Here is a 136,221-nt window from a genome sequence, read left to right on the forward strand (position 1 = left end):
GTCTCTGTCTCTAATTTTTTTTCACATGCAAAGGGAAGGGCATAACCGCTTCCATGCAATGGAATTGCAATATTCTCTACGAAGAATAGTTAGACCTTTCGATCAACAAGATCATATTGTTATCAGACAAACATCGTATTGTTATCAGACAAACATTTCTACAAACAGAAATTCAGTGCTGCTGTGTACTCGCAGATTAACATTTAAAGAAGATTTTCAAATTACTGTGATTCTCATTTTAAGAAGGTACATGTGTTGATCTTTTTGCGTCAGTGAAAAACAATTAAGCAGCTGAAGGAAAAGGATGTATAGAATTCTTTGGTTTACCACCACACACGTTTATCAACCCTTTGAAATTAGCCTCTTCACACCCTCTCTCCTTTTCCTCCAGTTGTTTTAAGCCCCCAAAAATCTTTATAAATCAGTGCTTTTATTATTGTTTGAACTCTACGGGTCAGAGACCGAAAGAGCTCAAGTGATCAAAGAAAGGTGTCTGTCCGTCTCTGTAAACTTTTTTCCAAAATGCTACTCACCTACAATTTGGGTTGGCTGCAAAACTGTTACAGTAGCTCTCCTAAAATAAAATATTGACAGACCGGAGAGCTACAGTGCTACCCTGAGGAAAAAGTATATTTATTGCGCATACAAATTTGCGCACTATTCTGGATTTATTTCTCCAAATTCTTACTTTTTAATTGCACAAAAGCTCGATTTCAAACAATTCCTTAGACCTCTATCGACTACTCTTGTTAACGTCTGCACAAAGCGACCGAATTGTCTTGCCACACAAAATGGCAGTATAAATAGGCGAAATTTTGGATGCACATGGCCTCAATCTAAGGTCCAGGAGGGCTATTAACAATGATTATTGAAAATGTTTTGATCGGAAATAGTAAAAGAGTATGCCAGGAACACACGGTTAGTAATACCTTGAGATAACAGTTGAAATATCCTGAAAAATAAATCGGGAAACAGCGCACTTTTTATGTACAACTTTTTCAATGGGTGACGCTACTAGTATCCGTCCCAATTTTTCAGACCAGCGAGCTACAGATCTGCAGCTAAGTTTGGCTCTGATTTTAAAAAAAAAAAAAAGGTTTTATTTGAACACTGTCATGTATGTAGATTTTGACAATATTTCCAAACTGGTACTTCATTGTATTATTTCCTTTATTCTTGTTTCTTTTCTACAATGCTTGTTTAATTAATATTATACCTACATGGTGTGTAATTACCTTGACCTTGTTGTAGGGAGAGGGCTAAAATAGGCTTTGCATGCTGCCCAATCCCATTCATCTTATGTGACTAAAATTATATATAAATGAATTGAAGAAAACTAAAAAAAAGATGACCACTGTGAATTCACAACACCCTTAACCAATATTAACAAGCATCCTGAGAGTATTGCATTAGCAATACTAGTCCCCTATCGGCAAGTGTAATCTGGTTCCCGTTAAAAATTGAAAATGCCATAAATCCGTCAAACATCAGTGAAGAGGAACAAAATGCGAACTTGCTCTATAACTCATCAAGGTAAAGTCCAATACCAAAAATCAGCTCAATATCTGCAAGCGTATAGAAAAAAAATTGCGGAAAATCCTGAAAAATTGAAAAGGTCGTAATTCCGTAAAAATCATTGAAGCGGAACGAAGTGCAAATTTGATCTGTAACTCATCAAGAGTTATACCTAAAATCAGCTCAATATCTGCAAGCAATTAGGTATGGTGCGGAAAACCAAGTGGGACAGACTGACAGACAGACAGACAGACAGAGGTACAGCTAGACAGACGGACATACAGACTGAGAGGAAACCTATAGTCCCATCCGGTTTCACCGGTAGGGGACTAATAACAGAATGCTATGTAATAAAAGCTTTAAAGAAAAACAACTTCCAGTGCTTATTTTATTCATAACAATATACACTGTATTTTTCTTCTTTCTTTAAGCCTAATATGTGGTTCCATTGCTTTAGTCTGTGATTGTCATATCTGTTTAAATGATGAACTTCTTGCGTAGAAAATATGAATAATTCACGTTTGATTGAGAATGTTTTTTTTTCGTTTTGGAGAGAAAAACAAACTCGAAGGTTGTTTTTTTTAAATTATTTTTACGAAGAAACTCTTTAAGAACCATTGCACAAAATTACCACTTTTTTAATGATGGAGAGATGTTCACGAAAGACAATATATTGATATGTTAAACAACTATGATAAGCATGTAGAAATTATATCCACAAACTTACGCTTATCAAGAAATACAGTTGTTCAGTCATTTTAAGTACAATTATATGATTCTCCTGGTGTTGACAACCTTGCCTCAAAGAATGAAGTTTTTTTTAATCACAAGATTCAACTAATTGATCCCATACTTACTCTGTCTGAGTTCAAAACAGTCTGCAGCGTTACATTTGTTTCCTTTACAACACGCGTCACAGACTGGCATGCCTTGATCGCCGTGAATAACTCTACCAGGTCGAGGATGAGAAATTGAACTCTCTTTTTTGTCATTTGATAACATTGCATAACACACCTAAAACGAGGGATAGAAAAAAAGCTCAATTTTTGACTCCACATCAACTCTGATTTAGATTGGAAAATTAATTCTGTAGTTCTGTTGCAGAGTTAACGAAAAAAATTATACATGCAATACTGTAATAGACGGAAATACGGAAGCCCATTTAGGACCTATCTTAAAATATTTTCGAATTCGATATAACGAATTGTAGAATTTGTTATAACGATTTTAATTTGTTATAATAATTTCTTTGAATTCGTTATAACGAATTTAATCCGTTATAACAAATTTGTTGAATTCGTTATAACGAATTCAAAAAATTTGTTATAACAAATTAGATTCGTTTAAATGAATTCTAAAATTTGTTAGAACAAATTTAATTCGTTATAACGAATTCAAAAATGTGTTACAACAAATTAAAAAATAAAATTCGTTAAATCAAATTCAACAGTCAGGGCCTATAAAATATATATATATATATATATATATATATATATATATATATATATATATATATATATATATATATATATATATATATATATATATATATATATATATATGAATATGATATAACGATTTGTCGAATTCGTTTTAACGAATCTAAATCGTTATAACAAATTACAGAATTCGTTTTAACGAATTCAATTCGTTGTAACAAGTTTCAGAATTCGGTATAACGAATTTAATTCGTTATAACAAATTTTTGAATGAATTCGTTATAAAGAATTCAACAAATTTGTTATGACAGATTAAATTCATTATAACGAATTCAAAGAAACTGTTATAATGAATTAAATTCGTTATTACAAATTCAACAATTTGTTATATCGAATTCAAAAATATTTTTTGATAGGTCCTAAATGGGCTTTCGTAGTAATACGATATATGGCATGCAGTTTTCACGATAATAAACAAAACAAAGTTGATTATTAGTTTTCAATCATATCTATTGTTTAGGGGATGTTAATTATATACTAGTGCAATCTCTATTATAGTTAAAGCTTTAATATCAATGAATTGCAAAAAATGAACTATAGTAAAACATAGTTTCACAGCTTGTTAACTAGATAATTGTAGGGAAAAATGTGAGATATTATCCCCAAAAGAATCCCTTACTCCCTATGGTGCCCCTATTCGCGACAAGCTTCATGAAATTGAGCAATTCTTATGTTTTATATACTGTAGTACCTACACATTTTTTCCAAAGTATTTTATAATTAAAAAAAAAAGTAGGATAATCCTTTCAAGTATTAGCAAAACAGATTTCTGTGCATGCTTTCATATCTGAGATCAACAATATATTTACCAAAGTGCAATATCTCAAAGATTTTCATTGAAAACAAAATTTGGTAACGTCATGTATTTCTATTTTGAGAATGGCATATAGTGGGATCTTATAATGCTTATCTATATCTAAATTTGTGTTCTGTTTTGTTCAAAACTAAGAAACTTATTGGCTATTAAAAATCTAAGTCAATCAAATTTCAGCACACATAAGCGTGATTTCGAGATTTTTTAAATTTCCATTTACTATATATTGTAAAACCTCATTATATGGATTTTGTGAAATATGTTTTGATTTTTTGGGGACTTTTACTTTTAATACACCCAACAAAACTGTACCGGTTCCTCATTTTGTTTTTGAAATTATATATATATATATATATATATATATATATATATATATATATATATATATATATATATATATATATATATATATATATATATATATATACAAAGCACTAAAAATGACCAACGACACGAACAATAATAATTGTCAAATTTTCGGGACAACCTGTCCCTTTCTCAGGACAAAGAAAAAAGTTAAGAAGTCATAAAAACAAAGGAAATAGAGAAGCAAAAACAACTAGCACTACTACTAAACTACCAAACACTAAATATTTACAATGTTACATGTTTAATTTGGAGTTTATAAACAGTTGTGAACAAAGAAATCCGGAGCGCTATGAATTGCGTCCGGTCTATCGGGTGTAGTCTGGTGAAGTGTGATTTACATAATTGAACGAATTAATTATCGCTAATTAATTACAGCCAACAGTAAATCGTACATTGTCTTATTCTCTCAAAATAGCGTAACTCTACATGATAAAAAGAAATTAAAGAAAGATAATATGGAAAGACAATTTTGAAATATGAATTTGGATATATTATAAATTTGGAAATCGGAAAAAAGAAATAAACAAAAATGTGAGCTGTAAATATTTGGGTAGGTTGTTCCAGGATTACTAATACGAATTAACGGTAAAGTTTACACTATATAGAGAGAATGAACTTGTTTGTTACAATCCGGGATTGGGTCTAGTTCACGTTCATCCTGGTGAAGTCATTAAGTTTGTTAATACCATTAGGGCGGAATGACTTCAGCCTGTGCATCCAGAACTTTTCCTTGCCTTTTCTCTGCGCGTCTGTCCATCTTGGATCATGGTCAATAACCACTACTGTCATGTCCTCCCATTTGTGACCTTCAAGGTTGAAATGTTCCCCAACGGGTTCATTGAGTTTTTTGGTCCTAATGGTAGAACGGTGATTATTGACCCTCCTGCGGAGATCTCCTGTTTCACCAACATACTGTTTGAAGCAAACTTTGCAACTGATGAGATAAATGCAGTTGTCTGTTTGACAGGACAAATTCCCTAGTATTTTGTAGCTGCGGCCTGTAACGGGGCTGTTAAAACTGTCTGTGTCAGAGCTGTACTTACAGAGAAGACATCTTCTGTCAGAGCAAGTTTTAAAGCCCCCGTTAGGTAATGGATTGTCCAATCTGGTTCTTACTACCATGTCCTTCAGGTTCCTCGGGCGTCTGTATGCAGCCAATGGGGGCTCCTTAAAGACCTCTGCCATTCGTTTATTTGAGTGGAGAATTGGCAGATTCTTTTGAAGGATACCGCTGAGGTTCTTAAGGACGGGATGGTTTGTGGTTACCAGAGGGACCCTGCCGCTATTGTCTTTTTCCTTGTAGCGTAATAGGTTTTGTCTGTCATGTCCCGCCATCTCATCAATAGCAGGTTGTACGGTGCGGGCATTGTAGCCTCTCTTGCATAAGTGGGACTTAAGGAGACCGCTTTGTTCTTGATATAAGGCAGGGGATGAACAGATGCGCCGAATTCTGGTGGCTAGACCCTTAGGCACACCCTTGAATGTGTGTGGGGGATGACAGCTAGTTGGCATAAGATACAGATGGGAATCTGTGGGTTTCGTGTGGAGACTGAACTCGATTTCACCATCAGTCAGGGTAGATGTAGTATCTAGGAATATGTTTTTCGAATTAGATACGTCTACTGTAAATTTGATAGACTGATGAAAGGTGTTGGCAAACGAAATGAATGCCTCGAGGCTCTCGCGACATTCCACCCACTTCATCTCTATATCGTCAATGAAACGCAACCAGCTAAGGGGCCTAAATGGTGCTTGAAGTAGCAAGTTGCGTTCCAGTCTGCCCATGAAAATATTGGCATAAGATGGTGCCATTTTCGTACCCATAGCAGTGCCATTAACCTGCAGGTAATGTTCTCCATTAAACATGAAGTTGTTATACTTGAGAACATGTTCAAGGAGCTTGGCAAGGGACTCGGTAGAAGGAATTTGTATGGATCTACTATCCCAGACTTCTCTACAGGCTTCGATACCCTCATCGTGCGGAATATTGGTGTACAAAGATGTGACGTCCATAGTCACGAGAAGGGTATGATCTGGAAGGCCAGTAGAGGGCGTCTTGTTAATGTAGTCCGTGGTGTCCTTGAGATAGGATGGCAAATTCTCTACGTGTGGACGGAGATGTAAATCGATGTATTCAGAAATTTTCTCCGTGGGGTGTCCAATAGCGCTAACTATAGGGCGACCTGGCATACCTTCTTTGTGTATCTTAGGAAGCAGATAAAATTGTCCTGGTCTACAGTCAATAGGATTGAGTGTCTCATAGACGTTGATACCAATCTCGTTTTTCTCAAACATTTCGTCAAGAGTTTTGGTGATGGCGGTGGAGAATTCTTTAGTAGGGTCAGAGTCCAGTTTCTTATAGAAACGTTCGTCTGAGAGTTGTCTATGGGCCTCCGCCATGTACGTCTCTTTATCAAGCACTACTACTGTAGAGCCTTTGTCTGCTTTCTTGATTACAATGTCATCCCGATTCTTTAATGATTGTAAGGCGGATCTCTCTTCCTTACTCAAATTGTCGGGAGCCTTGTCTGGCATTGAAAGGAGTTTCTCTATGTCTGACTCAACGGCGTCAATATACGACTCAAGGGCTCTGCATTTGCCCGGTGCAGGTTCCCAGTCACTTTTTGGCCGATAGAGTTTGTGTTCCTCTAGGTCGTGCAATTGTGGCTGAGAAGAGTCATATGAGTCAACTTCGGAGTTTTTTCTAGAAAAATGCTCCTTCAACCGAAGTCTCCGAAAGAAAGCTCGGGTGTCCTCTCTGACTTGTTTTTCGTCGACCTCATGTGGCGTGGGACAGAAATTCAGCCCTTTGGAAAGAAGTGAGGTTTCCGATTCGGAGAGAGGAACACTAGATCTATTGAGCACTGGGCAGACGTCAGGAGTTTGTGAGGGTCCGTCCCTCGCGATTGTCGTTAAGCGCTTGAAGCGTCTCGAGCGGGGCTTACGTGTTTTGTTAACTTGGACCTCTGATCGGTTGTTCCTGGTCTGTGGAACACTGTCTCGGAGAAATTTCTTTCTTTGAGTCTTGTTGAGTTCATTTGTTAGGACCATATTATAGGTGTCAATAATCTTATGGGCTTCATCAAGATCAGCTTGGGACATGCTATCAGTGAGGGATGATTCTAAGGAAGTGATATCACTCTCAAATTGTCCTAACTTGTGGATATCCCAAGAAAGACAGAGTGACATCAATTGTTTAGAACACCTCTTTGTAATATCTTCCCAAGGTTCTTGAAAGCGTTTGGAGATCGGCCCTATGTTAGGCGTGACATTAATCTGGAAACCTTTAGGTATAATGTCACACTCTAAGTAGGTCTGTAAATTCGAGACCCGGTGTTCAGTTTTGATTGATTTTTGGTGTTGTTTCATCAGAAGTTTGAATGTTGGATTACTTTTTATAGACATGTTTAAAAGGAAATAAACAGGTAATGGCCTAAAGAATATGACTAATTTTTAAACTGTAGCCGTGTGAAGTCGAAGATTCAACGAACGATTGCACTAATTTCTTAATACGTAGGAGATAACTCGTACAAGAATTCAAAAAAATAAAAACAATTGCTACATGAATAAAATTTTGATGAGAAGAGTGGAAAGAACTAAATTGCAAGAGTGGAATACAAATAAATAACCAGAAAATCAAACGATGATCTACCGAGTCCCTTGCCAAGCTCCTTGAACATGTTCTCAAGTATAACAACTTCATGTTTAATGGAGAACATTACCTGCAGGTTAATGGCACTGCTATGGGTACGAAAATGGCACCATCTTATGCCAATATTTTCATGGGCAGACTGGAACGCAACTTGCTACTTCAAGCACCATTTAGGCCCCTTAGCTGGTTGCGTTTCATTGACGATATAGAGATGAAGTGGGTGGAATGTCGCGAGAGCCTCGAGGCATTCATTTCGTTTGCCAACACCTTTCATCAGTCTATCAAATTTACAGTAGACGTATCTAATTCGAAAAACATATTCCTAGATACTACATCTACCCTGACTGATGGTGAAATCGAGTTCAGTCTCCACACGAAACCCACAGATTCCCATCTGTATCTTATGCCAACTAGCTGTCATCCCCCACACACATTCAAGGGTGTGCCTAAGGGTCTAGCCACCAGAATTCGGCGCATCTGTTCATCCCCTGCCTTATATCAAGAACAAAGCGGTCTCCTTAAGTCCCACTTATGCAAGAGAGGCTACAATGCCCGCACCGTACAACCTGCTATTGATGAGATGGCGGGACATGACAGACAAAACCTATTACGCTACAAGGAAAAAGACAATAGCGGCAGGGTCCCTCTGGTAACCACAAACCATCCCGTCCTTAAGAACCTCAGCGGTATCCTTCAAAAGAATCTGCCAATTCTCCACTCAAATAAACGAATGGCAGAGGTCTTTAAGGAGCCCCCATTGGCTGCATACAGACGCCCGAGGAACCTGAAGGACATGGTAGTAAGAACCAGATTGGACAATCCATTACCTAACGGGGGCTTTAAAACTTGCTCTGACAGAAGATGTCTTCTCTGTAAGTACAGCTCTGACACAGACAGTTTTAACAGCCCCGTTACAGGCCGCAGCTACAAAATACTAGGGAATTTGTCCTGTCAAACAGACAACTGCATTTATCTCATCAGTTGCAAAGTTTGCTTCAAACAGTATGTTGGTGAAACAGGAGATCTCCGCAGGAGGGTCAATAATCACCGTTCTACCATTAGGACCAAAAAACTCAATGAACCCGTTGGGGAACATTTCAACCTTGAAGGTCACAAATGGGAGGACATGACAGTAGTGGTTATTGACCATGATCCAAGATGGACAGACGCGCAGAGAAAAGGCAAGGAAAAGTTCTGGATGCACAGGCTGAAGTCATTCCGCCCTAATGGTATTAACAAACTTAATGACTTCACCAGGATGAACGTGAACTAGACCCAATCCCGGATTGTAACAAACAAGTTCATTCTCTCTATATAGTGTAAACTTTACCGTTAATTCGTATTAGTAATCCTGGAACAACCTACCCAAATATTTACAGCTCACATTTTTGTTTATTTCTTTTTTCCGATTTCCAAATTTATAATATATCCAAATTCATATTTCAAAATTGTCTTTCCATATTATCTTTCTTTAATTTCTTTTTATCATGTAGAGTTACGCTATTTTGAGAGAATAAGACAATGTACGATTTACTGTTGGCTGTAATTAATTAGCGATAATTAATTCGTTCAATTATGTAAATCACACTTCACCAGACTACACCCGATAGACCGGACGCAATTCATAGCGCTCCGGATTTCTTTGTTCACAACTGTTTATAAACTCCAAATTAAACATGTAACATTGTAAATATTTAGTGTTTGGTAGTTTAGTAGTAGTGCTAGTTGTTTTTGCTTCTCTATTTCCTTTGTTCTTATGACTTCTTAACTTTTTTCTTTGTCCTGAGAAAGGGACAGGTTGTCCCGAAAATTTGACAATTATTATTGTTCGTGTCGTTGGTCATTTTAAGTGCTTTATATAAATTTCCATCCGTGACCTTGTATCTACTTAGTAGATCCGACACTTAGGATATACAGTGTTGTTGGTTTTTAGTGCTTATATATATATATATATATATATATATATATATATATATATATATATATATATATATATATATATATATATATATATATATATATATATATTAAAATAAATATAAAAAGAAAACACAAGAATCCTCCGTAAAGCTTTAGCGCTAGAAAAACATTTTATTTGCATTCTAAAGCCAAAACTTAATAGTCTCTTATAAACTACCTATGATTTTCCCGAACTTTTTCATCATCATTGCAATATTTTATGTATGACGTCACAATATAGACATTAAACGTTCCGCTTAGTTTAACGTCATAATCATTGTTACTATGTTACCGTTGTGTATACATTTTTGTAATGTAAAGCTTCTGAAGCGCTAAAGCTTTACGGAGGATTCTTGTGTTTTCTTTTTATTTAAGAAATGAATGTAATATTTTTTTCTTTGACCGAAGTATCAAACAAAAATTTGGACGGAAAACGTTTTCATCAATGCGCGTAGCGCATTGATGAAAACGTTTTCCGTCCAAATTTTTGTTTGATACTTCGGTGCGCGTAGCGCATTGATGAAAACGTTTTCCGTCCAAATTTTTGTTTGATACTTCGGTCAAAGAAAAAACATTACTTTCATTTCTTATCATTTAATTATGATTTTAAAATAATAAAATGAAACTTTCTTTCACTTTAATATTTAATTTAAGTATCGAAGACAGTGCGTAGGAATACATCACAACAACGTTGCTGAAATTCAAAATGGCTGAATGTACAGATCTATGCGCATGGATTGATGAAATTTTACGTATAAGCTTTCTATGATACATCGATGAAAGAAAAAATTATAAGATTTATTTCTTATCATTTAATATTTATCTTTCAATGATGAGATTTAACTTGAGAACGATCGAATGACTGTCCAACACATAGGCCAGGCCTAGCTTAGTTGTCTAAATTTTCAGACACCGAGTATAACGAACAAACAACGTTTTCAAATATTGTCGTGTCATTACTGTTATTCTAACAAAAACAGTTTTAACACAAAAACTTACCTGTTGTATTAATTTCTGCTATATCCCAATGTTTATATTCCCCCAGTAAGCTGATATCTTTAGGTTCGTAAATGTAAAGGGAAGCTACTCAATTATAACCTTAACAACTCTTTCTAGGTCACAGAAATTTTCGGTTTCATATGCGCATCTCTGCATCTGAATTTCAAATCGAACATATATATACGTATCACAACATGTCCAGGCATAAAACAACATGCTTCAATATCTGGAAGAGTCTGTTGCCGACTGTTTATCCGTCCTCGCTCAGCGTCGTTTTTCTCATGCATTCGTTTCCTAAGAATTAACAGAGTAACGGCATTTCCCCGCTTTGGTAGCATAAAAACATTTCTTCACAGTTTTATTGTTCATACCAGTTGTCTCAAACACAAACATTTAATATACGTATGATGATTTCTTTCCTTTTTTCCCGCAACTGCATTGTTGTCATTTGCAGACGATCTGATTTGTTTAGCAAAGGGGGATAATTCGAAAAGAAACGAAAGTAGAAAATAACTCAGGAACGTAACGGACGAGTTTTGAAATTCAGGAAAATAGAGTAAAAGAATTTCATTTTTCTTTCAAAAGTAATATGGAAGCGGGAAATATACATGTAAAGTCAGCCAAAGTAGTTCCGGCTGCTAAGTGCAAGTGAACTCCAGATTTTATTGATGCAGTTATCAAAAGAATTTTTTATCCAATCAGAATCAATTATTTTCTAGAAATTAAATGATATTTATTTAATGTTGTAATCCGATAACTGAGACTTTATTTCAATTTTGGATATATATATATATATATATATATATATATATATATATATATATATATATATATATATATATATATATATATATATATATATATATATGTCAGCCATTCAGACGAAGCACATGTGCATTCACACTTACTCAACCAAGTCATCTTGTATAGACTACTAACTGAAAGATATATTCAAATACTAACTTTCACCATCTATCCTTCTGTGTTCAATAATTCAGAAGTGAAAAAAAGAGTTAGACTACACGATCAGTTTGTACTGGTCCCAGCTGACAAAGCAGGTAACACCATTGTCTTTGTTTGTAAGGCTCATTATTTAATTGTTTTTTTTCTTTTCTTTTTTTTTTTTAAGAGAAACTGGGATTTTATTCTCTGAGTGATAATCCAACTTATACCCATAGCTCCCACTCTAAGGAGGAAATTCTTCAAATTCATATGTCAGTTTTGAATATGAAATATGGAAATAACCAACAATTTTCAAGCTCAAAGTCCATTAAAACAATACAAATCGAGAGCAGAGCAAACATGGACCTCCAAAAACATCAGAGGTGGGATCAGGTTTCAGGGAGGAGTGAGCATCCCCTGCCGACCGTTCAGGCCCGCCGTATGCTCCTTTTCATGATCGGGAAATAATGAAAAAAATCCATCTACAATCCGGTGTGTAAATAATAGTCTAATGATTAGTACAAAAGACGTCAGTTGGCATATGACTTAATGATAGATTGTATTCGTTCACAAGGTCATTGTATCGACCATAGAACTTACGAAATGATGACTTTAAACCAGACTGTTATTTTTTATATTCCCAACAACCAAATTGAATTTGAATTACCATATTTGTTTTGGAATTCGAAACTTCATAAAAATCCTTACAAACAAAGATACATGCAGTTCCAGTAAATGTTCTACCAAGCCTCTCTCTTTACTCCTCACTAAAATATTAACAGCAGTGAAGGAGAAGCTTCAGAAGTACTGTGCAACAATATATTCTTAAAGTGTTGTAAATCAGATGTAGATACTTAAAAATTCCATGAAACATTTGGTAAATTTGAAATCACAAAATTTTACCAAATGCAATAGCATCTTTATCTTCAACCATTCCAAAGTCCGGGCTTTTTTAATATCATTGACAGCTGCTTTTTTAATAAAAATGGAACTCGTAAATTTACTTACCTTGCCATTGGTCATTAGCAAAATTATTTTGTTAAAAAGCATTCTGATTATAAACGCAAGTACTCTGAAGTTGATATTAAAAAGATACTTGAGTCTCTGATTGACAATATCTATGGTTTTTGGAGGCCAGGTCTTCCAACAATCTGTTGGAAATCCCATGGGAACCAATTGCGCTATTTTTGTATTCGATACAATGAACTTGTCAACAAATACAATCTATCATTATGTCATATGCTGACTGAAGTTTTTCATACTAATTGTTAGGCCATATTTACATCTGAAGTGTCGATGGGTTTTTCCGATATTTCCCGATTATGACAAGGAGCACACGGCGGGTGTGACCGGTCGGCAGAGGATGCTCACTCCTCCATTGCACCTCATCCCACCTCTGACGTATTTGGAGGTCCGTGTTTGCTCAGCTTCAGATTTGAAGTTTTAAAGGACTTTGAGCTTGAAAACTGTTCGTTGTCTCCATATTTCATTTCAAAGGAAATAATTACAAGTTTAAGGTGGTATAGGATTCCAGACGAGATTTCTCCTACATATTCTTTTGCTTAAAGTGACACCGTGACGGAAAAACGCGAAAATCGACAAAAGTAGAATTTAAGCGTGACACATGCAAATTTTGTTCAGTTCTTGAAAGTATTAGGTTTCAGAAAATTACAGGTTTCAGAACCTAAAAAATCTACTTTAATGGAGAAAAATAAAAGTAAAAAAAAAATCTTTGTATAACCCAACACAAAAATATTGCTTCACTTCTTCCTCTTTATTGTACGCGTGCGCTGACAAGTTGAAGAATTTACCATGGTTTCAATTCCATAGATATAAATGTCGAATGACCGAGAATTTTTATACAATCTTCAAAAAAGATGATCAGAACTTATTTCTCACTTCTGTTTGCTCCAATTAAATGTTGTTTACAATTTTCGCGCTAAAAATAAAGGACACGTGACCTTGACATTGTGGACATAGACGATAAAACCAAAGCGATAGATACACCATTTGTTTTTCCGGCACTTACATTTTGCTGCTTTTTTCTTGCTTTACAGTGCAGCTGAGTTGCCAAAACTTCGCAATATTCATATTTCACATATATCGTTTGTTTTGTGATACAACTTTCATAAAAGAAACACATGATTTTGACTCATTATGTAACTTTAAATTAATAGGATTTGAAATACCCCCGCCTTTCAGTATGCTAAATTGTAATTATAAGATTTATTATCTAATTAAATAAAAATACATAAAAATGATTTTTTTTTATATTATTTCTTTTTTCAGAAGCTGAATAATATGTTGACGGTGCGACCGTTTGGGCGAGCGCAGATACCTATTCAGTTTTAAATTTAGATCCGCCTCTTCAAACCGCACGAGACATTTGGAACGTCTAGATAGTAAATTAAATGTTCTGTATGCAATATCCATTAAATTAAGGTGAGTTTATTTTTGTGAATTTTTAGTTGTTGTTACTGGGAGAACGAAGTTAGCAGCGAGAACAAGAAGCATTTTGGGTCTCGAGGTAACTGCGGGAAACAAATTCGTTTGGATCAATGTGCAAAGTACGAATTTCTCTTCGCCCAGGCGTTGCTTTAAGAGCTCGCAGTGACGAGCGGCACTTCGTCCCGCTCGCTATTTTTTGTCTGTTTGTTTATTGTTTAACGTCCCTCTCGAGAATTTTTCACTCATATGGAGACGCCACCACTTGCCGGTGGAGAGCTGCAAATTTTGACCTATTCTAGGCACTCAGGGCCATTGAGCAGTGAGGGCCAGCACCTACTGCGACACGGGACCTCGGTTTATACGGTCTCATCCGAAGGACCGGTCTCCACGTCCCACAGTGGGATTCGAACCCGCGACGTAAGGATCAACTCCTTACTCCGCGACTCTAGAGCGAACGCTCTAACCATTGCGCCACGCAGGCGACTGCGCTCGCTATTATAGGCAAGTATAGAGTAAAACAGTGTTTATATAAAAACAAAAAAAAAGATGAAAAAGAATTCTCATTATTTTTGTTTTAATTTTCAAGAATAAATAAGCATAAAAAATTGGGAAACTTCATTTCTGGAAAAATAGCTGATAACATTCCATGGTAATATACAGTTAGAATGTGCCTAAATATGTTAACAAAGTAAAATACAGAAATTAAAAAAAATTAAAATATAAATTGGAAATATCAGATGCATTCAAAAATTTTTGAATTAAGAGATCCTTATGGAAGAGTTATTCTTGATTTTTCACGGGTAAAAATTCTCTGGGTGCTATTTAAGAAATTATAGGCTTTTTTCAAACTTTAAAAAAAATCACACTTAGTGCAGTGAAAGTTGTTGGCATAATGGATGAACAATCGCTTTCCAAGATGTATCTCCTTCAGAGCAATTGCAATCAAAGTTCTAAAGGTTTTGGGTCTTTTTATGACACACATTTATTTTTTGAATGAAATGAGAAGGAAGACCAGTACATGTACATGTGAATATGATAATTCAGCACACTGTAAAGTAATCATACTTATTCATGCCTCACCACCCACAAGGTAGTGTACTGTTACTCAAACAATGGAAATTCACATATTTGCTTTCAATTGTTCCAAAACAGCTATGTTTAAACTATTTTTTGATAAGGTTTGTTTTTTTTCAAATGTCCATAGTGCAAATATTAATAGTTACAGACTTCCAATTTTTTGTCCATTTTAAATAAAATGCCATCTTGTGAGAACTTGCAATGAAAATAGTTTTAGTTAGTTCTTTTTAACAGAGTATCTATAAATTTTGACCCCAAAATAAGCACTCAATCAAATCAAAACATTACACCAAACGAAATTGTGTCATAATGTGGAGAGATATCCCATACTACCTTAAGCTATTTAATTCTTTCATTTCTCTCTTTGAGCAAGCGCGCACGTGCATGAATATGCTCGCAAAATGACCTTCGTTCCGCACATTTACCCAAATGCCTATTAGTCTTTAAAAAGGGTTTCAACTCAGTTGGATGAACACTCCGCCGCACTGTTAAGGCGTACTATGTAGAAATCAAAAGATCGGAATATGGAAGCGCAGAAAAAATTCTTTTTTTTTTTACTTGAATTTATGTAGGTAAAGCCATGATATTATCGCCAATTTATATTAATAAATTCAAATGATGTTCTTCATGGAGGTCATAAATAAATTTCAAGATCGCAAGGATATATGCTTATTAAAATTTAATTTTAATCGATAAATTGGTTCTACATTATATCTAAAAGTTGTTTGGAAAGTGTTGCTGCTATATATACGGAGGTTGGATCCTTCTATCAAAAGTCATAATTAGGCCATCTTTAAAAAAATGTTTGGTTGCCCTCTCCCGACCGACTGGCTAAAAATGACCCGACTCAATTTTTTTTAACCTCCATGAAGGAAGCAATTATTTTTTATGTAGTCTGGACAATAGATTTCAAACAATTAGCATTGAAATTGAAATTTTCTGAGATTTTTTTTTTACCTATCTACCGACCCATTTTTTTCATCCTGGGTCGGGAGAGGGCAAACAAACTTTATTTTAAAGGTGGCTTTATCTTTATGCAACTGTATTTTTTGTTTCTACAAATTTTTAGCTAAAATTGGGGTTATTTTTTCTGGACTTTCACAATATATTTGCCACATTTGTCACAATATGATGACAGAATTCATAAAAATTAATTTTATATATAATTCTGGACCAAAATAAAACATTTCACAACACAAAATAACTCTATGTGTAACCTGCATTAAAAATAGATATCGAAACATAACAGTACAATAATATTAATTCGAAAGAGAAAAATTGATCATTTTCTTCTAAAAAAAAAGATTTCTGCCACAAAATAAAGTTCCCCACTTAATGCTTTTTGTGTGGAATTTAATCGTGGTTTCTTTTTTTTTATATTGAATATAGTTTAATTGGCATTGTAGAATCCAAAATTATTGCAAGAACTAAATACGATGCAGAATTTTAGAAAGAGAGGACCAGATAAAAATCTGCTCAAAAGCTCAGGATCGAACCTCCTTGAAAAGAATCCGCATTTTATGAGTTCTAATTTCATGCAATGAGACTTCAGTTGAAATTTGTATATCATTTATCAATTCTTTTATTTGTTTATCAAGTAATGTTCTCGATTTCACAAAAGCAGCAGCACTTTACAAGTTAAGAAACATATCCTTTAGTTATCTTCAAAAGAAAAAAAAATGTTCAGGATAAGTTTAGTATATGCCATTGCGCAAAAACGACTTAAAGGGCAGCGCGAAGCTAATCATGTCATCCCTGTACACAAAACATAGCGGAATAAATTCAATACACTCTCCCGATAAAAATTAGATTGTGACATCAAACGAAGGTTACACATTGCTACTAATGGTATACTGAACATCTTTAAATAATATTCTGTTAAATAATAAAATGCATTTTAAACTGTGAAAAAAAAATCATTTTATCCTCAAATCAGTGTACATATTACATGTATGAGCATTTTTATTATTAAGGTCTTCCGTCTTTAACGGAAGACTTTATTACTCTGTTGTTTCTTTTTCACTATTATTATTATTTTCCTACCGATTTTGTGCAGACAATTTCTCGAGAAAGCCGACGTGGATTTTCATGAAGCTTTCAGAAATGATGATATATGAAATGAACTTCAAATTTAAATTTAATCTTAGTATTTCGTCATTTTGCTGATGTCACTTCAAACTTAGTTTGGGAAACATTATTACAGTTTGTTTGTTTGTTTTGTATTGTTGTTTTTTTTTTTTATCTCAAAACTATTGTTTAAGAAATATTATTGATGTTTTGTGAATTTTGACATTTAGCTTAGAGCTCTGGCTTTAAAAGTTAAGAAGATACAAAGTAATGATAAATATTTTTGGAGAAACGAAGTTGACAACATTCATGTTGCAATTGTACTGTTGAACGTGGAACTATATTTCTAGACTAAAGACTATCATTTATGTTGTGAAATCAATAGAAAACAAATATTCAGTTTTTTAATCACAGCTATTGAGAATTTCAAATATGCTTTATAAAGGAAAGTTATATATACCGTCACGGTAGCTCAGTCGGTAGAGTGCCCGCTCCGTCATCGGAAGGTCGTATGTTCAAATCACGGCTGCGACTGACCTAAGTCGAAAAAAATAGGTAGCAACTGTTTCTTCGCCAAGCGCTCGGCACTTTGAAGTGAAAATTGCGGGTCTTTCGGATGAGACCTTAAAAACCGAGGCCCGTGTCACGGTATGCGTTGGCACGATAAAGAATCCTCACTGCTCAATTGCCTTGAGTGCCGAGTAAAGGTCTAAATTTGAGGCCTTTCACCGGTATATGGTGACGTCTCTATATGAGTGAAAAATTCTCGAACGGGACGTTAAACAACATACAATCAACCAATCAAAAAGTTAAAACAAATGAACTAGTTCATCAATAAAAAAAATTCCATTATCTAATTGTTTAATTCAAAACATTACGTAAGAAGAAGTAAAGCTCAACTTACACGTTCTTCGTAACAGCCAAACACATAACGCACTCTTGTGCCTACAATGCGAATTCCAGTGAAGCAAACCTAGAAGAACACGTAAAGGGTTCTTTCTGAATTAATAATATTATTTTAATAGTAAAGAAAAATCTTAATTCGGAAATATTTTCAGATATATTGCATAGGATTTGATCAAATGCGTGTCCCCTAAATATGTCTGTAGCACTGCTGATTGTTTTTAAACTAATATCAACAAAAAAGAAGAAGGAATATTGAATGTGTCCAGGAAAAATGCTCTATTAATCAATTATTTGAGAACAAATTATACTATAAAGATCACTTCACAATTGCATTAGATTAAAAAGTACATATATTAAGTTAATAGCCCAATTTTCTCAAAATCATTTTTCCTTTCTTTTCTTTTGAGATCAGTTTATCCTAGCATTGCCGTCACTCACAGAGCCTTCGTGGCAACTAGTGGTGCTTCAAATTCCGATATTTGAAGTTTTATTCATATTTTAAGAGAGTAGAGTTGCTTTGCAGATTTACAGAACTATTTGTTGAAAGTGAAACAATTGCGAAGTTGAATATGAGGACGAAGAAAAACTTTACAGTGCATAGTTGAGATTAACAGAAATATTTCTAAACAATAAACCTAACAATTTCTCTTTCTTTGTTATCATTGTACATTATAGGATTAAACACTCTTTTTTTCAAAATTTATCGATGTATATTCATAGTTATTCTCTTAGCTTTGTGGTTGTTTTTTTCCCATTTCATGCAAAGATAAAAATCATAACAGTTAACTGAAGTATATCATAAGATATTTTTTTTAATTAAACAAGCATCGTGCGATAAAAAATGTTGGAGAAAGGATATTTATTCATTTTTAAGCCTTGACTTCGAACTCACCTCATTTGGTGGACATGTAGCTAGTGTAGTACAAGATTGGACATCAGCGTGTACTCCTTCACAGACAGCACACGTGTCCTGTGTCTGAGGTGGGGCTTTCAAATTTAAAAAAAAAACGCATTTGAAAGGGTAAGATAAGTTTTACGTAATCATATTACATGTATGATAAAATGTTACATTTTGAAAGCTAAATCGTGATCATATAGAACTTGCAATTATTTTAGAACTAGATTAACTACTCACTAACACCGCACAGTTTTGCGTTACATGGTCCGTTACTGTCTGGTGCATCAGAACAACAATCCGCACAATTCACCACCCGTCGTCTCCTTCCGGTAAAACCACTACCCATTGCCTTCATTATCATGCACACCTTTACGAAAAAAGTCTTGCTTGTATTTCAGCTAAATAACTGCTACAGCAGTACAGCTACATACATAAAGGTTATTATCAGAAAATGCTCTGAAAGGGCAGATCAAGACCTCCCATTCAAGACAGTCAGAGTGTAATGATGCGTTTATACTATATTATAGATTCTGAGTCAGCGGCTTGAGAGATTAAAAGGATATCATATTATTCAAAATGGATAGTAAGGGGACGTTGCATTCTGTTGGATGTGTAAAAATACATAGATCGACTTTTTTTGTCTTATTTTGTAGACCCCCTTAAACGACACACGCAGTAGAATTTCATGAAAGCATTTTACCGGATTTTCATATTCCTTCTGGCAGTTGCAGGTTTTGCTTAATAGGCATATTAAGTACAATAAAATTCAGGGAAAGTGACACAAAGAAGAGAAAAAATTGTGTCAAAAACAAGTCAAACGCACACGGAGCCCCTACATGATGACCGTAAAGGCCCTGAAGGACGAACCCGAATTTTAAAGCACATTTTTACAAACTTTTATATTGATTACATAGTTTGTATCGATAGATTGACTCTTTTAAATAAAATTCTCTGCCTTAACCTCTTTACAGGAATATTCTTCAAAATCTCAGCCATCATAAGGATTTGGCTAAAATGCACACATCTGCAGTGATCTGTGCCTTTAATTATCATGATCATATTTGAAATTAATACAACACCAGACGGGGAATGGTTGTTAAAATAATTTAAACCTTTTGCACCCACAATGAAGGCCAATTTGCGTCATATGTAAGGATTTTTCACGATATTTGAAATCCATTTTCTCTATATATCTTGCGTATTTTGAAAGTCATTTTAAACGGCTAATATTATTGCAGACTAAGTTTACTTAAAAGAATTTTAATTGGATAATTAATGAAAATTATTGCTTAATATTGATTTAAAATATTAATGGGATAAATAATCAAATATTCATAATATCCTATCAATTTTTCATAAGGTTATTTTTACATAACCAATTCATGTGTCTACACCATTGTATGTAATCTAAAATTTGGTTAATTATTAAAGTCACAGTGGTGGCGAGGTGCAACATAAACTTCTGTTCCTGTGTTATTTATAAATATGTATAAGATGTAGGGCTCAGGTGGTTGAAGGACATTTAATTACACGAGTGGAGGAAAATCATACTATTGGAATATGCATGGAATTATGCTATACTGAGAAATGGGGGAGTCAAACATTATCAATTATGGATATAAAAAAAGACTCTAAGTTGACTCAAGTAGACGTTCGTGCCAATCTATCGTAATATTCCTGATTTAACTTTTTTCGATACAAACTAACCTGACGTGAACGACATCCTGCGTTGTACAAGATACAAGGTCATCTCCCGTGGTCTTTTCCAAATAACATTCCTAAAAGGAATTAATTTGTAGTAATAATATTTTTATAGTCATATTTTATTTAAGACAGTATTCTTATCATTAAAAAAATTAATTAAAAAAGGGAGAATATATATTATGCATATGATGTTGCGTTTTCAACTATACCAATCATTCGGATTTCTCCAAAATTAAAGCACAATTTTAGGCTTTATCTGTATATGTCATTTAATCTAAAAAGTTGAATTGAATGCAATTTACATGTACGTTATAAATATTGGTACGATACAGAACTCCACCGGCAAGTGGTGGCGTCTCCATATGAGTGAAAAATTCTCGAGAGGGACATTAAACAATAAACAAACAAACAAACGATACAGAAAGACTCAGACCATTGAGTCTATTGTCTTTTTGACGAGAGTGCTGTGTAGGTGAGAAAGTCTTTTAAGGTAGTCTTTCCTGGTAGTATTGATGACCCCACACTTGAAGTTTTTTTTGTATTTTTAGTAGAGATGTCAACGAGTGTTCGATTACTTATCATCCTCGGTCATACCAACTATCGAGTAGTTATTTCTTTTATTCGTTTACCCATTACAAATTTGCTTTTTATAGAAATAATAGAGATATTGTTTTTCTTCAGCTGGTCCATTGGTGTCATAAATCAGACCCTCCCCATGTTTTAGATAGAATTATTTATTTTAAAGAGAATGATTATCTATTTATTAAGGAAATAGATGTATATTTCCTTTTATGTAAAATATGACTTAATTGTTGTTTGCACAGAATCGCATAATTAAAATCTACGCATGCTTTTTATGATAAATTCAGAAGTAAACTTGAAATGTTTTCCAGTCACGGGTCAATAATATAAATGCAATTAGACACGTATTTAAGTGGCGAGTTGTGTGTTTTTATCCCCGAGCCAAGAAGAGATTCAATCATTTTATCACAATGTTTTACACATAGATATTTCATGTTTTACACAGTTTTTATAATTATATAAATCTACAATATTTGACCTGATCAAATTCAAACGAAAACCATTGCAACGTCACAACTTTGGATATGAAAATGATATCCTATGAGCTATATCCACTGTATAAAGGAGTAAACATGTTAAACTAAGCGTAATTTCAATAGAATATGCGGTAAAAAAAAATCAATTTAGATGCATGTATAACATTTTTTTAAAAACTTTTTTGTTTTGAAAATACAATGATTTATCACTTTCCAGTAATAAAAATAATAAAATGTAGAAAACATAGTTTCAAGACACATACCACAAACATAAAATATTTTCTTATCTCCTATATAGAACTGTTAAATGAAAATCTAATTAGGTTTTTTGATGGTGTAAAATGTAAAAATAGATTCTTGAAAATGTTTCCAGAAACTTAACAGTAACAAAACTTCATAGTATTTCTGAAACTTAATTTTTTTTTTTTGATTTGTAGAGTTACATTTTCCAATTTTCTCCAAATTATGTGGCTTGGCCAAATATAAAAGTAGTTTTACTTAATAGATATCAATTCTTGAGAGAGAGAGAGAGAGAGAGAGAGAGAGAGAGAGAGAGAGAGAGATTTAAGCAAAGATATTTAAATTCTGGAAGAAAAAAAATCTGTGTTGTTTATCCTGAATCAAATATCTTAGTTACTTCTAATTTTCCGAGTTAAACTTGCACCTTGTTAAATACCAGGTAAAGTGCATAAATGTCACATAAATGTAAAAAGAGTTTATCACTGTGATACTTTATAACATCTTTACCATATTCAACTTATTATCATTATATAGTTAGAAATTATGTTTTATCCGCTTACCTAAAGGCTATTAAATGAAATATGCTTTAACTTTAAACAGATGGATACGATTAATAACTTGATATCGCTTTTGATCTTTCTTAACAAATTTTCGAATCAAAAAACTATTATCAATTTGAAAATAAGTATCTGTATTATTTTTCTTTACATTAGATGCCCAATTTTATCAGAAATACTCTTAAAATGACGGCGCCGTTTGAGGGATAGATTAAATAAGAATATTTATTTGCTCGGACGAATACGATGTTTGTTCGGACAAATGAGATATTTGTTCGGACGAATTAGAAATTCGTTCGGACGAATTAAATATTTGTTGGTACAGAAATTTACATATTTGTCATGACAAATTAGAAAATTGGACAAATTATACAATTAATTTGTTGGTACAAATTAAAAATTTGCTCGGACAAATTAGAAAATCGATCGTTCGGGGGAAAAGATATTCGTTCGGACAAATTAGATATTTGTTCGGACGAACTAGAAATTCGTTCAAAGAAATTATAAATTTTTTCGGACAAATAAATTCGTTCGGACGAATTAATACTTTATTCAAACAATTCGGTAAATTTGCACAAATTATCTTATCTTTAGAGATTTATACCTGCGGATTTAGCAGAATTCATTCCTTAATAGAGATGGCTAAATCTATTTTTTTAAAAATAAATTTGGACCAATGACATACACACTTTGTAAGAAGACATGTACTATTGAAGTCAGATTAGCTGATTCCGATTATTCGGAAATGTTAAACTATATAGGATATCTATTTGCAAATGGTATATGCAAAGAATTAAAATATTTTATTAGTCATCGCCTGCATGTGGGATGGAAGGTTTCGGTGCAAATCACTCAGGCGTCCTGTCACCTATTATTATTTAACTACTTCGTCCGAACAAATATCTTATTAGTCCAAACAAATTCTAATTTGTCGTAAGAAATATCTATTTCGTCCCAACGAATTTGTACTTTGTCAGAACGAATATCTAATTCGTCCAAACAAATACTATACAGTATCTAATTTGTTCGAAGGAATAAACTTTTTTATTTGATTCGGCCAAACGAATTTCTAATTTGTCCGAACAAATATCTAATTTGCCTGAAAGAATTTGTAGATGAAAAAGAAAACAAAAAGTTCAAGGAGAACAGAAAACAAGATTTCATATCAGTTAATTATTTATTGCTGATCATAGTTCTAACAAATTCTAATTTGTCCGAACAAATATCTAATTCGTTCGCACAAAAATCCAATTTGTCCGAACGAATTCAAATACATATTTATTTCGTCCGGACAAATTTTAAATTGCCAGAACGAGTATTTCTTTTTTAATCTTACCCTTTAGCGGCACCGTATAAAAGAAACTCGCGTCACATAATTTATGAATCTTTCTTTTTTTAAATAAAATTTACAAAATATGACTAGGAAACACCAATTTTACAATGGGACTCTGATGTTGTTTAAAGTATAACATCGGTGTAGAAGGCTTCAATATCATAACCTCATTTTTTTCCTTTTTTTTATTATTTTGAAATGCCTACGAATTAATCTGCTAAGGGAATTCCGTCTTACAAATCAAAATTTATTATTGCAATACTTCAGCAATCTACTATATCAATCATGATAGGATTTCATAACTTATGAGCTTTCATAACACTCATGCTTCTTTGAATTTTACCTCATTGTCACCACAAACAGCCATATTTGTAAAACAATCTGCTATATCCGGAACATCAGTACATCTCATACAGGTTGGTCCAGCACGAATCAATCCTAATAAAAATGTTTTGAGAGAAAAAAGTTTAAATCATCTTTTTTCCCCAAATTAATGGTGCAAACCTTTTTGACTATGCAGATTCATAGACGTTTCAAATGGTTATAGAAATTATGTAAAATTAATATAGAAATAGTTTTATTGTTGAAACGATTAAGTTATATAAAATGCGCTACAGGTCTATATACTTTCTGTACCTTTTACAAAATTTGTTTAAATATACTTTTTAAACTATCAATTAATGCATAATCAATATTAAATGCAATATTATTTTTAAGTTATTTACCATACACGGTCAAGCTGATGTATAAAACTGCAATTAAAAAATGACAAAGATTGATAATAACTCAGTAAAATGCTTTCTTTGTTCATAAAGGGTGAAAGACTGCAACATTGCAAAAATCGCCTAAGTGGGTTACGTTTTTTTTTCGTCTGTAGTGATTGTTGCTATTTATTCCCATGTGAACAAACAAGAAGAGATATTTTTTTATATACAATGTATATTTTTAAATAAATTATTACTATTAAATGGGTGAAAGTACGTAAAATAATGACTGATTGCTGAGTACGCTAATGGATAAGCCGTGAAACAGTACATGTATGACACTTTTTAAAAGATCCTTCCTACAGGTGACTTAAAGAAAGGATCTAATTAGTTTGTTAATGTGTTTATTGATTCATAATAATCTATCAGTTTTCATAAGAAATAAGAGAGAAAATATTCGGTGGACGTAAATATATATAAAGATAATAATCAGAATATTAACTTGATATAACAAAATTCATATGGTACAATATCTTTGTTGATTTAAAGAAGTACTCACATAGTAATGGAGTTTCCATGCCTTTAATGAAAAGTTAATAAATAGAATAGATCATGCATAGAAAACATTGCACCTCACGTAAATTATTTAATGAAAATGTCAAGATGATTATGGGTCACAACGCTCAACGGAATCAACATGTCCCTGCTGTCCTGTAGAATATTTTCAAATAAATCTCTTTTATATCTATATATCTACTACAGGGCATTATTCGAACAAATATGAATCTGCACTGCATGGAGATACTTGCAAATTAATCTGAGAAATTGTTGCGCTCTTATTTTAAGAAGAGGATTTTAAATGACTTTTTTCTTTATATATGTTCTCAAATAACAAAGTGAGCCCATCTTAACATCGTAGTAAAATGAAAGGTTAATGTATATTTATATAAATATCCAAATCCATGAGAACTCTCAAATCTTATGAATTTTAAAGCCTAATGGGCTATGATTTGAACATACTTGAATCTGCACTACTATTTTTCATATTAATATAACTATTACAAGCATAGCCTTCTTTTATTGAGATGAAGATTAAATTTTTAAGATTATTTTGATCATCTATTCTGGCCAAAGCCCAGTCCCAGTGGCAATGAAGTAAACAGCCTGTTTGCACTCATTAAGGATGCTTTTACATCAGTTTTACCTTTACTAGGTCCTGTGGTTCTTGATGAGATTATAAACGAGCAACTGGACTTTTCATTGGGCAATACTTTTTTTTAATTTTTAGTTACATCTTGCAATAATTTAATTCTGGTTATAACGCGGTATTTGATTGGATAAAAAAATTACTTTTTATCGTATAAATTGGGTTGCCTACGTCACAATGAATTACGTCAAAAACGAATCGATCCGCCTGACGTTACATTTAAATTTTGTACAATTTGAAGTCTTTTTTTAAGGGCAATCGTCTTCTTTTTTTTTTTTTTTTACACTAAATGAATGAAAATTAAATTATAAGGAATGAAATTGTTTGTTTGTTTTGTTTGTTTGTTTTCGTGTTGTTTAACGTCCCTCTCAAGAATTTTTCACTTATATGGAGACGCCACCACTTGCCGGTGGAGAGCTGCAAATTTTGTCCTATACTCGGCACTTACGGCCATTGAGCAGTGAGGGATCTTTTTCGTGCCAGCACCTACTGGGATCTCGGTTTATACGGTCTCATCCAAAGGACCGGTCTCCACGTCCCACAGTGGGATTCGAACCCGCGACATAAGGATCAACTTCTTACTCAGCGACTCTAGAGCAGACGCTCTAATCACTGCGCCACGCGGGCGACAGGAATGAAATTAACAGCTACTCCATTTATACGGTATAAAGTGGGTTGGAACAGTTTACGCTTTTTTATAAACTGCTTCGCGGTTTATAAAGCGTAAACTGCCCCAACCCACTTTATACCGTATAAATTGGGTAGCTATTAAATTCATTCCTTAAAGAATTTACTATTTAAAACAATTTTTCCAATGATTGGTTGATGAACGTCATTATAGTGTGTTTATGACGTCATGATAAACTGAAGTTCTTTAACAGGGGGTCATTAAGTCTTGTAAAAGTCAAAGTATAAAACATACCGGTACGTTCTTGAAATTTTAACCATAGAAATTTGAAAATCTCACAATTACTTTTTGTTATTTTCTGTGTAAATCCCTAGTATCTTTCATATTTTGTAGTACTCCATATAAGCAAGAAAATTTTGTTACTTTTCACATTTTGAGATGCCCCCCTCTGGAAACCAGACAGTTAAAATCTGTGTTTCTTGCATATGACTGAAAAAGGTGAAGATAACGAATAGTGATCAATCTCAAAAAAATCTATAAACATTTCAGATCTGTGAAGAAGGCATAAAACACTGATCCTTGAAAATCCAGAGGTGGGATCAGGTGCCTAGGAGGAGTATGCATCTCCTGTTGACAGGTCACACCCGCCGTGAGCTCTATGTATTGATCAAGTAGACGGAACGTTCTGTAGTAAAATTCAGTATAAAACAAAGCCCTAACAATTGGCTGAAAGCACGTCAGCCAAAATACGACTCAATGTTAGGTTATATTGTAGAATATAGTTTTTCTCATCACATATTATAACATCATCACATATTATAATTTGAGCAAAAAAATCTACTGTAGTATTTTTATATTTTGCTATGAAAAAAATATTTCACAATGCAATTTTTATTATGTAAATGGTTCCTAAAATATTTAGACGATAAATTTTCCAGAAACACTGCATACACTGAACTTAGTGTAACCACACATCATTTAAGAAATAAATAACAAGTTTAAAAACTTCTCTGGGAAATGAAGTGGGTCGGTCACGTGATCAAATCCTGTGAAGGCCGAAGGCCTTCTCCGAGAAGATTTGATCACGTACCGACCCACTTCATTTCCCAGTGAAGTTTTTAAACTTGTTATTTATTACTTATAAATCGAATATAATCGAATATAAATATTGCACTAACTGTTCGTCGTAGATTTTGACAAATTACGCAAGGTTTAAATCGGCTTGAAAAGCGGTTACGCTTCAAATTCACTTGGCAAAGGATTCTGTTTTGAAAGGAATATTCTGTGAAAGGCTACTTGTGATCAATTATTGTGAGCATATTAGCGTCTGGGAATTTTTGTATTCATGAGAACCCATATTCGATGTTTAAAAAACACAAGAAACACGTCCGATGTTTGATAATAAAAAAAATGGAGGAATGGATGGAGACACTTGTCCGGACCAGGTTAACTTGAAATCAAGTTTAAAATTTGATCAGAAACATAAAATCTACGATTTCAGTAAGGCATATTTAATATGATGTTGACACGGAGACACTCGCGACAGCTTAAATTGTTACATGTAAGACAACGATCTCGATGATGGAGGTGTGCCTACCGAACTTCCGAAGTGTTCGTCAGCTGTTTGTGGCGTGATTGCATTACATAGATATTTTCCGACAGATTTTCAAATTTATTGTGAGTACAGTTTGATGGAAAAAAAATTATAGCATTCAGAGGTCTACAAAAAAAATAACGTTAAACGTTGAGACTATGGAGCTCAGACATATATGAAACTTATAACACGTAGTTTTCTATTCTCTATGTAAAATCGATCAAGAACTGTATTAAATACTCGTTTACATTGTAAATAAAATGTATTGCGTATTTTGTACATTTTTATACATGAAAAGCATGCTATATTGCTAAGTAGAGTAAGTCTTTTTATGTAGATATTACTGCGCTGTGTGATTAGGTCACGTAATGACCTATGACCTTCTAAAAACTTCATACAGGTATGAAGATATTTGCTCTCTGTATGTTTATATAATAGAGAGATACCACAAATGTATATATATAAAAGTAAAGAGTTTTCTATTGTAGTTTTTATACAATAGAACCCCAGTCGGCTCCCTGCAATAATGCTTTTAAATTTTCTCAATTATCTAACTAACTCCCCTTGAAAGAGAACATGACTCTTTATTTGAAAAAAAACGAAGAAAAAAAACAACCAACCAAACAAACAAAAACAAGAAAAAAAACAAAGCAAAAATAAGAACAAAGCAAAAGAAGAAAAAAACAAACAAACTAGAATCCCCCTTACCAAAAATGCCTCGTGGCAAGTTTGATTGAAATTGGTTGTGCTGTTCTGGAGAAGAGGTAGATATTGTTAAAAGTTTACAGACAACACATGAGAGACAGACAGATTTTGACAGTATTTTTTCAAAGATATATAAAGAAAGAATGAATTATACTTAAAGAATTGTAACAGTTGAATTTTGATGATTTAAGACACTTACTTACCTTCCACTCACCTATCAATTTATCTTAACTTTATGCCAATAAGAATGTCTCTTTAGATCAAAATCCCACATTCTGTGAATTATGACTTGCGCATGATAGCAGGCTTAAAGGTTATCTCTTATGCGGAAAAGAAACCACTTCATTGTATTTTTCCTTGAGGCACATTTCTGTCACAATATGCATGGTCTTGCTATTGTTATGTAGAAGTTTAAAATAGATATATCAACATGAAACTCATATTTTCGATGCACCGAATTTTTAGAGATAACGTGTATCTATTTTGTTCTGCTGTGCTATACTTTATTTGGTACCGCATTGCTCTGATTCTATATAAATAGCTGTCGATGTCACCGATGTACACTTTGAAAAGCATTTAATATATTTCCCTCTAAAATCTGATGTTAGAACTTTTGTAAATATTTGAATTACTTTAACATTTGTAAAAAAAGAAAAAAAAAAACTTATCTGATATCATCTGAATTATCATCTGTTGTAATATACGCTAAAATTACATTTAGTATATAAAGATACTACTCGTCGACTTTTAAATAATTTATAATACTATACTGTGAAATCGCAAATTTTGTGACAGTTTAATTTTCATGGTATGAAGAGACCTACGAATTCATGTCCTCCATAAAATTTTAAAAAACAAAAAGAAAATCGTTTATGTCAACCAACAAAGAAATTAAATTCCCTCGAATCGGATTTTTTTTTTTTCGAAACCTCGGGAATTTCGCCCTATGAAAATAAGCGATTTTACAGCATGTATTATGTATACATGCTGTAATGAAATAATGATCTGCCGATATCGGAAACTGTCTGCAAAGAACTGATATACATGTATATGAGAATTCACCTAAATTCAGTTGCTCGTAGGATAAATGCATGTCTCTTTTCAAGTAAAATATAGTAGCTTTAAGCTGCCAAAAACAACCTGAAATAAAGCTCTGATCATTATACATCGACATATAATTCATCATGCAATAACATATAATTTTTAAACATCTTGGCATTTATTCAGCATCTTATCGGTATACCAGTCTAAATGTGGTAATGTGGTATATTAAGCTATATGTATATGAACATGATCTTATAATTTTCAGTTATATCTTTTTTTTAGAGTACAAAGAAGTATAATTATAGGATATTCGTTGTCCATTATCTTCAATTGCAACTTTTTCACTCTATACATATTCTTGACAAATTATGCCTTTCCTTCCTAGTAATGATCAAAGTTATTCCTCCTTTCACAGCTTAAAAGCGAAATGAAATGTTCATTATAAGACGTTGTGTATTATTTTGAAACAGTTTCTAAATTTTGAAATGGAGTGTTAAAGAGCAAGAGCCACTTAGGGCCTTTTTGGCCTTGAGAATTTCTGAAAAATCGAAACTGATCAGTTTTGGTTGAAAATGCAGTATTTGTAACTTGGACCCTTGGTGGCCTTGTATCTATCGAACATGACGTAATTTTCTCTCTAGTCAATGCAATATGACGTCATAAAATGCGTCATTTTCCCCATATCCTGTAAATTCCCTTAAAAATGGCCAAAAGTTGAGGTATTTTTTCAATATTTCATATAGAGCACAACCTCTGATCCAAAATATGCAATTACATAATGAAAGGTCTGTTTCTGAAGATCACAAAACATGTTTTATTTTTTGGATCGTGGGCTGAGCTCATATTTTAATTCTTTGCTAAATCAAATACGCATGTTTTCTGCAAAATTCAAGAACATTGCATTTTCTCAAAGCCTGTTTTCCAATACCTGGCTTCTCAAAAAGAAATTTTATTATAGGAAATATAAGCATTAAGTCTCTACTTTGTTTTGATATATGAAATGGGACATAGGGACAGGGCCATTTTATGCATAAAGTGAACCTAGCTCTTTCATTTAGCATGCACTTAACAACGTATATAATGAATGATATAAATTTATTCTTAAGTAGGATAAGACTTGACATTGTCAACATTTTGATAGGTGTACAAATTGTCACTATAAACAGCAGTGCGTAAACGCCCATGTCGAATAGTTAAATCAATTAATGATTCGAGTGTGATAGAATAAGACATTATTTAAATTTATCAACAGTAAGCTTGAATTGCTCAGAAAAGTCTGGAGCAGAAATATTTGTTCTAGTCATATGAACAGATTTAGTTTTGTAAAATCTTTTATCAGTCGTTTCTCTTTTCATTTAACCCTCTTTTGCGAAAATGTTTGTAAGCGGACCAACTAGTTTGAACAACATTTTCTGTCAAACCAGAATATATCAAAAATTTCATTTATTCTTTCTCGTTGATGGGAATTGGGATCTTTGCAATAGCTTCCACGGACGTGTCATTGTAGATGATGACGTCACTGATATGGGCTTTACATCCATGGAGATTACGTAAAAGGGAGTGAACCATCCTCTGGAACATATATGTGCCAAAAGCTATTACTATATGCTGATAAAGGTCAACAGGCCAAATTATTGAAGAATGCTGCAATAAAAATTCTGTCAATATATTACGTTAATTCTTGGGATCGGATATGAGCCTGTAATTAACTTTTGACATTTTTTGCAGGTATACTGAGTAGTCCGATTTTTGGTACGACAGTATCTGGTGAGCCCCAACTATTTTTACTCGCCTAAATAATGTTATTGTCAAGTATATATTTTACCTCTTTTGCTTGTTAGGAAAGGACATAATGACAAGCATCATTAGTCTTTCTTTAAGTAGGAGTATCCGTAAAGATTAAAATGTAATAACTCATCAGATTTTAAACTTCAACTCTTTAGTATATATTCGAATAGACGATGGGCGAAATATGAAGGGAAAGACGAAAATATTTTGTCAGAATAGGCTACGTACGCGTGTTTTAGAAGTATATTACAAAATCGTGTTAGAAAGTTAAAACGTGAAATGCAAACCATCATTCCTTCCATTTTCACTAAATCAGAAGCGATAAATGAATTAGCGAGACTACATGAACAAAATGTTCTGGTTCCAGCCAGCTGATGAGGCTTGTAAAAATACGTGGTTTTTCATTTTATAACTGTACTTTAGAAAAACTTCGGTTTAGTTCTGATTTTGGAAATCCTACTTAAACTCCCATTCACTTTCAAGGATGAAATTCGTCAAAATCACACTCAGTCTAAAACACTTTTAAGATTCCTGTCAACGAAAGTGAATTCTATTCACCCTATCTTTACTGGATTACGGAAGAATTTTATCAATCTTCTTTGATCTTTTTAAGGCATGTTCAATAGTGAATAATTTTGATGCCTAAAATCCAACCTACATCCTCATACACCCCAGTCCTCCCCAATTTGAAAGTATTTTTCTAAATATCATTATGTCCCGCCATAAAATGGCCGGGGGTATAGTGTTACCCTGTTTCGTCATTCTGTCATCATTGACTTTCCGTTCCTTATCTCGGCAACAGTTGCACACATTCAACTCAAATTTGACATATAGATACGTCATAGGAATACACAGATCAATTTCGAATTTGGTTGTGGTCCAATGATTTTTGACAGGGTTATCCCTCTTGAACTTAGAAAAAAAAAGAAGTTTTCAGTTTCTGCTCTCTAATTTTTGAAGGGATAGATGTATAAGGTTAAAATTGCATATGCAGAAATTTTACCAAAAAATACAGGTCAGGTTCGAAAAACAAATTTAAATCTAAATATGGCATTTGAAATTTTGGAGGCCTGTGGGGGCATTCGGGGCGTTACGACACATCTAATTAATATTTTACTGTATACAATAAGAAATTGTTTCCAGTAATATTTATGTTTTTGTAGTTAATTAATTATTAATGATTTGATGATAATCACAATCCCATTCAAATCCAAATTATTGGATATCCTTTATTATTCGTACAGTTTCTTTAAATAAGATATTGGTCCTGTAATTCCAGATCAGTGGACCTTTTCACAAAAAATCTTACGACATAATTTTATCTTAAGTGAAAACTTATGATAAAAATCGTTTTCACAAAAATTCTTAAGAAAGTCGTAAGTGCAAAATCTGTCGTAACTTTACGAGAGCCCCAACCCTCTCTTAAGTATTTTAAAATCGATTTTATTGTAAAAATATAACCGCAAAAAACAAAATACACGTTAATTAAACTTTTTAAAGCAACTTCCAATAATATTTTATATTTTTTCACAATCATTGTCGAAAACTTAAATGAAATACACTACAAAATATTTACGATGTAAGTTTCACTTAAGATTTTCGTATGACCTACTTTTACGTCAGACTTGTGATTGTGACGTCAGATTTTAAACTTCCGTGCTTCGCAAACGATTGCATTCGATATTTGTTGTCAATAATGTTTGTTATGCTGTCATTTGTTGAAATCTAAGTTTTATTTTATTTTCACCCACTTATTTAAGGATTATAAAGCATATTGAAGTCGTTGCTAGGGATGAAGTCTGTCGTAAGTAAAATCTTAAGTTCAATCTGCTACGAATGCGTTCGTGAAACGCACTTAAGATTTGTCGTAAGAAATTCTTAAGTTAAAATCTTGCGCAAAAACTTAAGATTTTTTATGAAAAGGGCTACAGATGTCATTGTATGTGTATGTATATTGTAAATACATAAATTTAAGCATACAGCCACACTTAATAACGACATACATGAAATGTAAAAGCAATGGAGATGAATTTTTATGTCAGGTGAATACATATAATCTATAACTCTCTTTTATTGTGATTTTTTATGTATATACATATATAACTTCTGGATCTGCTAGGAATACCCAGGACCCCAGAAATTTTAACTAATATGCCCCAAATATCCTTTCTAAATGTTTTCGACCAATCGAAACTTGAAATATATCCCATATGTTGGCATATCGTGAGATATTCTTCCTTGTAAATTGGAGTTACAGAACAAATGAACAAGTTTTCAAAACAAATTTTAATAGTGGTGAAGTGAACTTCGATAACAAAAAGTACTGATCAGACATTCATGGGGCTTTTGTTTATTTTCAAAAAACAGAATCTTTGCGCGCTCAGTGGTGCCATTTCCTTAATTTCATCGTTTTGAAATTTGCGATGGAATGATTCAACTTGAGTATGCAAGAACTCGTGTTGGGTACTACAAACTTCTATTGAATATTATGATAATTTTAAATTATAAATTATCATGAGGTCAAGAGATTAAATATCTTAATGTTATTAGTCTATATTAAAGCTCATCAAAACAATATACTATAAAAGTTTTAAATGATTTATAGAAATACATAAATGACACATGCATCAATGATACTCCATTATTATTATATATGCACACCAAATTTTTCTGAAAACATGTCTACCTAATGGACTCAGGTTAAGTGAACAGCACTTATTATGTAATTATCTCAAAAGTTTCTACAAACAACAGCTTATTGAATTTAACTAAAACACTGCGACATTTAAGTCCGGACACGACATAGTCCGGACTATTACATGTAGGTACCCCTTCGAAAAGACATAATTTAAAAATTTTCCTGGATTTTGGTGGGATTTTTTATTCTCACCTCATCATGTCAATCTTAACTTCCACAATGTTGTAGTTTTCTTATAAACTTCTCCATCAACTTAAAATCCCATGGGAGAATCGGGGGATTTTTCATCCCACCTGAAATTCCACCAAAATCCAATGGGAGAAATAATACTATGGGATAATTTGTCCCATATGGGAAAAAATCCCTTGGTTGTTGCAAAATGGGATTATTTCTCACACAGGACAAAAAATCCAACTAAATGAAGAAGCTAGGATTAAATATCCCAATATGTCTTGGCACAATATAGAAAAAATAATCCTGTAGTAACCTTTTTAATGAGTCATTTGTTCAATTACATTAAACTAATACTATGATGTACCACGATACTTGAATGGTATTTAGATTTCAATTTCCTCCCAAACCTAATCCACAATACAAGTGAATCAATATATGTTATAGAAAAAAATATACCCACCTTATGACAATATAAAAGAGGGATAAAATTCAAAGATACTATAATGCTTTTAATGATTTTGACATTTTACTCCTAATATATTCAATTTGAACCTTGACTTGTGATCTTGTGAGTAAGTAATCTCATGCATAGTTATTCATTCCTGTTACCAAAACATTGTACGCATTTTTTACCTCGTTAATTGAAACGATGATAAACAGTCCGAATGACGATCAATTAAAAGTGTTTTTGACAGATTCAGGGATATTGTTAATCACTCATGTCAATTTACTTCACCATATACCTTTGCAATTAAATTTACTTAAATCAATTGACTCTGCCATGTTTCACAATTATGTCCGGATAGGTACTTACAGATCGATCCAAAACAAATACTGATACAGTTTCTGTTAAAAAGACGCTTTTGAACTAAAATTCCATTTGACGTTTGTATCTTACAGAGATGTATCATTTCATGATGAAGTTTCATGATTATTCTATTTGAAAGAAGAGAGTTACAATTTATTCTGCAAAAGTGTGACTCCTTCAGACTGAATTCGGTCATGGATCCTGCTAGACAATGGGCGAAGTATGAAGGGGAAGACAAACATTTTGTCAGAAAAGACTAATCGTTTTAGAAGTATATTATAGAATCGTGTTAGAAAGTTCAAACGTGAAATGCGAATCATCTGTCCTTCTATTTTCACTTAATCGGAAGTGATAAAATAATAAGCAAGACAACATGGATAAATGTTCTAGATCCAACTGACAAGGCTTGTAAAAATATATGGTTTTTGTTTGTTCAAGTCTCATTATTATAACTATATTTTAGAAGAACTTGGTTTTTAGTTCTGCTTTTTGAAATCCTACTTATACTCCCATTAATTTTTTAAAGATGAAATTCGTCAAAATCACATCTCAGTCTTACATACTTTTAAGATTAATTCCTGTCAACGAAAGTGAATTCAATTTACCCTACTTAATCTTCAGAAAAATCCGAATAAAGATACATTGCAGGTTCCAGCAAACGCTCTACCAAGCCCTTATCTTTACTCCTCACAAAATATTAACTGCTTTATAGGAGAAAGTTCAGAGGCACAGTGCTACATTTTCAAGAATGGGAGTAAATTAAATGTAGATTCTCAAGAACTCCATTTTTGAAAATTTATATAAACCAATGGGCAAGATAATTTCAAACTTTTTAATATCATAGACAATCTCTTCCTTCAATAAAAATGGAACTAGTGAATTTTCATATCTTGTGATTGGTTATCTACAAAATTACTTAAGAATCACTCCAATTCTCCATACAGGTAAAATACAGAGCCAAATCGGACAAAACAATACTCGGCTATGTTAAGGAAGGAAATGGAAAATGCGATCTTACGTACATGCTTAATACGTATTATTTTTAAAAATCTTTGTAACAAAGTAACTGTAAAAAATGTAGGACAGGTAATATAGATATCCATAATGGATAGGTTTGTGGCTTACTCAGTACCAGTTACATCGCATGTATCAGCTGTGTGTCACGTGACTTGTATAAAAATAGAATTGTTCAACTGAATGTAGAAAATGGGGCTAGTGCAAGGGCATACCCATGTTTTTAGAGAAAAAAATTGATACATATTAAAAAAGATTAACATCGGCTTCCCGAAAAGTGCTGGGAGCTAGTTTGAGCTGTTTCGGAAATACTCGTAATTTTGCCGAACATGCGTTTAATAGCCCAGAATTTCCACTTCGCTTAAATTCTGTCATTAATAAAAATAATGTTATGCCGATCAGAATCAGCTCCCAGCACTTTTCAAAATATACAAGAAATAAGCAATTGATATTCCATATTTCAGCTCAAACAGTCTAGTCTATGCCCTTGCACTTTTGAGCTTAATCAGGTATACACTCATCGTGTTAGCGATATTCTTGACATACTTTGTCTTTGTGCAGCTCCATAGCACCTGGATATATTAATAATCTACATTATTGTTTTAAAGAAATCATTTCCTTTTAATTTTATTGATTAGATTTAAACATTAGCAATGGTTTAATATTTATTTAAGCATTTTTGTAATTATTAAACCAATGGATCCACGCCTCTTGATCACTTGTACTGCGTCAAGTCAAGGCTAGTGACGTCATTTATGAAGCAAGATTTGCTTCTAATAACTCGGCAGTATAGTTATCAGATGTTGTGATTTTACATGCTTTTTTAAATAATTGATAAAATAAATGAATGCAAGATGTTATTTACGCATTATCATGTGGTTAAATAGATTTTTGTCGCTTGTTAAATTTTCAATGACGTCACAATGAAACTCACATACGGTGCATCACAGATGTGAACTCAGGCCTTCCTTAACATAGCTGAGTAAGGATGTCCAATAAATGGTTATTTATATCAAGACTATATTGTCACATGATTATATTATTATGAATATATTATGAATAGAATATTATGATTTCTATACCACGATCAAGGGTTTCTTCAAACTTAAGTTAACAAGAAGCCCGAGGGCCTAACGGTAACCTGAGTATAATACAACACTGTAAAGGATCCATAGAGGTATAAAGCAAAATTAGCTAGAAGATGAATATATGTTGCCAAAGAATTTCAAAAATCTGGTAAAAATGCCCTTGCTTTCTTATTGTAACATGCGAGACCCGAGCGATCTCCTTGGGATGGTACTTGGTTTGCCCAAGTCTTACAAGGATGATAATGAATGCAAAATATACAAATACAATTGGCACTTGCTTAGTGTGTAAGGTATTTAATTTATTCAGATATGTTAGTGTCACTTGCCTAGTGCTACAATTATGTACACAAAGAGAAATCTCTAAAAACTGTATATTAAGAAGAGGTGATACCTCTTGGCTACACAAACAACTTAGCTGCTTGCCACTTGGTAACACTTGCAATTGATACCAACACTTGTCTCTTGGGTATACTAACAACTTGGAAATACTTCTTACCAGCACTCACCACTTGAACAATTGCCACTTGTCACAAACTTCAGCATGTCTCGTAGTCACTCTGTCTCTCTGTGATCACTTGGTCAATTTGATAAAGTATAAAACACTTTTATGCAGACTTATACCAACTAATCTATGGCCTCCATGACTTTATCTGACAATAATTCATAAATTAACAATCAAGACACCACTTATATACATATATCTTGCACAATTGCTATTTTGCTACACAAATAATCTTTTAATCTATTTTTTATAATGCTTTACAGGCAAGAATCCGACTTTGAGCATACCTTGCTCATTTAACCAAATATTCATTTTTATTTTGTTTATATATATATATATATATATATATATATATATATATATATATATATATATATATATATATATATATATATATATATATATATATATATATATATATGACATTCTCTTGTATTCTCATTCAATCAAATAGCATGTTAATTAAATTACATGTATATACAAGGATTTCTTGATTAATACAATTAATTTAGCAAAGGGGAATAACTCTCATTTCTTCACTTACTACAATTTTGAGCTCTGTTTGCCTCCTAAATACTCAGGAGCAGAGAAGAGGAACATTAACTTATATTAATACATTTACATTTATATTATTGCATTTAGATTTGCTTAATACTCGGGTACAGAGGAGAAGATTTTCAAAGAATTGATGCATTTTCACTATAACCATATGAGCCCCGCCCGAACACCAGAACCCCTGAGCCAGGGGTAATGATTTTCACAATTTGGGAAGAGGCACCCTTGCTTATCATTATTATGCAATTAGTTTGTTTGCTTAATGCCAAGGAGCAGAGGAGAAGATTTTTTTTTAAGAATTAATGCATTTTCAATAGATAATCAACAGAGCTCCAGCCCTAGCACCATAAACCCTGACCCTGGGGCCATGAATTTCACAATTTTTGTAGAGGGCTCAATGTTTATTACAATCTTGCCAATAGTTTGACTTCTTGAGGTCAAGAGTAAAAAAGAAGACTTTTAAAGACTGCATCAATGTTGATGTTTTTAGCCCAAACCCTCTTGCCCCAGGGGGGTAGGGGCCATGAATTTCAGTTTTTGTTTCCCTTCACTATAGATGTTATATGCCAATATTGGTTGAAATTGGTTCATTGGTGCCAGAGAAGAAGCTGAAAATGTTCAAAAGTTTACGACCGACAGACGATGAACAACCAACGACGTACGACGACGGTAAAACAGGTAGCAATAGGTCATCTGAGTGACTCAGGTGACCTGAAAACGTTAACTTATTCGTTACTTATTTTGATACCCATTGAAATGCCAATGGAAACATGAAACTACACTTACTTTAGACATGTTTTAATATCTTTTGTGTATTTTATACACTCCGGTTTCATGGAGTGCTTAATAGCACAGCAAAAAAGAGCTTATTTTCTTTTTCTAATATTTGACTTAATGCATTTTTATTCTTTCTAAAACATCTAAACATTATATAGGGAAGCGGATCTAATGGTTGTGACCAAAAAAGAAAAGGAAAAAAAAACAAACTAAAACACACTTAAATGACATGTCCAAATACATATTTTTGGAACAACATCTTCGGTAGACTACGCTATTTACCTCTTTACGTATTCAACTGGATATATCCGTTTTAATGATGTCTCGTCTGATTCTTTACGCTAACTCTATCGGATAGATTCTAATGTACAATTTCATAAGTAACAACCCCTTTTATTGAAAATTTATTTTTATCCTATAATCACGATTATGCAAGAAATCAAAAGATATATATTTTGTATTCATCTCTTAATAGAAAATGAATACTGATAATGAATACGACAAAATTTTGGCCAAAGAATGATTACTTTGTAAATTAACAATTTTGCATTAAATACTATGCAAAATTGTTAATTTATGAAGTATTCATTTTTTGGTCAAAATTTTGTTGTATTCATCATCAGTGTGACTGTAGCAAGAAATTTGGTACTCACCATGTTGCGCCTTTCGGCCATTTGGCCACAAAATGCAAGTAATGCAAAAAGTAGGTAAAAATAGCTACTTTGGGTAGGTTTGAATACATAGATAGCTATTAATAGCTACGTAGGTAGAAATAGTCTTTGGACTGGACCTGATTATTACAGAAATGGGGAATTGCGTTTTAACTTCAAATTTTAAAATGAGTATCCAAAATTTAAAAAGAGCACCGCTAAGCGGAGCATCCCATCGCAACAGGAACTTTACCGGTAATGGGAATGTCTCCATACGAGAGAAAAATTCTCAAGAGAGACGTCAAACAAGATACAATCATCTAGTAATAAAGGGCGCCCTGTATTACTAAAGTTTAAAATAACGTAAAGAAATTAAAATGTATTTGCAACACTAATTAAATTTTAAACAAAAATCAAGGTGGATATCATCCGGGGGGGGGGGGGGGGGGACTTGGTCCCTTTTTTTTTTTTTTTTTTTTTTTTTTTTTTTTTTTTTTTTACAAAAATCTTTATGGGGGAGGTGGGGGCATAACATGCATAAGTGACTGGGCAGTTTCCCTTATTCCTAGCAGAAACATATCACGTATGCTCTAAATTTCAGTAATTTTTCTACCCGAGTATACATCACAGTTGCATGCAATAAGCATCAAATCTGAGAATTCCCACGGAAGCAATACTTTTCCGTAATGTAAAATGACAATATACCGATGTTGAGACGTCGATGAAACTTGTGAAATGTCTTTATAGCTTTCAAGAATTACGTGCGCCTCAAGAATAAATTCCATACTGTAAACAGACACATGTGGTAATTGGCAATGAAACTGCGACGTTAATCAAATTATTTCAATTACTCAATGACAGAGATGACAGTTTTAATTCATACAGACTGTCTCAAGATACGCACAATAATATGACAATACGCAAATACAAAGTTAGTACACCAACTTACCGAAGCAACCCGAATTTACCCGGTCAACAGCGAACCAGTTTAATTAACCGGAAGTGAGTATTGTAAATTCGTACATAAATTTTCAGGGTTCGAAGGTAGTAAAAACGCGATATTTTAAAAAAAAAATATTTCACCGGTTTACTTTAAAATGAATAGGGTTTGTCCTTTTTCAATGCCACAAATGTGGAGGCTGAGAATTGATAGTGCAAAGATTCTCTTTAAATCTTGTTCAAAAGCTGTAACGGACACACTAACATACACACATACGCACAGATGCTATATCCCCTCCACAACTAGTTCACGAGGGGATAAATATCTCAAATTTCCAAAATCTCACAATATTTTTTGTAAAATATCGACTCTTGTAAACTAAACAGTGTTGTTTCGCCGCTTATCTCGACGTCAGTTTTTCAAAAGTTTTTTTTAAGCTTAGATGATCATTGGGTATAATGGTTAATATTCTCCTATCAACATACTCTGCTCTGCTTGATTTGATACTAGTTTAAAAGGGTTTTTTTCTGGATATGTTTATCAATTGTTGTTACCGATTTCGTATATTAAACATACTTTTTTTAATAATTCATATGCACTTAACAAAAACTAACACATCATTGTACAAGATACTTAATTTTATAGATTACTTACATGAATTTGATAGACGAATATAAAATTTAAGAAAGGAAATAAAACAAATATTTTATAAAAAGACGCACAGCTACTAATTTTATTCATTATACATGAAAAATAGTCCTTGCTTTTTTAACCAGTGGGGGAGCCAGATGGAGGTACTGAACCATTGCTAAAGTCACCAATCGTCATATCTGTCAAAGAAAATACACTTGAGCACACACACACTGGTGTAGAATAATAAAGACGTAAAACTGTAGGCTAATAATGCACTTTGGCCATTTACAATTTTGTTACGAAAGGCATTGTAAAGTAGAAGTAATTATTTTTTGATTTTTTTTATCAACGTGCTTCTTGAATAACTCTTGGAGTGAATAAAATTAAAGAAAATGACAGCATTAAAGCAGAGCTACAAGGTAATGAGCCGACATACAAAGACCACCATGCAAAACAGAGAAACATATTTAAGTAAAGGATGCACCGAAATACATATATGTTGCTATAGCAGTTTTTGTTATCTGATGTTTGTATTGTAGAACTATATGCGTTCACTTTTGACTTTTCTAAACTGTTAAGCTATAAAGATTCCTTTTATCGGAAACACTGTGTTATAAATATATTGAGTATTCAATTAAGTCCCGAGTGAAAGCAATATTTGATAAGGTTTATTCTGTCAACGTCAACGAAGGACTAAATATCTTAAAACATTTCTGAATTCAAATGGAACTTCTGCGCCTTTTCATTTTTTATGCCTTTTCTTGCTCATGTTTTCTTTTTAAATTAGTTTATTTGTTTGCTTATTGGTTGGTTTCTGTTTTCCTTTCTTTTCCTTTTTTTTTAATTTGTTTTTTATTTGTTCATTTGTTTTGAATTGGTTGGTTTATTACCACCAGAACATTCAAGAAATGGAATGTAAATTCAGAACAGTATTTGGGACCAGACCTCTTAACAAATGCATCATGTATCGCTCAAGTAATTAAATGATTTTGGTTGACATTGAATTTAGAATTAAAAGAATAGTCATACATTGGAAGAAAAGCTATTTAATTTATCAAGCTTTACAAATACTGATTGTTTTTTGTTTAGCCTGTAGCAGCTGAAGTAGGGATAGAAGCAGGTGCTGCATTACTGCTTGCGGGTATGTTTGCTGAACTGGCGGGGGGAACGGTTGTGGGGCTTGCGGGAGGTGTGGGAGTTGTTGCGGGAGATGTGGGAGTTGTTGCGGGAGGAGGCCTAGGAGTTGTTATTACTGAGCCATTGCTAAAGTCAGCAAGCGTCATATCTGTCAAACAAAGCAATGTAAAAAATGCAAAGAGCGAGAGAAAAGCATTTAGCATAGAAACACCAATAAATCTTTTGAAAGCACATCGGAGAGGGAAAAAAGCGGGGATATGCTATTCTGCATATACATGTATTTAGATCTGGAATCAAAATTATCTTATAAACGCAAACTTGAAGTCTTTCATTTGCTTATGCCATTTCAACCTATTGAAGTTTAAATTGTAGTTCATGGTGATGATATCCTGTAAGAGGATGGTTCTGTGGATGTAAGGGATAAGAGGATAAGATTAAAATGTCATGGGGGGGGGGGTCATTGATGAAATCAGTGATGTAACCTTTTATCAAAACATGCATGTCTCATTTTTTAAAATATTTTTTTTATCAAGTAATTATTGATTTTAAGATGGAAAAATCGAAAAAAGAACACCATTGTCTGCTACGTTTATCTAAGTGTACGCCACATTTAGTCTTGTTAAGTAAAATGGCACAAAAAATAAATTGTTCTGTTCTGAGATCTGAACTTTTTATAAAATTCATTTATAGTCATGGATATATTTCTTTTTAAAATTCTTTTATAGTCTTGGATACATTTCTTATCTTTTCACCACAGTGCAATACTTTATTTTTTTCATTTTATATATATTAACCATTTGAAATAATAAAACTTACATTTATGAAAAATATAATGACAAGGCGATGTTCTTCCATGTGACTTTCTTTCTATAAATACTAGTGAGCACAAAGCAACTTACTTTTCCTGAGTTCAAAACAGTCAGCTGCGTTACATCTGTCACCCTTACAGCATGAATCACAAATAGGTGTACCTTGATCACCGTGAATAACTCTACCTGGTCTTCCATGAAAAGTTGTGTTTTTGTTATCATTTTCTAACATAGCATGACAAACCTATAAAAAAAAGTATCAAAAGATAAAACAGTGTTAAGTTTTTAGTGTCTTTGCATCAAAAAATTTAAGGCATAATCAATTAAATACCTAAATAAGATAAAGTATCAAAATGAAACAACAATGAAATTCACGACAGTTTCTCAATCATACTAAATAGGGCACTTTTAATGATTTAATTTCATTAACTGTTCTTTATCTCCTCGATTTCAAATTTCCTCTAATTTAGATAAATCATTTTTCTTCCAGAACTATGAGTAGAATTTACATTTAGGAAAAGAGTATTATTTTTATATTTCTACCTTCCTTAGAAGGGTAAAATGTTTTATATAGCAAGTAAAATTCAATACCACAATCATCTTTTTGCAATTGAATATTTTCATCAGATTTTAACTTTAAAATCATGATGCCATTCCTCGAGTCTGACATAGAAACTATAGGTTGAAAAGCAAAATAAAATTTAATTTTCTATGCAAGTCATAACACACGTAAATTTGCCTAATAATTTAAGCAAAGCTACTTTTATTCTTATAAAAATGTGTTTAAATTCTGATTTTAGGCAGGCTACTTTTATACAATGACAGAAAAACCATTTGAATTGCGAAGCATTTTGAGCTAAATTTGGGTCTTATTGTCAATCATCCCCCCTCCCTCTCTCTCTCTCCTGTAGGAAGCTTTAACATGCAAGAAGTACATTTGGATTTTTTGTGTCTCTTTAGAATTTCACGCCAAATTATGAACGGAAACACAGGAACATAACATTATGTCTATAAAGTCCATACATTGATTTTACGTCATCGAAAAGTACAAAAGTGTAATGGAGAAGAAGATTGACCAGATTCCAGTTAGTATTTTTAATATATCACCAATCGTCGAATAATGTTGACTCTGGCTTCGTTTTGTCATATCACGCTGGTGGGCGTGGTTTCATCATTCAGAGAGTAATACTGAATTTTTGAGTTTGAGCACTGTTCGCTAGCATCACCTTTTTAATATTTTTATGTGTGCAAGATTTTCATTCATTTCCAACACGGAAATATACCCTTTCCTTTATGAGAAAAGTTATTTTGTTCATTAATATTTAAAAAAAATCCTAACTTGTACTTTATCTTTAATGTTTAAGGGAAATGTTAACTCGTTTATGAAGCTTTTGACTGTTCTGTATACTAGTAGCCTGTGTTTTTAAGATTTACGTCTGAATATTTCACTTCCTTGTCATTTCCTTAAAAAGGAATACTTGCAGTTTATCTAAGAGGACAGCAAGAGTCAAATAAACTTTCTGCTGAACAGAATATTAATACATGTAATTTTGTTTTAACTTTAAATGCTGAAATCAAACAACTTACGCGTTCCTCGTAGCAACCAAAAACATAACGAATAAATGTGCCAACGATACGGATTCCAGTGAAGCAAACCTGCAAAAATAAAAACAAAACATCCAGAAAACTCTTTTGTAGACATACCAATGAACTTCAGCAAATATTTAATAAAGCGAAACAAATCACGTTGATATTGAAATTTTGATTCATCTTACCATCAAAAATGTGCATTCCAAAGTGAATAAAATCCATTATAGATATAGCCTTTTGATCAATTTGAAGGCTCTTTTTAAGCATATTTCTTGATTCCTTTTATTGACTTAATATCCACAATTAAAATTTTGAAATTGTTTGATGATTTCATAATTGATAAAGGTATTCTGATGTATACAGTCTGTTTTATCAATGAATTGAATAAAAATTGTTACATTTAACTATAAACTTAACTACTATAAGAGTTTGAACATTTTTGAGCTGATATTTAATCGACTGGTGACCGGTTTTTTTTACCCAGATACCCTACGGTATAGATTTTCTTTACTCACCTCGTTAGGAGGGCAAGTAGCAGCGGTAGTACAAGCAGCTACGTCACTGTGTACCCCCTCACATACAACGCATGACGCTTGTTTTTGTCCCCCAGCTTGAATAATGAAGGACAAGAACTAATTTAACTTTTGTCTTTTTTTTTTTTTTTTTTTTTTTTTTTTTTTTTTTACATACCTACCGACCCAATTTTTAGGGGAAAAGTCTTGAAAAAACAGCTGATAAAAAAGTAGCATTATCAGGTCTTTCATGATATTTAATAAAATATTAATCAGCTAATTAGAAGTGCGATTAACAAACTCATGCATCCTTTTTATATTTAGATCTTGTTTTATTTCAGGTACCTATAAGAATGTAAAATGTGCTTATATCAGGAATTTGCAAAGAAATGGCGAAGTACTTACAGAGACCACACAGTTTTGAGTTACATGGACCGTCCTTGTCTGGAGCATCACTGCAACATGCGGCACAATTCACAAGATCACGTTTTTTCCTTCCGCCTCCATTTAAGGCAGCCATAATTGCACATACCTTCATAGGAACAAACCTTATTATAGTTTATTTGTATATTTTGTATATATATGGTTGATACAATGACCTTGTCAGCAATACAATCTGTCATTAAGTCAAATGCTGACTGACGTTTTTCAAACTAATTATTAGGCAATTATTTAACACTGAATTATCTACGGATTTTCCCGTTTTTCCCGGTCATGACAAATAAGCACACGGCGAGTTTGACCGCCCAGCAGGGGATGCTCACTCCTCTATGGCACATGATCCCACCTCTGATGATTTTGGAGGTCTGTGTTTGCTCTGCTCCCGATTTGTATTGTCTAAATGGACTTTGAGCTTGAATAATGTTCGTTATCTCCATATCCCAAATAGTATTGGAAAATTAGATTATTCTCTCTTTCTCTCTTAAAAGAAATTTGAAATCTTTTTCTATATACAAATACCTTTAGTCTCACTGCCTGTATTAAAGTTTCTTCCTTTAAAAAAAATGTTTTTGCATAATTAGCTGAATGTAAGGTTACCTGTCTTGAACGGCATCCTGCATTGTATTTGATGCTAAGATCCTCCTGTGTCACTTTCTCCAGATAGCATTCCTACAAAATTACAACATTCAAGTAAATTGCATGTTTTAAAACGAAACAGTCATACATATAATATTTATGACTCTGATCAAGGTTACAACGTTTAAGTAGCACTTTCATGTAAATGAAACGTTTTATTTTGTTCTTTATATTGTGCATTTCTATTATTGGATAGAGAGAGAGAGAGAGGAAGAGAGAGAGAGAATTGATTGTTTCATTGATAAAATGACGTTTTAGATTTTCAGCAATTACATCTCGAGGTTTTAGTCAAGACATATGAGACGTCAATAAAAAATCAGTTTTTATCATGAAATATTTACATTTTGAACTTTCAAATATATGCAAACTTACGGGACATGATACTTAAAGCGTTTTAATTTAACAATAAAATGTCCTTTGTTGCCTCTTAAGGGAGATAAAATTTGCAACATTTAGATATATACCCTGATTGCAACCGTATAAAAAACAAGAAAGCGTTTTTATTTTTCGTTTCTGTATCTGCCTACAGATACTGATTTGAAATTGGAGAAAATATGTATATATTGCATTTTTGATTTTTTTTTTTTCTTTCTTCTTTTTTTTGTTTTACATGCATGGAAAGATTTACGATACAGTATTTCTCTAACATTTCTTTAATATTTAGAATAACAGATAGTTTTAGCTTAGAAGTAGATTAATATTCATTGCTTCAGATATCAACAATATGGTTTTCATAAGAGAAATGAGGAACTATTCAGTGATATAATTATCGCGTCTTATTTTTAATCCGGTCAATTTATACACTGGGGATTTTGGATTTTACCTCATTATCTCCACAATTAGCAACATTTGTAAAACATTCTTGGATATCAGCTACGTCAGTACATCGCATACATGTTGGTCCAGCCCGAAGTAAACCTGTTAAAAAAAGGAATTTAATGGGTTTCAAAATAGAATTTTGCCGTGAACAATTATTATTCATTAAAAACAAAAAGATATCTTTGTAAATGACTTACCATATAGGGTGAAGCAGACAGTGGTAACTACAAAGGAAAAAAAAATTATAACAGCAATACTGATGGTAAAGTTTCTTTTTTATATATTTATTAATACCCCCCCTCCCCCCAAAAAAATGTTGTAATGAAGAATATACTCACAAAATGTTGTTCTCATGCCTATAAAATAAAAAAAAATCGTCAAATAAACTACTAATTTTATATGAGAGTCTTTGTTTTTCAGATATTTGCAATTGTTCCAGTTAATTTACATCTTGGGATATTAAAAAAAGCAGATGATCAGAAGAAATTAAAAATAAAAATAAATATGTAATTATGAATCTCTCTTTTCGTCAAAGAAATAAAAATACCAATAACAGGTACATGTATGTGTAATTTTTAAAGGGATAATTTTTTTTAACCCTTGATTTTATAATGTTATTATTAATACTTTGTTTAATATTGCTACTTATATAGACAAAGCACTTTTTACTGGATAGAAGCTGCTTAACATATGTGCCTTGCTTATTGAGAGATAAGTTCATTAAGATTGCTGAAAGCTACTCACTTGTTGCCCGATCCCTCCACTAATAATCTGAAATCAACGTTTAGTTCAGTGTCTCTTTTATCTTTGACGACCAAGTTACGAAAAGGTTGACCTACACGTGATACCAGACCCAAAAGGTTATCTTTATGACACATGAGAGAACCCGTTCTTCATAACTCCCTTTGTCTCTGTGAGATTTCAATGAATACTAACATTATCAAATGAATTACATGACACTGTTATAAAGAGGAGAGCAAGTGCGGGTCAAGGTCAACTTTTCTTGAGCTTAGAGTTTATAATGATTATTAAAGGTGGTTTGAGTGCATTGTGTCTCATATTCTGTTTTGGAATAACAGGAATAACAATGGAAATTAATATTCCGATCATTTGTGTGCATAAAACAACAATTTCTAGTGAATACTTTTGCGAAATCAGACAAAACAAACTGCAAAATAAGAAAAATCTTAATAGATAACCAGTGAGAAACATTTTAAGCAAGTCTTTACATGGTGTTTCAGAATTATGCTGATTCGATAAATAGTTGCGTTCAAATGCACAAAAATTTATTACACGTTTATAGTAATATCATTTTAATTTCCAGGATATGGTTATTAGGTAAGGGTTAATGTACGAGTAGCGCTTCATTCCTTAAAAGTAATGGAGCCGAGACCCCGAAGGGGCTGAGGCCCATTGCTTTTAAGGAATAGAGCGCTACTCGTATATTAACCCGCGTAAAATCCACCTTTTTATAATGCTTGTATTTATATTTCTTAATATATAATAAAGAATATTTATATGATACATTGTAAATATACATTACATATTAGTAGTATTTAATTTATATAGAGAAAGTAAGGCGAATGAATGTACTGAAGTTATTCTTATCCGATGACGGTCAACTGCTTCGATAGCACGGTGAAATGAGTAGCAGACTACGAAGTCGGGGTTACAGGGTTCGATTCTCGACTGTGGTACATCTATTTTTTTATACGGGAAGGAGAAAAAGAACATAACAAATTCCGTTTTCAATGTAATTTGCAACTCTCCATTCCTGAAAAATAATGGAGCGCACAAACAAAGGAGTGACGTCACAGGTGGATTTTACTCTTCGAAGAAAAACCAGTCACGGTAGCTTAATGGTATGGCGTTCGGAAAGGCACGGGTTCGATTCTCGTTCGCTACGCCACGTCAAATCTATGACGTAAACATAGGTAGTTTCCCTTCCTTCGACGAGCGCCCGCTCTAGATACGAAAGTCACAAGTCTCTCCGATGAGAATTTAAAAATAAAGAGGTCATGTTAGGCGTTGGAACGATAAAGAACCCTCCGTGCTCGATCTTAAGTGTTGAATATAGGTCTTAATTTGAAGCCCTTCAACGGTACAAGGTGAAGTCTCTATATGATTGAAAAATTATGAAATGGGACATAAAACAACATACAATCAATCAATCGTCGAAGAAAATAAAAAAGCTAGATTAAACCATATAAACTTCTGTCAAAAGAGAAATCATTTTACAGTTCATTCTTATGGTTAACAAGATTGTTTTTTGTCTAATGTTGGCATATTAACTCAATGGGACGATTACCAGGCCATTGAATATAGGAACTGAAGTACTCTAAATATCTGTACTGGTATGATATTCAATACTAGACTGCATGATATAGTAAATGAAATTAGTGCATTCTTTCATTTGACAAGAATCGTGACGAACGAAGAGGAACGTATACCAAAGATGTGACGATTTTTTACTTTCTATGTAGGAATTTGGTATTTTGATTGATATATGTAATGTACTCTGTGTAAACACTTGCTACAGTGAAATATAAAGATAACGAACAGTAGTCGAGTTCAGAAGTCCATTGGAACAATAGAAATTGGGAGCAGAGTCTAAAAACATCAGAGAAGGATGAAGTCAGGTCATTATTTGCTTATTAATTGATTCTCAGCTTCATTACATGATTATATTGTTTTTTGTCGTGATTTTATCAAAGGAACAGAACTGTCTATGTTCAGTTTATATCACAAAGACCTAGTTTACGTGCCCAAAATTCCGCTTTTTTATGTTTACATATATGAAAATTAAATCATCAACTTGGGAAGTCTTACAAAGTGCACACTGTAACGTGTTGAATTTTTTAAAATTAAATTTATTCATATTTTCTGTATTTTGGTTGTCATTCATCAAACGTCGGCAAAACAAGACGGTCTTTGCTAAAATGTGAGCCTCTATTTCTGGGTCATTAACAATAATTTGAAAAATATACTTGCTCTTTTATAATTATATCCTCGAATAAGCGTCTTTAGGTTAACTTTTGATTTAATCTAATTAAGAAAAAACATTCCACTTTGCTTTAAATACACTCTGAGCTAAAACATGATTATGAAAATAATGTTACTGAACGCAAATAACAACGACAAGACGAAATTGCTAATTCAAACCTTACATCTTTTTTTGTTTGAGAACAAACTAAAAAAACAGCCTACCATGAATTTTAAAAATTATTTTACATATAAAATAATGATTTGCAAGAGATAGATTATTGTTTCACGTTTCGTATTAGCACCTTTCACATAATAGCAAAACCTCAAATGTAATTATAGTGCATAACGGGGTTATAAAAAATCGGTATACTAATGTCCATCTATAGGGAATGTTGTCATAAATACTTGAAAATTAACACGCACAGAAAACCAAGATCACAAAAAAGTCCTTGAAATAAACACAAAAATGGTAAAATACTAGTCTTCGGGGAACCAAATCAAATAATTGCCCTTTACAAATCAATAAATATGGACATAAAACATTATCTTCAACACCAGGCAACACTTGTTCAAATTATGTATGATGAAACGTGTGAGTACGATATAATATATGGTAATATATATGGTTAAGGGTAATCTAACAACCAAGCTTTATGATAAATGTGATGACTTTAACTTTTCAATCGTCAACTTCCCTTACTTATGCAGCAATATACCTTCATCACTTGCATACGGGGTTTATATCTCTCAGTTGATTCGATACGCAAGAGCATGCTCTACGTATGAGCAATTTTTAAAAAGAGGTAAGTTATTGACAAACAAGTTGATGAAACAAGAATAACAGCTGTCTCGTTTAAAGTCGTCATTTCGTAAGTTCTATGGTCAATACAATGATTTTGTCAGCAAATACAATTTATCATTAAGTCAAATGCTGACTGAGGTTTTTCATACTAATTGTTAGGCCATTCTTTACACACTGAATTGTCGACGGATTTTTCCGTTGTTTCACGATCGTGACAGGGAGCACACGGCGGGTGTGCCCGGTCGGCAGGAGATGCTCACTCCTCCATGGCACCTGATCCCACCTCCGATGTTTTAGAGGTCCGTGTTTGCTCTACTCAAAAATTTGTTTTGTTTAATTGACTTTTTGAGTTTGAATACTATTCGTTATCTCCACATACAGGTATTTATATTTCGGCCATTTTACAAAATGTTGTATAAGAAAAATACTAAGTTTCAGAACTTGTTTCTGATCCTTTGACTTTTTGTCAATAAAATATGTTCAACTCTAAGATAAAACGCTAAACAGCGTTAAAAAATAATGGAATGCTATATTCCACAAATATTAATTAGCATGAAATTCAAACAACATTTGTTTTGTGCCGATTAGAAACTAAGTTAAATTAATTAACATAAATAAAACATATTTACAGATTAGTAATTTTTTGCCATTACTCCAGATTAAAGAAATCTCGTACATAAAATTCAAAAACGGCGTTTTAGCAGTTAATTGAAAGAAATTTATAAATAAAGTGATGCACATAGCCGCTAGATTTATTTTTCAGGCTTTCCAAAAGTTGCTCCATGACAGAATAATACTCTAGCATTTCATCAAAGTATAATCGAATGTTGACAACTCTTCAACTTGTTCTTCCTGCGATGATAAGCGCAAGAACACAAACGTAACCTTACCTATCCATGCATCAATCTGCAATTAACTATTGTATTACATGTACTTAAAAATATTCCGATATAAAAATAAGAAATATAGTATATCTTATATTCGATGTAGAGGTTTCTAGAAAATTCGATTCTATTAATTTTTTTCAAAATACTACCCTACCTCCTATAAATTTGTTTTTATTTCAATGCTCTTAGACTATTAATTGAAACTGGTTTTAATTCGATTAACAATCTTGAATTGTTTATCAAAATAGAATGAAATTTGGAATTTTTTTTTCAGAAAGCTACATCTCTCAAGTTTTAGACTGAATTTAATTCTAAGAACAAATCAGTGGAACTAAAATCCTATCAGAAACAGAATCAAGAAAGATCAATGGTTAACTTCCCCCCAAAAGCATTGTTTTCCATGATGTAGTATACACGATTTCCACATTGAAATCAGAAAATATCTATAGGAGGAGTAGTGTTTTGAAAGATTTTAATAGAAATTTCGATTTCTTGAAACTATGTCAACAATGTACGTATGTGTCCAGAAAAAAAATACTAGTTGATTTTTTATGCTTCTACAGGACCAATTATTTGAAGGTATTTTGTAATATTGATTCATGTAATGTTTATTACATGCTATGTCAGAGTATCATTTCTCTAAAAGGTCATTTTAAAGGTCGTGTTTGATCATAAATGTTATACGTTAAAGATTTATATATTTGCTTTACCTTGGGAATTTCTAGACATAAGATATGACTTTTAAGAACTCATTTTAGATATGCTAGTAGATCATTTTTTATGAGCAATTCAGCATAGAGACTTCATACGTCCATGTCAGCATTACGTTTTCGTGTTTATATAACCAAAGGCATATAAGAATTAAGGATAAATAACACAAACAAACTTTTTTTCAGAAATCAGTGATATTTCTCATAGATTTATATTCAAATAGGTGACCTGAATAATGTTTACCAGGTAAAGTCGGAAAAATTTGTAAGATTTTGTCATAATGTTAAAAATAAGTGCAAAATTTATTATAGAATTCCTTAGAAAACAGCACAAAGTTACACATCTAAGCACCAAAAAATATATATCAATCCATGCATCAAAATTTTGTTTGTGTTATGTACCCTTAAGGTCAAGATCTAGTAAATGAGTTTAGACTTCCTTCTTGGTGCTAGATTCATTATGACGTCATAATTGAATTAAACTTAATTTTTCCAGTACTTTACAGCTTCAATAGAATTATGAAGAAAATAAAGCAATTTCATGGATTTCAATTTGAAATCATGTCAAATGTGACCCCGATACTCTTATTCCGTTTAATATCATTTTAAAGTAGAGATCAAGAGGATATGAAAAACCGTTTTCTGAGAGACTGTAGGCAATACTGATACATTTCCTTTGTCTGAGATGGAGAGAAGTCCCATTTTTATACCAGACGTTCTTCATTTTTCATTGAAAATGGGCAGTTTATCCGATGAGTTTACCCTAAAATTATGTCCGGATACACCTTATTTTACCAAGCTATATTCGTAAAGGATCATTAAAAGAATGTGTATCTCAAATTTGAGAAATCTGTGGGCACCTTTCATTCACTAGATCTTGACCTTAATAGCAATACAACACCATTCTTCAATATGGCATATGCTGCTTTCCTTCATTGATTTATCTTATACGAGGAGCACTGAATGTTTGCTCCTAAAAAGACCAAGGTACTGATTCCATTTTGCCTTGGTATATCACATTAAATTAAAATATTAATATCATGTTCAAAATTTTTTTTTCTTGACTCTACTCCATTTATAAAATAAGCATATAATATTATTATGCTGACCATATGTTTAAAATTGATTGATATAACATGTTTCGTGACGACCTTACATTCAAATTAGAAAAAAAAACCAGTTATGAATATAATGCTTACTATAGACACTTAGTAATTGTAAAATATCAATAAATGTGATAGTTTACCATTCTATATGTTACGTCTATTATTAAACCCTAAATATATGTTATTCCAGAATTATGATAAAATATATTTAAAAGAAATAAGTCGAATGTTGAATGCCATCTTATACTAGTTGTTAGATCATTATTTTCATACAAAATGATCTACGGATATCTCCATTTATCTGATCATGACAAGGAGCTCACAGCGGGTGTGACAGGTCGAAGGGGATGCTCACTCCAATAGCACCTGATCCCACCTCCGTTTTCAGAGGTCCATGTTGGCTTTGCTCACAATTTGTATTGTCTCAATGGACCTTTGAGGATGATCACTGTTCTTCATATTTCATGCAGGACGTCTATAAAAACTTTAACTATATGCATTTTACATGTGTATATGAAAAATGAAGATAACGAACAGTGGTCATCCTCAAAAGTCAATTGAAACAATTTAACAATTATTTTAGGAATGACTCTAATTCTTGGCCAAATTATTCGAGTATAACCTGGTTTGGGTCAGTTTACGCTTTATAATCCGCGAAGCGGATTATAAAACAGCGAAAACTGACCCAAACCAGGTTATACTCGAATAATTTGGCCAAAAATTAGAGTCATTTCTTATAATTTAATTTTAAAATCATTAAATAACTATGGGTGTAAAATTTCGTTGCTTTTTATTAGTTCAAATTTGCCGCTCAGTAATACAACCATAGTAACGGAAATAACGGAAGTGATGGGAAGCGAGGGGAGGTAAAAACTGATACATAGGCCTAGCAGCCTTGTTGTTTGTTTACATGTGGTAAGATCGAATTATTGTTTGAAGCTAAAGGTACATTTATTAAATCTGGAATTTTCCATGAATCCCGAGGACTGGAAATGAGAGGATTGTATGGATACAGATGATTCAGCTGGTTGTCAGGGGGGTGTGTCCTTATACCAAACCAGGTTATACAGAAATAATTTGTGTTCCTTTTTGGATATTAACCAATCAGAGGCTAGAATACGAACAAAATTAAATTATAATCAAATACTATATATATATATATATATATATATATATATATATATATATATATATATATATATATATATATATATATATATATATATATATATATATATATACAGTAGTATAAGTATACGTTTTCATACTAATTGTTAGGCCATTTTTCACACACTGAATTGTCTAAGGATTTTCTTTTTGTTTGCCCGACCATGACAAGGAGCTCACCGTTGGTGTGACCGATCGACAGCGGATGATTACTCCTTCTTGGCACCTGACCCCGCCTCTAATGCCTTTAGAGGTCCGGGTTTGATCTGCTCTCAGTTTTTATTGTTGTATTATAAAGATATAATTAAAGTTCCTAAGATGTGAATCAGTAGGTTTAAATGAGGTTAATAAAAACTATAAAATTTTTAATTAAAAAGAAGTGTCTTTTTTACGTCTTTATGTGGATTTGATATCCAAGCACTTGTTACATGAAATATATGGAGATAACGAACAGTTTTCAAGCTCAGAAGTCCATTTAAACAATACAAATTGGGAGCAGAGCAAACACGGACCTAAAACATGGGTGGGATCAGGTGCCATGGAGGAGTAAGCATCCCCTGCCAACCGGTCACACCCCCCATGTGCTCCCTGTCATGATCGGGTCATGATATCCAAGCACATTTTACATCTTATATGTATTACCTTAGCTAATGCAAATCATCAAAGGCTTCATGGTCGGTAATTACCTTTATAAACGCCAGACAATAAAGCTTGTTCTTATTCACGATATATATATATATATATATATATATATATATATATATATATATATATATATATATATATATATATATATATATATATATATATATATATATATATATATATATATATTTATTTATTTATTTATATATAGTGATATAAAAATATGCTTGTATTTTTAAAATGCATTACAGGAGATTAAAGAGATAAAAGTATAGTACAAACCAAAAACAACAGTGTGGTTTTGAAATAATATACCTTTATTTAACATTTAACATTTAATAATGTTGTAAAAAGCAAGATTTCTTACAAGTACAATATATGATCAAAAAATAAAATTTCCAAGTTCGCTTGATTGAAGAAAGCTGTTAGTGCGATCAACATTAATATCACATAGAAACAATCCTTCGAGGCTTTGATCCCTACCATAGACGTTATCCGAAGGTTGATGATGTTGAATTGTCTGCGTAATCACTATATTTCATTACTATAAGTAAGATAAAATTCAGATCAACACTGTAATGGTAAAGATATCATATGTAAGATATTAAATGATATGCATGTATCAGTTTTAATAATTATATCATCGATAAGATTGTAGTCACTCGTCCTGTGGGAAATGCAATCTAATAATCATATCAATTTTTAATCGTAATCTGAATAGTAGGTGTGAAAATGCTGACATTATGTACTTCTGCATTTTACATTGACTCGTTGTTCAACTTAATCTATTAGTTATAAGTAAATGTCACTGCCGAACCTATTTATCTCGACCGAGAAAAAAAAATTCTTTAAGATATCCAAAGTTCGAGATACCGAAGTTTATCTTTATGTTAAATTGCAAAGGAATTCCTGCAAGGAAAAGTATTGAAATTTACCGTTTTTTAGAGCGAAACACTCCGCTTCGTTACAATTAATGCCTACACAACAGGCATCACAGATGCTTAAACCAATATCCCCATGTATTTCTCTTGGCTTTCTAACGTTGTCTGAAGCTAACGACCTACAAATCTGTCAAACATAAATATATATTATTTCCCGACAAAAATACTACATTAAAATATAGTTCACTGTATCAAATTATAATTTGTAATAGTCTGTTTCTTTGTTTGTTGTTTAACGTCAGTCTCGAGAATTTTTCACTCATATGGAGACGCCACCACTTGCCGGTGTAGAGCTGCAAATTTTTGACCTATACTCGGCACTTAGGGCCATTCGCGCCAGCACCTACTGCGACACGGGACCTCGGTTTGTCTCATCCGAAGGACCGGTCTCCACGTCCCTTGGTGGGATTCAAACCCGCGACGTAAGGATCAACTCCTTACTCCGCGACTCTAGAGCAGACGATCTAACCACTGCGCCACGCGGGCGACTATTTGTAATAGTAAATTATAGTTTAGATATAATAAATCAAAGTTTTCACTGAAGTAAATTAAAGTATCGAAGTATTTAATATGGTAAATCAAAGTATCACAATTTTTCGTACAGTATATAAAAGTTTTAACTATAGTAAATCAAAGTCTTTTAATTATGAAATTCAAATTATTCTCAATTCCCAGATGAGATTTTTTTTCATATAAAAAGAAAAGATCAGTACCATATGAGAGAAAGCATGGTCTAAATATCAAAAATCTTTCCACAGAGTGGATATGTTTTAGTATATTAAAGTTTCATAGTAAAATCCAAAGTATTATAATAAATCAATGTTTCAAAATAAAGTATCAATGTGTTGAAGTATGAACAATAATCAATAATAAGCTATAGTGTACTTAAGTAAACTATAGTTAACTATGGTAAATTTTTCTTAAAATTAATCAGTTTGATGAAATGTTAGACTATACATGTAATTTAACCCTAGAAAAGGAAGACTTGAAGTTTCTAATCTGTAAAATAAGAGAATGTGAAACAGTTTTTTTTTTCAAAAGGGATAGAAGTCGATAAAAAACGGAAGAACATGGGGGGGGGGGGGGGGAACTTTAGCCTTTCTGACCTTGCCTTTTGAATGAGGGTGGGTGAGAGGGGGAATCTCTTTAGATTATCAAAGACTACTGGCATTCAGGAGAACAAATTTTGTTTCATAATTAAGCATAGCTGCAATCTGTTCATTTTTTTTCAGATGAATCAAATCTACCATATTTCATCTAATAAAAAGCAAGCAGCTACATTCATTTAAATAAATAATAATGTTCATATATCGGCGGGGAGGGGGGGGGGGTAGATGTTACTTACTCGTTTCTTGGCACAACCAAAAACGTATTTTGCTTCACTGCCAACAATACGTATACCTGTGTAGCATGCCTTTAAAAATAGAATGATTAAAAAATCCAATAATAGAAGATAAATACTCTCTACAAAATTATCAATAAATTATAAAAAGAAATAGAAATGCACATTTTTCAATATTTTTTCTGTCTTATAAACCTAACAATATCTAATCGTATTTACTAGATTTGAGAACAAAAATATACAGATTTAGAATTGTACACTGTGCACAATATGTCAACTAGCAAGGCCATAAATCACTCCTTCGCTGCACATAAATATTGCTAACAAAAGAAGGATTGTTATATATCTTTCGAATTTTCATCGACCATTACATTGAAATTGTTCTGCAATACATGAAAGGGAGATCAAGCAAAGCACAAACCACCAACATATATTTTTCTGTGTAAAAGGAGACAATTGTTTATAATTTGTATTTTACGTTTACCTCTCCAGGAGGGCATACGTCTTCGTGTGAACAGCTCTCTATGTGAGCATGAATACCAGGACACATTTTACAGGTCACTAACTCTGGGGCAGGAGCTATGAAGAGCAAAAAATCTTTATTTTTAATTTGATAAAATGAGTAAATTCGTAACAAAAGTATCTATGATTTGAATGTAAAATTGAAGGGTTTGATATGCGAACGCAAGAATGATATATTTAGGATATATTCAGAATCAGAAAAAGCTTTATATGCTATTGAGAGAGAGAGAGAGATTGAAGTCGTCAGACCTTGGCCGCAGAGATGGGAATTACAAGGCCCGCCCTGTGCGAAAGACCCATTACAACACTGGAAACAGTTGGTGACTTCTTTCTTTGGCCTCAGTAGATCTACTTTTCGCTTACCTACAGGGTTGTTGTGTAAAGAATTCAGAATGGCACACGTCTTCAAAGTAAAGTTGATTATGTTAGAAACTAGAGTTACAATGTTCTCAATGATGAAGAATGTGAATGTTGGCAATTTGTAAGCACAATATCATAATTATTTGTTATAGTCTATTATCATTATTATTATTTTTCTTGGAAAAAGAAAATTTATTTCATCTTTCATTTTAAGGAGGATGTGTGATAAACAATTTATTAAACAGATCGACCTAAGAATAAGTTGCACTTTACAATATGCAAAACATAACATTCTTACTGATTGTTATATCTCGCCCGTCTATGAATTTATATCCTCCTTTTCAAAATTAAGAAAATAATTTCATTTCAATTCTTGCAAGAATACAATCGGCATCAGCATAAAAGAAAAAAATACCGTTTTTGCTAAACACCCTGCTTCAAATCTGATCTCTGCATTATCTGTGGTATATTTCCTCAAATAACAACCCTAAATTGAAAAAAGAACAATACATATATTTTAAAATATTTTCTTTCAAAATGATATCTACAAATTTCCGGATAGGAAGGACAAATACCCCCCCCCCCCCCAACACACAGACCGTAAAGTTAATTTTGAAATTCTCTGACTGAAATGAAATTATCCTGTTTCGAAAAAAAATAAATAAAAGTATAAGTACGACGAAAGCCCAACAAAGATTTCCCCCACCCCTTTTTTATATAAATTAATAATTCTTAGGATGAATAAATGTTATATAAGCATATATATACTGCTAAATTAATGGTATTGAAAAAATAAAGATTGGCAGGAAGTATTGAATCCAAGATAAACTTAAGAGAACTTTTCGCATTTGAGAAACTAGAAATATCGAATATAATCATACAGAACGAATCATTTTTCTGTCAGGAGTATTGTACAACAATATATTCGAAAATGGTGAAAATCAGATGTGGATACTTAAAAACTCCAAGGAACTTTTAGAAAATTTGAAATCTCAAAAATGTACCAAAATCAATGACATCAAAACGTACGACTTTTCAACAGTTTATACAATTATTCCCCACAATAAATGAAAGTCCATGCTTTTTTACATCAAAGACAGCTGCTTTTTCAATAAAAATGGAGCTTGTAAATTTAAATACCTTAACATTGCTCATTTGCAAAATTATTTTGGTAAAAAAAACATTTTGACACAAGCACTTCAAATTTGATATTAAAAGGATGCTTGAGTTTCTGATTGACAATTTCTATGTACTTTTTGGAGATCAAGTCTTCCAACAATCTGATGGAATTCCAATGGATACTAATTGAGCCCCATTATTAGCAGATCTATTTTTGGTATTCATATGAAGCGTAATTTGTTCAAAAACTTCTACATGGCTGTGGCCTTCAAGTCAACATTTAGATATATCGACGACGTTTTATCAATTAACAATATTCAATTTCATTCCTACATTCAAGATACCACAGAGTCTGACACATCTGTTTCATATTTGAATATATTACTAGAAAAAGACGTTAATGGTAACATTGCAACATAAACTTTATGATAAACGTGATGACTTCAACTTTTCTATCGTCAACTGGCCTACTTATATCGCCTGCATAATTATGGAGTTTATGTCTCCCGGTTGATTCGATACGCAAGAGCATGCTCTGCGTACGAACAATATTTAAAACTAGGTAAGCTATATATTGACAATTAAGTTGTTGAAATAACAGCCTCGCTTAAAGTCAACATTCTATAGTCGATACCTTGCCAACAAATACAATCTATTATGAAGTCGAATGTTGACTACTGTTTTTCATACAAATTGAAGGCTATCATTTTCATACTGAATTGTCTACAAATTTTTGTTTGCCCGATCATAACAAGGAGCACACAGCGGGTGTGACCGGTCTACAGAGGATGCTTACTCCTTCATGGCATCTGATCCCACCTTTGATATTTTTAGCGGTACATGTTTGCTCTGCTCCAAATTTTTATTGTTTAAATGGACTTTTGAGCTTAATTACTGTTCGTTATCTTCATATCTCATTTCAAATACCTCTTTTCTTTAACATCGGTTTAAAATACATCGTGTCTTACATCTTTATCTCCACATGGAACCTCATACTGTTGTCTGCATTCTTCTATGGTTGTTGCATCTTGGCACTTCATGCACAGCGGACCATAACCGATAACAATATCTAAAGTACAGAATTCCAATTCTAATGCATAATAATCTAAATTCCAGCTTATTGCTAGATAAAATATTAACTCTATAAGTTGCACAAAGTTTCTTTTCTAATAAATTTTCAGTTAAATTACAGAATTTTTACGTGGTTAATTAAAATGCAATTGCTTTGCCAAAGTAATTATTTACACTAGAAAAAAAAACATTTTTATTTTTTGTAAAAATAAATAATAAATAGTTAAATAAAGTTGAAAACTACATATTTCCTGGAAAAGACCATGCAAGAAATAAACATAATTTGGTTATTGTGTTTCTTTGTGGTGATTATGTATATTGTTTTTAACAAATTGCACACTTACCACTGGTCGTGAACAACAAAACTGCTTGAAGGTATATGCAAAGCAAATAAAATTTTATATTAACTTCCTCTTAGGGACTGGAAACAAATATCATCAAATTTATTTCATTTTTAATTTCATTATAAATTTATTATTTTACTTGGTGAAGAAATGACTTCAAGTGGTATTTTGAAATGTTGTAAATAAAATAAAGACCCAATACTTACTAATTATATTCTTCAACATTCTAAAACATATATATCAATGGTCTTTAAAAAAAATTCATAAAAACTCAGAAAATCTAGGTACATGTATATGAAGGTCATGGAGAAGAAATTATATAATTCAAATAGCTTGTAGTCTGGTTGACCAAACTCTTGTGAACTCTGGCAATGTCACTAAGATATGTTGTCAAATTGCTATGATAGCAAGCATTCCTTAAGTATTATTGGATTTACATATATTGTTATATTGTTAATGAGTACTTTTCTTCAATTCAAATAATCATAACATGAATAAATCAGCTCCAAAATGCAAATGTCTTTGAATTCTGCGATTTGGGTTGGCCTATAAGCTTTGGCTGATATATATATATATATATAAAAAAGACAAACAACAAAACAAAAATAGCGATATTTTCTAAAATTCAACTAATAAAGGAATCTTATTATTTATATAAGAATATTAGAAGGTTATAAAAAAGGTATTATTATCATTATTGTTTACTAGAAGTGGGGAAAATTCATTTCACTTCAAAGCCCCATCTCTTTATAACCATCTACACTAGCGTATTTGTTGTATTTTACTCAGTGTAAATGCCTTAGTTTTCTTATGCAATTCTTCGTATTTATCTCATTATATAATTAGAAATAACAATAGAAAAATTATACCAATACCTTACGTCGATGCGTGTTGTGAGGAAATGGTTCATTTCGTTCAAAACATGGCTTATCTAACTTGCAAAGTTCAAGTAAGATCGTGTTTATAGAAAGGTTCGAAAAGAGAATGTAGTTTTGATATACTGTATAAAATACATTACCTATAAATCCACTGAAAAGAAAATGGTAAATTTTTAGCAGCCGGAACATTAGGTCATTTTTTTTAAAATTATCCATGTAGAGACGTCACTCGCTTTAGTAGAATTGCATTTTTGCACCTACGCGTCCATGGCGCTTTAAAAGTAACAATGAAGTTTGTCTGATCGATGTGACCAAGCCGTGTATCTTAACCACTTCAATATTAATATTAAATATTATACCTCATTAAGAGTATGGTCATTCATTATGTTGACCAGTTAAGATTCAGTTTCAGTTCATTAAAGTCAAGAGACATACATCTCATAGACAATATTTACAAACATACATTATAGTACATATGATGATGAGATTAACATCAAACATGTATAATACAATCTGAATATATTATAATATTATACTTTCTTGTAAATTAGTTCAGTCTTAGTCGTTGGGAAACATTTGTTAAAAAACACTATTACCCGCTGAATAATGAAGTCACGCCCTCCAGCAAAGCAACAGTCGACATTGCTTGACAATTTGCTAGATATTCCAAACATATTGACTGCGCAGAATTCATGCGCTCTATAGGTTCACTGAAATATGTATTTGTATAAAACATTCAGTATAATATAATAAATACTGCATGTTGTTGACGGTAACATTGAAAATTTTTACCCCAAGAAAACCATTGTCAACCGAGGCGCATCCCGTGATGAGGGGTGAAAATTCAGTATTTATATAATGATATCTACAATGTTATCATAAATTTTAATACAAATATAATAATGAAATTAACATCCAACATGTACATTATATAATATAATGTTATTTCAGTAATTTATAAAATAGTTAAAGATACTGTTCTTGTTGCACTCGCTAATTACAAAAGTTTTCCTAGATTGCATAATTCATTCTGTGTTCTAAGTAATTGTACCAATTTGAAGACACTTGGTCTTCGGGAGTAGTAGCTTTTTATGTTTTTGTCTTAATGTATTATAACGTGGGCATTTTAACATAAAATGGACTTCATCTTCATATCTTCCTTGTTCAATCATTAAGTTATGAGTAGATAGTCTTTATCTGGTAATTGGTACTCTATATTTTAAATGTATTGGTTTATAAGTAAGACTGAAGGGTAAAATTATCAACAATGTGTTGATAAATTAGGCATTTTGGTGATTTACCTACATCTGGCATACTGTTTTGGATATATATTCATCACATATTATCTGCTGTAAAATTTCAAGTGTGTAATGCTTATAGAATTACTATCATAACAGTTCAGCTAAACCCAGTCTATGAAATTCATTTTTAATATTTACAATCCTGTCATCATTATTTTCTATCCTATCTTGGAGACAAGCCTTAAGAATGCAATTATCACTCTTTCTTAATTTTAACCAGTATCTAAGGATTTTTTTCCTGACCACTTCAAGGGTAAATTTACCTAGTTCACAATATACATACTGTTATATGTATTCTGTTTAACCTTAAGTACTCTTTTACAGAATGAAAGGTGTACTTTTTCTACATCCTTAGCTTTGTGTCGTCCCCATATTTCAGATGCATAACTCAGCACAGGGCTAATATAACTCTCAGTCATATCTAATTGTGTTTTAACATTAAAATTTAGCAAGCCTGTGATTGCAAAAGATGATCGCCATTAGTTTTGATATATTATCATGCGGATAGTTTTACTCTTAATAAATCGACACATTGTTTTGTATGTTGTTTCAAACGAATTGTCGTTGAAATGAATTCGGACAACCGCGAGACACGTCCGGTCAGTATGGTCTCCTGTGGCGATTTGAAATTATTTGCATCCTCGTTTTCGAAAAATAAAGTATGTGCTAGACAAATAGCCACAAGAGACCAGACTGACCGGACGTGCCTTGCGGTTGTCCGGATTCATTTCAAATTAATTTATTAGATCAACTCTAAAATTCAAAATGTGAAACTGTAAATATAAAGAGTTTAAATAGTAGCTTAGCTGTAGTGCTAGATGTTTTTGTTTTAAAATTTTTTATGTCCTGGGGAAGGGACAGGGCGTCCCCAAGAATTAACAATTTTTAATTGTGTGTGTATTTAATAGTTATTGATTGGTTGAGAGATGAACATATTTAAATTTTTGCAATGGCATCCTGAGATTTTATATTTCTTATTCGATTAAATCAGGAATACTAGGAGCAGAGAAGATTTTCAAAGAATTAACGCCATTACACCATATACTAGTAATCGTGCAACAGAGCCCCGCCCTAACACCAGAACCCCTAACCCTGGGGCCATGCATATGAATTTCACAAGAAGATTTTCAAACAATGCACTTTCACTTTGTAATCAAAAGAGCCACCCGACAGAACCCCTGACCCAGTGGGGCCACAAATTTCATAAATTTGGAAGAGGCACCCTTGATCATCATAACCATGCACCTAGTTTATCTTCTTTATATACAAGGAGAGAAGATGAAGATTTTTTTTTTTTTTTTGGTAATTATGCATTTTCACTATATGATCAAAGCCCCGTCCTAACACCAGAATCCCTGACCCAGGAACCACGATATTAACAATTTTGGAAGAGGAGTCCTTGTTCATCAAAACTACATACTTGATTTATCCTCTAATACCTGTAAGCAGAGAAGAAGAATAAAAAAAATAATAATGCACTTTCACTGTATAACCAATAGAGCCCCCCCCCCCCCCCCCCCGGCAGTACCCCTGACCCTGAGGCCACAAATTTGGAAGAGGCACCCTTGATCATCATAATAATGCTCCTATATGTACATGTAATTTATCTGCTTTATATACGGGGTGGGGTTGGGGGAGAAGGAAATTTCTAAAGAATTTATATGCATTTTCACTTTATGATCAAAAAAGTCCCGCCCCAAAACAAGCACCCCCGACCCAAGGTCCAAAATATTCACAATTTTGGAAGAGACGCACTTGTTCATCATAATATACTTGGTTTATCTGCTTAATTCCTAGGAGAAGAAAAGAAAAATTTTGTAAAAAAAAAAAATCATATAATACTTCCAATATGTAATAATAGAGCCCCCCCCCCCCCCCCCGGCAGAATCCCTCACCATGGGGCCACAAATTTCACCATTTAGAAAGAAGCACCCTTGATCATCATAACCATGCTCCTAGTTAACCTACTTTTTATACAGGGGTGGGGGAAAAAGATTTTTAAAGAATATATGCATTAAATTTTTCACTCTATGATCAATAGACCCCCGTCCTAACTCCAGAACCAGGGGCCATGAAATTCACAATTTTGGAAGAGGCACCCTTCCTCGTCATAACTACAGTGTATGCATTTAGTTTGTTTGCTTAATACCCAGGAGCAGAGGAGAATATTTTTAACAAATAATGTATTTTCACTATGCATTCAACAGAGCCCCACCCTAGCACAAGAACGCCTGACCTTGGGAATAGAATTTCACAATTTTGGTAGAAGGCTCAACATGCTTATTACAATCATGCCAACAGTTTTATCGACTGCTTGATGTCCAGAATTAGTCCGAAATATCTGGCGTTTCTTGGGTCTTTTTAACGATTTTGATATTTTACGTGCCAGGAAAACATCAGAACAGGCGCCATTACGAAAACTGGAAATTTCACCGTCTCCAACCGGAGCTGGTTTTCGATACTTACGAACTGAATTAAATGCCGAACTTAGAATTTATCAGTAGCACAATGCTTCTAGTACTCACCAATATCGATGAAAAGAAAATATCACTCCAGATTTCGATACAGGTCTTGCAAAATTTTAAAATGCACGAAATGAAAAGGAAACACGGCGGTCTGATAAAATGTTTTCACCAGACTGTATATTTCACAGACAAACCATAAAAACGATGTTGGTGAGTACTAAAGGCATTGTATTATTAATAAAATGTGAATGCAGCTTTTAGTTCGGTTCGCAAGTATCGAAAATTACCCGAAAATGCCGCCTCCAGTTGGAGGCGGAGAATTTCCAATTTTCGTAATGGCGCCGGTTCTGACGTTTTCCTGGCAAGTAAAATATCAAATTCGTTAAAACAGCCTGGAAAACGTAAGATATTTCGGTCTAGTCCAGGATTAAAGAAGATTTTTAAAGATTGCATTAATTTTAATGGTTTTGGCCCCACCGCTCAGGCCCCAGGAGGGCAAGGACCATGAAATTCACAGTTCCCCCCCCCCCCTTCACCCATAGATGCTATATGCCAAAATTGGATGAAATTGGTTGAGCAGTTTCAGAGAAGAAGTTGAAAATGTTCAAATGTTAACACACATCGCACAACGACGGACGAAAACAGGCAGCAATAATTTAAAAGAATAATTTTCATAATTAAAAAAAAAACGCTGAAATTAGCACGTTTTAAAAATATCATATTAGATGCCTACATGCATATAATATATTTAACGTGTTAAATACAGTAATAATTTAAAATGCGGATTTTGCATTAATATTTTAATTGGTGTCTTCATACACACCTAGAAAAACACATAATACACAAAATACACCCTTCCTGAAACCAATTGCCTATGACTTTCAATGCCTATTTTATGTCCATCTTTGTATAAAAAAAAAAGGTTTGCCCTCATATATTTCCGTTTCTGTCCGATTGAGAAAATTACGAATTATTTGAATCCTCGTTTTGGAAAACGAAAGTATGTGCTAGACAAGAAAATACTCAGAATTCGATGAAAAACGATTTTTCAAATTGTTTATCTTAATATTTGATAGGTAAGTGCTGAACATGACTAAGCTAAGATTAAATGAGCATCTTTGTTTTACTTTCATCAGAGACTTGATCATTGATGATTTGGAAAACCCCTTTTCTATTTTAATCGTGGAATTAGCTCTAAACAATAATAAAGAATTACGTTATTACTGTATAGCTAGCATTAATTCTATTTTCATTTAGACTAATAGTGTAAAAGTGACTTTTTTACTGCAGAACTTCGGAAATGGCGACGAAATGTGGTTTTTGTGGAGAAAATGCTGTCGTTTCCGAGTCCGATGGATCGTCTGTGTCGATGCGAGTTTGTCAAGAATGTGGGTCTATTGACCAGGAAAACTTCATTGTGGAAGAAACATCATTTACCAGGCAATGCGACAATACTTCTGCCCACGAATTTAAACAGAGTTTGTCCAGAACCGCCCGAAATGCTCTCTCAATAACAACACCACAGGGACTAAAATCGGGCAAAAATCGAATAAGGGTAATTGGACAGACTTTCAAGATGGGCGCTCCTGTGATTGATGAAGCATTAAATTTGTACGAAAGACTTTTTAAACACCCGGACATTATTAACAAGACTATATCTAACAAATTGCTTTTAGCAGCTGCATGCATGTATATTATGATGCGTCAGAATAATATTCCAGTGTCAATCAGATGGTTTTGCAAGGTTTCAGACATATCTGTGAATGATTTCTCAAGTAATTTTCTCCTTGTTCTGAAAGCAATGGAAATCACTCTAATGCACCCCAGCATAGGGTCCAGAATTGCTGATGTGTTGGCACCTGCAAAGTTAAGTTCCAAGACTGTCAATTTAACCCGTGAAGTTATTCAGCTTTGTGAAAAGGTATGGATTGTGAGTGGTCGCTCGCATTCACCAATCATTGTTGCTGCTTCTCACATAGCTTGGTATTCTTTAAGTGAACATATGGGAAGAAAATCATCACTTCGTGATTATTGCAGGGACTTTGGATTCTCTTTTTCAGGATCAATTGCAGATCGAAGCAAAGAAATTCATGACACCATCTTTGAACTTGGAAAAATTCTACCATGGGTCACAAGACATTACAAGGATAAGAAGTTATTCATTCGGAAATATCTTCCTGAAATAATTAAATACAGGGAAAGCTTACTACATAAGCATAAAATAGAGGTGAAAGAAAAGTGTGTAGAAGTGATCAATGTGAAGTCTGAAAAAAATCCATCAGAAATAGTTGAAGGTAAGGTGGAAGAAAGTTCCAAAGCATCAAACATTGAAAATGAGACCAAACATAATCACACGTCTCAAACTTCTTCAAAAGAAACAAACAGTTGTGATTTTGAACTTAAAAATGTTGAAATTAAGAAAAATCAACAAAGTCCATCTCAAAATGATGGGAAGAATGTTTCAATAGAATGGGATAATAAATGTACGAAAAATTCAGGCACTTTTGCTGCAGTTCATGAAGTTGTTTATGAAAGTGATTCAAATCTTCGGAAAAATTTATTCATTCCTCCTATCTTGAAAAAGCCACGGAAGAGAATTTATTATGAAGCTATGGGAGATTGTGAGGGACTTGATTCAGATGATGAGTTGACAGAATTACAGGAAAAAGACGTTGATAAATATATTAGATCAAATGATGAAATAAACATGATAAGGCAGGTGAAACTATATAAACCTGATCAAGAGGAAGCTAAAGTTGAATTAGGTCCAACTGGAAAATAGATTTTTCCATTGATAATCATTGTATTCTTTTATTAACCAAAATGTACTTCCATGCCTGTTGGTGCCTAATCGCTGTCATATTTCAAGTGGAATGAGTGAGCTCCTCCTTCTGTACCTATGACTGTTAATATTTACAAACATATCATTTCTGCAGTTCTTTTGCCTAAGGGAGCTTTGCAAGAGTCATGTCTATTCATGTCAGAGATCCAATTTGCATATATATATATATATATATACATGAATTTAAACCACTGCTTTTCAACATAGCATAAATTCTTCGTGGCTTTTGCCATTAATCCTCTTTTTCCATTTTTCATCATATGCTGGTCTTCGTCATGTGAATAATGGGTAAAAGGAAAATAGTGAACATATGAAATTTAAAATCTGAATTTCCAAATTTTTGTGATTTTCATTAAATTTTGCTATATATGCTATAAACCTTGTTTTACTTTAATTTATCATTCACATATAGTTCAATACTCCAGTTTAAGAACTTGAAAATATTAGCCTAAAAATGACCACACAAAATCATTTCCATTTTTTGAATTCATTGCAGTAATGGTAATCATCAATGACAATACATATTTGTTAAATGCATTTATGATAGTTCTTATGATTTGTCAAAAGATCTCTTTCTGAATTAATAAAGAGCTCTCTTCCATAGTCAGACTTTGTGTAGCAGCTATCATCTCATTACAACTGAAAATAAAAACACAAGTGATACAGTGAAAATTTAACCAGTTGAATTTGTTAGAGTTATACAATGCATGTTCAAGTACAGCAGTTGGCTAACTGTGCTTGTAAGATACATTTATTTCTGTTAGCTGCCATTACTGAGAGCTTTAAATTTAAGGTAAGGAGTGAACATTTCTCTATATTATAAATGTGATGAAAATTTAGACACCTATAGCAGATACAGAAACTTTGGAAAATGTGCTAGCTCTAAAATTTTATTCCGAAACTTGGGAAAATGTGCTAGATCTTCTAAAATTTTATTCACATATACATGTACATGTCCATTTTGAAAAAAAGAATCTTGAGAAATTTTCTTAAGGATAGTTTGTGGGCTAACTGGAAATTAACTGTTTAGTACTTAAATGGTATACAAGTATTAAATTATTTAAGATTTCTCTTAAAATATTCCACAGACACAGACTTCAGTTTCTCAATCAAACACACAATTTATCAATGATGTATCTTTGTGACAAATTAACAAATATCCAAGGGGGAAAAATACCATACCTTTTCAATTGCTGACACTGTTGGTTGGTGTGTTTTTCCAGAGAAGCTAAATGCTTGGCGACAGTGGCTGTGGCACTCTGTAATGGCTGCCCAGTGGTTGCCGATAGGTTTCCTAGTAGGTACTCACTTTCTTGCAAAGTCTGCTCCAATTGGCCTATGGAATTATGATTTAATAAAATTTTTAAAAATTCTTGGCTTTATCTTGTTCTTCTTGGGAAGACAAATCTTGTTAAAACTTGCAGAATATTATGGTTGTGGAGTTGCACCTTTATCCCCCTTACTATTTAAGTAGATAAATGTACTTACACATGAAAAGTGAACACAGTAAAATTTGTCTAATCCAAAGATTGTGTATTCCGAAATATTGCTTATTAGAATATAAGCTTTTAGTTCCTTTCAGTAAATTCAATTGTTTGAAATACATATGTAATGTCTAATCTGGAATGTTACCTAATATGACCAGTGGAACAAGTGTCCAGTTGTGTCTGGATTAGACAAGTTTTACAGTATACACGTATGGTCTATAAGTTCATAAATTTTTCATTTGTGAAAATTACTTGGAAGACAAATTTTCAAAATATGTGATGATATTCTTGAGAAGATAATTTTTAACAAACCTGAAACATACATCACTTTGTCAAAAGTACACAAAATTTTGCTCCATATTACTCTAATATTACTGAGCACTGATGAAAAACATAGCAACTAAATAACACAGTTAACATGTAATCGTACTATAAAATAGTTCTTCATCCTGTGGAATGTAGATGCCTTTAGTTGGTATCTGGTGTCGAGTTGTATCTAATGCCTGGGCCAAAGTCTCATACTGCCTTGTCATCTTAGGGAGATGGCTAACAACTGGTTCTAAACAATCTTTCTGTACAAAAAGAGAACAACTGGATATCAGTACACCTTAAATATGAGTGAAGTAGACCTCAGACTTTGTTAGTATACCTCACAAAATACACAGAAGCAAAATCAAACATACACTAAGTTCAGTTGTCCTTCAATTCTCAAACACACATAAAGTATATCACATAAGTATTTATCAAAATAACTTTCAATTTAATAGTGTATCTACTTATATGCAAACTCTGGTAATTTTGAACTTTTTTGTTATGACAATGTGAGATTTGCACCAGAATTGAGAGAGATTGCTTCAGAAGAACACTGGGAATAAAGAAAATCATTCTTTATAAACTTACAGTACTGTTGTGATACCTAAATGAGTCCTCTGAAGGGACAAAAGTTTGTTATTTTGTGATATTATGGTGGTTTAAAAATAATGCTTAAGTTCTTTGCCTATTCACAAACCATTTACATCCAGCTTTAATACTGCTTGGAAGAAAAATTTATAAACTTCTTTTACAGCACTATATATAAACACTTTACATTTTGTATTTATACAACATAATGGTATATTAAGTATTTCATGCATGGCTTCTGCAACTCACTGCAGAAGTACTTTTTTTCGTGTGGAATTAATTTATGCTATGTATGTGGTCACAATTTTTCTGCGGAAATTTGTCACAGAGTACTTAAATGCATAAAATGACAATCTAAGAAATCTGTGTAATTTTTTAAATTACACAGAAATTATTATTCCACCAGGTTAAAAGGTTAAAAGCCCATGGAAAAAATTACGTTTACAGTACCTGAATATCCAACTGTTCATCTAATTCATTTAAATGCTTTAATCTAGTTAATTCTTTGTCTTTTTCATGTTTCTGTTTTCTAAGTCTTTGTACCTCCTCTTGTAGCCATAACATCTGAGACTATGTAGAAAAAAGTTAACTAATTAATATTAAATTGAGTTTGATAAAATTACTACCAACTATTTGAAGATTAAAAAAAAAGAAGCTGAAAAACGTCTCATAAAAGCAAGTTGTTTTAAATTTCATTCGAAAAAGGACTTGTACACAAGCATACCATTGCTTTTCTTTCCTGTTCTTCTTTGATTCTCTTTGCTTTGCTGTCGAGGTATTCCCACTGTACAAGTCTACCATACAACAAGTCCAGATCTTGTTGAGTTATATTGGATTTATGCTGAAAGTAATAAATTCTCTCTGTAAAATTTTATATCCAAGATATACAATATCATCTGTAATTCTTCCATTATAACTTAGTATTCATAATGTATACATGTCAGCTGCCTTAATGCAAGTTTCATTCCACCTCATGAAAAGAAATCAATTTTTAAAAAGCAGCTCAATAAAATTTAATTAAACTGCTTTGAACTTGACAAGCAATACCTTCACTATGGATTATCCAAGTAAGTTATTTACTGGCAGAATAATATGTTCGGGGGGAATCAGAGAATGTCAACTTTCCTCCTCTAAAATGTTCTTTTGTTTTTAGACTAAATAAATACAAACCTTAACCACACTGTCTTTAGAATGAGAATCTGTATTTACATGTAGTTTTGATGTATCACCACCTACAAATTTAAAAAAAGAACAAACCAGAGTACCTTTAGTTTTTTGTTGTATTACATAAATAAATGAAAGTGTTCTACATGTACATACAGTATTTACTATACAACACTTTCCAACTAAAATACATGTTTTATAAAACAATGAACTAAGCAATGGCAAATTAATACTTTGTTAGAAAATTCAATTTGACCTTCGACCTCTACACAAATCTTGACCTAACATAAAGACCTGACCCTTACCTTGACCAAATGTGAAGTCATAGCATTAATTGGAAAGTTGCATTTGATATTTGAAGAGTGGTAAGACAGAAAACATCAGACAATGATGTACTGATGGTTATAATAGAAACTATACCTGTGGATATTGCTGAGATGTCTGTTTGTAATGTAGAGAAGAACGATACATCTGAGGTTGGGGTCGATGTCTTCCCAGTTTTTGTGGTCTGTGTGTTGTCCGGGGTACTGGGATTTTTCTGGGATTCTGCGCGTTTTCTCTCTTTTGTTGGTTTCTTCCCTCTTTGATTTGTTTGAATGTCTAGACTACGACTTGCCTTGCTTTTGTCTGCCTTGGAAGACTGTATGAAAATATACACGGTTAATATTAACATTTTTTGAATCTGACAAAAACGTAGTATGGTAGACACCTAGTAATCATTTTGTCTATCCCTCTGTCTACATCTTTCTTAAAGACCACCTGTGCAAGCATCTGAATAGAAGCCGTACAGAAAGAGACAAAAAATCCCTGTATTTTTCCTCATTACTATGATTACAGATGATATAAAATAAATGCACGTTACATTTTCTGTGGACACACAGTACATGTACTTATTGGATAAAAGCAAAACCTGGGAAAACTTTTTGTATTGTTATTTCCAGACATAAAGAAGCCAGTGAGTATTTCCAAAATAGTAATTCTCAATTTCTACAAAATACTTTTCTCACAAAGCTTGACATATATGTACATATAGGACCTTAACAGTAAACTAAGAGGTGTAACTTACTTTGTCCATAAGTACAGATACAGAGCCTTTAGCCTGAGCAGCTTGCATGTATCTGGAGGGCACAACCTTGACTACAACAAAGAAGAGTTTGTTTTCTTATACATGTTTTACAAAAGATGCAATTTCTCCTACGATTAATACTACTAATGCTACTATTAATTAGGAATAAGACTGGAAGTCAGATTGCAATAGCTAGAATAAGGAATTACACCATAGACAGTTTATTTTCTGCAAGTTTGAACTCTTAAAAAATTGGAATATTAATATACACTAGGTACACACATACACATGTACATCTAAATACATGTATATTTCATTTTACAGTTCATAAGGATAACATCAGAAATCATATGCATGGGTAAAAAGTGTCAGGTCATTTAGGTTATACCTTCACAAATTTTTGTAACAAAATACATTTCTTGATAAATGACATGGCTTTTATTACTTATAGCATAATGTCATCATGATAAGACCATTTTAATTGTTTAATTGTCATCAGAGATTAGTCAGTATCATACTTTTCTTCTTTGCTGACCCCGGTACTTTAACTGTCTCCTTTGCTGTACTGACTTCCGTACTGACTGGTCTGAGAAAGAAAAAGCATTCCGAACATATATCTTATACCTACAGTGCATTGTATATCAACATGTATTTTACAGGTTATGTATTTTCAAAATTAAATTATTCTGCAAATACATGCAGAGCTTATCTTCCATTAATACTGAGCAATAAAAATATTCATGTACAAAAAAGACATGTAAAATGTATGTGTCTGTATTTCTTTGAGAACTTAAGAATACATGTACATGAAATTACATCTACAGAGTATATAATTATGAACTAGAAACAGGTAATTGTGGACTGGACCCCCCTCCCAATATACTAAAAGATCAAAATTGCGTTTTCTTCCTCACTTTTTGATTTTGTTTGTAGGTTTTGTGACAAAATCTGCAATGGAGCAGACATCACTCTCACTGATGAGAGACATGACATCAGACTTCTCCCCCGGGGGCTGTTGAAGATTCTCTGAATCCCCTGAATCGTCAAAATTTGGTTGAGGCAATCCCATTAACCTCTCCATCTGAGTCAAGACTGGTAACTCTCCTAACACTTCATCTGCACTTCGTGGTAGATCTGAAACATCATTTCAATGACAGTGTAACCAGTAGTGAGTAGCTACATACATTAATCAAATGTTGTACATTTACTGTTCAATGTACCAAGTAATTCCATCACAGGATCACTACAATTCATGTAATAAAGATACTTAAAGAAGATGGGTGAACATGGCGAGCGAAAAGCCTATAGTGTGACAAACATGAAGGTGAAAAATTAAATCTCAATTATATCAAAATTTTCCTTGATATTTTATCTAACATTAGAATATAATTTATGTAAAATCTCTACAATTTGCAAAGATCCCTAAAAGATTGAAATTATTTGCCTATGAAATATTATACATACACTAAAAAGGGCAAAACGAGTCATTTTCCTAAACTATAACACTATTTTTCGATATGAGTGGGTCTTCGCTCCATTTTTTTGAAAGTTAATCCTCAAAGTTTGCATGAAAATATACATTTTTTGGTTGCCAATAATATGGAGCAAAGACCCACTCTACCTTAAAAATATACTTTTATGACATAACCTTCGTATCTTTTCGAGAAATACTTGAAGTCTACTAAGTCAAGGGTCATATCACAAACATGATTTAAATGCCACCCTTCATCAGGACTTGTGTAGCCTAGTGGTTAGCATGCTAGTCTTGAAAGAAAATGATACTCAGGATTTTTATTGCATTGGGTTCGAACCCCACGAATACCAATGAAATTATTTTTTTAATAAACAAATAAATTTTGCCGAGAAAATTTTCCTCACAAAAGTTTTGTTTATCATAATTTCATAAATTTCAATCATGAGAACTTTACTCTTAATACTAAATTCACAAATTGAACATGATTTTTATGTATCTGAAGCTGTAGGCTTTCTGCACGCTATGTTCGCCCATCTCCTTAAAAATATTTAATCTTACTGAAATAATAAATACATATATGATAGGGAAATTCAATACAACATTCATTTTGGAATTTAATGACGAAGAAAATCACAATTACTTCCCATATATTCATGTTTATGTTTTCCACTTTATGCAGTGGATATGAACCATTTAATAAATTTTTCATGTCCCACTGCCTTGTCATGTCATATAAGCATATGAAAATGTTTACATTTGTTAACATGTACATGTAAGGTCAAGGTATCTCATTTAATTATATCAATGAGATGAAAGATTCTACTTTAAAAAGATATTTTTGCTTTTATTTCGGTACGCACTATTTTTGTGGTGTAATATCTTTTACTCCATTACGTCACACAACACAGACAAGCAGGATAGTGTGAGAGTTATGAATTCATTTAAAGTAGGTAAAAACATATTAACCAAATCCATTTTCTGATTATTATCATGATTATTCAACTATGTGTTTTTATATTCCCTAGCCAACAAAAAAATAAAATTGTTGAACACAAATATATGAAATCACAAAACATGAGAAATCATACATTTACTGCATCATTATATGCACTGTAAGATCAGCACTGAATACCAGGGACATACACTACAATATTTATATGTATGTTTGACAAAGTCTTTTTTTTCCCCAGTCTCACTGACATTGAGATACAGGTGGACCAAATTTTACGAGTACAATTGAACTTCGGTATCTCAAACACTTATATCTCTTATACCATAAATACGTTGAAATGATTTGGAAGTCCCAACTGCTTATTCTTTAAGTACATGTATTTACCCTCAATATTTCAAATCCTTGGATATCTTGTAGTTTTTTCTAGGTCCCATTGAGTTTGAGATAACCAGGCTTAACTGTACATGGATTTTCAAAAACAAACCTGTCAGTTTCTCTTTTACAACAGGGGATGACTTGTGGTCTGAAGGTTTAGACACCATTGGAGATGTGACGTGAACTACAGGGACATTAGAAACAGTCACCCTGCTTGGTTCACCTCTTTTTGCAGAATTCCTTTTCAAAAATAAGTTCAAATATTATTTAAAATAAATGCAATATTTTGCTGAAACTACCAAAGCAAGCATGTATGAAATACATACTTTAAAAAAAAATTATTTACAGCCTTCACATTCTGAAATTCACACACTGAATCCTAATTTATAAATTTTAAATATTAATACTTTGGGGAAATAATGATTGCATCAGGTGATAGCAATCAAATCAATAAAAGGTGATTAAATATATTTATGATATTCTGTTTGTCATGCAAAAAAAATTTAGTTATATGTATAATATGCAATTATACAAGAAAATTAAAAAAAAAAAAATATTCACCAAAATAAAAAACAGGATTTTTAAGTTGAACAAATTTACAATACAGGTAATTTGGATACCTGAGCTGCCTTTTGGCAGCAGCTGCTGAATGACAGACAACTCGAGCAGGAGATTTTTCATAGCCGACCACACCCACTTCCACCTGACCTGGGTCAATCAGCTGACAGGATGCATCCAGAACCATGACATCATTTGACTGACATTTCTGCTGTCCCAACTCTTCTAACTAACAGAGAGATTTAAAAGAAACAGGGCATCAAAAAGCTCTTTAAACATGCACTGTTCATTCAGAAAAGTAAGTACTGTTATTCATAATCCATGAACAAATGCTGCAAATCAAGTTTCATCAGCACAAACAAAATTCAAATCATTACTCAAAATAATGTATGTATTTACATTTATACTATTACCTTTAAGTTTTTGACACAAGTTCTACACATTATAATGATGCATTTACATGTACAATAAAATAGGCAAGTTCAATTTGTCACAAACTGACAAAATGTGAACTTCACAATCTATCTTTCAGCATTTATAAAGAAAGTTAACAATTAAGTGTACCTGAGATTTTAAGATATTTTCTTCATCACTGTCTGATAAATCCAAAAAATCTGTTTTCTTAACTCGAGCAGGAGAGTTCTGCTCTGTGGTGTGTGGTGCAGTCCTATAGAGAAGAAAGTTAATATAAACTCAATGTAGAGATTCTGGTCATTTACTTTGTCAAGCCTGCCTTCTTCTCAGCCAGACTGACACTGACTGTGTACATTTTTGTAATTATTCTAATTAAGAATTATCAAAGAACATTAATTATAGGATCTCCGATGATTTTTGGTTAGATAATTATGATTTTTATCCAACTCATTGGGTGTGTGTTTTTTTTTATCCCCGAGCCTTGGCGAGGAATTAAAAACACACAATGAGTTGGATAAAAATCATATTCAAACAAAAATCTTGGGAGATTTTTTTATCACATTTTATACATCACTATCAATGTTTAACACTGATTTTTTATATGAATCTACATTATTTAACTTCATCACTCTCATGCAAAAACCACTGTGATGTCACAGTAGTGGTATATGAAAATAAATATCCAATGAGTGATACCCATTGGATAAAGGGGTAAATGTGATAAAATTAATTTCTGGTATACAAGTACACAGTAGAACACGGTTGCATCAAACACACATACATGTATTATGATTTCATGCTTACAGCAAACTGATGTTTTAAAACATATTACAAACTTATCCAATAAAAAGAATGAGGTTTATAATGACAGTGTTTTCCTTTAATTTTAAAGTAAAGGGCAAGAGATCAATTGTAACAGGCTAGGGGATAAGGTTTATGAAAAAAAAATCACTATAAATCTTACAATGATTATTTTAAAATTTTTGATTTCTAAGCGATATTTTTATCAATCAAAGTTGTCAATTTGGCCAGTAGCCAGTTCTTAAGGAAGACACTGAATGAACAAAAATCGTTTGTCCTTGGCACTTTGTCATAACCGTATCTTACTGTATAGCCATAATATTGCTGGTGCTTAATATAACACACTATTTTGATGCACACACATACAATTTTACTTTCAATAAGTTTCATCATGTTCACGTACCCCTAGATTTATTCAATATCTTCAATATCAAACTTTCCCCAAGGGTAAGAGATACATGTTCATTGTTCAGATACATGTAAAAGCACTTTTACTTCAATATCATTAAATACTGATATGCAGTAACAAACTTTATCTCTTTTAACATACTTTCTTGGTGTAATGCTGGCGGAGGGTTCAATACCCTCATTGTCTTTTATCCATCCAGTAGAGGAAACAGTGCTGTGGCCTTCAGGGAATGGAACCTTCTTGTCAAACTCCTTTGTTTGAACATCTAAAAAATGTAGTAAAATAAAAATAACAAATATAATACGTTTTCACCAGTCTTTTAAAAGTGTTTCAATAGTATACATTCAGCAGATCTTGTTATAATTAACTTGGGATTAAAAGATCCATCTAACAGTATAATTTTACAAAATGCTTTTTTACATCCGGTATGTAGCCAAACAAACCAATGCAATATTGGGTGATGATGTAGAAAGTGAATGAGTTTAATGCGCCTCAAATTCTTTTGTCATAAGGACCAACAAGTAAATAGTAATAACAACTCATACTTACATTAAATTGAAAGAATTGTTTATCAAATTAGAGTTTCATGAGTAAGTAGCCATAAAAATTCAACACAAAATATTCTCCCGTTTAAACGTTACCATTTTGTTTACTGCTGTCCATTTAAACATTTACAAAATTCAGTGAACATTTCACCCTTAGTTTTGTCACACTTTCAATATTTTTCAGTGAAAAATATATGTATCATTTTTAAAATTTTATTCAATGGATATTGAACATGTAAAAAGTTAATCTTTACCTATCCCATGAGCCAGAACTCCTCTTGGTTTGCCAGATGTTCCTCCGGAGTCACTGATCAGCCGTCCTTGTGCAAGAGTTTTTCTGCAGAAAAAGTTGTACATGCACTATCCTGTTTCAAAATCACTAGCATAAAAGTGTCAAATTGAGTTACATTTGCATAACAGCATATATTCACACATGTACCCTTTTGATATACATTGTAACTCTACCTCAATAACCAGGTTGGAACTATTTGCCAAAATGGGATTATATCGATGTTGTGACCACAGGGGCTTGCTCCCGGCGTGTAATAATTATTTATTTAAAAATCATTTACATAAAACTTAAATAGCAGTGTTAGTGTTAGTATTACGTATATTAATTTTTAATGAATAATTATTACACACCGGGAACAAGCCCCTGTGGTTGTGACATCAGGCATGATATCGCATATGCAAAACCTGTATGTTTTTACTAAGTACATGAAGTATGTAATAAATAAGAATACCAAAAGTTGTCTCTTAATTTTGATGTGGAAAGCCGCCGGATATTTCATTTGAGCAGATGTTAAAAACAAAACCTGCAAAAATAGTCATAAAACAAATCGTTGTAATTACTTATGCCCTTTTCTCGTTGAACGTTTAAACAGGCATCCAAATAGCTAAAACTCATATACCTTTTCGTCTTCTGTCCAGCATTGCTTTGCACTGGGTTTACTTTATAAAGTGAACGTTTGTACATCCCGCTACCCAGCCTACTGTTTTGGTTTTGAACCGGAAGTTGAGTGTAAGGCGATTTAGTCTTGCTTAACTTGTTCCAAATCAATTCGTTCGTATGCTTTTGATGACGCTTCACTTGCAAGGTATTTAATTCCTACGTTAACATAATTTTCTATATATTTCTAAAAAAAAATGAAACACACAATATTTTATTTTTTAAGGTGTACATGTGTAAGTGGATAAAAAGCGAATTCCAGTAGGTCGTTGTAGGTGCCAGGGACAAAAATAGTTTATCTGGCGACCGCCAAATAAATAGATCTGACGGCCGCCAGATAAATAGATTTGCAGCCGCCAGAAGGTTAATTGGCGATCGCCAGATAATTATCTGGCGGCCGCCAGAAATTATATGATTTTAAAGTCATATATCAGTACTGAAATTAAAGATACTCCAAAATGTAAGGTATCTGCTTTAGTTTTAGTGTTCATAAGTTAAAATTATCTTAATTATAGTTTCTTTTTAAAAGGTCCTGGACACAGTTGTATTGCGATTTTTTTAAAAAAAATTTCTATTCTTATTAAAAATTAACTTCAGTTTAATGATTTGAACTTGCATGACCATTCTTAAAATTCCAAATGAGGACGACATTCTTCACAGCACCATGTCAAACAATTATTTTTGTAAACTTGGCCACGAGCTTTGTTGTTATCTAAACAATAAAATACTCTTTGTTTGTCAGCAGGGAATCAATGTTGCAGCTGTTGCAGAACGAATACATATGTTAATTTTTGTATTTGCTGCAACGTTAATTCTCATACTAACAAACGAAGAATGACAGTTTATTGTTTATATTTATGTCTATATAAATTATCATCTAAAGTAGAATTAATTAATATTGCAATAATGATATGTAAAGTACATCATTGTACGTTTTATTGATGGGAGAACGTACCCCTACTCAAGAAGTCAAGTGCTTGGTATGCCTAGCAGCGTTTACCAATTAATTGATAAACGACCACGGTTTTCTTAAGAAATTAAGGAGATAATACAATAATATCATCTCCTTTATTCCTTATGAAAACCATTGCTGTTAATCAGTAAATGCCGCTAAGCAAGTCTCTATAGATTTCTGAAGCAACGGCCCTTCCATCAATGAAACATACACTGTCATATACATATCAATAATAAAATATTTAACCTATTTAATTTTACTTTATACATATATAAATATAAACAATAAAATGTCTTCTTTGTTTGTTAGTATGGGAAGTAACGTTGCAGCAATTGCAGAAAAAAATTTACATTACAATTTAATATTACGTATATTTTTTCTACAACAGCTATTCTCTTACTAATAATCAAAGAAAGCATTCTATTGTTTAAATATTCACCGGATGTAAATATTAATGCTTACCATTTACCAGGTGTGTTCAAATTGCTTACTCTGCACACATCACTGAGCACGGACTGACAATACTGGTGAGTTTGTTTTGTTTTCTCACATTTTTACTCTGAATTTTCAGGATTATAATTTTTATTATATAATTTTTTTAAAATCATTTTTATGCTTTTCTTTAATACAAACAAATTTGCACTTTTCTGAAATATTAAGAATAATACAATAATATCATCTCCTTTATTCCTTATGAAAACCAAAAGTTTACTTTATGAAAGTGCAAGAATGTATGTCAATCAAATGCCACCCGAAATTCGTAGTTTTAATAGTTCCCAGATAAAAGATCTAGAAGTTTCTAAACACGCTTTTTATAATATTTCGCTGAGAAATGCTCTAGCAACATATATATAAATCATGATATTATACTGAAAATTCTAGAAAATATTAACTTCAAATATGTGTCCAAGCCCCTTTAAAGATGATAGTTCCACAGTAGGAAGAATGATGATTACCAATTGAATGTAATTGGCTGAAAATGTCAGACATTTTGTAAGAATTTATCTAAAGATTTTAAAGCTTTAATATATACCATATTTTTAATAGTTAAAAAAGGAAACTTTGCTGTTGAACAGCGATGTTTTTGTCTGTACGATATCATTCTGTAATGCATACAAAAACGACGTGGACAAGTTTATGCAACAAATACATGTATATTCGCAAATTGAAACTGTCTATTATCTTTATATAAAAAGAAATTTCACTTCTTTGATACTATCAACAAAGGGGCGTGGCGTGAATTTTGACAATGTACCATATTAGGGAAGAAATATAATACTTATTGTGGCCCCACTCTACCCCGGGGGCCATGATTTGAATAATTTAGAATCTACACTACCTCAGGAAGCTTCCACATATGTTTCAGAGCTTTTCTGACCATGCAAGTGGTTCTTGATAAGAAGATTTTTTAATTATTCACCTAATTTTTGTCTTTTCTTGATTATCTACCCTTGTAAGGGGGCTTGGCACTTCATTTTAACAATTTAAACTCCCCTTTACCCAAGAATGCTTTGTACATGTACCAACTTTGGTTAAAATTGGCCCAGTGGTTCTTTAGAAGTTGAAAATGTGAAACGTTTACAGACAGCTTATGGACGGACGGACGACGGACAATTGGTGATCAGAAAAGCTCACTTGAGCTTTCAGCTCAGATGAGCTAAAAAAAAAAAATAGTAAAAACAGCATTTAAAAAAAAAATCTTTCAGCAACTACTGAGTATCATGCTGGATTGCCTTGTTGGAGCTATTCGTTACTTACATTTTTGGCTTTGGTGAAGAACATGGAAGTTGAGTCAAAATGTCACAATTCGACAAGTGAGTCACTTTTACAGTTTAATTTTATTCAGATTTTTTTGTTTAGATTTAAAGAACCAAAATTCAAATGGCAACTTCAAGTGAACAATGTAAATATCACCTAACTTATCTCTGCTTAACGACAAAATGAAGACTGTTACAGTGAACTTTTTCTTAAGAATACATGTATACATAAGATAACTCAGACATAGAAACGTCGCCCGCGTGGCGCAGTGATTTGAGCGTTCGCTCTAGAGTCGCGGAGTAAGGAGTTGATCCTTACTTCGCGGGTTCGAATCCCACTGTGGGACGTGGAGATCGGTCCTTCGGATGAGACCGTATAAACCGAGATCCCGTGTCGCAGTAGGAGCTGGAACGAAAAAGATCCCTCACTGCTCAATGGCCCTGAGTGCCGAGTATAGGTCAAAATTTGCAGCTCTCCATCGGCAAGTGGTGGCGTCTCCATATGAGTGAAACATTCTCGAGAGGGACGTTAAACAATAAACAAACAAACAGATATAAAAACATTAAGATGTTCTACATCAAAATTATTATAATAGTAGATTGGGTGTTTTGAATGTTCTACGGGGTCTGCCATATTATCAAAACTTGCCGGAAAATTCATTCTTAAAATTGAACTGAGGTACTAGCATAATGATTTTTTTTCGCAGAATATACAATGATAAGTATTTATATTCATCTAAAGTATTTAGGGGAAAAATATCAAAAATGACTACAAATTACTGGAATAAATTTGTCTCTATTGTATGAGTATTTAAACTCTAAATATGATATATAAAGCGAACAAATAGACAAAAAGATGACGTTTTTCGTATATCAACATGTTAACCGTGATCTGACTTAAAGTTACACACATTTAAAATGTACCACGTGTTTCCAACAAATCTTCGTATAACCTGACTTTTTCAGAATCTAACATCCACTCTTCGTAGTAGACCTTTCAATGTCTGCAAGAACTCAGTCAAATTCAATTGTGCTTGGTACAAGTTTGAGGATCTATGAATGAAAAGAGGTTAAACGCCTCTTCCTCGAATAAATTCCCAGGGAACATCAGTTCAATGTAAGGATTTCCATAAAAGAAATGTGGTAGCAGTTCTGCATCAATATAAGTTGAAGATATTTAATAAAGTATCCCAACGCTTCTTTAACTCCACTAAGCTTTTTTTCTTTGCTTGGTATCGTTAGGAATAGAATGCAGTACAAGCAAATATTTTTAAGGTGGTAGGATTTTATTACACTATCTAGCTGAGAGTCGCCATGTGATTTGCGATTGAAATTGTATAAAGCACCTTTCAGTAACCTACAGGCAGTCATAACGTAACGCTGACTTAGGTTTCTGCGAGCTACATCTAAAATGTGCTTTTCATATCCGCAAGTTGAATTTCGCCATAGAATATCTCTATTATTTACTGGGATGAATTGGTTACTTTCATTGACCCATTTCATGACTCCGTATCTTACACAGGACATCAATTTTACTTGAGAGGATGTTGAGCGATGTTTGAAGCTCTGATGAAAATTATGAACGGTATATGGATCCGGTACTGTGTCAGATGACAAGCAAATGGCGGGAACCAGGTCTGCTTCTAATGTTTGTAGCACTACATTTTCTGATGACTGCAATGCTCTCTTCATTAATAAATCTTTTAGTCCTGATGGGCTACGCACCTCTATAGTAATTTTTAAGTTAGGGGCCTTTACACTACGAACAATTCGGTAGCTTTTAGTCGAAGTTGTCATTTTCTGCAACTGTTTGTTAATTTTGTCCATTGATTTGTCTAAAAGAGATGTGAACACTTTCGTCTGAAATTTACTTGTGTTAATTTTGTATGTTTCATAACCGCCACCCTCAAGTATACTGTGTCTTCTCATCCATGATGGAGTATTATAAGCATTGATGACTGTCTCTATGAAAAAGCCAGGTAGTACATTTCCATCACGATTGTAAACATCCGTTCTTTGGGTATTCAACCCCTCAATACAAAATGGTATAATAAAATCAAATTCTAATGATTCACAGACCTTTAAACCTTCTCTTGAACTTCCTTGTTTTATAAAGGTGTCATCTATAATAAGTCCTGGAAAATGGATGTTGGCCAAATTTTTCATTTCACGAGCTATGGCGGTCACAATCTTGTTCACGATCATACAGCTATCCCGCCAATCAGACTGATTTACATCAAGGCCTCTTTGTTTGAAATATTCCCTGATATCATCGTCTTCAGGCCCAACTTCAAAAACTGGCTCTCTCCATTCATTATATTTTGAACCAATGTTAATATTGGCAGTTGATGTTGACCTACAATCAATTAAAGAACATGCACTTTTAGTAATTTTTTTTTTCATTAAAAAGTAAAATTGATATTACAAAAATACTTTTATTAGTAGAGCAAATTTAAATATCTTCTCAGGTTGGAATGCAGAGTTTAAATACAATGTACTTATCAGAATAAACCCGAGACTTTAAAAATTTGAGCCTGCGCCTGTGCCATGAGTAGAAAATCTAACAATGAAATATTTCATATTTCCCCGGATCTGTTTTTATTCAATTTTCTTTTTAAAATTTTACACTAGTAATTATAATTAACATGGCAACCAAGTCTTTAACTTTATTTGATTGAAATACTCTCTTTGCATTTCTCTCTTACCCCCTCCTTTCTCTCTCAAAAGAATTTAATATCCACTTACATACTAGTATATGTAAATGAGATCTTGCTCTCAGAATTGCGTTTACAGATAAAACAAATTGAGAGAACAATGACAAAAGCTGCTACAATAGTCAAGGTGATACCAATACGTAGTGCTTCCTGGTCGTTTTTCATGGCCAACAAATCTTCAATATCATTGAGAAGACCTTCAATATATTATGGAAAACAAAATGAATAATTGTTTCGACCGATAAATAAAAGTAATATTTATATCCTGCTGATAAAAAGTTAAGAAAATTAGAATTCTTTAATCATTCCTTTAACATTAAATGCGTGGTTAATAATTTATGACAGAAATACTAACAAATTATTTCTTCTAGGTATATTAGCTTTCAAACCAACGCAATGAAGTGCACGATTTTTCTTAAATTTTATTTTTATAAAGTAAATCATCTCACAATTTCCATATGAATTAATTTTACCAAAATAAAAAAATAAGACAATCTCTAGATTTATTAAAATCAATGTTTTTTTCTGAACGAATGACAATCAGAGTTACAGTCGATATACAAGTAGTCTGAATTTGTGTTGTCAAATTGAGATAACTATTGCAACGTAACGGGGATACTTAAAATGATTACAGAGGATGGCAAATGGAATGCAAGACCACAAGAAAAATAAAAACACATTTTCATTAATAACAATACTAAAAAAAAAACAACAAACAAATGAATGAAATACAAGTCAATTTTTCCCTGTTGTTCTTCAAAAGAGGATTTTGAAGATTTTTTTTTACCCTCTCTATTTCCATAAAAACTTTTGACCCACGTTAAAATCCTTTCCGATGTATACCATAAACAAATTTCTTACCTCCCACATAGAAAAGTACCTTGCTATTTTTCTCAATATTTCTTTCACTAGAGATCTATTCAGGGCATTTCAATTGTGTAAAATGTAATTGAATCTTGAAATGTTCCCAAAAACTTTACATGCAGTAACAAACTTCATGTAGGCCTATTTATAAACCTTTCCAAAGCTTTTGTTGACCAGTAAAGTTACATTTTTTTTTAATTTTTCACCAGATTATGTGGCTTGGTCATACAAAGAGTTGTTAAAATAAATAGAAATCACTACTTTAATGAGAGGGGCACTTCTTTAAGCAAAGATATTTGAATTTTGGAAGAAAAAAATGTTTTTAACTGAACTTAAATTCATACAACATGGGATGTATCATTAAAAATATGACTAACTTGCTCTTCTAGAGAAAAAGAATCTAAAAGTTTTTGTCCCTCGCTTTCACTGAAAGTGAGGATATTTATTTTGGTCGGTCGGTCCGTCCGTCCATCGTCTGTCCATCCGTCTATCCGCCCGTCTAGCTGTATATCTGTCTGTAACACTTTCGTTTCCGCGTGATATCTTGAGAAGCCTTTGAGCTTTCGCAATGATATTCTTGAATTTTACTTAACAATTCCCTATGGCCTAAAAAGGCCCCTATTGATTTTGAGGTCAAAAGGTCAAAGGTCAAGTTAAAAAATTCATACATTCTGTCTGTGTGTATGGTCCCACCCGCCCCCATCAAAGTATTTTTGGCCTTTTTATTAAAGTCAATTGGAAATTTGTTAGCATCGATCACGCTCAAAGTTTTAGAGTTACAATACTCCCCGTTTGTATTAAAAGTCGCTTGGCACTATTTTTAGCACAGGAGCATGTGGAGAGTTATTACATATAATACAGGTTCCGTTGTCGGCGAACTTAATATTCTGATTATATCTATTAGAACTGTTTAGTAAAGGCTAAATTATACACCATGTGTTGTGTAAAATTTTGACAATATCGAACGTAAATATATACATGTATATGTGACCTGCTGTTTGCATTTGATTTATATTAATGTCAAGGGCCTCGTTGTCTAGGGGTATGATCCTCGCTTTGGATACGAAAGGTTCAAGTGAAATATATGGAGATAACGAACAGTATTCAAGCTCAAAAGTCAATTAAATAATACAAAATTGGAGCAGAGCAAACACGGACCTCCAAAACATCAGAGGTGGGATCAGATGCCATGGAGGAGTGAGCATCCTCTGCCGACCGGTCACACCCGCCGTGTGCTCCTTGTCATGATCGGGAAATAACGGAAAAATCCGTCGACAATTCAGTGTGTAAATAATGGCCTAACAATTAGTACGAAAAACGTCAGTCAGCATTTGACTCAATTATAAATTGTATTTGCTAACAAGGTCATTGTATCGACCATAGAACTTACGAAATGATGACTTTAAACGAGACTGCTGATATTCTTGTTTCATCAACTTGTTTGTCAACAATTTACCTCGTTTTAGAAATTGTACATACGTAGAGCATGTTCTTGCGTATCGAATCAACTGAGAGATATAAATCCCGTATGCAGGTGATGAAGATATATTGCTGCATAAGTAAGGGAAGTTGACGATTGAAAAGTTAAAGTCATTACGTTTATCATAAAGCTTAGATGTTAGATTACCATTAACGTCTTTTTCAAGTAAAATATCCAAATATGAAAAAGATGTGTCAGACTCTGTGGTATCTTTCATCTCAAGCTCACCGGGATATATCGTATCGACATAAGAATGGAAATAACCATTGTTAATTGACAATACGTGGTCGATATATCTAATTAAATGTCGAGTTGAAGACCACAGCAAGTGTTTTCTTCTTTTCACGTACATGTATAAGATATATTTTGGACAAATTCTGCTTCATATGAATACAAAAAAGGTCTGCTAATAACGGGGCGCAATTGGTACCCATGGGAATTCCAATAGATAGTTGGAAGACCTGGTCTCCAAAAACCACATAGATATTGTCAATCAGCAACTCAAGCATCTTTTTAATGTCAACTTCAGAGTACTTGTGTGTACAATCAGAATGTTTTTTAACAAAATAATTTTAATTAGCAAATGACCAATGACAAGGTAAGTAAATTTACGAGTTCCATTTTTATTGAAAAGCAGCTGTCCATGATATAAAAAAGCCTGGACTTTAATTTATGGCGGGGAATGGTTGTGTGTAAAATTGAAAAGTCGTAAGGTTTTAAGCTGTTGATTTTGATAAAATCTTGTGATTTCAAATTTTCCAAAAGTTCCTTGGAATTTTTAAGTATCCACATCTGATTTACACCACTTCTCGAATATATTGTTGCAAAGTACTCTTGAAGTTTCTCCTTCACTATTGTTAATATCTTAGTGAGGAGTAAAGAAAGAGGCTTGGTTGAACATTTACTGGAACCCGCTATGTATCTTTGTTTGCAAGGATTTTTATGAAGTTTTGGAATCCAATATAGATATGGTAATTCAAATTCATTTTGGTTGTTTGGAATATTTAAAATATTCAGAACTGGCATATGATTTTGAAGAATTTCGTCCCTAGAAAGGGAACTATGAGTATAAGTTGGATTACCACTTGTAGAATTAAATCCAAGTTCCTCTAAAATACATTTAATATTGTGAGCCTTACAAACAAAGACAATGTTGTTACCTGCTTTGTCAGCAGGGACCAGTACGTACTGATCATGTAATCTATCTAATTCTTTTTTCACTTCTGGATTATTGAATACGGAAGGATAGATGGTTCTCATATTGCCCCTCAATCTTTTAATGCGCGATTTTAACATACATCTGAAACATTTAATCCATTCTGACAAAGTGTCAAGGTCTTCTTTTTCATGTCTGGCCAAATCTCGGACAATCACGTGGGTTTTTTTTTTTGTTTTTTTTGTTTTGTTTTGTTTGTTTTGTTTTTTTTTTGGGGGGTGGTGTGGGGGGTTATGACATCTGGCGTATACAAACCTTCTCATAAAATCATTATTACAGTGTGATAAATATTCTATATAAAAAGAATCTTCTGTACAAATTTTCTGTAGAATAAGCAATCAATCTATATATCCATATTGGCATTTTTGTATTTGCTTCAATATATACATTCAATAACTCTGCAAATCCTGGGGGGTCCGACCCCCCCCCCCCCCCCCCATCTGCGCATGCTCTTCTTTTTTCCCTTAAGCGGGGGACACAAATTCTCTGAATTAGCTTGTTTCTCTGTACACTTGCATTGATTCCCTGTTATGACCCTACCCTATCCCCATGATTTGATCAAATTAGAATGTTTATCATTACTACGTCAGGAAGCTGTCACATACCAGCAAGTCTCATCTTTTTAGGCCTTTAGTGATTCTTGAAAATAATTTTTTAATGATCCAACCATACTTAACCATGCCTGTTATAGATTATCTATTCAGTCATTCTACGATAAATGGACCAATTCAGGGTATAAAACATGAAAAAAATCATTGTTTAGAATAGCAAAATGAACATCATAATTCTCTAAAGGACATATCAGAGACCTTGAAAAAAAATTGTCCACAAATCTGGTATCGTTAACGTTTTACAACAATTTCAATATACCATTGGTTTTAAGGTAATGTTACGGAAGTTAATGCTTGATAAAGTCTTACTATTTTTTAAATAAAGCCTAATTTGATCAATTTTTTTGTTTCTGATGTTCAGTATAGAAGGCTACAGTGTGATTGATGAAGTATCGCATGAATCTGAAATTAAGTTAAAATTTGGGAAAAATTATCGTTACGGAAGTTAATTCCCAGCAATAAAAGTTACAATTCTCGGCAATAGTTAAAATCAAAGTTTGTTTGAGGATATTAAACAAAAGTATGAAGCATTTTGCTCCCAAAATAATAAAAAAAAAGAATATATTTTTAATTCAAAAACTTTCCAGAATTACCGTTACGGAAGTTAAATTTCTAAGAGAGGTAACTGTGTTTGTCTAATTCATTTTGTTATGTCGAAAATGTAATCGTCTAAAGTAGCTGATTCGCAACTAGAATCGATGATATTAGGTTCCGTGGGCACTTTCAGATAAGTTTCAGTTCTTTTTGAAATCTGCATTCTGTGCGTGAAATTCAAAACAAAATCGTTACGGAAGTTAATCGATTTTTAGCGACATGCTTATGATTTCGCATGAAAGAAGATCCATGTATTTCTTTGCGAGAAGTGTTTTGATTTCTTTTTACATACTAGGATAAAAAACTTTTTTTTAACATTCATTGCAATCTATTCGGAAAGCTTTTATGGCTGAAAATTCCATCTTGAAATTTGTAAATAAATGAAGCGACATTAAGATTTGCAGTGGATACGTTTTTCAACATTACATTATGTTCATATCAAAACTTTAACTGCATATATGTAGGTAAATAATTACAAAACCATGTGTGTATGTTAAGTCTTAGAGTTGAAATCGATCTTTAAATTTATAGTTAAGATATTACAACGGTAAATTTGTAAGCGACACAAAAATCTTAATTGGCCATGTTTTTGTAGAATGACTGTTTTAAGGACTAAAAAAGAGGTTAAATTTAAAATGCTGTACCGCTATTTTCTACATGGAATAAACCTAGTAAGCTTTTGATGGTCGTTAAAAGTATATGTAACAGTATAACAATAAAATTTGCTTACTTATATCTTTTACCTTCACTCGATCAAATGGATGATTCATTCAACGATACTATAGTCATTCATATTGCGCCTGATTTGAAAAGTAAAACACCTACTACATATTTTACGCGTATTTTGTTTTAAAACGACAGTAAATAAATATATGTATTCATTCAAGTTTTCGTCAGTTATTTCCATTAATTTAAGAAATTTCTTTACTTTAAAACCTCCTTACCGTTTACAAAATATTCCGCCATATTTGGTTCATTGATTGTTTTATTTTAGTTTTGTCGATATTTGGTTACGTGTCATATTTTCGGTTTGATTTGTGTATTTAGTGGTAACTAAGAAATTAACGTAAGACGATAAGAGTCCTCTAGTTGAATTTAATGTTAAGAGATTCTATAGAAAGAGAGAATAAGTAAATCGAGTATTTGAAACAATTTATCCTTAACGATCTCTAAGAATGATTATCATTGATGGAATTCTTCTTTTCATCTTTATTGTACAAATGTATACACACGTTACCTAAATTACGTGCAGAAAGAGAAAGCATACACACAAACACAAAATATACGGGAAGAGTTACATTTTTTATATGTCCTCCTTCCTAGTTCTGATTTTGTGAGGTTTTTAATGCAGATAGAGTTATCTGCCCCTTGATCTAGTAAAAAATAAATTGAAATGTACAGTTTCATTCTTAATTTTTGAACAAATCAAGCATTCATAGCATTTTAATAGCCAAAGATGAAGAGATTGAACACTTCATTAATTTTGCAGGTATTTTGCCCCCTAAGTAAATAACAATGATTTCTGTTCATCAGTACTTCATTGTCTTTGAACATTTTTCCTGGAGGTAAATGCAAAATACCCTATGTTAAACATGTAATAGATCCAAGGAACCTTAAGAAATTTTAAATCACAAAATTTTAACAAAATCAGCAAAACCAGGCCCGTAGGAAGCAATTTCAGTTTTGGGGGGGGGGGCACAACAATACATTTTCAGTTGGGGGGGGGTGCACTATCAACTACCAAAAAATCCTTGACAAGCAAAAACATAGGTCATCAGACGTTATTATTGAGGGGTCACAAGCGTATACTACCTATTAACTCTATAGTATTCTAAATATTTGCAAAATTATTGGGGGGGGGCATACCCCCCCGGTTCCTACGGCCATACAACTTTTGAACACTTTAAACAACCATTCCCCACGATAAAATAAAAATAATGAAGCTGTCTATTGAACAAGCAGCTGTCTAAGATGTCAAAAATTAAGTATGTTTTAAATTAGTACTGTGATGATGTTATTTCTCGTAGGATCTTTAATGATTCTGGCAACATCAAACATAATTCCGTTGATATATATTAATAAATTATGTAAAGCTACCTCATCCTATCCTAAGTTATACATGTAATTCGTTGATCAACTATTACTCCACATCATCACAACGTCATGGATCTTGAGTTCACTCGTGGCCGTGGAGCCCCTGATAAATTTCATATAGTTTTGATCGGGGCAGTTTCCCTTGTTTGCAATTTTAAATATTTGACTTAATGATAGGTTGTATTTACTGACAAGTTCATGGAATCGACCATAAAAGTTTTACCATTGAGGCAGCTGGGTAAAGTTTGTTAACAAAAATCAAAGCATATTTTTTTCGTTACATGTAATAGTATTTAATGGTTTTCTTTAACACGTGTTCTTTTTATTCCTCCTTTCACCCCTTTTTGTTGAGTTAAGCTACTAAAACTTAATTAGCGTACTTATGGTATATAAATGCACAAATTCTTGATTTTTAAAAATTATTTTCGATGCTTTGCATTAGAATGCAATAAGAAAAGCGACAGTGATATTTCAGAACAATCTAAACACAAGCGACAGTGATATTTCAATTTGGAGTCATATAAATGAGAATGACTGTATAAATAATGAGCTTGTTTATTTCATTCGCAACATAGGGTACGTGGCATTTATCCCCAGAAAAAAAAATTAAAGATGTTGAAGAATTTAATGAACGGAAATCACTGTTGTTTACTTCAGCAAACAAAGTGTTCAGTTTATTTATCCTGGACTGTACAAATGTTAAAAATGCTTGCATTACTTACAAATTGAGTAATAAACTTTAGATTTCAATTTATAAAATTTTAGACCAGATCGCAGATTACTCTTTCTCCATAAAAATAGCAGCATGGCAAATAAAAAACAGCCTGGTTCATAGACATATATCATAAAGCATTTGAATCGTGAATTGGCGCAAATTTACAAAAACTATATGTAACGTTAATCATGTGTTTCCAACATATCTTCGAATAACTTGACTTTATCAAAATCCAACATACACCCTTCGTAGTAAAGACCTCTCAATGTCTGCAAGAACTTTGGCAAAATCAGTCGTGCTTGGCGCAAAGTCTCCGGATCTTTGAATGAAAAGAGGTCATACTTCTTTTTTTCGAATGAACTCTCAGGAAACATCAGTACAATGTGGGGATTTCCATAAAAGAAATGTGGTAGGAATTCTGCTTTAAGACTAAGTTGAAGATATTTAATGAAGTATCCCAACGCCTCTCTAACTCCACTAAGTTTATTTTCTTTGCTTGGTATCGTCAGGAATAGGATGCAGTATAAACAAATATTTTTAAGATGGTAGGATTTTATTACACTATCTAGCTGAGAGTCGCCACGTGATTTGCGATTGAAATTGTATAAAGCACCCTTCAGTAGCCTACAGGCAGTCAAAATGTACCGCTGGCTTTGGTTTCTGCGAGCTACATCTAAAATGTGCTTTTCATATCCACAAGTTGAAATTCTCCATAGTACTTCTCTACTTTGCAATGGGTCTAATGGAATGGAATCGTTACTTTCATTGATCCATTTCATGACTCCGTATCTTTCACAGGGCATCTGTCTATAGGATGTTGGATGATGCTGGAAGCACAGATGAAAATCATGGACAGTGTATGGATCCGGTACTGTGTCAGACGACAGGCAAAGAGCGGGAACCAGGTCAGCTTCTAACTCTATAATCCATAAACCTTGAAATGATTCAAGTTTTATTTTAGCTAATCCTTTCAATCCACGTTCACTCTGTACCTTTATTGTAATTTTTAAGTTAGGGGCGTATACACTACGAACAAGTCGGTAACTTTCATTCCCAGTTGAAATTCTCTGCAACTGTTTGTTAATTTCGTCCCTTGATTGGTCCAAAAGAGATGTGAAAACTTTCTTCTGAAGGTTATTCGTGTTAATATATTTTCCCCCAAAGTCATCCTCAAGTAGACTATGTTTTCTCATCCATGGTGGAGCATCATAATCATTGATGATTTTCTCTTTGAAAAGGCCAGGTAGTACATTACCATAACAATCAAAAACATTCTCTCTCTGAGTCCTTAAACCTTCAATGCGAAATGGCAAAATAAAATCAAATTCCAATGGGTCACATACCTTTAAACCCTCTCTTGAGCTACCTTGCTTTATAAACGTGTCGTCTAAAACAAGTCCTGGAAAATAGATGTTGGCTGCTTTTTTCATTTCACGTGCTATGACTCTGATAACATTTCCCATAATACTACAGCTATCCCGCCAATCAGTGTGATTTACATGCAGACCTTTTTCTGTGAAGTATTCACTGATGCCTACGTCTCCAAGTCCAATTTCAAAAACTGGCTCTCTCCATTCGTTATATTTTGAACCAACTCTAACGCTCGAAGTTGACCTAAATTTAATTAAAAAATAAGCTAATAATAAGAATGTACAATTTGACATCACAAACACTTTTCCTTTACATATGAAAGAAAAAGTAAGCAAGCTCACATACCCCACGCTCCCCAAAAACTCGACAATGCAACATGTAATGAATGGCACAGTGCATTTTAAATACACAGTATAATTCAAAAAGGGGCATTACTTGCAAAAAATCATCATATCAAAACTTCTTGCATATAAGGACATTCAAATCTTTGTATGTTACAAATTTAATTGGGCTGAAGTTTCTAGATAAATAATGGAATCAAAATTTCTTGGTAACATACAAATCTATACATTATGTCTGAAATATCTACAAAGTTTCAGGGAATCCAGTGCAGGAGTTATGCTGACAAACTGTTATTTAAATTCCTTAGTGATTTGCTAATGAGTGTAAGTCCATGTCCAATACATGACAATTTACACATTTATTATAATTGATGGAAACAAAATTATGATGTAGTCATATGAATTTGTTTATATACTGTACTTATGAAATTATTTAAGGCAAAGCACCAATATGGGGGGGGGGGGGGGTGAGAACTATCCAAGATTTTATGTTTGTGTGTGTTAAATCATTAATATTTTGATCTCAAAATCAATAGGGGTCTTTTAAGGTCATAAAATATTTCACAAAAAACTTCATTACAAAAGCTGATTCCAGTGGATTTCCTTATTACCTAGCTGGAATATTTCTTCAATAATGGGCAAAACTCTTAGGGCAAAAATAAAGGAATCGGAATTTCTAAGTTGAAAAGTGCCGAAATTCCAAGAAAAATAATGGAATCGGAATTTCCTGGTAATATGCACATCTACACACTGTGTTCTAAATATCTGCAAAGTTTGACAAAATTCTGTGCAGCGGTTTATGAGGAGTTGCGCTGACAAAAAACATACCCCCCGCAACTTGTTGCGTGGGGTATAAATATGTTATATTAACATAAATATAGGTAGCCCTTGGATGCTTAGGTTTACTCTACAAGTAAACAAAACATATGCATGATATAGGTCAGTAGGCTTCTTGCATTCAAGGCTGTGGCTAACTACCAAATGAAACACGGACAGTTACAAATTGAATGCAATGTGGTCAAAAGTGTAGAAATCGAAGTATACTTATATTTTGTTTTAAAAAATTATCTAGATATATGATATTCAGACAGATACTTCTACACTAAACCACTTGTTTAATAAATTTTAAAAACCTTTACAAGATAACAGCTGCACTGTTCTTTTGAAGGGCAATAAATATGGTTTGGAGAGGTTAAAACATTTATTAAACACATTGCTAATCATTATATCAGATTTCACCAAACTATATCACTTTGCCATGCAAGAGAGCAGTACCTGTTATCTCAATATGACTGATTAAAAATCTATCAATCCGCTTAAAGTTGAATTTAAAATGTAAATTTTTAAAGTCATTTTTGAGGGGGAAATGCTTAGTTTTTTTTCACTACTTTTCACTACAATACGGAAGCCCTTGAGGGACATTGACTTACGGTGTTTTGACTTAGTTCTTATGACTTAATTGTTAATTATTACAAGATGGAGGCTACGTGTAGTCTCAGAAAAGAAGAATGAATGTTTTGCCTTTGAATTTATTATTAATGACAAGATAAAGTAGCAGTGATGTTCATGTGTTCAATCATTATGCACACTGGAAGTTAAAGACGTACAACACACTGGGGGGGGGGGGGTAACTTTTGCGATTTCAATAAAACGTTTAAGGAGGGATTCTTGTCTGGTTTCTGACTATACAAAATATTCCAAGTATATTAGTTAGTATGTCTTATATACTTAGCTGTAATGTATTTAAAAAATCATATTTTTCTTTACTCGTCATAACTGTACAATTTTAAATAGAAATGATTAACCGAGTTTGAAATCCAGCAGGGACTTTATTTTTGGCGCAACTGCGGCGTATGAAAAAATCTCTTTCTGCCTATCAAAATCACTTACAGAACAATACTTTTATTTAATTTTTTTAAACCATCAAAGACTAAAAGAAAGTTTGAAATGTAACTTAAATTAATAATAATGCTCTAAAATTTTAAATTATAGGAAATAATAATGATTTTCTATACAAACTACAATCTTGTTAGCCTTTGAAAGCTTCCAACCTAAAAACGGATTTGAGCAAAAATCAGTTAAAAGTGTTTTTTTTTTCTCTTATTAAACGGTCAAACCTTTTTGTTTGTGCATCATTTTGTATATATATATATGACTACTTTACCATATGTAAAAATAAGAAATATTTAAATACAAGAGGCCCATGGGCCACAGCGCTCATCTGAGTAACTCTGGCCTTGCTGTTTTTCATGTGATTCCCCCCCCCCCGGTAGTGATTATTGTGGCCCCGCCCTACCCCCAGGGGTCATGATTTGAATAATTAGAATCTACACTAGGTACCCCAGGATGCTTCCACATAAGTTTCAGCCTTTCTGGCCCAATGGTTCTCGAGAAAAAGATTTTTAAAGATCTTTTCCGCATATTTAATGTAAAACTTGGATTCCCTATTGTGGTCTCGCCCTACCCCCGGGGGTCATGATTTGAACAATTTAAAATCTACACTACCCCAGGATGTGTCCACATAAGTTTCAGCTCTTCTGGCCCAGTGGTTCTTGAGAAGAAGATTTTTACTACACATTTCGATGTAAAACATGGCTTCCCTATTGTGGCCCCACCCTACCTTCGGGGGTCATGATTTGAACAATTTAAAATCTACACTACCCAAGGATGCTTCCAAATAAGTTTCAGCCTTTCTGGCCCAGTGGTTCTTGAGAAGAAGATTTTTAAAGATTTTTACTACACATTTCAATGTAAAACTTGGATTCCCTATTGTGGCCCCGCCAGACCCCCGGGGGTCATGATTTGAACAATTTAGAATCTGCACTACCCCAGGATGCTTCCACATAAGTTTCAGCTTTTCTGGCCCAGTGGTTCTTGAGAAGAAGATTTTTTAATGACCCCACCCAATTTTTGTATTTTCTTCATTATCTCCCCTTTGAAGGGAACTTGGCCCTTCATTTTAACAATTTAAACTCCCCTTCACTCAAGGATGCTTTGTACCAAGTTTGGTTAAAATTGGCCATGTGGTTCTTCAGAAGAAGTCGAAAATGTGAAAAGTTTACAGACGGACAGACAGACGGACGGACGACGGAAAACGGGTGATCAGAAAAGCTCACTTGAGCTTTCAGCTCAGGTGAGCTAATAAGAAATATATATATATATATATATATATATATATATATATATATATATATATATATATATATATATATATATATATAAACTAATATATCCTAAAAAATTAAGAAAAACAGAGGAAATTCGGATTAGCCAATATTTATTTAAGTTCAATAATGTCAATTAATTTGGTAGAATCATCTGATAGACCCGATATGGTAACATCTTTTTGTGCAAAAAGAAAAACATTTTATCTTTTAAAATAGAAGTAGGCATCACATGATTGGAAACAGCATTTTTTTTTTTACTCTCAATGTCAAGGAAAAGGGTAATGACCTTGACCTGACCTTGCTTCTAAAATAAAACGGTCAAATTTAATAAAATCGATACCATCACTTAATGATATTGTCATCTTAAATTTGACGTTAATTACGAACTGTCAAAATGACGAGCGATACGATCCCGATGTGATTAATGTAAAAAAAAAAATAGAATAGAGGTTTTTATTGTGGTTTCTTTAGGTATACCAAATCCTATCCTTGATCATTTGCGCAATTGCGATAAATCTCCCCCCTCCATAAAAAAAGACAGATTCCTTAAACTTCTTTAATTTAAATTTAGTTAATTAATTCTTTGATATTGTATTTATGATATACACAAAGTCATTTTTAATCTAAAAATGTTAATGCTACTCTACATTGCTTTTCCCCATTACAATCGGCCGCATAACAATTAGAATAATATAAAATATCACCGGTATGTCTAAATATTATCATATTATGAAAATAAACATTTTCTTGCTTTTTCTTCTTTGAAAAAAAAAAAACTAAAAAGGAAGGTCACTGATCAAAGAGAAACAACTCTAAAAATGTAGCAGGTGTATGTCGGGTTAGCCTCTAAACTGACTGTTTTATGACTCTGCCTGAGTGGGTTAGGTTTCTGCCTGAGTGGTTAGGTTCTAAACTGACTATTTTATGATTCTGCCTGAGTGGTTAGGTTCTAAACTGACTGTTTTATGACTGCCTGAGTGGGTAAGGTTTCTGTCTGAGTGGTTAGGTTCTAAACTGACTGTATTATGACTCTACCTGAGTGGGTAAGGTTTCTGTCTGAGGGGTTAGGTTTTAAACTGACTGTTTTATGATTCTGCCTGAGTGGTTAGGTTCTAAACTGACTGTTTTATGACTCTGTCTGAGTGGGTAAGGTTTCTGCCTGAGTGGTTAGGTTCTAAACTGACTGTATTATGACTCTGCCTGATTGGGTAAGGTTTCTGCCTGAGTGGTTAGGTTCTAAACTGACTGTATTTTGACTCTGCCTGAGTGGGTAAGGTTTCTGCCTGAGTGGTTAGGATCTAAACTGACTGTTTTATGACTCTGCCTGAGTGCGTTAGGTTTCTGCCTGACTGGGTTAGGTTCTTAACTGACTGTTTTATGATTCTGTCTGAGTGGTTAGGTTCTAAACTGACTGTATTATGACTCTACCTGAGTGGGTAAGGTTTCTGCCTGAGTGGTTAGGTTCTAAACTGACTGTTTTATGATTCTGCCTGAGTGGTTAGGTTCTAAACTGACTGTTTTATGACTCTGCCTAAGTGGGTAAGATTTCTGCCTGAGTGGTTAGGTTCTAAACTGACTGTATTATGACTCTGCCTGAGTGGGTAAGGTTTCTGCCTGAGTGGTTAGGTTCTAAACTAACTGTTTTATGATTTTGCCTGAGTGGTTAGGTTCTAAAATGGCTGTTTTATGACTCTGCCTGACTGGGTTAGGTTTCTGCCTGACTGCATGGGTTAGATTCTAAACTGACGGTATTATGACTGCCTGAGTGGTTAGGTTCTAAACTGACTGTTTTATGATTCTGCCTGACTGGGTTAGGTTCTAAACTGACTGTTTTATGATTCTGTCTGAGTGGTTAGGTTCTAAACTGACTGTTTTATGACTCTGCCTGAGTGGGTTAGGTTTCTGCCTGACTGGGTTAGGTTCAGAACGGACTGTTATATGATTCTGCCTGAGTGGGTAAGGTTTCTGCCTGAGGGGTTTGGTTTTAAACTGACTGTTTTATGATTCTGCCTGAGTGGTTAGGTTCTAAACTGACTGTTTTATGACTCTGTCTGAGTGGGTTAGGTTTCTGCCTGAGTGGTTAGGTTCTAAACTGACTGTATTATGACTCTGCCTGATTGGGTAAGGTTTCTGCCTGAGTGGTTAGGTTCTAAACTGACTGTATTTTGACTCTGCCTGAGTGGGTAAGGTTTCTGCATGAGTGGTTAGGATCTAAACTGACTGTTTTATGACTCTGCCTGAGTGGGTAAGGTTTCTGCCTGAGTGGTTAGGTTCTAAACTGAGTGTTTTATGATTCTGCCTGAGTGGTTAGGTTCTAAACCGACTGTTTTATGACTCTGTCTGAGTGGGTAAGGTTTCTGCCTGAGTGGTTAGGTTCTAAACTGACTGTTTTATGATTCTGCCTGAGTGGTTAGGTTCTAAATTGACTGTTTTATGACTCTGCCTAAGTGGGTAAGATTTCTGCCTGAGTGGTTAGGTTCTAAACTGACTGTATTATGACTCTGCCTGAGTGGGTAAGGTTTCTGCCTGAGTGGTTAGGTTCTAAACTTACTGTTTTATAATTTTGCCTGAGTGGTTAGGTTCTAAACTGGCTGTTTTATGACTCTGCCTGACTGGGTTAGGTTTCTGCCTGACTGCATGGGTTAGATTCTAAACTGACGGTATTATGACTGCCTGAGTGGTTAGGTTCTAAACTGACTGTTTTATGATTCTGCCTGACTGGGTTAGGTTCTAAACTGACTGTTTTATGATTCTGTCTGAGTGGTTAGGTTCTAAACTGACTGTTTTATGACTCTGCCTGAGTGGGTTAGGTTTCTGCCTGACTGGGTTAGGTTCAGAACGGACTGTTATATGATTCTGCCTGAGTGGGTAAGGTTTCTGCCTGAGGGGTTTGGTTTTAACTGACTGTTTTATGATTCTGCCTGAGTGGTTAGGTTCTAAACTGACTGTTTTATGACTCTGTCTGAGTGGGTAAGGTTTCTGCCTGAGTGGTTAGGTTCTAAACTGACTGTATTATGACTCTGCCTGATTGGGTAAGGTTTCTGCCTGAGTGGTTAGGTTCTAAACTGACTGTATTTTGACTCTGCCTGAGTGGGTAAGGTTTCTGCATGAGTGGTTAGGATCTAAACTGACTGTTTTATGACTCTGCCTGAGTGGGTAAGGTTTCTGCCTGAGTGGTTAGGTTCTAAACTGAGTGTTTTATGATTCTGCCTGAGTGGTTAGTTTCTAAACCGACTGTTTTATGACTCTGCCTGAGTGGGTAAGGTTTCTGCCTGAGTGGTTAGGTTCTAAACTGACTGTTTTATGATTCTGCCTGAGTGGTTAGGTTCTAAACTGACTGTTTTATGACTCTGCCTAAGTGGGTAAGATTTCTGCCTGAGTGGTTAGGTTCTAAACTGACTGTATTATGACTCTGCCTGAGTGGGTAAGGTTTCTGCCTGAGTGGTTAGGTTCTAAACTTACTGTTTTATAATTTTGCCTGAGTGGTTAGGTTCTAAACTGGCTGTTTTATGACTCTGCCTGACTGGGTTAGGTTTCTGCCTGACTGCATGGGTTAGATTCTAAACTGACTGTATTATGACTGCCTGAGTGGTTAGGTTCTAAACTGACTGTTTTATGATTCTGCCTGACTGGGTTAGGTTCTATACTGACTGTTTTATGATTCTGTCTGAGTGGTTAGGTTCTAAACTGACTGTTTTATGACTGCCTGAGTGGGTAAGGTTTCTGCCTGAGTGGTTAGGTTCTAAACTAACTGTTTTATGATTTTGCCTGAGTGGTTAGGTTCTAAACTGGCTGTTTTATGACTCTGCCTGACTGGCTTAGGTTTCTGCCTGACTGCATGGGTTAGATTCTAAATTGACTGTATTATGACTGCCTGAGTGGTTAGGTTCTAAACTGACTGTTTTATGATTCTGCCTGACTGGGTTAGGTTCTAAACTGACTGTTTTATGATTCTGTCTGAGTGGTTAGGTTCTAAACTGACTGTTTTATGACTCTGCCTGAGTGGGTTAGGTTTCTGCCTGACTGGGTTAGGTTCAGAACGGACTGTTATATGATTCTGCCTGAGTGGGTAAGGTTTCTGCCTGAGGGGTTTGGTTTTAAACTGACTGTTTTATGATTCTGCCTGAGTGGTTAGGTTCTAAACTGACTGTTTTATGACTCTGTCTGAGTGGGTAAGGTTTCTGCCTGAGTGGTTAGGTTCTAAACTGACTGTATTATGACTCTGCCTGATTGGGTAAGGTTTCTGCCTGAGTGGTTAGGTTCTAAACTGACTGTATTTTGACTCTGCCTGAGTGGGTAAGGTTTCTGCATGAGTGGTTAGGATCTAAACTGACTGTTTTATGACTCTGCCTGAGTGGGTAAGGTTTCTGCCTGAGTGGTTAGGTTCTAAACTGAGTGTTTTATGATTCTGCCTGAGTGGTTAGGTTCTAAACCGACTGTTTTATGACTCTGCCTGAGTGGGTAAGGTTTCTGCCTGAGTGGTTAGGTTCTAAACTGACTGTTTTATGATTCTGCCTGAGTGGTTAGGTTCTAAATTGACTGTTTTATGACTCTGCCTAAGTGGGTAAGATTTCTGCCTGAGTGGTTAGGTTCTAAACTGACTGTATTATGACTCTGCCTGAGTGGGTAAGGTTTCTGCCTGAGTGGTTAGGTTCTAAACTTACTGTTTTATAATTTTGCCTGAGTGGTTAGGTTCTAAACTGGCTGTTTTATGACTCTGCCTGACTGGGTTAGGTTTCTGCCTGACTGCATGGGTTAGATTCTAAACTGACGGTATTATGACTGCCTGAGTGGTTAGGTTCTAAACTGACTGTTTTATGATTCTGCCTGACTGGGTTAGGTTCTAAACTGACTGTTTTATGATTCTGTCTGAGTGGTTAGGTTCTAAACTGACTGTTTTATGACTCTGCCTGAGTGGGTTAGGTTTCTGCCTGACTGGGTTAGGTTCAGAACGGACTGTTATATGATTCTGCCTGAGTGGGTAAGGTTTCTGCCTGAGGGGTTTGGTTTTAAACTGACTGTTTTATGATTCTGCCTGAGTGGTTAGGTTCTAAACTGACTGTTTTATGACTCTGCCTGAGTGGGTTAGGTTTCTGCCTGACTGGGTTAGGTTCAGAACGGACTGTTATATGATTCTGCCTGAGTGGTTAGCCTCGAAAGTGACTGTATTATGACTCTGCCTGAGTGGGTAAGGTTTCTGCCTGAGTGGTTAGGTTCTAAACTGACTGTTTTATGATTCTGCTTGAGTGGTTAAGTTCTAAACTGACTGTTTTATGACTCTGCCTGAGTGGGTAAAATTTCTGCCTGAGGGGTTAGGTTCTAAACTGACTGTATTATGACTCTGCCTGAGTGGGTAAGGTTTCTGCCTGAGGGGTTAGGTTCTAAACTGACTGTATTATGACTCTGCCTGAGTGGGTAAGGTTTCTGCCTGAGGGGTTAGGTTCTAAACTAACTGTTTTATGATTTTGCCTGAGTGGTTAGGTTTCTGCCTGAGGGGTTAGGTTCTAAACTGACTGTTTTATGATTCTACCTGAGTGGTTAGCATCTAATCCTGAGTGGATAAGATTTCTGCCTGAGTGGTTAGGTTCTAATCTGACTGTATTATGACTCTGCCTGAGTGGGTAAGGTTTCTGCCTGAGTGGTTAGGTTCTAAACTGACTGTATTATGACTCTGCCTGAGTGGGTAAGGTTTCTGCCTGAGGGGTTAGGTTCTAAACTAACTGTTTTATGATTTTGCCTGAGTGGTTAGGTTTCTGCCTGACTGGGTTAGGTTCTAAACTGACTGTTTTATGATTCTGCCTGAGTGGTTAGCATCTAATCCTGAGTGGATAAGATTTCTGCCTGAGTGGTTAGGTTCTAAACTGACTGTTTTATGATTCTGCCTGACTGGGTTAGGTTCTGAACTGACTGTTTTATGACTCTGCCTGAGTGGTTAGGTTCTAAACTGACTGTATTATGACTCTACCTGAGTAGGTAAGGTTTCTGCCTGAGGGGTTAGGTTCTAAACTGACTGTTTTATGATTCTGCCTGAGTGGTTAGGTTCTAAACTGACTGTTTTATGACTCTGTCTGAGTGGGTAAGATTTCTGCCTGAGTGGTTAGGTTCTAAACTGACTGTTTTATGACTCTGTCTGAGTGGGTAAGGTTTCTGCCTGAGTGGTTAGGTTCTAAACTGACTGTATTATGACTCTGCCTGATTTGGTAAGGTTTCTGCCTGAGTGGTTAGGTTCTAAACTGACTGTATTTTGACTCTGCCTGAGTGGGTTAGGTTTCTGCCTGAGTGGTTAGGTTCTAAACTGACTGTTTTATGATTCTGTCTGAATGGTTAGGTTCTAAACTGACTGTTTTATGACTGCCTGAGTGGGTAATGTTTCTGCCTGAGTGGTTAGGTTCTAAACTGACTGTTTTATGACTCTGCCTGAGTGGGTAAGGTTTCTGCCTGAGTGGGTTAGGTTCAGAACGGACTGTTATATGATTCTGCCTGAGTGGTTAGCCTCTAAAGTGACTGTATTATGACTCTGCCTGAGTGGATAAGGTTTCTGCCTGAGTGGGTAGGTTCTAAACTGACTGTTTTATGATTCTGCCTGAGTGGTTAGGTTCTAAACTGACTGTTTTATGACTCTGTCTGAGTGGGTAAGATTTCTGCCTGAGTGGTTAGGTTCTAAACTGACTGTATTATGACTCTGCCTGAGTGGGTAAGGTTTCTGCCTGAGGGGTTAGGTTCTAAACTAACTGTTTTATGATATTGCCAGAGTGGTTAGGTTTCTGCCTGACTGGGTTAGGTTCTAAAATGACTGTTTTATGATTCTGCCTGAGTGGTTAGCCTCTAATCCTGAGTGGATAAGATTTCTGCCTGAGTAGTTAGGTTCTAAACTGACTGTTTTATGATTCTGCCTGACTGGGTTAGGTTCTGAACTGACTGTATTATGACTCTGCCTGAGTGGGTAATGTTTCTGCCTGAGTGGTTAGGTTCTAAACTGACTCTATTATGACTCTACCTGAGTGGGTAAGGTTTCTGCCTGAGGGGTTAGGTTCTAAACTGACTGTTTTATGATTCTGTCTGAGTGGTTAGGTTCTAAACTGACTGTTTTATGACTCTGCCTGAGTGGGTAAGATTTCTGCCTGAGTGGTTAGGTTCTAAACTGACTGTTTTATGATTCTGCCTGAGTGGTTAGCCTCTAAGCTGACTGTTTTATGATTCTGCATGACTGGGTTAGGTTCTATACTGACTGTTTTATGATTCTGCCCGAGTGGTTAGGTTCTAAACTGACTGTTTTATGATTCTGCCCGAGTGGGTACAGTTTCTGTCTGACTGGGTAAGGTTTTAAACTGACTGTTTTATGATTCTGCCTGATTGGTTAGGTTCTAAACTGACTGTTTTATGACTCTGCATGACTGGGTAAGGCTTCTGCCTGAGGTTCTAAACTGGCTGTTTTATGATTCTGCCTGAGTGGGTTAGGTTTCTGCCTGACTGGGTTAGGTTCTTAACTGACTCTTTTATGATTCTGCCTGAGTGGGTTAGGTTTCTCCATGACTGAGTTAGGTTCTAAACTGACTGTTTTGTGATTCTGCCTAACTGGGTTAAGTTTCTGCCTGAGTGGGTTAGGTTCTAAATTGACTGTGTTATGTTCCTGCCTGAGTGGGTTTGGTTTCTGTCTGACTGGGTTAGGTTCTTAACTGACTGTTTATGATTCTGCCTGACTGGGTTAGGTTCTTCACTGACTTGTTCATGTTTCTGCCTGACTGGTTTACATTCTAAACTGACTGTTTGCAGTTCCTGCATGAGTGGATTAGGTTTCTAATTTGCCTTATTCATAATTTCTGCCCGACTTGGTAAGGTTTCAAACTGAATGTTTTAGATTCAGTTTTAGGTTTTAAAAGTTACTTGATAATGTTTCTACCTGAGCGGATTATGTTCTTAGCAAATGGTTTTTATTCCTTCCAAACTGGATAAGGATTTAACCAACCTGGGTTAGCTATGAAACTGACCTTTCTGTTCTGCTTAACCGTTACTTTAACTTATATTTTATGTTTATTTCATGTGTAAATCAGATTTACTAGTATTTTTGTTCCGTTTCCTTAATAAATACATGTACAGGGTCGTAGTATCACTGGGCGGGGAGGGGACACATCCTTTTACTTTTTAAAATGTTCGCTGAAAAGCTGCCTAGCCCACCACTTTTTTTGGCAGTATAGGCAAACTAGGCAAATGTGTATGAATAAGTATAAATATTATTTTGCTGTGAAAGAAGTCCTAACCTTACCCCCCCCCCCCCCCCCACACACACACACATACACACACACGTCCACACAACAAAAGATTTTCGAGTTCCCCCCCCCCTTCTTTTTTTCTTTTGTTGGTTTGTCAAAGTTATTTTAAGCAAGTTGCCTTTGTTTTCTTCCCCTCCTCCCCTCGTTTTTTTTTCAAAGATGATACAACATGCCAGAAAGAAACAAATGGACTCCCTTATATACCTGCTTGAAATTGATAACCAAGTTCTAAACTGCCTTAGTTTAGTTTTCGGGGGTGAGATTGGGGTTATTGTTATTTTTTAATCTTATAGATTCCTTTGTTGATTGGTGGATGCGGACAGGGTTTTTTTTTTTTTAGCTATTTTAATCCATTCTTTAATATTCTTAATTCCATTCCATTGATTTATATTTGTGCTTATTATATAAATTATATAAGCTGTTTCCTTTACGAAGTTCAAATAATTGCCTTACTTAATGATGCCTAGACTAAAAAGGATTTTATAACATCTATATGAAAAACACATAAACTATTAGGTCATTCAATTCAATCGGGTTAGGCCTTCCCTCTCCAATTACATAATCTAGAGTCATACCGGAATTTGTTTTTCAGAACTGCCTGACTGGTTAAGTAATAGACTCTTCCGTGTATGTCTTTCCTCCCCTTAGCTGAGTTATTCCTCCTGTTTTCCGAAGAATTATGGGGTTTTTTTCCTCACAAAAATACACAGATACATTTATAGTGTGTTCCAAGGAACACAAGAACTGAAAGCCAAAGTTTATACAAATTAAAGAAAGTATAAAAGTGAAAAATTATTTACTGAAATTTATACAACAGTTGCACCCACTGAAAAAATCTTTTACTGTAAACAGTTTCAGTCCGCATTTCCTCGAATAAAAACAAAACGATTGATACCAATTTACATGATACCATTGTAGATGATTCAGGCACATGAGTAATTTTTAATATTGATAAATAATTGAAGTTAATATGGACGACTTCATCATTTCCATTTTATTTATTGAAGCTTACAACAAAAGGATACAATAACCCCCCCCCCCCCCCCGGGGGGGCACCCCTCTCGTTTGAAAAGAGAAATAATTTAAAACCTATATGTAAATATATTCCATTTTCATCACAAGAGAGTTGTACATACACCACTCTTGGTTCACTTAAAAAATAATATTCAATGCAAGTAGAGGTCATATAAAGGTTTGAAACTGCTCCTGTGTGTACACATGAACTCTAAGCCGGACACGTGGTCATAAAATTCTTAGAAAAATAGTTTTACAAAATATAAATTAATATAAAACAATAGCATTTAGAAAAAGAAAAAAATATTAGTAGTCAATATTTAATCTGTATACACGAATGAAGAACATTACTTTAGGAGTTTAATATACCAATTAAATAAATTATGCAGACGTAACCGATGTTTTTTTTTTTTCAAGCTCTAATGTCCTGCATTGCAGATAAGAGTGGAGGGGGGGGGGGGGTCTTAAAATTTCAGAAATTGCTTATTCATCTTCATTTAAATGCAGATATAAAGTTTTATATTTGTGATAAGTATAATGTACATTACAATTTTAAAGTAAAAGATATTTTCCAGCTAGAATTTTTTATTTGTATTTCAGGTTTAGAAACTCCCTAAAATTACAACTCGCAAATATCTGCGAGTACCAAGAAAGTGAACTCGCAATTTTATAAGACTACTCGCAATTTTCAGTTAAAGTTAAATTTATATGAATTAAATACATGTAACTTAAGGAAAAAGTAACTTCTGTACAATACACAAAATACAACTATTGTGTGACTTTTAGTTAAATTACTGATTTAAATCAAAAGCATTGTGTTTTGTCATATTATATAATTTTGCTACAGTTTCAATGCAAACAAAAATCAACTCGCAAGTTTTTGCGAGTTACCTAATTTTTAACTCGCAATTTGGGAATTCTAACTCGCGTTTTGCGAGTTGTATATAGTGAATTTCGAACCCTGTATTTGTAGAATCATAGCATTGCTTTCGTCCCAAGACTGAAAGATGTTGTGAGAAACGTAACTTACGTAGAGAGGGGGAGGGGATATTTTCCGCTATAAATTCAGAACGCGTCGTTTAAAAATTTTCAAAAAATTATCAAGAACATTTTGATCACCAGTTACAAGAAGTAATTATATTTTTCAAAATTAAACGACAGATTTTTCATAAAAAATATTTCATTTGAAAATCACGCTTTTTTCAATGCAAAAATGGACCATAGTCTTTCAGTTTAAATTCTTCAAAATCCTTTTTCTCGAAGTGTACCTCTACAAAATCACTTTGTTTGTGTGCTTAATAGTTAAACGAACGATTCAGCAAATTTTGACAGCTAGGCTAACCTTAAATATTTTAAAATAAGGGATTTATAGTTAGTTGGTTGAAATTTTTTGGTACTCGTGATCAGCCAAAGGGGTGTAACTTTAGGAACTTCCTGAGTGTCCAAATTCGGCTCGAACGATTTTGACCAAAATGTACATACACATAGTAGATATTGTCATGTATAAGATATACAAAAATAGCGAAAATTAAACGACAGGAAATTTTGGGGGTAGGTGTGTTGTACATCCTTAAAAGTCATTTTTAAGCTATAACTGCTAAGTAACAAGAAATAACAAATAAGAATGAACAAATAACAATTAAGTTATAACAGCTAAGTTACAAGATATAACAGGTAAGAATTAAGTAATCACAACTGTACTGAACGTTCAACTACAATTATAATCAATCAAAAACCAATGTTACATGTAAACTAGGACTAAATATATCATTTCAGTAATACACTTAAGCCAACTACATGTTCTCCATAGCTTTGTTATACTTGGTAATAACCAGCAACAAAAAAGTCATAACAAATACGTCATAACAAGTAAGTCAGTGTCTCTCCAGGGCTTCCGTACTACAATACTTTGTTAGGAAATTATATTATAAAGAATGGATTTAATACACGTAGCTACCTAAGTTATACATGTATTACATGTACCTGTGTTGAAACAGTTTATATATTTTTTTAATAAAAACCACGATTTTTTAAAAACGTAAACTGCCCCAACCAGGTTAAACAGTATAACCTGGGTAGCTATTAAATTCATTCCTTATATATTCATCAAATAAATCCATTTTGCGTCATCCTTTTACTCTGATGATTACCTGTAACCTTCAGTATGAGGCATTGCAAGCTAGCAGATTAATTCAAATGTCAATTTTTCAAAATTGTGTTGATTGCTCTCTCTCTCTCTCTCTCTCTCTCTAATATAACAACATATTTACCTTGTTACAGTGGCCGAAGTTTCATTGGATCTATGACAACCACAATGTGAACTGTTAATCTTTTCTGGACTAAAATTTAAAATGAAAAAAAAAAATGGTTTAAGGTACAATATGTAGTACAAAACACCTGTAAAATCAGTTGTATCTCTTTTCTCAATATAAAGGACATTCTCGAGCCTATATTTAGAATGTGTGTACATCATTTACATATATTTTAAAGCATAACTATTGATTCATAGTAGAGATGTTTGGGCATACGTATGAGTGTCCATGCTTTATGTACATATAAGGTCAATGTCATATTTAGAACTAAACGATGTAACTTTTGATTCATTTACAGTAGAGACCTGATGTTTTGGCATATGTATGTCTTCATGCTTCACGTACATTAAAGGTCAATTAGGCCATATTTAGATGTCAAAGTCAAATATTATAACGGTATCTACTGATTGTTTTAGTATTTTTTGCAGTGATCCGAAATATCTGAAATCCATGGTTCAATTCTCCTCATTTTGACACTTTAACAATTTAATATTTGTTTTTACATCAATAATTCTAGTTCACCGTTGATTTTTTGTTAATTTGAATTACCACAAATCACTACGTGATTTTTAAAACGTCAACAGCGTTAAAGCAGCTTTCATGCTAGGCACCTGATCCCACCTCAGGTGTATCCAGGGTCCATGTCTTGCCCTGTTCACGATTTCACATTACATGTGAATCTATGCATGTTCTATTATTATATCACAGTGCACACAATGATACATGCACTGGTATCAATATATTTTACTAAAGTTAAGTAATATAAAAAGGTCAACTCACATATATTTTGTAAGATATATAATGATAAGTTTTAAATAATTTGCATTCTAATGTTGAATATATGATTTCAGCCTCTTCTTACAGGGCTATGTATCAAACTTTGTCAGCCAAAAAAAAACCAAAAAAAAAAACAAAAACAAACAAACAAACAAAAAAAAAACCAAAAAAAAAAACATATATATATATACCCGGTTGAATTTCTTTCATATAGAGATATTATACCTTTAGTTAGAACAGAATATCAAAGTTTCAAACATTTTGAATTTTGGTCTATCTGTTTAGTACCACCTTAAAGCCAACATAACCGATTACAGTTGCAAACTAAGCAAAGATATTTAATCTCCTAAATAAGAAAACAGGTGTAGATACACGAGTACACGGCAGATATATATGTATTGTTAAATTTGTGAAAAGTAACATCGTATGTATACTAGTATGAAACCTTCCTGTTTACAAAAAAAAAAAATTATGAACTCACTTGACTTGAATTCTCTTTTCGGAACTACGTTTGCACACATACATGAGGCATAACGGAAGGGCGACTGTTACTGCGCCGACAATTAAGGTGATGCAGATCATCGAAGGATCATTGTTTTTCATCAGAGCCAAATATTTTCTCCAGTACTGTAGGTCTTTCATTATTATGCAAAGAAAGATGGTACATCAAGCCAGTCTGAAATAGCGAAACTTCTTAAAATTAACGCAAATACACCACGCCTGTGTCCTGTAGGATCAATAGCTATCAAATACCTGTGGCTTGCTACGATGGCATATGCACTCTATAATTTTATCATTCTTTGTTTTTAGGGGAATGGAATTTTCGAAAGTCTGATTTATTCCCTTATTTCTTTTTTTTAAATTGCTGCTATTTATTTGCTAGTTCTGAAGCACTTGTTTTTTACTACCAGAAGGTTGACTTAGATAAATTCTGTTCATTTTTCATTGCAAATGTTCAGCCATAGGATAGCGTTTTCCTGGAATGAATATCGAAATAGACAGCTGATAGAAAGTCTTGTATATTTGACATTGTAACAAATGGTTCTCTTTTGCCGAATAAAAGAAATCTATTTAGTATCATTATTAAAAAGAAACAACAATATATAGATCTCTAAATGAGAAAATCTAAACAGAAGGATGATAAGATTCAATATATTAAATGTATGTACTCACTTGCAGATAAAGGTTTCTCGCATAATCACCGGTGTGAGATTGACTTGTCCGGTGTGAGACAGCAGTGTGAGATTTTTCTGTCTTACACTGTGTATTACTACGCCGCGAACGATAACGTAAACATTCCGTCTTTATATAAAGAAATTGTAACAATGTTAAAAAATATTACATATACTTAAAATGTTGTCATTTGACTTATTAAGATAAACTTATTTTCATTCAAAATATTGTCATATTTTCACTTTTTAAATGGCACTATTTTTAGATCGCGGAAGGGTCTTCTTGTACGCTTTCGGATAGATAAATTTTTTTATTCCCAGTTTTTATCTATCTAATTAATTTACATGGACTGAAATTCATTTTATACGAAAGCCGGATAGGCTCATTTTTGACAAGAGAAAAAAATATTTAACTCGTTATAACGAGATAATTATCTCGTAATAACGAGTTAGTATCTCGTTATAACGAGTTAGTTATCTCGTTATAACGAGTTAGTTATCTCGTTATAATGAGAAAATTATCTCGTTATAACGAGTTAGTATCTCGTTATAACGAGTTAGTATTTCGTTATAACGAGTTAGTATCTCGTTATAACGAGTTAGTTATCTCGTTATAACAAGATAATTATCTCGTTATAACGAGTTAGTTATCTCGTTATAACGAGTTAGTTATCTCGTTATAACGAGTTAGTATCTCGTTATAACGAGTAAGTTATCTCGTTATAACGAGTTAGTTATCTCGTTATAACGAGTTAGTATCTCGTTATAACGAGTTAGTTATCTCGTTATAACGAGTTAGTTATCTCGTTATAACGAGTTAGTATCTCGTTATAACGAGTTAGTATCTCGTTATAACGAGTTAGTTATCTCGTTATAACGAGATAATTATCTCGTTATAACGAATTAGTTATCTCGTTATAACGAGATAATTATCTCTTTATAACGAGATAATTATCTCGTTATAACGAGATAAAAATTGATCTAGAATTGATATATTTAAGTAAAGAATAGACCATTATTTATAGGAAATATACAGAAGCAAGTCGATCAAATTTGTTTGAAGTGTGCGTGATAAAGATTCTATGGAACAGCATACTAGTTTTTTTGTGTTATACCTTTGATTAGTATTGTTTATTGGAAAGACCGAAGACAAATATACGGAAACTTGTGACCGCCTCATGTTGTTGTGTTATACCTTAAAATTGCAAAATAAAATTAGTGTCATCTTCAAATGGAATGTATATAAGATCAAAATTTTGTCAACTTGTACAAGGAGATCAGAAAAAAATGATATACTCTGGCTGATTTAACTGCCCTGTTCAAGCTTTCTTGAATTTGTTAAAATTATAATAATGTTTGCGTAATATTTGTCGCAATAAAAAATGCATAGAAATAATCCCATTATTTTGAATATTCCGAATAAATCATGTGGATATGAAACCATTTGTTAGGCTTTAACGATCATATTTTGATAATTCCTTGCCTGTTAACAAGGAATACCAGTTCAATTTTATCGTCTTAAAGGGGCAAGATCAAAATTCAATGTCTGACAAAAAAAATAAATTCACGTTGTTTTTATCATCAATCCCTCCTTCCCCTCAATAATGAATATCAAGAACTAATACTGTACTTATCACTTAATAATTTATATATTTCTTCTGTTTATTAAAAGAAAGAAACATTTTAATTTACCAATTTGGCATGGAATTTTAAATTACAATATGTAATTTTTGCGTTATTATCAATGTGGTAGAATTAAAAAAAAAACTTTTGGAGCTCTTTATTCTACGGAAGCCACAATAAAACAGTTGACATGTGATCCTTTTTGGGTATAGAATGAAAGTTTAATATCTAAAGTTTACAATATGATAAGCATTACTTAAGGTGTATTTCAAGCATAAATTTTGCCAAGAAATGTGATTTTTGATATTTTCACTCGTGCTTCGCACTCATGAAAATAAAAAAAAAAATCCCTGTCCCACTCGTGAAATAAATTCCATATCAACTACAAAACATTGAATATCCTCTATTTATTACCCCCCCCCCCCCCCCGAAAAAAAAAATCATCAATCTCTTTTTGAAATAAAAATTATATGCTTGTAAAGTATACATAATAAATATTGTGATGAGGAAAATAATTAACGACATTGCTTCAATGTTGTATTAATAATATAAATGTACATATGTAGCATTAGGCCTATTCGTTGATCAATCCTAAGTAAAAAGATTATAAAAGTGAACTGGCTTTGTAAACTCTGTAAACTTTTTTTTGTTTTGTAAACTCTGGTTTGACGTTCTGACACTATGTGGTAAACATATAGGATCCGCCAAATAGACGTGAATCTCAAATAGGTCTCCGTGAATCTCCACAACTTGGACCCTCCCTCCCCCCCCCCCCCCCGCAAAAAATATGAACAGTGAATCATGACAGAATATTAGATAAAATGCCAATATCAGCAGATCAGATTTAACGTCTTATTACTTAAAAGGATGTAATATCATTTTTGCTTCACCATTCCTCATTTTGGCGGACAATATGCATAAGCCACGAAGTTCAAAGGGGGGGGGGGGTAAACCAAGTAAAATATTTGACAAGTAAAAAGAAAAAAAATAGATTTGATATTCCAACTACGAGTATTCGCCATTATTTTCGGGAGATATTTACTCAGGTAAAAAAATATGGAGGAAGGGGCACGAAGATACTCTTGACCGCCCCCTTTTCAAAAGTGGTGGTGTGGACATTAGCCTCTCTATTACTACGCCTATGATCTAACTGCTGATGTCTCACCATCCCCCGTCTTCAAAACATTTCTGAATCTCAGAAGTAACATATGTATAACACTGTAATCTATATATTATATGTTGCATAAACGATATGTTGCACTTATATTGTCTCTGATATTTAATTTTAGCGGTATAGAAATTGATATATGAAAGTGTATACCAGTAAGTCGTCCAAAACATATCGAAATAGTGTCATTCATCAGAAATAGTTGTCATAAATAAATTGCCAAAGTTTGAAGCAAGTATGTTTGGCAATATTATTTTAAGAAAAAAATCGCGTCCTAATGCAACAATTTGAGGAAGAGTTCACGAAAATGTGTAAATGTGTTCGCCTTAGAGTTGCTATGATTATTGACAGCGAGATAGTTCAAGATTTAATCATAAGTAAACCCCATGCAGAGCAAATTAAAATTTCAACCATTTATCAATTGTTCAAGTTAAATTTGACTGATAATTACTTGCTAAAAATTCAACGGCATTTAAAACTGCAGCCATTTTTATTCCTATATTGCTATTAAGTCTCGAAATAACAAGAAAACTGTCTCGTTATAACGACATAAATAACTCGTTATAACGAGATAATTATCTCGTTATAACGAGTTAGTATCTCGTTATAACGAGATAATTATCTCGTTATAACGAGATAACTAACTCGTTATAACGAGATAACTAACTCGTTATAACGAGATACTAACTCGTTATAACGAGATAATTATCTCGTTATAACGAGATACTAACTCGTTATAACGAGTTAGTTATCTCGTTATAACGAGTTAGTTATCTCGTTATAACGAGATAACTAACTCGTTATAACGAGATAACTAACTCGTTATAACGAGATAACTTTCTCGTTATAACGAGTTAATTATTTTTTTATCTTGTCAAAAATGAGCCTATCCGGCTTTCGTAATTTTACCAGTTTACACTGCGTGTAAACCATTTTCAGGTACGCTCTCTCTGATGGTGTATTTAGATTTTTAATTAGATGGAAAATTAAAAGAATATATTTTTAGCCCTATCATAGCGACGTCATTGACAGGCCGTTATTTTGGATTAAATAATGCGAGAAAAATAATCATTCATTACATACTCGTGTGGGAATAGTGAAATTCCACCTCGGGGCCAAGATTCACGGTCTAGGACTCGGCAAAGCCTCGTCCTAGACCGTGAATCTTGTCCCCTTGGTGGAATTTCACTATCCCACACTCGTTGTAATGAATGATTCTATTAATATCATATGGCACGCCGATCTCGTCAAAAGTATTTTCTGCACAACGATCGCGATAGACGAGCTTGTTGAAAAATATACACGAGTAAATTAAAATTGCACATTTCGGTAAAAGTTGCACATAGCTAGAAAGACTTTTACACAAAACATGACGAAAAAATACACGAATTCGAAATATTTTACACGATTAAGACGTATACAATGCACAAACGTAAAGTTAACTAGAGCGAGCTCGTTGCAAAGCAACGAATAGGTCTTCCGTTGGAGCTGCGGAAGGAAGACGTGACCTTGAGTCAAGGTCATGCCACATTCTAAAGTTATTCATGTAAGCAATCTTGTAAGGGGAAGCAACTTACAATATTTCGCTAGGAAAAACTGTAAAGGAATGTACGTGACCTTGAACATTCCAAATGCCTTGCGTCAAACCATGACACATTCTCGTCATAAAACCCAATATGTGTGTTAGCGACTTGAAAAGTTCACAGTGACACGTCATGTTCTTTTAGTCCATACATACAGTCAAAACATCTTATCCTTAGTGACCTTGAACTTGAGTCAAGGCCATGTCACACTCTGCATGATACCAGCAATGTTTCACTAGTACAAATACGGTAGCGAAATTACAGTTTCTCTGTCAGTGACCTTGACTCGACCAAATGACCTTGCATCAAGGCCATAACACACACTGGTTAAAAGCAATCCCAGTCTGTGAGTTTCTGAATGGATAAGTTCAGCCATGTTTTTTCAGATCATACAGCGAGTCGGAATAATTTGTTAGGTTCAACATAATGATTAAAAAATTCATTGAGAATGTTTTATGCCCAGTTTAGATAAGTAGTAAAACGTGGAGATCAGTCCTTTGGATGAGACTGTATAAGGTCTCGTGTCGGGGTAAGTGCTAGCGTGAAAAGGATCTCTCATGCTATAAATTTTGAATTTACCGGGTGGCAGTAAATACTGACAACCGGTAAGTTCAAAATTTACAACATGACAGATCCATGGCACTTGATTCTACCTCTGATTTCAAAAGATTTGCACTGTTCCTGATTTGTATTGTTTGAATGGTCTTTTAAGCTTGAATGCTGCACAGGTGCTTGTGGACAGGACCCCCCCCCCCCCAATATACACCCCGGGGTCCAAGAATATTTTTATTCGTCTTTTTCCATAAATTAATCTTCTAGTACACATTTACAATGTATTCCATATGAAAAATCCATAAAAATAACGTAGAATTAACGTTTTATTAAAAAATCATACCCGCGGTATTATGAAATAGAGAAGGTAAGTCACTTCCATTTGTTAACACTGGACCCCTCTTGGATATCGGGCCTAAAATATCATATACATGTACCTACCACATGTCACCAAAATATCTTATTATATCTTGTTTCATCGTCGCAAGCCACGGGTTTTGTGTCCATTCTATTTCCACAAACCCGTGACTGCCTCCTTCAAATTTCTCTCGTTCTCATGAATATTAATAACATACATTCAACCAATGGAATAACATCTGACGCTTCAAGTCAGAACCAATGAAAATGATCAGTCTATCTTGTATTTGAATGTAACCATAACCACGAGCTGTACATCAACTTCGGTTCGAATTTCCTTTCTTAACGAGTAACGCTATTCAGCGTTCTCACACAACGTCTACATTCGAAACCCTGTATTTTAATGTAAAACCTTGTAAGTATTTTAGAATATACATTACTCACATCTGTTCTTCAGGATCTATCGTATTTTTTTTCAATAAATCTGCCACGCATAGCAAACATGATTTCATTATGGGCGCCGCCATTTAAGCATACCAAAAATCGCTACAGAGTGATTTCATTGGTCAGGGTAAATCTGGCGTCACTTTATAAATATTCAATGATTCAGTCGCGAGAACGAGAGAATTTGGTAGGAGGCAGCCACGTGTTTGTGGAAATAGAATGGATACAAAACCTGTGGCTTGCGACGATGATCTTGTTCCGGTAGATATTTTTGTCTTTAATCGTCCTATTTAAACGGAAGACCTTAAATAGTGTCTGTGGCTGTCACTATTTCGGTGTTTTTCAGAAACTTGATCGTAGAATTAGTCAAAGTCCACAACTGGACAATAAACTGATAAATCGGCTACAGTATATTATCTGTTCACAGAAACGACATATTGAAACTGAAAAAAAAATAATTCATTTCATTGAAATTCTATCATGAGTATTTTGTTTTAATCGATGGACTCGATAAATCAATAAACTGGCCGAAGGAAAAACGTTGCACGTGCCGTAACATTCTGTACGGTTTTTTTTTTATTTTACATTCTACTTGCATAATACATGCACATGTACATGTACATATATATTAAACAGAAACATAAATACCAAGCCCGTCGGCATTTAAAAAAAAGTAATAAAAGATAATTTGATTTGATCTATTTTATTTCATTTAAACTCTATTAATTTGTTTTAAAAGTATGATTGATCTTTTTCCTTTTAATATACACTCAGGGTAAAAAAAAGTATATATTGACTCGCGTAACTTTCATGGTTGTAGTTACATTTGAAAATGAAGAAATAATGAAATAATGAAACGTTGAAGGGACTGGTGTGTTGTATGGCTAGACAACGCCTTGCACATGCGGAGAAATTTACCACAGGTACTCTAGGACAGGTGTGAAACCCCTAGGGCATGCCGTTTCCTGCTCTTGCTCTGCTGATCCCTATACACAGGAAATGATCGCGACTAATACTTAATACACAAAGAAACAGAAAATATATTCAAGTAAACTTGGCATTGATTTTTTTACTTGAGTATTATTGAAAATAATAAGTTTTAGTGATATACCCCCCCCCCCCCCCGTTTTAATTGTTTTGTGAAGTTCATCACCATGCACATTCCATCTTCTGTAATTGGAGAAATGTTTAAATTAAAAACAAACCACTGTTTACAAAAGAAGTAAATATCGAGGGAAAAAAATTGTTATATTTTATTGATATCTTTTATAACGTTCACGCGCCCACTCAATGCAAACGCTCACCATCGAATATTACAGCTTTCCGGTCATTCGACAATTTCAGGGAAATGCTTGCACATTAATACAGTAAAGTGAAATTATTTAAATGAATTATATTGTTCTAAATTTGGTTAAAAAAACATGAACGGTATATAGATATATTTTTTTCCTCATAGGAATGCTGAAAACTGTTAATCGGAACTCGCACTGACTATTGTTTAGCACGTGTATGTAACATTGCAGTTCGCATATAATTTGAAAAGAGAAGTTATTAAAACTTGTATTTCCGACATTAAAATTTGTCACGTTAAACTCTCAAATGACTCAGCTTATAAATAGTTTTCTTGATACTATTTAAAAAAAGATGTTGCTTTAGTATTGATATATAAATTAACAAAATTAATAATTATAAATAAAAAATTTTAAAAAACGATTAAATATATTCTGCTTTACAATTTTTTTTTTTTTGTTGGTCATTCATTATTTTCACCTTTTGCGAAATACAAGAAAATACTTTCATAAATATACATACACTGCGGGATTTTAATTTGTTTTTTTTTTTAAGAGGGAATTTCGCAAAATTCCTGTTCGGGGAGATAACTCCCGTTTGTTTAGATACTAGTTGATCGATGATTTAACCGCGGCGGGGACAGGTAGGTGATGAATTTCCCGCGGACGGAACGCGGTTTACCTGTCTCACCTGGCAAAATCCCGCGTTGTGTTTATACCGCGACGGGGCGCGGGAAATACGGGGTCCGCGTTGCCTGTACTGTACATGTATAGTCAATCAGATTAGAAATACAGCGACTATCAGAATTTCGGGCCGTAAAAAAGATCTGATTTTGATTAGATTTCAGGTGTAGGCGAATGTGTGTGTACTGAGGGGTTAGTTAATTCATTCAAGATTTATTATATTGTTTGTTTGGACGAAGGCTTCATAAAAATATACACACTGCTTGTACAGGTACACATCAATGAATGTTCAGATTAATTCAAAAATCGGCGGACATTAATTTATTTTAGTTATCTAAAGGCAATGTTATTTCCAGAGACATTTATATTTTCTGTTTTTTGTCTCGGATTTTTCTTTTTTGTGATTTACCGGTTTACAAAGGCCTGTGATTTAATAGCTGTTCATAAACGCTTTCAATTAATATATGATCAGAGAAAACGAGACATCTCCCGGTAATTCATTTCTTATGGAAAATATATGGATTGACATCTTAGTATTTACCAGTGTAATTACGATGTTACAACCGTGACGATGATTGGCCAGAAGGACTACCCGTTATGAAAACAACTCATGATCAACTCAGCGGACCTATAATTGACTTTAATATATGCTGTAAATCAATAAAATCATTTCAGTTTAACCGATATTTTATTGCAAAGATAATGGGAAAAAAGACTTGGGATTTAGAATTTTTCTGAATTTCAAACGCTCGATATGCATATATTTGGGGCGCTCTTGCATATGCACTTATAAAACGTGCATGTTTTGTACTTGCATGCGTGTACATTGTATGTATCCGTAAAACTTAAGAGAGCTGATTTTCAGAAAAAATAATGGGAACCTATAAATAATTACATGTTTATCATTTTGTTCGCATACAATAACAAGTTTAGTAGAAAAAAAGTAATTTGTTCAAGGTTAGGTGTCTAATAAATTTGTAATATTCAAATACAGTTACGCATGTATGTCTCATTCTACATATTTTGGAGGCGCGTGTGAATGTGGGATTTTGTATTTCCATACGCTCGATATGCATATATTTGGGGCGCTTTGTATATATACAGTTGTACATTTTAAGGGCGTCGACAAAAGAACGTATATTAGATTACATACATGTACATTTAAGTTTCAAAAGTTCCATTACTAGTAGGAATTAATTAAGATTACATATTTTGAATTTTATTATGAATAAAACAGACAATTAACTCGATATCGAGAAATAAATTGTTTATAAAAATAACTATGCAACTTTCCTGTAATTCAGCGAATATAATATTAAATAAAATACACTAGCGATTTAATCAAAGATATTATGAAATAATCTGAAAAATTCAACATATTTATCCACTCATGACTTAGTTTACAAAGTGAATTTGGAATGGCCATTCTATGATTTGTTTTGTGTATGACTAGGTCGCTGGATCACACACGCCGATTGATCCCCGGTGACCTCCTTTGCCACGCGCTATCGAGGGAGGTGTTACATAATTGTAAACACACAAGGTGAATTTAAAAGGTGTGTACTTAAAGGACTTATCGCATGTTTCTAAATTATTTGAAATTAAAAGCGTATTACGTTCCTTATGACCACAATTTATAAATTCTGTGTTTTTACTGTGGATAAATCGCGGTAATTAACCAATTATTGACTCAAATGAAAACCCCTGAATTAAAAATCTAAGTTAATTAGATAGCGATCACGTGACCCTGTGACGTCAAAGGCGACAATGGCTGATCAGCTCTTCATTAATCTTACTAAAATATACGCGATACAACCTGAATTTTCTGCGTTGTGGAGACCAAATCACTTATTTTATCGATATAAATTAAATATTCAATCTTATATGTTAGAATTGTCAGCAAGAAAAAATCTGAAAAATCTGTTAACTTTGTAAAAATAACAGTGACGATAGCGAGGGAGACGCAGCGAAGACGAAGAAACTCGCCATAACAATGCAATTTGATTTGTCATCTTATCACATGTATTAACTTATTTGATTCACAAATTAAACATTATATAACTTTGTTATTCTTCGTTTTGTATATAACATTAATTTATGCAAGTCTTCATATGTTTTTTAAAGGATGGCGATCTTGAAAAATAATTTCCCGATCTCGAAACATTGCTGTAATTAGAGCTACAGGTTCTAAATGTTTTGAATAAAAAACGAAAATATCTTAAAAGCCTTATACCTTAGAACAAATTAATGTTCGATAGTAATTGAAAAGCATATAAGGAATTAATTTTTTCAGCATTTTTCGTAATTAAGCTGCATTTGTCGTTGATAACTCCGTAAATAGTGTGCATATTCTCATCTCTCTATCACCGAATTGTCGCCTATGACGTCAGAGCAGTATTTCGGCGAAATCCGACTGAAATATGCATATTGCCGTATTTGAATTTCAACTCTCCATATCTCTTAAAATATGCTTTCAACAACGTTTATTGTATTCAGTATTTTAATAAATAAGGTTATAGATAATATTTTTCATAAAATTACGATTTTTGAAAGATCATGCGATAAGTCCTTTAATGGCTGTAAATAGTCTATGCTTCAAAGTTATGTTTTATTTTCTCAGTATATGGTTTGTTTTTATATGATAAGAAGAAAAGGTTATCTTTTATCCCCTTTTTTTAGTAGACTGGTTTATTCGACTTTGAAAAAAATGAAATAAAACGAAAAGTTGTCAAAAAATAACTTGGAAATAAAGCACAAAACACTCCGAGAACCTTATTCTAAAGAATATTAGCATCTAATGTAGCCAGATTTATTATTTATAGTAAGTTTATTTTAGTTACACGCATGAAGAGCTCTCGTTTACTTGCTGAATGAAAACAGTTACCTGTATATGGGTCAAGCTTCTGGCGCATTTAAAACACAAGACTCGAACAAAATAACATTTTCATGAAATCAATAAGATGTTAAAGAACAACTTTTTTAACGACAGCCATTTCGAAATATTTACCGTTTTTGAGTTATAAAGCAAAAACTTTAAAGGGCTCCAGATCCCTAATTTGAGGGGCCAGCCCCTTTTTAGTGGTGTCAAATGAAAGGCCTTGAAATTGTGCACAACTTTTATTCTACATGTCTTATCAAAATATTTTTAGATTTAAAGATACAAAGGAAAATATGTCTAAATTTTTGCTCTTTTAGGCGTTCTAAATTTTGACCCCTAATTAGCGCCATTTTGAATACAGAAATCGAAAAACAAAAAGCGATGTGCACAACTTCAATCCTTTTATTATCTAAATTCGGTAGAATTTCTGCTCCAGCTTTCGTAGTCTCGGAGCCTTTGTCTGGAAATGAAGCCTAATAAATTTTCATTTAAAGGGCAATAACTCAAAAGCGGAAGTGACTTTTTGAACTGTTTGACAGCATTCTAATAGAGTTTTGTAACGTCTATAAACTCTGGAAATTTGAGCAAAATCCGTTGAGAAATGAGCGAGATATGAGGTCTCAAAGTTGGCGTCTAGGAAAAAGAAGAAAAAAAAAAAGAACTAGAGCAGAGCTCGTTGCAAAGCAACGAGTAGGTCTTCCGTTGGAGCTGCGAACAGGAAGAAGTGACCTTGAGTCAAGGTCATGCCACATTCTAAGGTTATAAGCAATCTTGTAAGGGGTATCAACTTGCAATGTCTCACCAGTAGAAAGACAGTTAAGGAATGTTGTTTCTTCGTTGATGACCTTGAACTCGTTCAAATGACCTTGCATCAAACCATGACACACTCTGGTTATAAGAAAACCCCATCTATGTGTTACCGACTCGACAAGTTAACACATGTTCTTTCAGACCATTCATCCAGTCAAAACATTCTTTCCTTAGTGACCCTAAATTTAATCAACATGGCCGTAGGAACCGAGGGGGGCGTGCCCCCCAATAATTTTGCCGATATATAGATTACTATAGTAGACATAGATACTATAGCTTGTGCCACCTCAATAAAAACGTCTGATAACCTTCTTCTTTTTTTTTTTTTTTTTTTTTTTTTTTTTTGCTTGTCAAGGAATTTTTGGTAGTTGGTAACCTTTTTTTTTTTGCTTGTCAGGAAATTTATGGTAGTAGTGCCCCCTCAACTGTCAACTGAAAATGTATGGCTCCCCCCCCCCCAAAAAAAAAAAAAAACTGAATTTGCTTCCTATGGGCCTGATCAAGGCAATGATACACTATGTATGATATCAGCGATACCCTTTTGTGTGTTTCGGACTTGACAAGTTCACAGTTTGCATTTATTGCATGATAGTGAGGGAGACATGAAGATTTCTTCGCCCATAAAAAATCATATTCCGCGAGGGCAACATGGAGATTTCTTCGCCCATGAAAAATCATACTCCCCGAAGGCAACGCCCGAGGGAAATATGATTTTTTCATTTGCGAAGAAATCTTTATGTCTCTATTATGCAATAAATTGTTTATAATACCGAATTAACCAAAATGCAGGAATTACAAAGGAGATCCAATGAATAAAGCAAACATGCATTTGATGAGAACGATATGAAAGAGATGTAAGTTACAGGTACACCAACAGCCTCGTTTCATTAAAAAAAATTCCTACACGACAAGTTTGTGTGATCACACCAGTAACATTCAAACACCATTACATTTTAACACATTTAAATCGACACAATCAATCAACGATAATATGTTGACGGTGCGACCGTTGGGCGAGTGCATTGTTCACTTAATTTTAAGATCCGCCTCTTCAAACAGCACGAGACATTTGGAACGTCTAGACTGTGACGTCTCATGACGTATGTTAGCTGTACTTCCATAAACGAATTTTGAAAAGTGCAAACATTTTAACAAAGAATGTTTAATCTACTATCTGTATGCAATTCCATTAATTAAGGTGATTTTTTGGGGTGAATTTTTAGTTGTTGTTACCGCGCGAACGAAGTTAGCAGCGTCGCTATAAACAATCTAACTCCTCACTCGTTTAATTGTGACGTCACAATCGTGAAACACGACGTTTTGTTGTAGGGCAAACATGATGGACACGTGACTTTCTCGGCCAATCAAATTCTATTTTACTAGTGATTTTTCACTTGTAAGCTAGTTTTCACAGAGGTATAATAAACGTTTTTTTAGACCATACATCGAAATAAATTATCATAATTTCTATAGTCGTAATTTATTAGGTTCAACTCACTACTTTAAAGGATCATTGTAAATGTTTTATGCCCGATTTGGATACTGAACAACGTGTGATTTTTGAAACACTGATGCCCCCATATGGCATCTTATGGCAAAAGTTAAAGTTTCTCAAATGCAAGTCAAACTCCATGGTCAAGATCAAAAGATAAAAAAAATGTTATTACCCAAATAAAGGTCTTGAACAAAGAATATACTGTGAAATATATACTAGTATGAAAGCCACAGCAGCAACAGTTTAAAAGTTATTGCCAAGGTTAATTTCTTTAAAAGGTCAAACTCCAAGGTCAAGGGATCATAATTGTTTGTACTTGAGGGAAGGTCTTAATTGTTACAAGGAATACACATATGGTTTTAAAAAAGCCTTAGCACCAACTGTTCAAAAGTTAAAACCAAGGTTAAAGTTTTTCAAAAGTAGGACATACTCAAAGGTCAAGGTAAAATGGTCAAAATTAAAGGTATACAATGACAGGCCTTGTCACAAGAAAATTACCTATGTAATATAAAAGCCCTAGTACTAGTCATTCAAAAGTTATTGTCAAGGCTAAAGTTGTTTAAAAGTTGGTCAAACTCCAAGATCAAGGTCAAATGGTCAAACATATTTATACCCAAGGAGGAGACTTATCACAAGGGATACAGATGTAAAGTATAAAAGCCATAGCACCAACTGTTCAAAAGTTTTGGCCAAGGTTATAGTTTGGTAAAATTTTACGAAAGAGGATCAAACTCCAAGTTCAAGGTCAAGAGGTCAAATATGTTGGTACCTGAAGGAAGTCCTTGTTACTAGGAATACACATAAGAAATATGAAAGCAGTAGTTCCAACCAATCAAATTTTATGGGCATAGTTTTTTGCGGACAAAGAAGCTAACACAGTCTAACAGACAAATAGACAGGTGGACAGGACAAAAACTGTATGCCCCCCGGATCTTCGATTACAGTAGCATAAAAAAAATGTCGGCGTCTTTGGGTTTTCGCATTGGCCTTAAATCTGAAAATCCAAAGGATTACAAGGTGCATTACGATACGCTTTCACATCATGTTCTATAACCCAGAGCATATTGTCTGCAAAGATAAATATTTAATTCAGTATTTAATTAGCTATGCATAATTATTTATGTTGTTTTAAAAAGAAAATATAAAAAAAATATTTGTTTTATATTTTTCGATGTAGAGATATGCAGAAAATGTTTTCCTATTTTAAGTCCTATCGCAATACATATTTAAAAGAAAGTGTGTGTTGGAGGGGGGGAGGGTCATTACATTTTTGCTGGGATTCGCCTATGTATGACCGTAGAGAAACAAAGAGTGGGGAGGGTGCAAGCAGCAACTAAATCAAAATTTACATATTAAAACTACAGCAAAAGACTATTTTCAGAAGGTCTGCCCCCCCCCCCCCCCGTACAATCCGTACAACGGACCTGTGAAAAAAATACTGATCCTACATTCAGAGTCCCAGGGCACCAGGAAAGAGTGGCAAAAAGAGAATATCGGTTTATTTCAGTCTATAAGTCGAATCAAAATATCTTTTCCTCAAGAGTCTTCTTTCTTTGAGTTCATCCAAGTGATCGTGTGATTTATTTCATTTATTTTACGTTCTGTACTGGACTTGGAAAATGAGGACATCTTTAGGTTCCTGAGCTGGCCTTGAAGCCCGCAGAACAGATTTTCTGCTTTATGATAAATTCAAGTGATATGTAATCCGGTATTAATTTTGTGTTGCTTTTTTTAATGTTAATTTCATCAAGAAATATGAAAAATTAATGTTTTAACTATACACAGTGAGGCATTTTTTGTGTGGAACGATTATCAAATGGGGTTTTCACGATTTTTTCATATGGTACACATGATGAGTAAGTGCAATAAATATAATTTGTGGAAAAAAATGTCCAACAAGCCCCGGGGTTGAATATCGGGGGGGGGGGGGGTCTGTCCACAAGTACCTTTTGTCAAGCCCGTAGAAAGCAATTTCAGTTTTTTTGGAGGGAGTGGGGCAAATAGAAATTTCCACAGGTACTTGTACTCGATTTTTTCCTATGGTACACATGATGAATAAGTGAAATAAATATAATTTGTGGAAAAAAATGTCCAACAAACATCGGGGTTGAATTTGGGGGGGGGGGGATCCTGTCCACAAGTACCTGTGGAAATTTCTTGATACATAAACAGAATTTAAAAGCATGTATAAGACATCTTTTGAAGGGGAGAGGGCACGGCCGTAATTAAAAGTTATATAGAGACTAGGAAGGAATGAACTGTCATTAAATTTTGGTTAAGAACTATTACCTAAACTCTTCACTTTCACATTTTCAATTACAGATTCTTGTTTTTAAAAAGCTACATATGTACATTGATATGTATCTATTAGATGCATAAATTATGTTATTAATCATTTTATCTTAAAGGAAAAGTAAAAATCTCAATCAAACTTGTTCCGCATATTATGCTCTCTGATTCATTACTCAACAGATGCTTCATATACATAGACTGCAGACTGCAGGTGTGATAAATTCACAGCATGCAGCTCCAGCCTTAATTCCAACTTTGTTCCAAAATATTATTATTCAACGCGAAAAATTAGAATTAGCCGATAGAATATTTTGAATTACTTCGGAAATGCTGCCGTAACACCAGACTGAGTTCACAATATCGACACTCGGCACACCTCGGCCGATTCGTACCTCATCAAACCTCGGCTGTATCATGTAAACCTCCATTGAACCGGAGCTACTTTATACGCAATATGGCTGCGCCCTACATTCACACTTGCACAGTGTGCTGAATTCGATCCGTTAACAAACATGTGATTATGTAAAGAAACTAAGTGCATTTTTCTTGGTAAGTGTTATTCTTAGTGTAACCTGTATGCTTTTGAAAATTTTCATCGTATATCAGATGCATGTTTATTATCATTTTCAAAGTGTTACGTTTTCCCTAAGCGGTAAACAGGCAGCCTTATCACAAATGTTAAGCGGAGACGCATATCAAGTTTCCTCATACAGCCGAGGTTTGATGAAGGTGACGGAATCAGCCGAGGTTTGCCGAATGACAATATCGAGTGATTTTGATTGACAGGTGTAGCGCCGTTGTGCATGGATTTCGTGTAACTGCAGATTGTGGTTGAAAATAATAAACAAACAGATCTAAAGAAAAGATATTGTATACTGTACATATATTTGTTAAGAACCAGTTCATTCATGAAACGAATTTAGTCGTATTATGTGGGCCCATGTTAGATCATTTAGGGTATTCCGAATCACCCCGCATATCGCGACTCTCGGTAATTTACCTTAACCGCTGTACCTCGCACGACACATGCACAGGTGTGACAACCAAACAGTCATTATTAGTAAGGTCTATACTTATTGCATACAACAAATAAAGAGGTAAACATAATGCGTTAACTAAAAGAATTAATTATTTTAATTCATTATCTTCCTACCCTTTTCGAAGAAAATTCCCGTGTAGAAACGTTGCATGGTATTTCTCATCGATGTCGTGGCGTTGTTGGTGGATGAAACATGGCATATAAGGTATCGATAGAACGGCAATTTTATAAGCTTTTGTGAGTATTATTTGTTTTTTATAACACCTCAAAAATATACTAGTTATGGCCGCATTTGTAGCCCCCTATAGTTTCGAACCACGTGTGTACATGCCCCTAACCAAATAAATTGCACACGCTACATGTATACTTGTTATATGTCAGATTATTATTTTTTTTTATAACATTGTTTTTCTTAAATGCAAGGGGTATGAAAGTAATGATTTGACAAAGCAAGAGCTATAATAAGACTATCCCGGGTCCCGGTATACACTTGATCAGTGTTGATCAATGTTGATATGTACGAGTACACGTATGCAGTGATATACGTCATTCTTGATAATCATGAAATCTAAACATGAGTTGGTTTAATTCCTTTTCACAATTTTTTTTATCATCATTATATCATTATTTGGTAGCCTACTCGTAGAATTATGACAGTTCAATGTTAATTATTTGCATTAAAAAAATCACATAGGTAAAAAAAAAAATTACATAATTATCATGATTATATTTACAGGACAACAATTTACAATCAGGTAATTTCAGAAAGTAAATATTCTGTTGGTATTTGCTTTTCTGCATGATCCGCCACTGAGAACGCTGTTTTATAGTGTGTCTACAGAAGGGGGGGGGGGGGCTTTAATAACTTAATAAAAAACCAACAACATTCAACAAGAAAATAATTCTTTTTATTTTTTGATACTTTTGGTAAACAATACCAACTAATTCATTAATTATAATGTTGTTATCTGACTGTTTTTAGCCATTTACCTGGTGATTCGAAATACCCGGAAGTGACCTGCAATACACTAAAAAGGTGATGTAAATATAACCCCTCTCAAGGCCGCTGTATCGTAGATAGACTCGCCGTGTAATGTAGATTTGATTTTTCATTGAATTGGCTTTCCTTTAATACCAACCAACCATTTATAAACTTGTTAATAAAATCGTTTACCGTCAAAATGTAAAAACTGATTCGGAATACTCTAAATGTACTCGTTATAAAAACAACTCATTATCAACTCAGTGGACCGATAATTTACTTCAAAATAAGCTATAGATCAATAAAATTGATTTCAGATTAACCAATATTTTGTTGCAAAAATAATGTAAAACAGAGACCGGGGATTTTGTATTTCTCTGTATTTTAAACACTCGATATGCGTACATTTGGGGCGCTCTTGCATATACATGTACATTTGTACATTCGAATTTTATGATCGTGCTTATAAAAAGAGCATGTTCTGTACTTGCATGTATGTATGTATGTATGTATGTATGTATCCGTAAAACTTTTCGATTTTCCCGAGAATTCATCCTCACAATGTCAATTAAGGTTCCGAAATCACATGTGAGGATGCCGAGAATTGAAAAAGTCACCTCCACTTACAATTATCATGCATGTGTACATGCAGTTTAAAACACGAGACAGAAAAATAAATTGTTGCAAACTTAATGGTTAAGTCGGCAATTAAAATGCGTAAAACTTGAAATGAATAAATGCACGGGCGGTAAGGATTGATAAAAATAAGCGTGAGATAGAGTAAAATAAAATAATATGTAAGATTCGAAATGATTTCAAACCCAATTTTCCATTAATCGCTATGAGTACACAATGTATTTTAATACCGATATGACCCCGGCTCTCTGCGGCCACGTGTGCACGAAGACTGGGTTACAAAGCGACAGAGCAGAATGTAAACTGTGCTGTAAGAAGGCGTGAATTATTGTGTGTTTAAAAGTATTATTTGATGTATATACATGTAGTTTAATATTTAATGAAAAATTAAATGAAGAAACAATTAAGAGACTGATAGTAAAAATTATACTTTACACAAGTATTAATACTTAATACTTCCATCACTAATTGCAATTATTTGCCTTAGCACCTTTTCAATTACAATTGAAATAGTAAGAATACAATTACACGGGACAGAGAAATAAATTGTTTGTTTGTTTTTTTAAATCGTATTTCTGTGTCGACAGTGAACAGGCCGGTAAAAGCGATTAAAATTCGAAATGATTTTATGCACTAGTGTTTGAAATTAAGACTAAATCAAAGATGCAATTACACGGGACAGAGAAATAAATTGTTTGTTTTTTTTTGTTTTTTGTTTTTTTTTTAAATCGTATTGCTGTGTCGACAGTGAACAGGCCGGTAAAAGCGATTAAAATTCGAAATGATTTTATGCACTAGTGTTTGAAATTAAGATTAAATCAAAGATGAGATTAAGTTATCTTAAAGATTCAATATAAATTTAAAAAACACAATGTTTCATTAGTTGTTGTTTCTACACGATGGATTTAAAACGTGATCACAGTCTTCACAGATATTTGTTTTGTTTACATGGTTTATGACCGCAGGTGGCTGATCGATGGTGACCTCGGCAACGTGGGATCGCGGGTTGTGTTACATAACTAAAAACATTTAGGTGAGCATGGAGAAATGCGTACTGTTAATGATCATTAATTATTCGATGCTTAAAGTTTAATATTACTTATATAGTTATATAGATACATTTAATTCCTTCCTTTATTTGAAGACGTGTTCCCTTTAAATCTAAATTAAAAAAGAAAAGAAAGTTGTAAAGAATAATTTATGAGTGAACTACAGAACACGTTCAAAACCTTATTTAGAAGAAAATTAGCATTAAATACAGTAGGGTATATAATTTATTGCAAGTTTGTTGAAGTTATACACATGAAGAGTTCCGATTTACTTGCCGGATGAAAACGCTTACCTGTTTACGGGACCTGCTTTTTACCTACATATTACGACATATTACGCAATACTCGAACAAAACAACATTTGTATGAGATCAATAAGGTGTTAAAGAACAACTTTAATTCCAAAAGCCATATCGAAATATTTACCGTTTTTGAGTTATAAAGCGAAAACTTTCAAGGGCTCTAGATCCCTAATTTTAGGGGCCAGCCCCTTTTAAATGATATCAAATGAAAGCTCTTGCTATTATGCACAACTTTTATTCTACATGTTTTAACAAAATATTTTTAGTTTTAAAGATATAAAGGAAAATATGTCAAAATTTTTGCTCTTTTCCGCGTTCTAACTTTTGACCCCTCTCTAGCGCCATTTTTAATGCAAAAATCAAAAAACAAAAACCGATGTGCACAACTTCAATGCTTCTTCTTTTCAATTTCAAAGGGTTTTGTGCTCCAATTATTACAGTCTCAGAGCCTTTGTCTGGAAACCAGAGGCATAAAAATTTCAATCAAAGGGGAATAACTCGTGAACAGAAGGTAATTTCCGAATTGTATTACAGTATTCTGAGAGTGTTTTGCAAAGTCTAAAAACTCTGAAAATTTGAACAAAATCCGTTCAGAAATGAGGAAGATATGAAGCTTCAAAGTTGGCGTCTAGGAAAAAAAAAAAAAGAATAATAAGAACTAGAGCAGAGCTCGTTGCAAAGCAACGAGTAGGTCTTCCGTTGGAGCTGCGAACAGGAAAAAGTGACCTTGAGTCAAGGTCATGCCACATTCTAAGGTTATAAGCAATCTTGTAAGGGGTATCAACTTGCAATGTCTCACCAGTAGAAAGACAGTTAAGGAATGTTGTTTCTCCGTTGATGACCTTGAACTCGTTCAAATGACCTTGCATCAAACCATGACACACTCTGGTTATAAGCAAACCCCATCTATGTGTTACCGACTCGACAAGTTAACACATGTTCTTTCAGACCATTCATCCAGTCAAAACATTCTTTCCTTAGTGACCCTAAATTTAATCAACATGGCCGTAGGAACCGAGGGAGGGGGGGGGGGGCGTGCCCCCCAATAATTTTGCCGATATATAGATTACTATAGTAGACATAGTTACTATAGCTTGTGCCACCTCAATAGAAACGTCTGATAACCTTCTTTTTTTTTTTTTGCTTGTCAAGGAATTTTTGGTAGTTGGTGACCTTTTTTTTGCTTGTCAGGAAATTTATGGTAGTAGTGCCCCCTCAACTGTCAACTGAAAATGTATGGCTGTGCCCCCCCCCCCAAAAAAAAAAAACCCCTGAATTTGCTTCCTATGGGCCTGATCAAGGCAATGATACACTCTGTATGATATCAGCGATACCCTTTTGTGTGTTTCGCAGTTGACAAGTTCACAGTTTGCATTTATTGCATGATAGTGAGGGAGACATGAAGATTTCTTCGCCTATAAAAAAATCATATTCCCCGAGGGCAACTTGAAGATTTCTTCGCCCATGAAAAATCATACTCCCCGAAGGCAACGCCAGAGAGAAATATGATTTTTCATTTGCGAAGAAATCTTTATGTCTCCCTCACTATTATGCAATAAATTGTTTATAATACCGAATTAACCAAAATGCAGGAATTACAAAGGAGATCCAATGAATAAAGCAAACATGCATTTGATGAGAACGATATGAAAGAGATGTAAGTTACAGGTACACCAATAGCCTCGTTTCATTAAAAAAAAATCCTACGTGACAAGTTTGTGTGATCACACCAGGAACATTCAAACACCATTACATTTTTACACATTTAAATCGACACAATCAATCAACGATAATATGCTGACGGTGCGACCGTTGGGCGAGTGCATTGTTCACTTAATTTTAAGATCCGCCTCTTCAAACAGCACGAGACATTTGGAACGTCTAGACTGTGACGTCTCATGACGTATGTTAGCTGTATTTCCATAAACGAATTTTGAAAAGTGCAAACATTTTAATAAAGAACGTTTAATCTAATATCTGTATGCAATTCCATTAATTAAGGTGATTTTTTGGGGTGAATTTTAAGTTGTTGTTACCGCGCGAACGAAGTTAGCAGCGTCGCTATAAACAATCTAACTCCTCACTCGTTTAATTGTGACGTCACAATCGTGAAACGCGACGTTTTGTTGCAGGGCAAACATGATGGACACGTGACTTTCTCGGCCAATCAAATTCTATTTTACTAGTGATTTTTCACTTGTAAGCTAGTTTTCACAGAGGTATAATAAACGTTTTTTTAGACCATACATCGAATAGAAATCATAATTTCTATAGTCGTAATTTATTAGGTTCAACTCACTGCTTTAAAGGATCATTGTAAATGTTTTATGCCCGATTTGGATACTGAACAACATGTGATTTTTGAAACACTGATGCCCCCACATGGCATTTTATGGCAAAAGTTAAAAGTTTCTCAAATGCAAGTCAAACTCCATGGTCAAGATCAAAAGACAAAAAAAAATGTTATTACCCAAATAAAGGTCTTGAACAAAGAATATACTGTGAAATATATACTTGTATGAAAGCCACAGCAGCAACAGTTTAAAAGTTATGGCCAAGGTTAATTTCTTTAAAAGGTCAAACTCCAAGGTCAAGGGAACATAATTGTTTGTACTTGAGGGAAGGTCTTAATTGTTACAAGGAATACACATGTGGTATTAAAAAAGCCTTAGCACCAACTGTTCAAAAGTTAAAACCAAGGTTAAAGTTTTTCAAAAGTAGGACATAATCAAAGGTCAAGGTAAAATGGTCAAAATTAAAGGTATACAATGACAGGCCTTGTCACAAGAAAATTACCTATGTAATATAAAAGCCCTAGTACTATTCATTCAAAAGTTATTGTCAAGGCTAAAGTTGTTTAAAAGTTGGTCAAACTCCAAGGTCAAGGTCAAATGGTCAAACATATTTATACCCAAGGAGGAGACTTATCACAAGGGATACAGATGTGAAGTATAAAAGCCATAGCACCAACTGTTCAAAAGTTTTGGCCAAGGTTATAGTTTGGTAAAATTTTGCGAAAGAGGATCAAATTCCAAGTTCAAGGTCAAGAGGTCAAATATGTTGGTACCTGAAGGAAGTCCTTGTTACTAGGAATACACATAAGAAATATGAAAGCAGTAGTTCCAACCAATCAAATTTTATGGGCATAGTTAAAGTTTTTGCGGACAAAGAGGCTAACACAGTCTAACAGACAAATAGACAGGTGGACAGGACAAAAACTGTATGCCCCCCCCCCCCCCGGATCTTCGATTACAGTAGCATAATAAAATGTCGGCGTCTTTGGGTTTTCGCATTGGCCTTAAATCTGAAAATCCAACGGATTACAAGGTGCATTACGATACGCTTTCACATCATGTTCTATAACCCAGAGCATATTGTCTGCAAAGATAAATATTTAATTCAGTATTTAATTAGCTATGCATAATTATCTATGTTGTTTTAAAAAGGAAATATAAAAAAAAAATTTGTTTTATATTTTTCGATGTAGAGATATACAGAAAATGTTTTCCAATTTTAAGTCCTATCGCAATACACATTTAAAAAAAAAGTGTGTGTTGGAGGGGGGGGGGGTCATTACATTTTTGCTGGGATTCGCCTATGTATGATCGTAGAGAAACAAAGAGTGGGGAGGGTGCAAGCAGCAACTAAATCAAAATTTACATATTAAAACAACAACAAAAGACTATTTTCAGAAGGTCTGCCCCCCCCCCCCCCCCGTACAATCCGTACAACGGACCTGTGAGAAAAATACTGATCCTACATTCAGAGTCCCAGGGCACCAGGAAAGAGTGGCAAAAAGAGAATATGGGTTTATTTCAGTCTATAAGTCGAATCAAAATATCTTTTCCTCAAGAGTCTTCTTTCTTTGAGTTCTTCCCAGTGATCGTGTGATTTATTTCATTTAATTTACGTTCTGTACTGGACTTGGAAAATGAGGACATCTTTAGGTTCCTGAGCTGGCCTTGAAACCGGAAGAACAGATTTTCTGCTTTATGATAAATTCAAGTGATATGTAATACGGTATTAATTTTGTGTTTATTTTATTAATGTTAATTTCATCAAGAAATATGAAAAATTAATGTTTTAACTATACATAGTGAGGCATTTTTTGTGTGGAACGATTATTTTGGGGTTCTCACAATTTTTTCATATGGTACACATGATGAGTAAGTGCAATAAATATAATTTGTGGGGTCTGTCCACAAGTACCTGTTGTCAAGCCCGTAGAAAACAATTTCAGTTTTTTTGGGAAGGGGGGGGGGGGCACATAGAAATTTCCACAGGTACTTGTACTCGATTTTTTCCTATGGTACACATGATGAATAAGTGTAATAAATATAATTTGTGGGGAAAAAATGTCCAACAAACATTGGGGTTGAATTGGGGGGGGGGGGATCCTGTCCACAAGTACCTGTGGAAATTTCTTGATACATAAACAGAATTTAAAAGTATGTATTAGACATCTTTTGAAGGGGAGAGGGCACGGCCGTAATTAAAAGTTATATAGAGACTAGGAAGGAATGAACTGTCATTAAATTTTGGGTAAGAACTATTACCTAAACTCTTCACTTTCACATTTTCAATTACAGATTCTTGTTTTTAAAAAGCTATACATGTACATTTATATGTATCTATTAGATGCATAAATTATGTTATTAATCATTTTATCTTAAAGGAAAAGTAAAAATCTCAATCAAACTTGTTCCGCATATTATGCTCTCTGATTCATTACTCAACAGATGCTTCATATACATGTAAGAAGGGAAGACTGCAGACTGCAGGTGTGATAAATTCACAGCATGCAGCTCCAGCCTTAATTCCAACTTTGTTCCAAAATATTATTATTCAACGCGAAAAATTAGAATTAGCCGATAGAATATTTTGAATCACTTCGGAAATGCTGCCGTAACACCAGACTGAGTTCACAATATCGAGTGATTTTGATTGACAGGTGTAGCGCCGTTGTGCATGGATTTCGTGTAACTATACATGTACTGCAGATTGTGGTTGAAAATAATAAACAAACAGATCTAAAGAAAAGATATTGTATACTGTACATATATTTGTTAAGAACCAGTTCATTCATGAAACGAATTTACCGTATTATGTGGGCCCATGTTAGATTTGACAGGTTGATTTACTAGTAGAAATTCAATGGACCACCGTCATTTAGGGTATTCCGAATCACCCCGCACATCGCGACTCTCGGTAATTTACCTTACCGCTGTACCTCGCACGACACATGCACAGGTGTGACAACCAAACAGTCATTATTAGTAAGGTCTATACTTATTGCATACAACAAATAAAGAGGTAAACATAATGCGTTAACTAAAAGAATTAATTATTTTAATTCATTAACTTCCTATCCTTTTCGAAGAAAATGCCCGTGTAGAAACGTATTTCTCATCGATGTCGTGGCGTTGTTGGTGGATGAAACATGGCATATTAGGTATCGATAGAACGGCAATTTTATAAGCTTTTGTGAGTATTATTTGTTTTTTATAACACCTCAAAAATATACTAGTTATGGCCGCATTTGT

The 136,221-nt window shown here is 33.5% G+C and overlaps 5 protein-coding genes and 1 pseudogene across 5 annotated transcripts; 1 reads left to right on the plus strand and 5 right to left on the minus strand.

Moving 5' to 3' along the window:
• Positions 1–1,947: 1,947 nt before the first annotated feature.
• On the minus strand, positions 1,948–24,479 carry LOC133202902 (uncharacterized; annotated as a pseudogene).
• A 17,171-nt stretch (positions 24,480–41,650) lies between these two features.
• Positions 41,651–47,846, minus strand: LOC133202294 (uncharacterized). Its single transcript, XM_061338084.1, has 9 exons — positions 47,829–47,846; positions 47,688–47,714; positions 47,495–47,589; positions 46,633–46,704; positions 46,000–46,126; positions 45,598–45,692; positions 45,080–45,148; positions 43,583–43,736; positions 41,651–41,743 (listed from the first exon to the last, which is right to left on the minus strand). Exons 1-9 carry the CDS (start codon positions 47,842–47,844, stop codon positions 41,682–41,684), a joined length of 717 nt encoding a protein of 238 aa, XP_061194068.1. The 5' UTR covers positions 47,845–47,846; the 3' UTR covers positions 41,651–41,681.
• Positions 47,847–56,274: 8,428 nt separating this feature from the next.
• On the minus strand, positions 56,275–64,089 carry LOC133202903 (uncharacterized). Its single transcript, XM_061338766.1, has 9 exons — positions 63,954–64,089; positions 61,495–61,560; positions 61,045–61,145; positions 59,373–59,444; positions 58,847–59,000; positions 58,560–58,654; positions 58,079–58,147; positions 56,728–56,860; positions 56,275–56,336 (listed from the first exon to the last, which is right to left on the minus strand). The coding sequence occupies exons 1-9, from the start codon at positions 64,087–64,089 to the stop codon at positions 56,284–56,286; spliced, it is 879 nt and encodes a 292-aa protein (XP_061194750.1). The 3' UTR covers positions 56,275–56,283.
• Positions 64,090–67,196: 3,107 nt separating this feature from the next.
• LOC133203075 (transcription factor IIIB 50 kDa subunit-like) lies at positions 67,197–69,300 on the plus strand. Its single transcript, XM_061338941.1, has 2 exons — positions 67,197–67,211; positions 67,426–69,300. The coding sequence occupies exon 2, from the start codon at positions 67,436–67,438 to the stop codon at positions 68,915–68,917; it is 1,482 nt and encodes a 493-aa protein (XP_061194925.1). The 5' UTR covers positions 67,197–67,211; positions 67,426–67,435; the 3' UTR covers positions 68,918–69,300.
• Positions 69,301–69,445: 145 nt separating this feature from the next.
• Positions 69,446–80,113, minus strand: LOC133203074 (uncharacterized). The gene is made up of 16 exons (XM_061338940.1): positions 80,034–80,113; positions 79,377–79,459; positions 78,719–78,842; positions 77,518–77,620; positions 77,016–77,182; positions 76,505–76,635; positions 74,509–74,728; positions 74,113–74,180; positions 73,595–73,665; positions 72,949–73,168; positions 72,535–72,596; positions 72,089–72,205; positions 71,815–71,934; positions 70,895–71,036; positions 70,160–70,313; positions 69,446–69,616 (listed from the first exon to the last, which is right to left on the minus strand). The coding sequence occupies exons 1-16, from the start codon at positions 80,096–80,098 to the stop codon at positions 69,538–69,540; spliced, it is 1,926 nt and encodes a 641-aa protein (XP_061194924.1). The 5' UTR covers positions 80,099–80,113; the 3' UTR covers positions 69,446–69,537.
• Positions 80,114–92,894: 12,781 nt separating this feature from the next.
• LOC133202397 (uncharacterized) lies at positions 92,895–110,944 on the minus strand. The gene is made up of 3 exons (XM_061338215.1): positions 110,805–110,944; positions 109,505–109,573; positions 92,895–94,685 (listed from the first exon to the last, which is right to left on the minus strand). The coding sequence occupies exons 1-3, from the start codon at positions 110,924–110,926 to the stop codon at positions 93,254–93,256; spliced, it is 1,623 nt and encodes a 540-aa protein (XP_061194199.1). The 5' UTR covers positions 110,927–110,944; the 3' UTR covers positions 92,895–93,253.
• Between the last annotated feature and the right edge of the window lie 25,277 nt (positions 110,945–136,221).

This window comes from Saccostrea echinata, unplaced genomic scaffold (genome assembly GCF_033153115.1).
Source record: "Saccostrea echinata isolate AGI-Se365-2 ecotype Australia unplaced genomic scaffold, CSIRO_AGI_Sech_v1 ptg000047l, whole genome shotgun sequence".
Taxonomy (NCBI): Eukaryota; Metazoa; Mollusca; class Bivalvia; order Ostreida; family Ostreidae; genus Saccostrea; species Saccostrea echinata.

What these genes read in the sequence shown, in the direction of transcription:
- LOC133202294 (XM_061338084.1), bottom strand. An exon ending in CTCAAAACTGTGTGGTCTCT is followed by an intron (nt 45,693 to 45,999) that starts GTAAGTACTTCG and finishes TCATTATTCAAG; the next exon opens with CTGGGGGACAAAAACAAGCG. An exon ending in CTGTTTTGAACTCAGGAAAA is followed by an intron (nt 41,744 to 43,582) that starts GTAAGTTGCTTT and finishes TTTCTTTGACAG; the next exon opens with ATATGACGATTGGTGACTTT.
- LOC133202903 (XM_061338766.1), bottom strand. Translation starts at nt 64,089, where the DNA reads ATGACTGAGAGTTATATTAGCCCTGTGCTGAGTTATGCATCTGAAATA. An exon ending in TAAACAGAATACATATAACA is followed by an intron (nt 61,561 to 63,953) that starts GTATGTATATTG and finishes CCAGTCCCTAAG; the next exon opens with AGGAAGTTAATATAAAATTT. An exon ending in TTGGTTGTGCCAAGAAACGA is followed by an intron (nt 56,861 to 58,078) that starts GTAAGTAACATC and finishes TATGTTTGACAG; the next exon opens with ATTTGTAGGTCGTTAGCTTC.
- LOC133203075 (XM_061338941.1), top strand. Translation starts at nt 67,436, where the DNA reads ATGGCGACGAAATGTGGTTTTTGTGGAGAAAATGCTGTCGTTTCCGAG.
- LOC133203074 (XM_061338940.1), bottom strand. Translation starts at nt 80,098, where the DNA reads ATGTACAAACGTTCACTTTATAAAGTAAACCCAGTGCAAAGCAATGCT. An exon ending in AGTTCTGGCTCATGGGATAG is followed by an intron (nt 78,843 to 79,376) that starts GTAAAGATTAAC and finishes TACATTTTTTAG; the next exon opens with ATGTTCAAACAAAGGAGTTT. An exon ending in TATCTGTACTTATGGACAAA is followed by an intron (nt 73,169 to 73,594) that starts GTAAGTTACACC and finishes ATTTTCATACAG; the next exon opens with TCTTCCAAGGCAGACAAAAG.
- LOC133202397 (XM_061338215.1), bottom strand. Translation starts at nt 110,926, where the DNA reads ATGAAAAACAATGATCCTTCGATGATCTGCATCACCTTAATTGTCGGC. An exon ending in GAAAAGAGAATTCAAGTCAA is followed by an intron (nt 109,574 to 110,804) that starts GTGAGTTCATAA and finishes TTTAAATTTTAG; the next exon opens with TCCAGAAAAGATTAACAGTT. An exon ending in ACTTCGGCCACTGTAACAAG is followed by an intron (nt 94,686 to 109,504) that starts GTAAATATGTTG and finishes AATTAAATTTAG; the next exon opens with GTCAACTTCGAGCGTTAGAG.